This window comes from Takifugu flavidus, chromosome 1 (assembly GCF_003711565.1).
Source record: "Takifugu flavidus isolate HTHZ2018 chromosome 1, ASM371156v2, whole genome shotgun sequence".
NCBI classification, from domain to species: Eukaryota; Metazoa; Chordata; class Actinopteri; order Tetraodontiformes; family Tetraodontidae; genus Takifugu; species Takifugu flavidus.
This window is the reverse complement of record NC_079520.1, coordinates 18717271-18861449: the sequence shown is the minus strand read 5'-3', so window position 1 is coordinate 18861449 and position 144179 is coordinate 18717271. Positions and strand designations below refer to the sequence as shown.

The 144179-nt window shown below is 43.8% G+C and overlaps 3 protein-coding genes across 8 annotated transcripts in view; 2 read left to right on the top strand and 1 right to left on the bottom strand.

The window, feature by feature from the left end:
* snx29 (sorting nexin 29) overlaps positions 1–48444 on the top strand; it is a 79308-nt gene extending 30864 nt beyond the window's left edge. For 2 of the 4 annotated variants that reach the window (XM_057032310.1, XM_057032301.1), the window contains exons 15-21: positions 13194–13300; positions 22428–22544; positions 23499–23554; positions 23797–23878; positions 35315–35455; positions 43383–43522; positions 46727–48444. In XM_057032310.1, the coding sequence (XP_056888290.1) occupies positions 13194–13300; positions 22428–22544; positions 23499–23554; positions 23797–23878; positions 35315–35455; positions 43383–43522; positions 46727–46853 (770 nt within the window). In that variant the 3' untranslated portion in view covers positions 46854–48444. Of the gene's footprint in view, positions 1–13193; positions 13301–22427; positions 22545–22670; positions 23094–23498; positions 23555–23796; positions 23879–35314; positions 35456–36217; positions 37364–43382; positions 43523–46726 lie in introns of those variants that run through there. The other 2 variants (XM_057032317.1, XM_057032324.1) reach the window with 2 other exon arrangements.
* Positions 48445–79367: 30923 nt separating this feature from the next.
* Positions 79368–113434, bottom strand: shisa9a (shisa family member 9a). 2 transcript variants are annotated; one of them, XM_057030213.1, is made up of 4 exons: positions 112460–113434; positions 111788–111894; positions 90558–90788; positions 79368–85887 (listed from the first exon to the last, which is right to left on the bottom strand). In XM_057030213.1, the coding sequence occupies exons 1-4, from the start codon at positions 112972–112974 to the stop codon at positions 85010–85012; spliced, it is 1731 nt and encodes a 576-aa protein (XP_056886193.1). In that variant the 5' UTR covers positions 112975–113434; the 3' UTR covers positions 79368–85009. The 2 variants fall into 2 exon arrangements, with proteins under 2 accessions (XP_056886193.1, XP_056886204.1); XM_057030224.1 differs by having other exon boundaries at positions 111860–111894; positions 112460–113433.
* Positions 105559–143502, top strand: cpped1 (calcineurin-like phosphoesterase domain containing 1). Of its 2 annotated transcripts, none has more exons than XM_057030246.1 (7): positions 105559–105716; positions 117503–117721; positions 124842–125014; positions 125841–125963; positions 126035–126167; positions 140148–140354; positions 143151–143502. In XM_057030246.1, the coding sequence occupies exons 2-7, from the start codon at positions 117568–117570 to the stop codon at positions 143270–143272; spliced, it is 912 nt and encodes a 303-aa protein (XP_056886226.1). In that variant the 5' UTR covers positions 105559–105716; positions 117503–117567; the 3' UTR covers positions 143273–143502. The 2 variants fall into 2 exon arrangements, with proteins under 2 accessions (XP_056886226.1, XP_056886217.1); XM_057030237.1 differs by lacking the exon at positions 105559–105716 and adding an exon at positions 114257–114475.
* The last annotated feature ends 677 nt before the right edge of the window (positions 143503–144179 follow it).

Below are 144179 nucleotides of genomic sequence, written 5' to 3'. Positions count from 1 at the left end.
TGGCGAGAGGGTGTTGTAGCGCTGGCGTCTTAAAGCAACAACAAACAACATCTGGATCAATAACATACTGATACTGTTGAAGAGTTTGGGCCCAGAATCAGCGCCAGCCAGGAGGAAACATCCTGTTGCATCCAGCTGAAATGATTGAGGCTTTTTCTGTGGATTTACAGTAGTTGGCTCCTTTCAGATGAGTTTGAATAGGAAGCAAATCCCCAACGTATCCACTAATCCAGCTGTTGTCACTCTATAATGGACTATCGCATGAGAAGTACTCGTCTGAATTCACGGTGTTGATGCTGTTTTCTCTTCTGGCAGCCGAAATACGACGAACAATCACTCCTTTTCTTTTTTTTCCTGCCTTAACCACAGTCTTTTGGTTATTTATTTTTTTCCCAGTATGACAGTAGCCTGTTAGTGCCTGGTGGAGCTCGGAGCCTTAATGGATCTATCTATTATTGGGCCTCCAACATTTGTGTTTCTGAGGGACTGTAATAGGTGGCGAGAGCGGGGAATGGACTTCTAATATCAAATTGATTTACCATAATGGATGGCTCGCAAATGACCAAATGGAGCACGTTGAAAGGAATGACTCGCGTCTTCAATCTAATCCCATTTTCCTAATCCTGAGAATAAAATAAGACATCATTAACAGGTACGTATCATCAAAAGAGTTTCAACTCTAATTCAAGGTTTAAAAATCTGGGCCAGTTTGGTTTTGCAAAGCATTTAAAGGAACGGTCACAACTGATCACTTTTGGGAAAAAGTAGGAGTAGTGGAAATAAATAAGATCACTTTTATCTTTAGTAAATTAGAAAGAGCTGAACAAACCACCATGTGTGCTCAGCTCTGTCTAGAGAAAAGGTTCTGCCCTCTAGAAAACAAGTTCTATGGCTATTTTTCCCAGTGCAACAATAAAACATAAATAAAAAGGGAAAGCGCATGGTGGGCTGGGGAATTGTAGCGAGCTCACAGAAGACACAGTGTGACAGACACGTGACTTCGGAGAACAATTGAGGACATTCTTCCTTCTGGGATCTGCTTCCATAGCAAGACACAATTTATGAGCCGTGCTTTTTAATAATAACCCCTCTTGACTTCTGGCCAGCGGGCACCACTGTTGCCGAGTTAGCCTGGGGGTTGTACAGCAGCGCGTTTATTATTTTTTTTGTGAGACTAAATCCAACCCCAGCGATTCTGCTGCAAATCTGGAGTAAGATAAGCGTGGTAGTGTTTTTTCCTTGCGGGTTAAAGAGCCATTTTCTCACTTGTCAGCGGTGACAGCTTTTCATTGTGCAACCAAATGTAGGTTTCCACTACAAGCAGTGATCATTGTGCAGTCTGTTTGCAGTTCTTTTGGACTGCTCAGCATTTATTGAAGCTCTTACAGTGACAGTTCTTGTCAGGAGAGTGCATTTTTGCTGTTAGCGATCTACGATACGCATTTGGATCAGTTGATAATTATTGCCAATTTTCAGTATTTCTGCAACTTTTGTTTTAAATGTAAATACATTTTCCCTGTATTCCACAAGCAGGTGTTTTTTCAGCTCTTGTTTTTTCTTTATTTAGATTTTTACCCTATAGTTGATGTGACAGATTCATGCAGCTGCTTTATACTTATGCTGATGATGTCAGAATCAAAGCTCACTGCTCATCCTGGAGCCAGCCCCTGCCTGGCTGCGCACGCTCTCCTTCCGTCCCATATTTTAAAGTATTTTCCGCTCTGTCTTTCATCCCTCCATCATGCTCCGTGGCCTCTGTCATCATCTCGCTGGGTTCCAGCTTTAAAACCAAAAATATCAAAATTACACTTGCTAATCAGTGCAGCAGCTCCGTTGTCCTTCTCATCCTTTTATTTCCTCCTTAATTTTGTGTCGCACCAGCCCAAATTCTATTGGATATTAAATGAATAGGTTTTTCTCCTTGGTTTCATAAAACAAAGAAGGAAGGTTCTCCCTCTCTCCCTCCCCCCCTCTGTCCCGCTCTGCTCTTCAAGATGGGAACATCAATACTTAATGCTCATTCAGCCACGCTGGTACCCATCAGGCCCCTTGGCCCACAAAACCAGAGCACAGGGCACCAACTCAAACATTCAATCTCACTTCCCCTATTAAGGAAAAACGCCTACAACAAGATGTTGTCTTCTTTTTTTTAATAAACAATCCCAGGACACCTGAGTCAAATCCTCATTAAAAGCACTCCACAGACACACACACACACACACACACACACACACACACACACACACTGCAGACTTTACTTTTATATTTTTCAACATTTGCCAAGAATAAATGGAAACATGGGGGAATGAAGCGAGAGTGAAAGCATTTTTGACTGCAGTCCTCTGTTCGCTGGCCTAAACCTCCCACACAATTTCCTCAATATCTGCTCAGTCATATCTGTGTCACACAATTTTCTACAAATTGTGTCAGTTCCAAACCTCAGTCCAAATTCCATACAAACTAATATCCAAATAGCTGAGTTATGGTGGCAAAACACAAATAATGCATAAACAGCAGGGAATGATCTTTAAAGGTGAAGTGGATGGTCCCCCATTGAATTAAAACACTAGTATTATGCTACGATATAAATTGTTTTCATAGGATTACCTTACAATTTAATGTGCTTTGTAAGACGTCATTTATTACCAATTAAAACATACATCTTAGCATCTTCATTATATTCTTTTCCATAGGTGTACATGCATTTTTTTCTTCTATCAAGCTGGCAGTGGTTACGTCACAGTGGACCCTGTTTTGTCAGATATTTGGGCAGCGATCCGTGGCGGACGCAGTGGCTAGACATGCTCATTTGTTACCATGGCTTCATGTTACCTTTTAAGTGTGCAGCGAGCCATTCCACGCTTGTAAATGTCAAGCCAGGATATTTTGTGGTTGCATAGTTCCAATTTTTATGCCGGTGTGATGATGTATGGCATGGGCCTTCGCATTTCCTTTCATATCAGTTTTGTGTCGTCTGTAAAATGTTACTTTTATTGTTTCAGCGGAGACTCTCACACAAGCTCATCATCGTGTCTCATCAGATTACTAAGTGTTCTTCCATCTTTCAATTATTTTAAACCTTCATTTCCACAGGGAAAAGCTGAATGAGCACAGACAAAAGTCCTTAATGAACAGACAGTAGGTTCTGTCTCCTCTGCGAAGCAGCTTCATTTTATTTTGCTTGGGCTGTACTTGAATTATTAGCCCTCCACAACTCCCACCCTCAAGATTTCCACTGTGACCACAGGGCTCATAAACCGTGCTGTTTGATAATAGTTAACATTTCTCATTTGCTTCCTGTACAGTACTTGGCCACTGATTCTGCGACAGAGTTTGTGATCCAACACCTGGAATACTGGTTGATAATTTGACTCTTTTACCCTTCCTCATTAGTCAACTCAAAGTGGTGGCTGGATAACCCCTGATGTTCTCAGCAAAATCTACAGCACTGTGTGTGTTGATAAAGTGGATGATAGCTGCATATGTGCCTTTTAAGACCATATAGATTAATAATCCATAAGCAAAAGCCAATTACATTGAGTCAATGCAGACAGTTTGCCATGCTGCTCTGCTATATATGGAACGATACTGGATGAGTAGCGGATGTTACTCTCAAATGTTAATCTCGCCACATCAGAACCTGCTAAATCTACTTTCCTACATGGTAAAACTCAACTATAAAGCTCAATAACTAAACCATAACCATCCATTGTGGTAGACATTTTAAAGACTCCTTTATTTTATCCATCCTTATAGTTCCTCATCCGCAGAACTTGTACCTGACCACCCCCACCCGGTGGTTTAGGACCTGAGCTCCATCTGTCCTTTATTGGTCTTTTTGTTTTAAAATAGTTTCAGCGATTACCATATGTAACAGAAACCCAATCAATGGTAACAGTACTTATTCTGCAATGTGCCTTGAAAGGCTCAGCTTGAGTTCTTTCTGAAGTAGAAATCATCATCAATCATCATTCTCATTACCTGGTATGGCTACTGTTTGTTGAAAACTGGAAGATGCTGTCTTATCTCAAAGCCTTTGATAAAGTACCACAGAACCCCAGTGAGGGTAGCTGTTGTGTAGATCGCTGCGGTAATTGCCTTAACGGTTCAGATCCCTTTTAAGCTTTATTGGAGCCAATCATCCTCATGAACAATGATACAAGTATGAAGCCTCGACTTGTTAAAGCTCTTCCTACCATTCATACCTATAAATCTGACATTTTGATCTGGCATTCATAGCGGCAGGTCTTCTTTGTTTCTCTGCTGCCTGCACTGCTAATATAAGGGCTAAGAACAGCAATGCATGTGTGAAAGCGCCGCTCTATTTCACGCATAGTTCAAACTTCCGAGTATGCTGTGCTAGGTGAGCGTTTGTGCCACTCCAGTTGATGCTTATTTTTTTGTACAAATGAGCCATTTTGTAAGCAAATAGGTGAACACCTTGTTTGAGCGTTGTTTCCAAGTGTGCCTGGTCATGCTCGCCTGCTGATTGGTGCTCTGTGAACACTTGACTTTAATAGGTTACAGCAGACGGTGCTGTTGGGTTTTCCAGCTGAGACGTTTTTGGGTCAGATCTTTTTTTTAAAATAATTGCTTTGATCACAAATTAGGTTTTCCACTTTCTCTTTGAGCACGCACACACACACACACACACACACACACACACACACACACACACACACACACACACACACACACACACACTCTCTCTCTCTCTCTCTTGTACCTGCTCGCACACTTTTTCCCCTCGTCCTTTTAAAGCTGACAAAAGGTTTGGAAGCGGAGGGGAAAAAAGTGAAGCTCCATCAGCTCAAAGATTTAGCTGAAACTCAATCTTCTTAATGTGCACGGCCACGATTTTAACCAGAAGCATTACTTTAGTGCTTAAGGATAAGGAGTGATAATCGTGCTTTTACTGCCGCGTTAGAACAGTTAACCGTTCGTTGATGGGAATTAAGGCCAAGTTCTGCTCCCACTTTCTCCTACTGCTGGATACTTGCTGCTTTGGTGTAATACCTTCACCCTATGTCTGCCAACCAATCCAAATTCTGTCGTGTTTGCTATAGATTATTAGAGCTATGTGTCCTGTGTCATTTAAATGGACAGTTATAAAGGTTTTTTCAGTCTTTTAGTCTAGAAATCCTAAGAAGTAATCGCAACATGTTTGCAGAATCTGATCTGTGTGCACATTTGTGGTAGAAATGTGTGATTTATTGTGGGGAAAGCTGCGGTAACTTAATGTTACGTTATTGCTGAACTGAAAAGGCAGTAAGAAGGTATTTCTTTAGTATATAGACTTGCAAATAATTTGGAACTCCAAAGCTTCAGAGCTTATTTTTCTCATTTTAGACAGAGCTGAGTTTCCCCAGCGGAAAGTTAAGCCATTAAGGAACTGAAAAGTTTCTCTGCCAATTTAATTTTGTGAAATGAGATTGTACGGAGCAGAGAAGCTCTGATGCCTGTGCGCATTACTGGGAGGGACGGTGACACGTGTTCATTCACATTCAGTTCTGAACATGTTAGGGAAGGTTTTGGTTCAGGTCTGGCCTGAAAACTTTTAGAGAGTTTTCCATTCTGTTGTCCAGGAATGTGAAAATGAATAATGGCACAATAAAAGGTATGTCTATAGATTAATAGAACTCCCTCAAGCAGGATGTTTAAGCAACATTTTAAACTAAAGACTCCTACATGGCTTTGTGCAGCTGTACTCTGAACGGCTGTACGCTGTGTTGAGAATATATTATTTGGAGGTGTGGAGGCTAAACAAAGGCTGAGCACTTCAGATCAGAGCTGATGATAAAATGAAACTTTAATAATCCCCACGGGGAAACTGGGGCATTGCTGAAGTGGAGAGAAGAGAGAAGCGGGAGAGCTGCAGAAAATAAATACAGCAGAGAAATATTCTCTATGGAGAGTGGAACAGCAACTGGCAGCAGTAGGTTAGAAATGTCATGTTCACTTGAATTCAACTTGAACATATGCTCAAAACATAGAGTCTATTCCATGTTTAAGCCCACATTTGACCAATTTGTTCATCTGATGAGGCAAATTTGAAGCGATGAAGTCATCAGATCTTTATTACCATTCATGCCCGGCTGTACAGCAGGTCGTAGCTTTCATTAGAACCCATCATGCGATTAGAATTTAATGGCCCGAGTGCTGAGAAGGCCGTCAAATGATCTTTATAGATCCCGTGGTTAAACTGGGTCCTTACATTTAAACACTTGTGAACTGAAGGTCATTGTCCTATTGGTCCACGAAGCAGAGATTAATTGTTTTTATCAGCCTTAACTAGATAAAGAGGACGTCACAAAAGGGAGGTTTAACAAATCTATCACGTAAAGTCTCCATCTTCCATCTACATTAGCCATCTTTGCACACAAGCACTATACTTTAACCTCTCTTTTCCATCAGCTGCCGCTTTAATATGTTTCTATTGTCAAATTAAGCTTTTCTAAATAAAAATGTGTTAAAAGAGTATTACATCACCGGAAGCTTTTAGTCGGAGGTGGGTAAAATTTATAAATCAATAAACGGTTCAATTCATGAATAAAATGATAATCTAAACACAAAAATGATGAATTAATGAACTAATAAAAAATAGATGAATTCAGTTATTTTTATATTCAAACTATCTGAATTGAGGGAAAATAATTGGAGGAATAAAAGTATAATACATAATTATATTCTGTAATATTGGCAAATGCTGCAGTTTTTATCCAATTATTATCCTTTTTCTTCCTCATGTGTCTGCTTACTGTTGAATAATATTACTTTTTGATGCTTGTCATATGTTACCAGGTCACATCTCATCCTGCAATCGAAGGGCTGCCAGATAGTAAATCCTCACACATTAGCATTCCTTATCATCTGCCATGTGGTTTATTCAAACGTTTTACATCTTGGGTATTCATTGGATGCTTTGAAATAGATCAGACATTGCGCTCTCAGGGCAGTGGGAGTTTCAATCAAGAAAAAATTGCGGGCATTTTCAGCCGCTACCATTTCCAGGAAAATTGCTTCCAGGTTTGTTTTCAAATGGAGATGAGAGACAATCGTACCTGGGATGTGCAGGAGCTGGTCTTTTCTATCAGAATAAGAGTGCTTCTGTCTGCTTTTCACTTTTCTGTGTGTAATTGTGGGCTGAATAATGGGCTTTGGTTCTTGATGGAGGGGAAAAAGCTTTGTATGCTCTGATTGGGCCTATTGTAGACATTTTGAAGAAGAGAGAGAGAGAGGGAGAGAGAGAGAGCGAGCATGCTCACAACCAGACCTTATTTGGTAAACATATAAGGTTGTCTGTAGTATTATCTTATACTGTATGTTGTGGTTTTCATGGACCCAATGATTGCAGTCGTATATTGCAGACTGTTTAATCAAAATAACCCCGATTTATCACTGCATTTTTATCATTTTGCATTTAAACATTATTTTACATTTATTTATTCAACCATCCTCTCTTGTTTCACCCATCGTCACCGTCACGGTATCTTGTAGTCATTTTAAAGCCAAACTCAGCACTGATGTGGAATGACTTTCTTCTGATTTTACAGTTCACAATGTCTTTGTTTCTCGCCGTGTGATAAGCAGCTGCCTCTGACTGATCCAGGCCGGCACACGGCTGCCTGATTGGATGCACCGGAGCGAGGAGAATAGTGATTTCCACACCTTCAACCACGTGTGCGCATCAGTGAGGAAAGAAAAAAAATCTGTCTGTGCAACAGCACAGCAGCAAGTTTATCTGTGCTTTCCTTCAACGCTACACACAGAAAGACCAATACACACAAGTTATCTGAAGGAAGGAGGCTCCAGAAACAAACGACGGCCGATTAGAAAAGGAAAGAAGATTGCCTTTGATTAGCCCTTCTTAATTAAGTCCGTCGGCTGCGTGCCTGCTCCATCGCAAGCCCATCAACAATTCTGGGCCTGACTGGGAAATTAATTTAGCCTGTGTGTGTGTGTTCTTGCCTATGGTAGCCATTGAGTACCATAGGCATTCTACTAGCATTGTGGGGACATTTGGGAAGTGAGGTCATTTTGGTGAGTCCTCACATATTGTAAGGTGTGTTTGAGGGTACAAAATATCAGCCTGTGTGTTTGTCACTTGCTGTTGGGCCTTTTAAATTGATATGCATGATACAAGGTCCCCATACATGATCAGAAGCCCGGTGCAAGAAGGGTGCACTGAATGATTGATAAGATGGCTGGAAAAAATTAGAGGAGAGATAAAAGAAAAACGTTGATGACAGGGATGAACAAAGGATCGAGGATGATTTTGAAGGTATAATAGTGTGAAGGGAAAGGATGAATGAACGTTGCATAATAAGAGGGGAGCACATGTGTTGGGTAGGAGGACGCAACAAAAAAACCGCAATATTTCACAGACGAGGCAACAAAACCTGAGAGAAAGATGAAAGAAAAAGTAAAGGGCAAAGAACAAAGGATGGAAAGCAGGAGCTGGGAGTGATTTCCTAAGAAGATAAGATATGGAAGATGAGCCCCAATTTCACACTGGCCTGAGTGCCGCGAGGGGAGATCCATTTGATTGTGCATTAGTCCGGCTGCAGCGTGGTGCTCGCTCATGTTTCCTTTACCGCTGAGTCTGGCAGGACGTTCACTCCTTTTCCTTTTCCTTCTCCTGCCTGCCGAGTGCTCGTGGCTCATTGATGCAGAACGTGCTAATAGAAGGAGCAGCATCAGTCAAGCGCATCAGTATTGGCATTGCTTTACTCAACATGAATCTCCCTAGTTGTTGACTTTTTCCACTCTGGAGTTGTCACATATGAGACTAATGCTACCTGGCCATTCAGGTCTTTCTAACGTGAGCCCTGTCTCACATTTCACACTGGCTGAGCATGACAGGAGGGAGACAGGTCTCTCCTAATTACCAGTTAAGTGAGTCGGAATGTGATTGGCTCACTGTGAAAGCTGCCATGTTCCCAAATATAAAAGCCTCACCGCTGACAGGTTGTTCTGCAAGTTTCATAGTTTGAATACTATTAAATGTTTTCTCCTTCCTAGTATAGTTAAAAGTGATTAAACGCTCCAGCTTTGCTACAACTGAACAGCAAACTAATGCTGTTGACTTTTTGAGCTCACGGCAAAGTTGAGTTAAGGTCTAAAGGGTTATTTTTCCCACTGGCATGACTTTAAGGACATCGAACAGGCTTCTTTTGTTGCTTTTGTGTTTCTTCCACTGGATGTTCACTTGACCTTCCATTTCTGTATTTTCTGTCTGCCGACAGTCGGTAACATCAAGCATCAATGTAAGATTTTTTTAGCTTTGTGCATTTTGAGGGGAAAAACATCAAGTTCACGATCTGCCGGGCAGAATAAACACATTAGAACAGGTCACCAAAATTATACCAATTTTGTGCCTTGCTGACCTTTGAATTCTTCTTTCAGTCAGACCAAAACAATAAATCATCATGGGACTGCCACAAATGTATTGCTGCACTTTTGCAATGTAATTATTTTGTCCCTTTTCCTCCCTGCTGTGCTGCTTTCAGGTAAAATTTCCTGGACTCTTTCCCAACTTGGCAGCAAAAGACTTGCTTAATCCAAAAACCCCACAAAAAGTCACAATGTCCGACACTTTAAAAATCATCTCGCTGATCTTTCAAACAACAGACAACTAAAAAGGTCACAGCAGTGGAGTCCTGTTGCTGCTGCGCTACATAAATCATCGGCCATCTTTGGCCATCCTAGACCGGTGTTTTTGTTCAGCTTCGAGTGCTTCTCCTCTCCGTTGTGACTTCTCAGCTTGTGTCTGCAGAATGATGCATGTGCAGAGTTTGACACCTGCAGAGTGAGACGAGAAAGTGCAGTCGCCCAGTGAGTAACAGATTCTAGACAACTGAGATGGAAACTCTAATGCACAAGTGTATCTGACACAGAGCGAGAGAGTGCAGTTCTCAGGTCGGCCTTCTTTCACCTTCAGATTCAGATTCAGATTTATTTATTGCCATTGTTCATGTAGTACACAGTATTACACAAGCTAGGAATTTGTCTCGGTGTGACGCTGCAACATTCAACATAGAGAAGACAATAAACACTAGAATAAGATAAGTAAAATAAGACATATATATATATATATATATATATATAAATAGTAACCTGTTTCCTGAATTACCTTAAGATTCTTCATTAAGATGAAGCATTGGCCTTTGAATTTGTGCGTCTCTTTTCAGTAAATTGGCTCCCTTTGGACAAACAGTGCTCATCACCATGGAGACTTGAGAGGTCTTAAACCCGGAGGATTCAATCTCATAGGCATGACGAACATCAGATTTTCCTGATTGGTCATCAGTTTTCCATATAAAACATTCATGTGTTTCTACTACATGTTTTTGGCCACCACAAAGGTTTTGAAACCTACGTGATTACGCAACAGTAGTTTTTCTCACAGCGCGTGCATGCGCACACGCACACGTGGATGTGCAGCTGCAAAAGTTTTGTTAGTTTTATAGACCAGCTGTCCAACTAATTACTTCAAGAGTGAAAACAAGTGTGCGACACACACACACACACACACACACACACACACACACACACACACTTCCATACCCTTCTTTTGCCCTCCCATTATGGGGGTGTCATTAAAATATTAAAAGCCCATGAGTGTGACAGGGTGACAGGCAAAATAAATTAACCTTAAGGGGACACCACTGAAGCAATTTAGTGGCTCAAGAAGCAAAACTCAGCAGTCCTGTGTGTGTGTGTGTGTGCACACACAGGCTAAATCCACTTTTGGATTGTCCCCACACTGATTTATGTCTTTCCACAGTAAATGCAACAAACACACACACACACACACACACACCCTCTCTGCCTGCCCATGTGTGTTTGTGTACTATCAGTTTCAGGCTATTAGCTTGCTGACTGAGGTGTACAATGGAGCTCAGTGGTATTGGTGGGCTGAAGATAAGCCGAGGTGCTGTGCTGCTCAGCTCTTTGAACCAACTATGATAAGATGTTTCTGTCCTTCCGTATAATGTGTGTGGGCTTTTTCCTGTATCAGTTATTACAAAGGGTAGGTTATAAGTTTGACATCTGTGTTTATATGTTTTGTTTTTTTAATAAATGCATCAGTAATCCACTTGCATGGTTAATTCAGAATTCACTACTGTCAGACTCATGCTGGCTGGCACTGGAACCACAGCAAATTTACAGCCTCAGTTGTCAGCAGAAGTGTGTGCAGTCAGTGCATCTTTATCGGTGTGTCTCTTAACGCAGAGTAGCCGCGTCCTCTGTTCCACCATGTCAACAAGAGCGCACCCTTCAGTAATTACACAACTACTCTGTGTTCTGATTAAGCAACAGTCTACTGAAGTCTGCAGGGTAAATGTCCCTGTAAAACTGTGTCCTCCTTCGTGGAAGGACTATACCCGATAATCTGTTTGGCCTGCCATCTGTTCAAAATTACACAATTATCTGCTTGTATACCCACTGAGAACAATATATATTTTAATCAGGGTTGTCAGATTGATTAAAATGTGTTACCACATTAATTACAGGGTAGAATTAATCGTGATTAATCATATTCACTAATGTGACTGATAAATTAATATTTCTTCTATTTGCTGTTGAAGGAATAGGGCAACAAATGACAGATTATATGGATATACACACACACACACACACACACACACACACACACACACACACACACACACATACAGTATATATATATATATACACACACACACACACCACACACACACACATATATATATATATATATATATATGCTGCGTACATACATGAACCTAGTGTTCCACCAGAACCTGAAAACCCAACCGGCACATAATTACCGGTAGTGTTGAGACGATTCCTCGATGAAACCTCCGTCCTGCGGTGTTCTTCTTGTTGTATATCGCTCATCTCTTCTTCCCTCTGTGCTCTGCTGTGCATCAGCTGCTTATGAGCTAATTGCGTTATAAAAAACATAAATCATCCCGCGTCGACGCATTATTTTAGTCAGCCATAATTTTAATATGCAATTAGTTGAGGAGAAAGTTCTAATCGTTTTGAAATGGCTAAATTGAAAATTAGCGTGTAACTTGGGTAATTACTAACACGGTGAGGTCCCTTGATTGTGTTAAAAGTTGTTTCTAGAAGTTATGAAAACCGAAAGAGGCTGCAAATCCATCGAAGCATTTAGGCTTACGAAACGATCCAGTAAACGAGGTTCCCACCAACGTTTGCACAGCCAGAAGGAACTGTGAGGGATTTGTGAATAAGCCAGTTTTGGGCCCGTTTACATCTCGTGATGTGCACCTAAATGTGCGATAAATGCTGTATAGGTGTGTAAGAATCTTCCTTCGACTGGATTCACTTAGTCCATTAGCGCTCTGCCTGCTGGTGTTTTCCCTCCCAGTGCTCCTTCCATGTGTGTCCTGTCCTCCATCACTGCCTGCTTCACACTGTCGGGTTTCACACACTTGCTGCAGGAATCTCTTCGTATTCACCGTCCGGCTGCATTATTTCTGAAATTCCTTCCAGAAGAGTCTCCCACTTATATTTTCCTTTTCAACATACCACGTTTATACTTTATGTCTATGCGTTAGCCGTGTCACTGCCCAAGTTGAAAAAGCAATCCTCCCTCTAGCCACCTCTAAGAAAACTCTTCCGAGTCCAACTCTGCTGAGAGAACTTGATTAGTTGATGGTTAGGAACTCAGAAGCGCCGCTCAAGGCTCCGTTGAGATGACTTTAGCTGAGAAGTGAGCTACAGTGGTGCACAGAAACAATAAGCTCAGTCTGAACACCGACAGTGAACTCGGATATTTATCATTCTGATGGGAATATAAGGTTTCTCAGAGGGAAAACTCAAATGTATGTGAGTTATGGCAAGTCCATGGCAGGAGACACGAACCCGCAAACTAGCATCTTTCTGTAACTGTGTAGCTTTATTTCTGCTTATATAATCGGTGTTTTTATGGAAGGTGCATGAATCGCATCTACCTCTGTAATTAAGGGCTACTGAAATTCCTGGCCGAGCTGATCGTGTTTGTAGTAAAGTCCCGCCACTCCCTGCTCATTTTTTGTACAACAAATCATCAAACTGCTGGTGTCATCGAGGTCGAAGCCACGTTCATAATTAGTAGAGACTCTTCGTGGTAATTGATTTTGAATGCTGCTTTTCCATTCTGGGTAAACAGAGCGCTGTGGTCTCCCTCTTTTGTCTTGCAGACCTGTCATTGTTGCGGTCTTGTGAAGAACAGGCACCGGTTCCGCCAAATAAGTTCATGGGCGACGTTGAGGAGCTGGCTGCCAGCTACGAACGCAAGCTCATAGAGGTGAGTGCTGGTTTTTATTTATCATTTTATGGGTTGTTTATATTTTTCCCATTTGGTAGCAGTCGAATTCACACTGAAGGGACATTGTTGTGTAACAATTACTGTTTATTTAAGGGGGAAAAGTCACAGCGCACACCTCCACTGAGGATAACGGTTCATTCCTGGATCCGCCCTGTTATTTGACCTCTCATTAGAGTAAACAGGCCCTCTTTTCCACAAAGAACTTCTTCCAGTTTCTTTCAAGTCTCACAAACAAACCAGCTTACAGCTAACTCGCTGAAGTTCAGGTTATTTGAACTTTCTGGGTGATCCCTGTCCTTGCGTGGTGCCACATGATGATTAATGAAGAGCTTTCATGGTGGAATAAGAGAGTTTGTGTAGTCTGGGGTTCATGCAGTAAGGTCTTCTGCTGGTTCCAGAGCTGGTTAAAGAGCTGTAGAGATTTTGCTGAAGATAAATTAAAGCAGTCCAAATTGTTACCCCATTAAAATAGAAATGAATCGTTTAGTCTGTCTGCAGCTATTTTCTAAACATCTTATCATTAAATAAATGTAGAAATACACAAGCATGACAGCATTGTCAACCTATGTCAATGAATGTTGGATGGATAAACTTTTCCAACACAAGTTAAGAGAAGAAAGTTTTAGAAAAGTTCCTCATGATTAATTGATCCACTGTTGTATTCCTTATATATCAAATAATCTATTCTCTGCTTGGCTGAACGAGGTTTAACTATTTATGCACACATGCTGTATGCACAGCACATTTTAAATGGTGTTTATTTATTTATTGTGCATTTGCCTGGCCATCAGGCTCAATCAATTTCTCAGAATGATTGTGGAGGTCCGGTGCAGGACACATTCTACTGTAGGCGGTCTCCAGGCCACTAATCAGGCCAGCGTCGATGGATCCCTTTAAACAAGCCAACAGAGAATTGCAATTTTCTTTTGGCTGAAAACATGTTGTTTCATACATATTGAATATTTTAAGCTGTGGAACTGTGTTGTAATATTTGTATTAATGCAGGATTGGGGCTATTATCGGTCAGCAGCATCACTGCACAAATGGCGCCGTTCACATAAGCAGGTGCTGTCACTCCTAATTCAGCGGCAGCAACTGAGACCAGAGCTGACCCTCCCGGGTCTATTGATTTTTGAAAATGTCACACCCTGAGTCTTGAGCTGACAGACACAATTAAATATTAGCGTGACCTCAGCCTTCATTAACCTGGGAAACACGCCTGCGTCTATGACCTCGCTCGGATATAAATTACAGATGCTAATGTGCCGTGTTGACTTTGACTGTGTTCATATTTGAATCAGATCTCAAGACACACGGTGCTCTTTTCTGCCTCCTCTGTGTGCTCCGTGCACAGGGCAACAAAAAGCCTCAATAAAAGTAGTTCAAAGTCAAAGTGACAACTTTACCACAAGGCCATAAGATTCTTTTTACTGCGAATATCCCTAAATTAATGTGTTAGGTGGCACCTCAGTGCATCTACCAGTTCATGTTATTGTTGGTTTCTTTGTAAATACTGTAGGGCAACCTTTAGGAAATCCAATCCAAAAGTTGTTGCATTTCTTTAAGAGTGGTGAAATGGGCAGTGCAACGTTCAATGTACAAGGGTGACAGGTTAATGTTTACATCCCTCGCAGGGAGGGATGTAAACATCCGACTGTTGGTCGGAATCGTTTCACTTCAGTCTGCGATAAAATCCTAAATGTATCCTAGACAAGATAATAACTAACAGGAAACTCCAAAAGGTTGTTGTCACTGCCATAAAACCTACCAGCAAATGAAATCTACAATTGGGTATCCACAGGAAATAATTAATGTAATAAGTGGGAATTGTACTGCCACCATTAATCGCACATGCAAAGAACACAGCAGTTGTAAGATTTACATTTTTTTTTAAAATAAATCTTTTTTTAAACTCCGATGTCTCCAATAGCCTATTTTCTGTGGTTTAGCCTGTCTTAGCGCACAGCTGCAGGAAAGGAGACAATGAGACGTCGTACAAGGAGTTGATGTGTAGAGAGGAAGAGGGAAGTGGGGAGAAACTCCATCTTGAGGTGACAGAGGTGCAGGTGTTTATTTTCAGCCTGAACACCTGATGCTTTTCTGTTGTTTGTGAGTAATAAAAACAAATTACATAATGGTCTTTTTTTTGCTTGTCGGCTGAGGTTTCTGGGAAACAGGACATGATTGATCAGGCAGCAGTGATGAGGAAAAGGTGGGCGCGGAGTGATGTAACACCTCTGTCGGTGCACCGGTCGGAAGGTTCCGAGTGGTATTTTAGAAATCCATTGTGAAGAAGTTGCTGGAGATTGTGCAGTTCCTCTTCTGTCTGCTTTAATCCATGTGGTCAGGCAAAATAATTGTGTAGCTCTTTTATGGATCTCTGTGGGTGGCCATTAAATATCTAAACTTTTCAATTCAAAGAGTTAGTTAAACTAAATGTAATTTGGGTTTACTGTAGAAGGGATGTCCTTCTGCTGCAAACGAATGCCTATTTATATCGCAGTGTAAAGTTATCTGCTGAAGTAGTTGGTGTCTGACTCACTTCCAGTAAACAAGCAGACTCTAATCACTTTCAGAGTCTTGTGATTACGCAGTGACAGTTGCAAGAGCAGCTTTTTTTTTGTTTTGTTTTTGTTTTCCCCTGGTGTATTTTTATCACTGTTGTGTTCTTTTGGAGGATAGAGACGAGATATGGGTCAAAACTTCCAGTGGGATCGGAGATCCTCCCTTTGATCCACAAGCTCATTAATCAACCATAAACAACATCAAGAACAAGAACAACAATTACATGCGACCGACTCAGAATTTCCCCCCATCCAGAATGCAGAAGTTTAAGCGTTCTGTGCATAATGCCTGTCGTTTGCTGTTTAATGCGAGGGAAATGTGACTCGTGAAAACACAAAATACTGCATAATGCATGCTAACTCTAATAAGAATGCAGGTTATGCTGCTTTGAAGTGCTCAGATATGAAGAAAAAAAGGCGTTCAAAGTCTTGATTGGATTTTGTTTTTCTATTGTAGGAATTTTTAAAGATTGCTGTCTTCAGTTTAATGTCCATGTCCAAACATGAAGCAGAATTCATGTGAGGCAGCACGGTCAGAAAGACTTGGAGCCCTGAAGCACGACTGTGTGGCACACAAGAATTACTTTCCAAGGGAAACACTGCAGCAGAACCCAATAAAACTGAAGTCAACAGTGGCTGCTTTAATTCATTAAACGGTTCCTTTTTAATTTACTTGTTCGTTTTTGTGTAAGGGCGGAATCTATTGTCATTCCGCTGTCTTTCAGCCCTGTCGGCATTCATGTTTATGAATGAAAGGCCAGACATTTGTGCGTCTGCACATCAGTTCTCTCTTCAGTCCCTACTGATGTAGTGCTGAGTAGGTTATAAGTAATTTTTCATTTTCAGGTGAATTATTCATTTGAAAGTCCTCCTGAAAAATCCCATTTTTGACCTTGATGTTTTGACTAAGATATACAGATATCCCCCCAGGGAGTCTTGTCTCCTGTCAGCCACAGTCTCTGGTAAAATAGGCAAAGATGAGGTCCACATATGAAGTAGATCCCAGCACTCAGTTGTTGAGGGTTAAAGATAAAGTCACTGTTGTCATGACCACTTGGCTCCGAATGACCACAACATAAACGGGGAGACCACGCACTTTTAAGGATTTTAACAAAAAGGGATTTATTGAAAAAGTAAAGTGAACAGTCAATGGTAAAGGTGAAAGCGTGAGGTGCAACAGGGTATAACAGAATCCAACGAGGGTAATCCCAACGAGGCTTTAACAACGGGACTGGCACTCTCCAGTGGACGCGTTCGGCAAGGTTTCCAATTTCGTCCGGCAGCAGCTGACCCTCAGCCCGATCAGGCCCATCGCCGTCCGGAACACGGGTTTTTAAGCCATCACCTGGCTCATCAGGTTAATGAGCCACACCTGGAGTGGTGGCCTCCCAAACAGCTCCAGACAGCTCCATCTGTAGGCCAAACACAACACCAGACCAAGCGCAGCCAAAGACACCATTTCCCAAATATTAAACCCAGACGTGAGGCCACCTAGTGGGCCGTCACACTGTGCAGGTTTAGAGTTTGATTTCAAACATGGCTCATTCATGATGCTGTTTGTAGTTGCTATAAGTCATTGGTGTCAATGTTGGTCAACCTAGGTTCACTAGTATTGTGTTGATGTGCTACTGCTAGAATACATTTTGTCTTCTGGCCTGTCATTACATGTTAAAGTGTGAGAAAGTGACTTGATGCATTATAATCTCAGTCCGACCAAATGCTTCTAATGTGCGTACCGGGAGAACGTGCTATAAAGGAGGCTTTTAGTTCATGTAGCAGTGATGAAAAACACCAGAATTACCTCTGGCACACTGCAGTTTAACATTGTCATTTCAAAGTGATGCGAGTGCCCGTGGAGCATGCCGTGTGATGCGGCAGTGACAAAGAGCCCCGTCTGCACCGCAGGCTACATTTAGCCTCTTCTATAAACTCCCATCGCTGTTCTTTCATTGGTCCATCTGCCACTCTTATGCGCTCACGCCTTTTAATTCATCTCTCTCGCACTCCGTTCCTACCCCTTTTCCCACCTTGGGTTAGAGTGGACCTCGCAGCTTGTGATGTCTATATCGGTCTATTCTCGCCCTCTTTTTTTCTTTTTCGTTTCCGTCTGAGTGGTATCCATGTTCAGTGCTGAAATGAGTAACGAACTCACATGGACACAAGCTGTGTTCAGCTGTGCAAATTTCCAGTCTCAGCCTTGATTTCCTTTCAGAATTTAGCCAGTTTAACTTGTTAAAGCCAAAGTTCAGCTTTTATCCATAGAAATGCGTCGATAACCAAACTGTACCAATGAGTGTTTCCTCTAAATATGAACTTTCATGATTACAGGCTGTTTGGGTATTTTAGCTGCAGAAATTTGCATGCATGAATTAAATTGTTGCAGCAAAACTAAAAATAGTAGTTACAGATTTGAAGATGCGATGAAAACCGTCTAAAAGGAGATGAAGTACCCGCAGGAATAAATATTTTGGGCAGCTTTGATGGAGTTCAGGCTTCATCAGGAGGATGCCTCTTTACTTCAGACAGATTCACCACTGTCCCACCAACTGTCAATCAAATCATATTATCCACAATTAGACGTCCAAACATGAATATCAGCCATCAATGCTTCGCACCATGAAGTGGTCAAACTTATTGGTGGTCTAATTTTGGAAACTGCCTCCATCTTTAAATTCTGGTCTGGTTCTTTTGAGCCAATTAACACAATTTATGTGGAATCTTTCTGACATTGCTCTTTAGCTACTATCTTTCGTTTGTAATCTTTTTCTTTCTTATATTTTGGCATGTGAGTGAGACTAAGATGACCCAAATTCTGTTCGTTTGAACTGGCCAGAGAAAAGGCCAGAAGGAGTTCACAGTTCTGCAACTAAATAGCAAAGGTTGCATATAATCACCACTGGCATTCCTGCCAGTGATAAATACAGAATACAATGTGTTAGAATAGCAGTATGCACAGCCACCACATGCACATGCAGTGGTGCACATGCTGGCACACATATGCCTGAGAGTGAAAAACTGATTAGCTGCTTCTCAGTGAGAATTAATTGTGTTTCTTCATGCTTCAAATTAATTCCCTCTTTTATTGTGTTGCATTTAAGAGTTGTGGCGGTTAAATAAATGGAGTTGATGAATGGCTGGTGTGTTTCAGTGAGTGTCGTGTGTACATCTTTTTTAAAAACCACATACTTTGAGGTAGTTCGACGGGCATCTCCTGCGTGAAAGAACCCACTTTCACAAGCTACAGATCAACCTACAGAGGTGTACCTCCAGGGATCCCCAATAGGGGGACAGCATGAGGATTCCACTCAGACCGCCCAAAGGACGCCACACCTAGCAATGGAATCACGTGAATGTACAATTCTTTTGTGGCAAAGTGTGCAAAAACCTACAGGGCTGGAAAATCCTTTAGGTCAAGAGGAGATTTTTCTGCATGGTACTTAGAGCACAGCTCTCGGGACAAACCCTTGGTGAGATGCAGGAGGAGCTAAGCCCAGAACGGACACAAGCCCCGAACCTATGCAGAACATTAGAACATTGTTGTGTGTTGTAAAATGGCCCAAAGCTAACAAGGAGGAGTGGCTCCAGTTTGATGCTGACACCATCTTGGAAGTAACAGCCTCTACCAGACATGCCCTACATCCTCCACAAGAACCCCAGGAGGTTCTTTCTGAGGAGAGCGGGGTGGCACACGAGAAGGAGAAAAGATTGGGCCAGGAAGTGGGCTGGATTAGTACCAAATCTTTCCGGGTTCACAAAGTAACTGCTTGGAAAGAAGTGGAGCGGTCAGCTGAGATCGACCACCACCTTAGAGACACCTGCTATGACAGATCCAGGGAGCAAGATTTGGGCCACTGCCAACACCTATTTGATCCACCTGCTCCAGCTCTGGACCTCAATGGAAAAGAAACCAGTTTGAAGGAGATCCACCAGAACTACTTAGCCCCAGGACCACGTGGTGTACCGTATAGGTTTTACAAGAATTGCCCAAAGTTACTCCACAGGCTCTGGAAGCTCCTGAAGGTCACATGGAGTCGGAGAAAGGTTGCTCAGCAGAACACAGTTCTGCTTGGCAGAAAGGGTGTGGTTTCCAAAGGGGGAGGATTTGAAACCCATGAGCTGGTTCAGAACAATCTCGCTCAATCAACGTGGATAGAAAGATAGATCTTTTTAAATCCAGTTAGAACAAGGGTGACCTTTTGGTGCCACCAATCAAGAGACTTGTTTAGAGTTTTAGTCTGAGAGGCACAGGCTTGGGAAGAGTATAATCACCGGATATAATCACCATGCCATTAAACTTACTTGCACTCACCACGAACATGCTGGTGAAGTCTGCAGAGGTGCTGCAGTTGCTGCTGACCAGGAGTCAGCAGGTTTCTATGGAAATGAGTGGGTGCAACGTCTCATGGGCAGATCTGTGGAAAGCAGAGCCCCAATCTAAACAATTCCTGATCCAGGCTGTCTACGATGTACTATCAAGTCTATCCAGCCTTTTCAGCTAGGGATTGTCAGAGTCACCAGCCTGCAACCTGTGCTTAGGAGGGGGACTCTGGAACCCATCCTCAACAGAAACCCTGGGTAGAGGACTCCACCGACCTTCAAGTCTTGGTCAAGGCACCAGAGGCCAGGGTGCCAGTGGCGGCACCCTTCACACTGGGTGAAGTCCCAGGTCACCAAGTCTTGAAGGCCATAACACAGACCATTGCTTTCGTCCAGGCTCAGGAGAAGGAACCATCGGCTGCAAGGGCCACGTCATTTGGGTTGCTAGCAATAGTACGATACTGGCGGTTGAAAGTTGACCTGGGGAAGCGAGGGAAATTTCCAGAAACTGCTGCCAGTACAACGGTCTGACATGTTACTTATCTCAGAGACTTCCAAACAGATTGTTCTCCTGGAACTCACCGTACTCTGGCAGGAATGTATTGAGGATACCCCTGACTGGAAGAAGGCAAAGTATTCTGAGCTAGTGGAGGATTCCAGCAGTCCAGGTCGGCGAGCGTGGTGTGAGCCATTGAGTCTTCCTGCAGGGCCTTTACCATCCTGAGCATCACAGGTGAACAAAGAGCTGTCGTGGAGGTCACTGAGGTAACAGAGGTTGCCTCAAGGTGGCTGTGGATAAGGAAAGGGGAACCATCGGTTGGGTGGCACTGCCTGGACACAAGCTGGGACTAGATAAACCCCAGCTGGTTCAACTGGGTCGAAGTGCGTGATGTTTGAAAGACTCGAAATACTCTAAGACTCCAGGTGACGTCACTGATGGTGTGTTCAGGTTACATCAAGCAGATGTATGTTATAAGTTTGTAGTTGTTGTGCGGTGATGTGGTTATGTTACTCTTATTCTAGAATTGTGTTTTGTTTGAAAACCACTGCATTCAAAGAGCAACATGCGATGTTTTTTATTAAGTCATTCCTGCATATTATTTTTGATTGGACATGTCAGTTCTTTGTTAGCATAGATGTTTCACATCTTTATTATTTTCAATTGATGAGTTTTCTCCATCCTTATTCTCCCTTTCTAGAATTAGGAAATAACTGTTTTTAGCATTTAACCATTTGAATTGTAAAAAGTTCTTCACTAGTTCAATATGTGGTTCATAAATCTGTGGGATATACTTTTGGTGTGCTCCTGAGATGGAGACACCTCAGGAGTTGTAGCCTTGTATTTCTGGAATGTTTTTTTTGCTCTGCAGATGAGGGTTCGGGGCTGCTGCAATACCACTGTCAAATATTTGAAACATTCATGCAGTATTTTCTCCTGAAATGCCAGAGTGGCATCAACACAGCAGAGTGTCACTGTTTGGCTGTTGAGAGAGAGAGAGAGTGTGTGTGTGTGTGTGTGTGTGTGTGTGTGTGTGTGTGTGTGGGGGGGGGGTGCTCTGCAGAAGCAACCACAAAATTATTTTTGTTGCAATATAAAGTAACATAGTGGCTACACTGTCAGATGTGAGCTTTTTTTCGAATGATTCTTGGAAATAAACGGCTAATTGTGCTAATTTACTGTTTCAAAGCAACACAGTCAGCATCAATGCTAAAGTCAATTAGCATTGGACTTTCCACTTCGGTGCTTGGTCTCCCTAATGACATGTATTTAAGTGAATGTATGAAAGGTGACGTTGGGGGAACAATGACGCAGCTGGTTCGTCTCACCTGTCAGCTGCCGATGGTGCTCTCCCGAAGTGTTTGTGACAGCAGGTGTCCTCTGTCCAGCACAGTGTGTGTCACAGCTGTCAGTCTTCTGACAGAGGTCTGTCCACACTGTTTAGGCAGGTTAGGCAGACACCCACTGACTGAGAACACACGTGCGCACACACACACACAAACACTGGTCTGGGCCAAGTCAAGGTTAGTTAGGGGGAATTAAAGTGATTAATCCTACTGGTGGGAGCCTTAGCCTGTTTAGGACATGGACTGATTTCACCCCTTAATTCTCTCTCCCTCTTTTAGTTTTCTTTGTCCATCCTGCACCTTCGAAGATTTGCACTACTTTGATGCCAGGCTTTTACCGTATATGATAAAATGGCTGTTTTTGTCACTGTGTGCTGCAGGTAGCTGAGATGCACGGTGAACTGATTGAGTTTAATGAACGCCTGTACCGTTCGCTCATGGCCAAAGACCACCTAATCGTCCAGATGAGACAGGAACTCATTGACCTGAGAGGGCCGGTGAGTGATGAGATGCCTCCTTCATTAAAGCATTCACATGTCTTGGTTGAGTTGCATCACTTGTTCTGTCCTTTTCCCCACCATTTTAGTCTCTAAGCTCCAGTTGTATTTTCATTCTTCTCCCAGTTTGATTTGCATCATCACTGCCCTGTGTTTGTTGCTGCCAAGGACGTCTGTCAGTAACAGTTATCTCAAGTTCACTTGCTATTCTCATGTGAGAAGGATTTCTGTTTTTCCCCCGGTGCATTTTCATACCTCTGTACTTTCTGCTTTTGTGTCTATTCAAATATTGTAGCTACAGTTTGTCATCTGTCTTTAACGGCACTTTTCCCCAGCAACACTTTCAAAGCTGTCCTCCAGAGAACAACCCATATAATGCCAACATCTGGCCATTCCGAGGAGAGCTCCAAACACTTTGGATTCACACACACATACACACACACGCACACACACATACACTGTCTCTTCAGTGAGTTGATAGTGATGAGAGCCTCAGGCTGAAGATTCGACCTCTTATTCTCCAGCTTCAGTTGTCCCCTGCTAGACCATGAACTGTGTGTGTGTGTGTGTGTGTGTGTGTGTGTGTGTGTGTGTGTGAGAGAGAGAGAGAGACACACACACACACAGACACAGACTCAGAGGCTTTCTCTTCTTGCTCTGTTTCTTTCATGTGTTGTTTTGTGTCCTTGTTCTGGTGTTACTCTTGGAAGGATTGATCAAAGCCTGGAGGCAGAAACCCCACTGAAGGGGACACACATGTTCTTCCACATGTTTGTGCTTCTACCAATGTGAAGACCGTCAGTGATGGTTACTCATTATTTGTTCTAAAATGTACAATGTATTCTATGATGTACATAATTACGGGTAGTAAAAAATGCTACCTACCATACACTTGTCCAGCTTTTGAAGTCTGCTGTTCTGCTGTTATTTCTGTCTGTCTGCAATTTTCTGTAGGTTCCAGGTGATTTAAGCCAGACATCAGATGACCCCAGTCTGTCAGACTTTGAGACGTAAGAATATTCCACATTTTTACCTTCTGCTTATTTTGGTTTTGTTTGTTTTTCTGCATAATTGCATGTTTGCGAACAAAAGCTTAAACACAGTCTGATTTAGAACTGTGTTCCGCTATTCAAATTACACAAAATGTGATATTTTCCCCCTTGATTGACGTGCTAACTCACTCTTGCGGCGGCATGTGATGGTGCTAATAACAAGGATAGTGAGGGCAATTTCTATTTTTTGTGTCACGCAGAGCTCATCGTGCTCTCATCAACGTGTGGATCCCTTCTGTGTTCCTGCAGGGCAGAGCAGCCAACGCCTACCACGTCTATCAGGTTCAAGCAGCTCTTTTATTCACCTGCCTTTCTGAAAGGCATCTTTTGTCAGTATCAGTAGTAGTGCATGTGACTACGTTCTGTGGTAAATGTGCAATCTCACCATTTGGTCAGGAAAGCTTTCACACAGGATTTAAAAAAGAAAGATAATATCGGGTGTATTTTTTAAAATCAAGATGAAGTCCGATTTGTGGTGTTATTATGTTGTACCTGTTACTGAATTGAATTGAATTGAATGGTCATTGAACAAACTTCAAGCTTCTTTTTTGGTCATTCTTCAGTAATTTAGATTTTGCCGAGCTACAGCTCAACCTTAACGTGCTATAAAAACATGCTCCCTCTGTTCTGATCCATTTCCTCGCTCGACTTGTCTGTCTCGTTATTGTCTTGATTTCTGTTTTTTTTTTAAAACATACACCTTATCTCCTGGCCCTTAATGGTAACACGCTTTCAGCTTAGCTTTGGGTGCTTGTAAAGTCTTGAGAACTAAACTCCACAAACTGAAGTGTTGCTTCTGGTTATAGCTGACACGTTATCGAGCAAAGTCAATGACTTTGGCTCAGTCTCCCCTGACTGCTTCCCAATGTCTGTCACATTAACAAGGTGTTACTCCTCATCTCGCTCAATGCTGCTGCCCACTGGTCCTCCCCCATGAGACACCCACAACTCTGTGGTCTACTCTGTAGCCAGGAGCTGCAGGACACAGGTCAAAACCAGCAAGACACTGAGTTCAGTTTGGTTCAAATTATACCTAAATCATAACAGACCTAAACATGTTCATCTGTAATATTTTGCAAGTAGTGGTAACCACCCAGTGGTTATGTGTAGAACTGCAGGCGTGCCTCTTCACAGCTGCGATAAATGAATTAAAAATAAAAGAATCAAAACAAGCTGTGTCTGAACAGAGATCATTTTTGATTTGAATCGTACCTGCCAGTCTTCCTCATGCTACTTCCTGCTTTAAATGAGATAAATGTGATGATAGTTCAGTTGAAATCATGCAAAACGCATCGCTGCACACATTATGCTGTTTTGGGGAAAAATGAGTGTCCACCTGTAGTTGCATATTTATAGAGTGAGTAAAGCGCTAAACCTGAACATTGTCCATGTGTTGCACTGCTTTAGTCCAATTTCTCACTCCCAAAAACAGTGTCTCCGAGACTGCTGTCCAGCCCTGGAGCTAGTATAAAGCACAGCCCATCTGGTGTATTGGAAACTTCCCCTCCCAGAGCTCTATTCCTTTAATGGCTCCCAATGGAAGCAGCTTTTGTTCTTAGACAGGATAATGGATGGCCAAGGTTACTGGAGTCATTGTTGTTAAGGTGAGGATTTAGAGGTGATTGAACACCGAGTCAGTGGTCTTATAGACCCGGGAAAGTTGTCAGGGAGATGCCAGCATCCTCTTTGAAATACCCTCATGTGCGTGCATGCACTACACTGGCTGTCTAAAAAAAAGTTGCTTCCACAAAAAGTACACACACTCACGCACTAATTTTTCATTGGACCACCTTCAGCTTTGATTATGGATGCATTGGCTGTGGCATTGTTTTGGTAAGCTTCATAAGTTTCATTCCTGACCTCATATTAATGATGGGAGAAGCGGATGCGCATCCCAGAAGATGCTCAGCGGGGTTTGGTCTGGACCATGTGTGAAAATGATACCTACTGCTCCCTCAACCACTCCTTCCCAATTTTAGTCTGATGAATCCTAGCTTTGTCATCTTGGAATATCTTATATTAATATTCAGGGAAGAAAAGAAAGTCACTGATGGAATAACCTGGTCATTCAGTATATTCAGGTAGTCAGCTGACCTCATTCTTTGGGCACATAATGTAGCTGAACCTGACCAACTGCAGCAACCCCAGCTCAGAGCTGCCCCTGCAGCCTTGTACAGGAGGCAGTAGGGATAATGGGTGCATCACTGCATCTCCTCTCTTCTTACCATCATGTACCCATCACTCTGGAAGAGGGTAACTCATCAGACCACATAACCTTTCATTTTTCCAGCGTCTAATCTTTGTGCTCTCGAGCTATTTGATGCCTTTTTTCTCAGTTAGCCTCACTGATTAATGGTTTTCTTAAGGCTACACAGCTGCTCAGTCCTAATCCCTTGAGTTCCCTTCACCTTATGCATGTGGAAATGCTCTCGCTTTCACTATTTAACGCAACCCTGAGTACTGCTGTGATTTTTCTATGATTTGATTTCACCTAATATTTAAGTGATCGCTAATCAGACATTCAGGATTTTTTCAAACCCCATTTGTTCCTTGAAGATGTTGCTTCCCTGCTATCCTTCTTTGGACAGTTCTTCTGCAGTCTCATCAGATGTTTTCTCTGCTTGATCTATGCCATTGATTTGACCCTCCTCAAAGCCTAACATCTTTTCCCCGACCACAGGATTTTTTTTGACATGGTTATTTAAGAAATTTGAAGCTACTCATTGCATCGGTTGGGGTTAAATAACTTGTTGCCAGCTGAAAGATAATCACACATGCAGTAATTATCCAATGGGAGGCTCTTACCTATTTGCTGAGTTAAATCCAGGGTTTTTGGCCAGGCAGTGTATTTTGTGTATTCCAAATCTATTTCTCTTATTCTCACACTCAAACATATGCATATATGCCTACGAGAATGAGCCAGTGATGAGAGCAATGAGCCAAAGCAATCAAGATGGTTTTGGGAGGCAACAAAGGGGATTTTAGAATGCAGAGTAGTAGTTATGTTAGACCAACCTTGTGGATAGAAATCAGCAGACAGCTTTTACACTGCTGCTCAGATTGTGACATATAGCCTAACGTAACGTCTCCCCCTCGCATTGTTGGCCCCGTTATTTCTGCTTCTTCCTTCTCTGTCCCTCCTGGCCAGTCTCTCCTAACTTCTTTTGTCGCCTGAGTGCACGGCATAACAGTGACACAAAAACTGCTTGTTCTCTATTTCCTCTCTTTGCATTCATCCACAGCCACTTTTCCTGAAATGACGTCCCATCTAATGCTTAGTAACGCCCGTTGATGGATGACAAGAGAAAGACAGAGAGAGCGAGAGAGACTGATGGATTTGCTCCATTATCAGTTGGGTTTGTCTCTGTGGCACGCTGCGCCTCTGGGCCTACATCCCTCTATCACTCCATCCCTCGCTGTGCCTCTTTCCCCCCCTCGGAACCCATAATGAAAGAATTATACCGGTCGCGGCATATCACTGTCTCCCTCCCACACAATACCAACAATAGAGGCTATCATGAGAGGATGGAAGGGGGAATCTTCTGCACGGCGTTAATGAACACAAGCAGCCATTTGTGGTGGGCGTCTGTGTTTCCATCACCTGTGTATTTTCGACCGGCATTGTGCTGCCAAGACCATCAGTCAGAAGCTGATGAGGAACTCATTTCATTTCAGAAATAAATGGGATGCTAGCTAGTTTTGTGTTATCGGGATATGTGAAAGTGTGAAATAAGACAGCGGGCTCAAGCTCATATAATGAAATATATACATTCGGAATGAGCGATTAGAAAAGTGGGACGGCAACATCCGTCAAATCTGCTCTGGCCTGCTCTGGTTATATTCCAGTGCTGGATGGATTGCTTTAAATTTCAACATTACTGATGCGTTTTCTTTCACTTCCCATCACATCTTTATCTCTGGGCGCTGAGACACTCTTTGCAGTGCTGTTGGGAAACTTTCAGGTTGCCGAGTGTAAGGTGTCACCCAGAGGTGGCAGCATATTGTTTGCACTATCGCTGACACTGCGAAGATTGTGTGGAGTTTTGCCGGTGAGGAGGCAACTGTGATTGTGATTACTTGTTGACTCATTTGAACATGCACACTCTGATTGCACCAATGAATATATTCAGACGTTTCAAGTAGGGTGAATTTTTGATTAGTTGATCTTCACTAACTTTATTAACTGGGACGTAACGTTATTAGATGCACTGAGAAATGCCTTTAGAACATATAATAATTGTATTTGGACTAACAACCTTAGGCTTGGGGTAAAGGACCTATATATAGGTTTGTGGAGGGTGGCGCTATAGACCAACACACAAAATAGAAATATCACTATTTACGGGCTATTTACACATTTTAAAAATAAAAATGTTCTGGCTGGACTACTGTTGTCGGTGATATAGGTATTTTAAATGAACATTTCTTAACATCTGCAGACATATCAGGGCAAGTTTTATGATTTTTGCCTTTAAGGTACTTTATCAGGTATGGAAGACCTGTCAAGCACTACACTTCTGTTCTGCAAACTTCTCACTGTCTCTACTATGCTGAGGAGGCAGTATGAGTGGTATGAAAACGTATTTTCACGCTGGCTCTCTGTCCCTCACAGACACATTTATGTGAAGTACAGACTGAAGAGGTTTGGTTGATCAAACCACGTGTCCTGTGCATTTTTAAAAACTACTTTTTACATCTTTTCTGCCTCTCATCATGAATACATTACCTTTATCTGGGGATGTTTGTGTGCTCTGAGAGCATGAGACTGACAGGAGCCCCCAATTAATTGCAGTTACATAAAGTCTTCCTCTTCCATTCAACTCCTGCAGTCCTTTAATATGCGCTGTATGAAACCACATATATCATCTACTCAATGAATAATTGAGACGCTCCCCCTGACACTCTTTTAGAGGTCTGCAACTGGGCTTTCAATGGACTGCAACCCCCCCAGAGAAAAACATGTTAACACCTATATCAGTCATTAAGAATTGCATCGCTAACCTGGGAAAATTGTGGATTCTTTACATCTGAATGAGCATCGGTGGAAATGGCCCTCATTAGCCAGTGGCTATAACCACATTGGTTATGAGATAATGCATTCATATGTATTCATGTGAAGTGTATGAATGATGCACTGGAATGAAGATTCTTGGGGCTTAAATGGTGATGATCTCACACGCAATGAGTGTGCGGAAGTCGTCTCGCAGGAGTGTGAGCTTGTGCGGGAGTGATTATGACTGTAATAATGGTGGTTTGTGACAGAGGGAGATTATGTTGATGATGTTAATGATGAATGTTTTACATTGATGGCGGCGATAATTACAATAGTTGTCTTGGTCTTGCATCTATCAGTCATAGATTATCATCCTCAGGAAGCTGGTTTTACTGCTGCACCGTGCAGCGTGTGCGTCGCATCATCTTAGAGCTTCAGTGTAATTTTCATTGCATTTCCATTTAAGGCGCTCGAGTGCTTTCAACCAGAGCTGTTTACTGTTGGGAGGTTCGGAGGCACGTATGCAGGAGGCACAGCTGTCGATGGACACGGGTGATGGATTTTTGAGTCCTTTATCTCAACTGGTGTTTGATAATATTGAACCACTTGCCTTCCCACAAGTGGCGTGCACACCCCTCTGTCCCTCACGTGCACCTGTAGCTTGCCTCCTCTGTTACCATCCAGCTTTAACATTCCGTTGTAAACCTCACTCCTGTTTGAAGTTTAATTTCAGGAGTTCTCTCTCAGTGGCCCTGCTGTGGTGTCACATAATCATTCTTATTTAAGTTGCACTTTAGTCAATGTACGGATCGATTAGATGGAGCTGCTGACTGCGTGCGGCATTAGCAACTGAAAACTAAACATTCGATTTTGCTCCCTTTACCACAACAGTCCAGCACACCTGACAGTAATGTGAAGACGTAACATGTCGGGTTGTTGCTGATAACATTAGTGGTGAAAATTTTAGCTGAAATGATGGTTTGTAAGGATTTACTCCCCCGTGACCATCATTTAGATCTTCAACATGATGTAGTGCCCTCCACGGTCAAGAAAATAATTACGTCAAAGGTATGTGGGTGGAAATGGAATGTGAGAATTCTGGTGCGGACCTCTGCCCGCCAGTGTAGGATGGCAGAATAGCCGGCGACGCTCCCTTGGAGCCACTCGGTGCGGATTGTGATGATTCCTGCTTTACCCTCAAGGAAACTGATTAGATCGTGGGTTGGAATGTAATTTGTCAGTCTGCCTCCCCTCCCCTCCTCTGTTCTCTTTCCTCACTCTTTATTGTTAATCTCAGTTTATATTTACCCATTTTGCTCCCGTCTCTAATTATCGTTCCCTCTCAGCCTTCATCCCGTCTGCTTTGCTCTCCCTTCCCGCTCTCTCAGGTCCACTTTGTTCGACATCCACCACCATTTGCGCTCACCCCTCGAAGCTCATTTTCTGCACTCAGAGCCAGATTTTCCGAACTTCCGTGAGCCATTCACAGGAAAGTCAGGAAGACGGAAGGGTCCTGTCGTGACTGAGTTTTTCATCAAGTGTTTATGGAAGGACATGTGAGGAGAAGGAGGAGTGGGAGGGAGCTGACAGGAAAAAGGAGTGGGAGATGAAGAGCACAAAAAAGGGGAGTAATTGTGATTATTGACAGCAATAATGACTGTCTTGTCACAATGCCCCCCCCCTTTAGTTTACCATACACATTATATAGTCTCCATCTTTTGCAGGAGGTGCTGAACAGTCCATCATTTCCAGTAAACCTCTAGTATAATCCAGCTAACACTAATATTCATTTGCAACTTCATACTGCTGATTGAAGACTTTAACATTTTCCTAATAATGACATAAATGTGTATGTGCTGAGGCAGATGTGAGCATTCCTAATGGGGAATAAAGTAAAAAGGACGGATAAAGTTTTCTATTTTCACTGTCGTAGCCTCGAAGCTTCATGAAGGAACTCGCAGTGTCAGTTTGCTGGATTATTAGACAAATATTTATGTGAGATTGGAAGAAAAGGAAAAGGGCATCAGGTTGTCTAAGGCCAGAACAACAAACAAAAACAAATTATAGAGTAAAAGAATAACTCTAGTGACCTACAGATTGAAAGAAGATGCAATCCTGTGTTGCAGGTGAACATCGGCGAGGCTTCCAAAAATCAGTCAAGCAAAAATGAGGGAAATTACTTTGGTAAAAATGAATAATCCATAGATTCACTTTACATTTTGCTGGGAACCATATATGGCAGAAAGTACATCTCTTCTCACATCTTAGCTGTTATTGGTAAACAGGAAGTGGTTGCCCTGCTGAAGGCTGTGGTGGCGGCTGTGATTGCTGTAGGCTTGGGTTTATTTTAGGAGGGGTTTTACATCCCCTGTAGTCCCACTCAGTCCTCGAAACCCGATCAACTCGTATTTATTTGTCCCTTGTAGCTGTTTTAGAGCTTGATTGATTGGCGATTATAGAATAAAAGGATTATATAATGCATTGATTTGAAAGACTGTGGTGGAGGATAAATTGGAACCCACCATGTATTATTCTTTTAGCAACAAGTATGTGGGGTGAGGATGTGCCTTTTGAAGTGTAAGTAAACTCCTTTTGTCTGCTTCAGTTTAGCAACAGCTCTGATTTAGATTCAGGTGCCACCCCCCCCCTCGTCACGCTGCCTCGCTGATGCTTTAATCGCTTCCTTTGGTGAACTAAATAGTGCTGTTATTTGGTCATTTTCCTTTTACTTGTCTGGATTTGATGGAAAAAGACCCTCTTAGCCGGTGGACTCTCAGCTGTCTGCTCGTCTCTCCACATTTCCAACACCATCCTCTCGTTCCTCCCCCATCTTGTCTCATCCCCGTCTTCATCCGCTGGCTTTCCTGCCGACAGTGTCTAATTCTGTGGAGCATCAGGAACAGCGGAGCTCCGAAATAAACAACCTGACTGCGGTGAATGTAGTAATCACCCTTTCATTGTGTCTCCATGTCTGTTTTTCTCCAATGTCGTCTGTTTCTATTTTACTCTCTGTTTGCCCCGCTGGTTTGGATTGGTCAAAGTTTTTAAAGAACTCTTGTTTTCCTTCCACATGATTTTAATGTCACCCTGTCGACATGATCATGTTTAAATCTTTCAGTATGTTGTTGCAGTTTGACTAACCTGTTTCATCCTCAACTGCATCTCTGTCCCAATTACCAGTTCTATTGGTGGAAGTTGAAGTGGTTTCCAGTAGCAGGCACACCTGACCCGTCCAGAAACTGATGAACTCCTTTCAAATTAGCACAAAAAGTTTGTTTGGACACTTAAATTTCAACGCCAAATTTAAGCGTTCACCATTTCCACGAGGGACAGACATCATCAAGCTCTTAAGGTCGTCCAGTCAAGCAGCAGATGTTTCATGGAGTGAGGAGCAGATGGATGGCATAGTAGCATCTTCTCTGCTTATGGAGAACTTTTAAGGGAGACAGAAGCTGCAGCTTCGTTCTTGGCATCATACTTTGCTCATCCTTTAACATTAAATGTCGCGTTGACATTTTACATTGCCATGGCGACGTCACATGTTTATCACAGCCGTTATTATTGCTTTCTCAGATGTTTTCAAAAGCTATTCAAAAACTGACAATGGGACTGTGTCCGTCCCAGTTCAGCTTTCAACAACAGCCAGAGCACACCCTTATCCACCAGAGCCTTATCCACCACGATTAGACGCCCTGTCCCACTTAGACGGAGGCTTTTATTGGAGAAATCAAAGCAGCGGCGCTCGAATATTCAAGGATGTTGCAGTTTAGATGTTGCCAAGATTTCTGCTAAAGATAATGAAAGTCTTTTTGGAATTATTGAGCAGGGGATCTGTGCACGGGCTATAAATATGCATGCCAATGAGACATTGTGGAGTGGCTTAAGCTTGCTGTGCTAATGCTGCCATATGAGAGGAGCGCGTTCATGTTTGGGGGGTTCAAATACAACGTCAAATGTGGATCCGGACTCACAGGGAGCTTTTCCATACATCATTTCCATACACACCCACTGTGGTTTGGTCCTCAAAGCAGCCTGTAAAATATTCTTGGTGTAAAAACATGTTATGTAGATTTTGTACATTTCACACTCACTGAAGTGTTACTCAATGAAGCTGTTGGGTGGTGACAGTCTCGGATTTAAATGTAGTCGTTTGTCTAGCTAGCTGCTACATCTCTGTTTGTCATACTCGTGAAACCAACAAGCACTCAGCAGATTTGTTCAGCGCGCCTTGTTAAATATTTAAAACGCAGACTTTTCTCAGTGGAGTGTGTGGGATACACCATTAGCTGCAACGCTAATAGTTGGTTTCACAATGTCAAGAAATGCAGGTGAGTCATGTGACGTAATTTAAAACCCATTTAGCACCTTGGTGTCCTCTGTCATGTGATTTACTTGCTGAGCTCAGATTCACCTTAGTTTAGTCCATTTTATTAGACTGGTTAGGATCCACACACCTCTCCTCCTCCTTCTCCTCCTGAGAAAACAGAAGTTGCGCTTCTGTGTGTCAGACATAACGTGCTGATGTGACATTTCTTCCCTCCATTAGTGAGCCTGTCCGCTTCCATCTTGTCATACTGTCATTTTCTGGATTCAGGTCTTTCTGTCTGCGCAGATCTTTGTCAGATGAGCTTCTGTAAATCAGGATTTGCTTTGGTCCTCATCTGCCACCATCAGTACTATTATTTTTCAACATTAAAATAATAAGTCAAAGTAGTGATGTGTTTTTTGTTTTTGGTCTTTTGCTTTATGTCCAGATGCTCCATTTGATCCTGATTGCTTTGACATTTTTGCAGGGGATCTGTTGCACCGTGCAGTTTAGCAGCAATTATTTGCAGGGCCATAGCACTTTAAAAGATGATGTAGTAACCTGCAATTTGCTTGTTTCATTGTTTATGTCTTGACTATGTCCTTGGATGTGTTGTGCTCCTTTCAAAATGCCCCCAGGGGAAAAATACAGTGGTTGAATTTGATCTCATCAGACTTTGCTGTTGTGTGTTAGCAGAATGGAATCAGTTGTGAAACCTCGTCCCCTAGATTGCCCCTAAAGCCTTTTCTTTTTCAAAACAAATCAGCCAGAAAATGATCGCAGTCACCTCTTCGTGGCTGCTTCCTGCCATGTTTGTTTACGCCCACATCGCGATTGATTGTGAGGGATGACGGGGTATTTCCTGGGTTCAGTCAGAACGCTCAAATCTGTGCTTTTCCAACTCATTATTTGTGCTCATCTGTCCTTTAAGATTGAAACCTAAACTTAAGAGCAGCGCCTTTTTCTGACATTCTCTGACTTATGTTAAAAGCACCTGAAGAAAAACAAGAATTGGGGACACAATCCAGGAACGGATGCCCTAAGCTGGCCCAGAGAGAGACCTTAAATGGTTATTTTCTGCTATGGCGATCCGTTATACTTCAATAATGTCCTTCAGCGAATTGCCTTACTGTAACAATAGTGTTGTTCTTTCTACAAAAAAAAGCTTTCTATAGGACTAATGCACACTCATTATATACTGAGTAGTATATAATTACCCAGATACTCAAAATGGAGTAACTTTTATTCATGTATGAAAATGCTCCTCAAATGCGTCCTTTGGTCTGTTGATGAAGTCAGCAGTAATGACCATTAAAACAGCCCCCAAGTGTTCTGCCTCACTTCCTGCTTTCTATTTCCAGTCTATTTAAAGCTCCGCTAGCTGCTTTTAATTCATTCACCAGACTGTAAGGTGTCATTTTCTCATATATATCGCCTCATATCATTAATGTCCAGACATGTCTCTCACTGATGCAGCAATATTAACCAGGCTTCTGCTGTCAGTCTTCTATTAATGGCTCTTCAACATGTCAGTTTTTTCTTTGACAAAAGGAACTATTGTCTCCAAAAAGTGAAAATTAATTTTGGTCCAATCTGTGATGTCAGATATCAGATAACATTGACACGCTGGTAGCATTTAGAATAACAGTGTCAGTTTTAGGCTAGTGGTGTTTTATTTAACAACAACTGAGTGGTTATTCAACATTTCTAAAATGAGAACACTCTTTCATCAGAAATCAGGCTTTAGGTTTGAATTTTGGTGTGTTGCAGGGACGCTTATGTGATGATATCACAGAACTTTTCCCAACATCACAGAGTTCTGACCCCCCCCCCCCCCCCTCCTCCTCCTCTTTATTTACTTTGTATAGGTCTTTTTTTGTCACGGAGCTCAATTTTTGACTCTCACATTCATTTATTTGAATCACCCCCCACCCCCCACCCCCCACTTAGGCATTTCGAAATTGAAATCAAAAAAGCCGTTCAGGCCTCTTTCTTTTGTCAGCGTGTTCTTTCGTTCAGCTGTGAAAATGGAACCGCTCTTTCTTTCTGTTCATCTTGTAATAAGCTCATCTTTCCCCCTCTGTGCGCTCCCCTCTTTTTTCATCAATGTGAATAAAGCTGCAAGCCGTGCGTGGAGACGGTGGCAGCACAGCCGTGCTTATAGGCGGCCTCTGTGTTTCTGCAGTGTATAATTGAAAGTGCACAGTTAAAAGGATGAGAGTGGCATCATTTATTTATGTCGGTGGGGTTATTATAAAGGCTGTGAGAACTTGGACTAATATTTAAAATTTCTCAACCGACAAATCTTCAGTCAGTGTTTCATTTCATCGTTGATTTAAATCTTTTGCACTTGTTTAACAGAAAATGCAATCGTGGCGCAGTTTATTATGCGCTGATTATGATGATTTTGTGTCTTCAGGTATATATCCGTATCCAGGACAACGAGTGGAACGTGTACAGGCGGTACACAGAATTCAGAGAGCTCCACAACCATCTGAGAACACAGTTTCCACAGGTTCACGCCTTCAATTTCCCACCCAAAAAAGCTTTAGGAAACAAGGTGAGCAAGGGTGACCTCTTTGTGTGATGGCCAACCTGCACTTTGACTCTCTTTCCTCAGCTTTACTGTCTCGCCTCAAGCGACCGACATCAGGCCTTCTTCCACCAGAGGAACCACTGGATACTAGACACTCAAGGGATATCACATCCCAGTGGTTAGTCAAGAGGTTTAATCAAGGGAAATTACACAAAATTAGAGTTTATTTTGAGTTAACTGGCAAAGCTCTGAACTAGCATAAGGGGACTTTTACTTCTATTGCAGCTTACCACCAGAGCTTTGGCTAAACCACACAAATGCCATCTGTCACTGAATGTCCTACAGGTTGTCATGGTGTCATCAGAGCTTTTATTGTTAGGAAAGGCTCCTCATACGATCTCTCTCTCTCCCTCTCCCCCACATGGTTTTCATCCCATTCACTCCCTCTCTGATATTTGGCTCTGACCTCAGTTCTTTGCTTGGTTGAACAGGCCATCATAGTTCTGACTCCCCACATTCAGAGGGACTTTCACTGCAGAAGCTGAACAGAAATCTCCAGTCTAACGGGTGTATTTGTCTGAGTCGTTCAATTTTTCTACAGGATTAAAGTCTGCTAAATATACACGCTGCTCAAATATAAAGGGAACACATAATCATCTCCTAGTCAACTCCAAGTCAGCCACACGTGTGGGGGTATCAACCTGTCCAATGAGAAAACAGTAAAGTGAACATTTCCATGTCCGCATTCTTTGTGGCTGTGTCTTGACCATCTTTGCATTTTTCCAGAGCCTTCACCACTAGTGGTGCTCAGGTAGTTCAGCCCCTGCAAGAGCGCACATGTGTATTCACATGACCAGGAGGTTTGCTGTTCTCTCAGCACACTGCCAAGAACCTGGAGGAGCTTCTAGGAGGCAGGCCAGTACGCCAGGAGAGGAGGGAGCCCAAGAGGGCGACAGAGCCAGAGCGCCTCAAAATAAACTCCGCCAAGCCACTCGTGCGCACGTTTCTGCCCAAACTGTCAGAAACAGACCCCATTCAGGTGGGCCGAGAGCCCGATTCCACCGGTGATGCTGGGCACACGACTCTGCACTGCTCAACCACAATTGACAGATGCAACCTGGAACTGAAAAGCATAAAACTGTGTCTAACTAGGCTGTTTTTGTACGAGAATTGAACCTCCTCAGCTGGAAGTGTGTATTTTGTATATCCCTGTGTGTTTATAGTGGGTGTGTGGTTTTCTCAGTAATCAGCAGGCCTGCTGCTCTGTGTTTCCCTGTTATTTCACTCGTTGAGGTTTGCTGCTGACTCTCTCAGCCTGTTTAGAGTGGCGAAAACAGCAACGATCCCCCTGTTGTGGTAAAATGGAGCGTTACAGTTTCAGTTGTATTTTGTTTTATTAAAACAAAGTAGTAGCCATATGTTTTTCAGTCAAAACCCTGCCCTGTTGCACCCCTTTTGAGGCTTTCACAGTACCGGTATATAAAGGGTAATTTAATCCTTTTGTCCTTCATTCCATTTGATGCATCCATTCAAACGTGAGGTGCAAAAAACGATTCGATGTTAACCACATTTGTTTTGGCATTTGAATACACTCGCTTTTGGACACCGTCACAGACTTGCTGACAGGTCTCATTCAGGTTTAAGGTTTAGGGAGGTGTCCTTCCCCCCTCCCCAGCCACCAACAACGTCATTTACTTTGTTAGGATGACCAGTGAAGCTGACTTTCTTCATTTGTAATAACATATTTTATTGAAAGGAAACATCTCTTCTCCTGGTGCATTCATTGTTGACCATTTATTTTCCATCCCTGAATACTGATGATCATAACTGTTCAATATTCACAGAGTATGTTTAGACGTGCTCTTACAATCTACGTTTCTGTTTACCATAAAGTTGGTTTCAATGCTTCCATTAAAAAGCTCTAAAGGGGAACGAGTCTGCAAATTGATTAGGCATTCTTTATGCACTCATCAGCATTTACTTCGTCTCCTGAGGCCTCATAAACATATGAAACACATTTTCATAACATACAGCAGTGCTGGTTTATGACCCGTTCTAAAATATATGCCATTTAAACATTTACTAGAGTACTGCCAATAACTAATAGCTGGTTAGACGGAGGAGTCAGTATTTATTTAGTCCCTTTTGTACTTTGTATATTCCCCCTAAATGACATTACATTGTGAAAACCAGTGACTTTCAAGACTTTTTGAGGGTTTGCAAACTGATTTTGAATAGAAGCGATTAAAGGGGAGAAAGCCTCAGGCAGCAGAGCTCTTTATTGGTGCCGTGTTTCTGATGAGGAGCTTATTGAAGTGCTGCACAGCACAAGAGACTTGTGCACAGAGTGCACGCACAGAATATTTATTTTGTGATTGTTGATAATGTGTGCGGTTATTCGCTCTCTAAACACATAGTCGAGCACTGTGACAAAACCAGCGTTGATCAAAGGCTTTCTCAGTTTGCATCTTTTTCCTCCTGTTTTTATTTTCCTGCTCTGTTCGCATGCACGCGTGCAGCTTTCTAATCTCTGCCTCTCCGTTTGCCGTCTCCCTCCTCACCTCTTTCCCGCCTTTATCCTTACCAAAGTGACACGTTTGATACGGAGTTGTGCAAATCCAAAGTTGACTTTGATATCCAAGCATGCGCACACACACACACACACACACACACACACACACACCTAGGACCTGTGTATTATGAGCACCTAAGCATGAAGAAAGTGAGAGTAGGTTACTTATGTGAGGCCTTCATAAGCCTTTTAACAGCTCTGTGGATGCATTTATCTCACATGTGCACATACATGCCCAATGATTGAGAGTTGGAAAAAAACAAAGCTGTAGTTGTCAAAGGATTTAAGACACAGTATACACACACCTGTCCACGTGCATGTTAGCTATGCTTACAGGACTGAATTGCCATGCAGCATGCGTCCCCGTGGTCTGTAATTGGCTAATCTGCCCCGCTCGATGTCAGGACTCAACGTTAGGAGGGGAATGGTGACTCACAGAGGTGTAAAACTGATCTGTGCTTAACTTCAGTGCTCACTACATGAATCAGACGTCACAGACGATGTGAGTTTAAACGCCAGTGTACCTCCGTCTGTTCAGTATCATCACTTTTTAAGGCACATTCAGATTTTTCCAGCTGGGGACACTTCGAGCCTTTTGGAAATATTGTGGTTCCCCCCCCAGTCATTTTCTAACCTTTGATATTTTAATGAGGGGATTATTTTTTATATATTTTTTTTCATGAAATCTTGCCTTACTTTTCAGACAGAAAGATTTGTGCCTGCTCATGTGGTTTTACGACGATATTTCACATGCCGGCCTTAATTGACCTTTTCCTTGGCTTGAGTTTCTAAATCAAACTGACATAAAACATGACTGAGGACATGAAAATGATGATTCCAGCTGGAGATTTAGCGTTGATGAGCATTTCCTTGAACTTGACCATGTTTATCCTGCAGCTCTTTGAGTTTACATTTACACTTTTTTGAAGCCAGTGTAAAATCCGCCAGATCCACCAGATGCCAAATGACTTCGTCCCATAAAATTGGATCCGTTTCTAAAGACAAATCCATGAATGTAGGAGGAACAAGACAAGCTGCCACAGTGCAGAGGCGCCTCTCTTTTGAAACTGGGTTTAACAGTGAAATCTATGTAATGGATTGAAGAAAGAAAAATTCTGGGAAATGCAAGTAGAACCTTTTTTGTCCACAGTGTTTCCTTGCTTTGACTTTTTAGCAGCAATGTTTAGTCAGATATAAACTCAGACCTGAGCTTTATCAATTGATCTGACCATCCTTCCTCTGCTCGACCTACAGGTGACCCAGACTGAATGGATTAAACACTGCGATTGCTGTTAATCGTCATAGATTTTCAGTCACTGCAACTCTAATTGGAATTCCTCTAAGTGTGAAGCATGTAGAAATGATCATTAAGATAAACCACTGAATTAGAATAATCACATCAACAGATTATGTGGCCTGTCCTTGTCTTTATAAAGTAGATCTGATTAGTTGTAAAGTTATACCAAAGGTATTTTATGGCAATTTCAAGTTTCATCTGGTTGCTTGTTACAACAACCAATCCAAAAGTGAGAAAATGAGAAAACCTTGTTAAGCACAAAAGGATTAATCCATAAAAATGACAGTTCCTCTTGTGTTGAAGCAGATAACCTGCTCATGTTCAGCTGTAGTCAGCTGATTAATTCTGGTAATAGCTTTGCATGTCAATAAAAACATTCACATGTCGCGCTTACCTTTATCTCCAATTAGCTGAGCGAATCTTACAGGACAGTCCGTAGTTCAAATTATGCTGCAATGTTGAATTGCATTATTATAAACAGCCACGGTACCAGTGATGATTACATTTTATGGAGAATTGGCTCATGTCACAGCAGCCATTGGCCAATTTGACCCCGAAATTTATTCGTGGCAGCCTTGTGATGCTTCGTCACCAGCACGGTTTGGTGTCTTTGATTCATCTGTGCATCTGCGTCTCTGAGTCCCGTTAATGAGCTAATGAGACTCTCCCTCTGTGTCTCCGAGTGCTTTAGGCGAGGCAGATCATGTTAAAGACAGCAGGCACACACACACACACACACACACACACACACACACACACACACACCCTGGCTGTGACAGCTCTTAACCAGCTGATTTGTCAGGGTCTGGCCAAGCGTACAGACTAAATGTTCCCAAGTTACATCTGTCAAATGCCTCCTGATGCTAACGTGGAGGCGCTAAAGGGGCAGGATGATTACATGAAAGCCACATTGTTTGCCGGACCCAAGAGCCAAACTGTCAGGTTTTCTCACTAGCCGTGCCTCGTCCGCATTTGAATGGCTTATCATCCTTTCTTCTCCTTCATCGTCTGTCTCTCATCTCTCACTCGTGTTATTGTCTCCCATCTCATGCTTTCATGTCACTTGAATGGGCTTTGATAAAAATCGCTTCATTTTTGGTCAGGCTTTTATCACTGCTATTTTCCTCCATCACTACAAATGGAGATGCAGTGTTGTTCCTCTTTCCCAGGGGCCACAAATTAAAAAAGAGCCAAACTGTGAAAGAATACTTAGATGGGACTGACATTTCTTTGTGGAACACTCTACTCACTCTGTCTCTCAGTAGTATTGCGAGACGGTGCATAAAAGGCTCTTTGTTGCAAAGAACCGAGTAATACATCTGCAATCAGTTTGTGCCCATTATTTTTCTGAAAATGGAGCCTCAGACAGCTGCTGTGCTGCCACGGTGGGACTGGCCAGAGAGCTATCTGGACGACCTTTGTTGGTGTGTGAAATTTGACCAGTGGAGCTAGAAAAACAATGTGTAAATGTTTGGAGTCAGAGAGCTGCTGTTAGACGTCAGTCTGACCCCGCCAGGGCCGATATGCCTCACTGAAGTAGAGCTCCGCGGCCTTCAGCAGTGGCCCCATTTCCACATACAGAGAACGAGTGAGAGGATTGCCAAGGTTGCCCTGATTAATTAATCAGAATCTACAAAGTGAATTATTAACCAGTCTTAGTATGTTGTGTTCACATATTATGCAATATACATGTTTCACCCTCTTTAATTATGACAAGCAGACATTGTGGTGGGCCTGTATGAGCGGCCCCTGGACTGCATGTGATGTTTAATGCATGACCTGGACCCACAGTGTGGTACGGGAACAGCCTGACATCCTCACTGCGGTCTACGGTGAACCAACCTGGTGGAAACTCGTTTTGCTAGCATGTGCCAACAGTGTCCACTCTGGTTTGAGTCAAGTGTCCTGCACGCTCAGATCGGCCCCGCTGTTGCTGTTTGAAGGCCTGACCTGGAAGATTTGGACTTGAACTTGACTGTATGAGAAGCCGAGACATTTGTTTTGCTTTGCATGTCAGGCAGCATTGGACAGGTTTACGAATGGGACATATGCCCGCTTTCTGCTCTTGTCTGAATTGCCAAGACTGCAGCTTATTATGCAACCAGAATGTTCAGCCCAGGACTTGTGCCACATGGAATCCCAACCCTCCAGCAGCCTGTGTCTTCAGGAGCAGAACAACCAAAAAATATGTCTCTTAAAACGCACAATTTCACTATTAAAAAGCATCGACTTTCCCTTCGGGAAAAACAAAGGGGCCTGATCCAATATCGTGCTTTTTCTTTTGCATCTTGCAGTGTCTTTTTGTTGCCAGGCAACATTGAGTTCTTTGGATATAATATTGGAGTGGTCCCCCTCCCTCATCCCCTTAATTTGCTGAGCAGTTGTGGAGACCCTGAAGCAGGGGACTACATTATGCTTCTCTTTCATTGGCAGCTCCTCTCCCTTTTATCACTCCTCACTGGCTTTTAGCTCTGTATCCTGTTTCTTTTTCTGCTTGTGATATGTGGATATGCACAAACACTTCATGGTCCTGTATCAGTATTAATATCTCAACCAATTCTGTAGAAAAACGCACGCCTAGAAACAAGCTATTGTGCAAAGGCTTAAAGGTGCAGACAGGGAGGCCATGGGAGGAACTAAGACAGACAAGCGAACCAAGAAGCTAGAAAACTGTAGATGTCATAGGACAGGAGTGGGCCTGTACCTGCATCAATATGCCAGCACAGTTTCTGCTCTACCTTTTCGTGCCACTCTGCAAACAAGGGACAGCACCTGGCCTCTTCAGCCCTCCTCACTGTCTGCACAAGAGGATGAATCTGTCACGATGTCCATTAGTGTTATTGCTGCCCTGACATCCATAAAAGCAGCCAGGATGTCCTTGGATGTGTTGACACAACATGAAACCCATGCTGGCACCCGCAGTCTAATCTGACACATCGAGTTTATGCGGCGTCTCTTTTACCAAGCATGCAGCAGTTTATCCACCCTCGGTTCATCCATCAGATGGGGGCGAGAGTGGACTTCTCACCTATAGCAGGGAGGAATTTTTAGACCCTAGTGAACCTCAGGTGCATGTTCTTGGAGTGTGAGAGGGACAGGCAGACTCTACATACAATGCCCTGAGCTGGAATCAAACCCACAACCTTAGCCATTAAACTGACCACTGCAGGATACGGCAGAAACAAATGACACACGAGTGACGAGTAATTATAATTCTTGTTTCAGCACCAATTGATATATCTTGCAATGAGTAAATGGTTTTCCTCTTTTAATGGCTGTTATTTAATTGCTCCAAACGCTGTCCTCTGTTTGCTTTGCTGGATGCCGATTAGCTGTGTCTCCTTGCATTTGCCTCCAGAGTCCCAGAAAGCCAAATTACACACTGACAAAATAACATATAAATCAAATCCACTGAGTATTGCCTCTCAGGGGAGGGGGGCACTTGGCAGTCTAGTTATTGGCAGCATGAATATACAGTGTTTCTTATTAAAGGAAATTGAATTTTCCCTCCAAAAAGTGACTAGAGGGGCAGTTGGGCTTGAAATAACTGAACCAGAACTCTAACACAGAGTGACCTCTTTAACACCACTGGCCGATGTTAAATCGGCCCATCCTGTGACACTAGTCATCACTCACCTCAGAACTATTTGTCCTTTGGGCAACATTTAACAGGCAGATCGCAGCCGCGTTTGCCGGGCTTGAACTGATGAATCTGGCCAATGTTCTGGCACCCGAGGAGCTTTACAAATGCTCTATAATTTAAATGGTCTGTCCTGTTTGGAGACGGGGGCTCTGAGGTTATCTGGTACAAAGATACCGACATTTGATCTTGTAGGTGGGAGGGGCTTAGTGACATCAAATACCATCAAGAGAGTTTTTTGACCATCCAGTGAAAGCATCGCCCTCGTGGACTGTGATAGAACTGAGAGGCTGAGCCAAAACACGCAGGCTAACATGCGACAACAGCCATTGTCTGTCTCACTACGCTCAGCCTAAAGCCTTGTAAACTCTGCTGTTGACGTAAATCAATTATACGCTGCTGAAATCTAAAGCTCCGTCATACCGTCTGTCTCTGTCTGCAGGATGCCAAGTTTGTGGAAGAGAGGAGGAAACAGCTGCAGGGTTACCTTCGCATGGTGATGAACAAACTGATCCAGACACTGCCGGAGTTCACAGCTCGTCCGACCAAAGAGACCCTGCTGTCTCTGCTGCCTTTCTGTCTGTAAGTGTACACAGGCGTGTTCGATATAGCATCTCTCCAAGTGTGTGATTGTGTGAGTGAGAAAGAGACGCAGAGAGAAGCGCAGGGCTCCTACTGTGTCTGTGAAAGATGTGATGTAATCTGTTTGGTTGGCAGAATCCTCAGAAAATTGCTGTTATTTTGCTATTAAAACATTTAAATTGATATGTTCCAAACCGTAAATCCCTTCCTATATTCACACAACACTCCAAAATCAATCCTTGACAGTCGATTTTCACAGATAATTCTGATCCAACAGGATGTCAAACCCAGTGGGTCTACCAGAGCAAGAGTTCTCATAAGATATGGACCAGAGGGATTAAATACACTAACATTTCTGCATTCTACACTCATGCACATTTAAATATTGGGCGTATATGTTCTCACACATGCACACACTCTCAGACAAGTGCAAGAGTGCACGATGCCGTGTCTGCCCACCTCTCGCAGGCTACATCTGAAAATGAGATGTTCCACTCACTTCCTGTCAAGAATCAGTTTTCACTTACTGTCAGCGTGTGACCTGACTGGAACGCCATTTCCTCCCTGCAGACATCAGAGTCAACAGCATCGTGACTGCAGTGAATATGTGCGCGCGCTTGTTTTTAATGCAACGCCTGTGAAATTCCTTAAATCATCATGTGGGAGATTCGTTAGTAGATATTTGTCAAAGGGTATTTCTCAGCACGCGCGTGATTTCTGTGAGCACCGTCCAAGCCGAGATCTACATAATCATCCAAGTTCGTTTGGTTACCATGGTAACATGTGGTATTTTTTTTCTCCCACATACACCAGGAAGAAAAAAAAAGTACTTTCATAGGTGTGCCGTTTTCGCAGCCGTGCTCTCCGCAGACGCTCCCGCAGGCGAATCCGGCGCTCCCTCCTGTTCCTCCAGGAGACCCTGCAGTTGGAAAGCACGGAGTCGCTCCCGTGGACAGTCACAGCAGTCAAGAGAATAGGAAAATATGAAAATAGGGATCATCTGAAGCTTTTTTGGAAAGGGGTGCTATAGAACAAATGCAAACACCGTGTTAAACTCCATAACACCGAGTGCTCATTATTTAGCCTTGAAGAGATTTAATATCCCCATCTGTCTCCCTCATATCTCCCAGCTGAAAGAGAAACTTATTGCGCCTCTTTGAATGGCATGAAATATTGCAGTGTCGAGGCGGTACAGCCTGCGCCTCTCCTCGTGGTGTTCCTCTGCTCTCTGAGGCAGAGGCTTTTGTTCCTCTTGAACTTACAGAGAAACAATCACGAGAGAAGCATCAGGAGAACGTTGCCAACGTTCCTTTCCTGTCTGTGTTGAGGTTCACGACACGTTGCGCAGGTCCTCTCTGCACTGGCTGCAACAATCAGGTGATGACTGACAGAGCTGATAGTGAAGGACTTTTCCTTACGTATGCAGGACTGTCCTGTCTGTCCTGCGCTGATCAGCACTGACACCACAAGTCTTACAGGCAGAGCTTCATGGAATTACAGGTGACACTGGATCACCACTGATCAGCATCTAATGTTCTATCATATATCATGTAAACTATCACTTACAACAGCACAACCAGTGCAGAGCCTCTTAAAACAGGCTGGTTTTGATGTAGATTTATCTACTGTGAATGGCTCTCAAATACCAGTAAAATGCTTCATGTTGGTAATTAGAACGATTGCTTTCTCGTGCCGTGCACCTTGTTTTAAGGGCGACACGCTCGTACGCACAGATGGACACAAACTGTTCTGGGCAGGATAATAAAAACAAGTCCAGTAAACAGCGAGCCAGAAATACTGTGTGAGGAAAACCTGTGTGAGGCTGGAGCGGCTGTGGGGCTGAAACACGAGGCGACAGATGCTGCATTGAGAGAATTTTGAGCAGGCGAGGACAGATACAACAACAGAGGACGGCAGGAAAGGCGGTGTGGTGTTAGGAAGAGGAAAAGAGGGCTGCAGTGTTCAGAGAGACCAGCTGGATCCAAAACTCGGTCGTCGTTGGTGCTCGGTAACAGTCGTCCTCTCCCTTAAGCGTCAGATCAAACAATATGTGACTGGAGTCTCACAAATTTGAAAACGAGATGTGTGGATGTGCCCAAGAGTAGGAGTGTGCAGCCATCTATTATAATCCTAATGTGTTTTTGCAGTTCAATTATTAATACTCCAACAATGCCTGGGAAGGTTATTATTCTCTATAAGTCAACATGACGTCCAAATAGGCCAACAAGCCCACTCTGAGAGTCAGAGAGAAAGAGAGGGAAAAAAATCTATAAGCCTGATTAATTTAGCACGTTTAGCTACTTTAGCTAGATTGATATGAATAAATAAGATGGCTTGCAGTTTCAGCTCTGCATGCTGCCCCCAATTTAATTTTGATTTGCTGATGGAGCTCACCCCCATCTGACTGGCCAAATTTGTATGGGTTGACTGAGCGTGCCTGGCGTCATGGCGATACGGGGATAAGTGGCCCAGACAAATGTGCCTTTTTGTTCAGACGCTTATGAGACGAACTTTGCGGTTGTATATTCTTCAATCTCACCATGCAGCGATGCTGCTGCCTCTGCTGTGCGTCTGTCTGCACTCTCTGTTCTCCACCTGTGCCGCCGCCACCGCTGCTGTGAGATATGTTCTGATATATTCTGAGCTGTGTGAGTTTGAATCCGCTTCTAACACAAGACCGTCCCAATGCTCCAGCGCTTGACCCCGTCACTCCCTTTACTAAATCTGCACCGCGTCTCCGGCAGCGGGCGGAAGGTCAGCGCGGCGGGGATGAAATGCAGCTGAGGGATTCACAGGGAAAACATTTTGACTCCCGCTGTTCATTCGCTGCTTTTCATTTCCTCGCCTTGACCAGTACTGGTGGCCTGTCGTCAGATAAGTCCCAGGATCAGAGGTTCGTTTGTGGTGAAGGCGGTCGCCAGGGTAACTGGGGCTATGCCACATCTTCAAGTGGTCCAGACTGTTTCTGTGGCAGTAATGAGACAGATAAAGGTCATGGGTACAAAGTAAATAACTGTGATTCCTGAAACGATTCCTGTGGTTACAATGTTTCAGTGAAAGAAAACATACCTGCATGCAACTGGGGAAACAAAATGAGTTGTGACTACATTTAAAAAAGGCTCTTTTGCTCAATTCATAGCATCTAGTTTGTCATGTTGTGCTTTCAATTCTCTAGTTTTAACGTGTCCATTTGCTCTTTTATAGTGACACACCCCAGACCAACGACAACGTAGCCAAGACGCCACGGTCCAAAACCTCTTCCCGCTTCCCCAGACTGGGCCGCAGCCGCAACCAGGAAGCCAGACCGGAACCTCAGAGCGGCGACCTTTAACCCCAGAGCCTTGAACTACAGCGTATTGGTCTTTCTGGCTGTGATTGAGGATGTTTCCATGTCCCCTCTGGACTGCTACAGCTGGTTCTCACTGCTTTAGGCTTGTGAGAGGACCTCCGGGGCCCTAATGAAGACAAGTGTCAGCTGATGGGTGGAAGATATGTAAAGGTTTCAGTTCATTGCCTGGTTAATTACATGGTTTCACCCAGGCTGCCTGTCAAGGGACCCAGTCATACCTTACTGAGACTGTAATCCACACATGAACTATCCAGGACTGCTCATCTCAGACCCAGTGAGATTATGATGGTGTGTTTTATTTCTGCTGCTGCTGTTCAGATTTTAGTGAGAGGGTGTCTTGGTGCCTCCAGTGTTGCAGCTTTTGCCCACTCTGTGTGTGCGGGTGTCAGGCAGCGTGCATTCCTTTATCCTCAACTGCTGCCTGTGATTGTTAATACTCATCTATGTTGAGAACCATCTGCAGCACATGCAACATATCAGATACTATCAGTAGATCTGTTTAAATCTCACATAACTATCACATTAAAGCATCGTATTCAAAACCAAAATCTCAAATGAGCTGTGAAAACTTTATTAAGAAATGGGTTTATAGATATAAATTTAGAGCGTGGAACACTGATAATCTTATATCATATTTTATCAGTTATTCTTTGATCTACATCATCAAAGCATATCTGGACTGCGTCATAACCTCTTTGAGCATGTTTGCATTGTTGTTACTGGTCCTGTCAGCAGAGGGCAGAAGATCCAATGGCGGTTTACATCCAACATGAGGTTCTTCTATCGATCATTTAAAAAAAAAAACAACAACCTTTGCAAACATAAACTTAGTTTGCAACATTTTCGATCACTGCTCTTTCCAGATTGAGGTGACAAGTACGCAAAATGTAATCATCCCTGTCTGTAAAGCTCGGGATCGATGATCTTGTCTTAAATCAGTTTAAATGGTTTCTCAGAGGGTTTTGGAGCAGAAGAGACTTTTAATCGAACTTGCTTCGTTTTTGCTGGCTATCATCAATGTCTGCAAAAGCCGTCAGCTATGCCCGAAAACTGTTTAAAGATTGTTTATCTAACGTGACTTAATGCGATGATATGTTGCAAATGAATGTTTAAGCGATGACTAAACACTTGAAGAAAGGCTGCTCATTGGAGAGCGAGGGAAGCTGTGGAGCATCAAGTGTGTGTAAAACAGAAGCTCATGCATATGTATGGCTTTCCCAAGAGTAGTCAGAGGCCGTGTTCAAACGAGACGTGATCGTGTCGGGAGGGTTCATGGAAACTCGAATCAAAGGGGCGACTCGGAAAACGGTAAACAATGTTTACAGCTCATGAGAAGACGCAAAGGAACAGGGCTCATGGGTTTTTAATCAATCCTGGTTCCTGCTCATCTTTCATGGTTTGGCCCCTTAATATGAGGATTTTCTGGACAATGACTTGAGGTCAGCGTGTAGAGCTGCACAGGGACGTCTTGGTTTCAACGTTGGCATTATTTATCTTGTCAATCTGACAATGTACTTTGCATATATATCTTTTTATTAAAGACTGTTATTGAAGCTAAAGCTTCATCTGACTACGCTGCTGCTAAATGCGTCCTGTCCTGTATGTACACACAGTGCACCAACACTAGAAACCAAAAGGTTTATACTTTATATTTTGGTAAACTCGAATCCCGCTCTTCCACATATCGACTATTTTTAAAACTGAGTTGTGTATGTAAGGTCCACTTATCCTGGCATGTATATCTCATAAATGACCCAGGGCCTTTCCATCAGTACCCATCCAGCTCCTTCACATCGAAGCAGATAATCAGAGAAATGATGCACAAATGTAGAAGAGTTCCCTCAGCTGTTCTTCTCTTCTAACCACAGTCAGCAGTCAGGCTCTATCCTTATCACTGGACGCAGAGAGCAGTGAGGTACAGCGTGTACAGTAATAATGCCCGTGTGTCACTGTGGTCATCCGAAAATGGAAACTAAAGGCCGTTTCATGACCCTGTCAAGCTAAGCTTTCCCCCCATCCCTGCTTGTCACAATAATTTAAATATTCACGTGTGTGTAGGAGCAGTATAGGCTCATTTAGATGCAGACCGCTAAAGCGAGTGTATTTATACAGTGACGGCTCATCAGCGCTCACCTTTTATTCTGCATATGAATGGCGTGCATAAATGGATGGATACAGAATGGGAACGGCCTCTACGGAGCATCTCGGACCGGATTCTGGATATGGATTGTTTTTCATTCAAACCGTTCTTCCTTTAAGGGAGGTTTTTTATTTTTTTATTTTTCTCGGCGCTGGTCATGTTGGAGAGGCTGTACCAAATGCTCATTGTCCACTGACCAGAAAATTGGTTACAAGCCCACTTAAGGCTGGATGGGTGATTTTGGCAATTGCAGACATGCACACAGACGTATGGAATCCAAGTGGCCAGTGTTCCCATTGTTCTTGATTAGAACTTAGTTGACAGGACTTGGCAGCAGAGAAAGGAAGGATTTGCTTAAACATTTCCTATGTTTTGATGTAGTCTCTTGGCTTCGTGTTGGATCTCCAGGATGTGCAGCACAGGGGGAACTTATCGGCGTCTCTGCCTCTTGTAGGATCTCTGAAGAGAGAAAAGTTGACCCGGCAGTGAAATCAGCATGTGTCCTTCTTACCTTTGTGGTAATCGTTAACCGCTCACCTTATCGGAGGCAGCGGGAATATTTTAGGGTCTACACCTGCTGCTGCCATGCGAACTGGGACTGGGAGTTTCCCATCACAAAGTTTGGAACCTGGAAAGGAGAAAGTGAGTTCTCTTAAAGAAATACATCGAAACCCATTGAAGACCCCCAACCAGGAGGAGCCCATCTTGAAACGGACTAACCTCGTGGCGACAATGAGAATAAATTACGCATGTATTACCTTCATTTTTCTTTTTTCCTTTGGCTTCTCTCGCCTTGAAGATGCGGAAGTCCTTCATGGTTCATTTTACAGAACCGTATGTAATTACCTCTGGAGCAAGGAGACGGAGACCCTGGTTTAAACAAGGTCACTGTATAAACAGTCCTATCTCTGTGAGACACGATACTGGCTTGGCACGAGGGTGAATCTTTATTCTCACGATTAAAGAAAATGTGCTGATGTCTCGGAGACCATATAGACACAGGAGCCTGCTCGAACCATTAAAAAAATGCATGTGCCCCGTGTTTATGCCTGCAAGTAAGGCAGCAGGAGACGCGTCCTCTGAGGTTAAGGAGTGTGTATCTGAGATGCTTGTGGCGGGGCTTATTGCAACCTCAGCCTCTACATTGCTGAGGCAAAGCTCGGGATCATTTTCAATACTCCAGTTTCCTCTTAGAAAGTAGCTCGATGCAAAGAAAGAAAAGACCTGCTTGTTCAGCATTCATAAGAAATTTGACCTCCAGGTTCACAAGCAGATTCAAAGCTGCTGGTTCTATCTCCACCAAAAAGCTGTGTTTGCTTGTTTGTCTTTGTAGGAATATGCAAAGCACAGCATTTTTTAAACTAAAAGGCTGTCTTGACCCAAATCACTTTAAACGTATTTACTGTAAATTAGTTTTAGCTTCATTTAGCTTCATTTCAAATGAATCTTTTAAACCTTTTAAAATTGAAGTTAAATTCCGGGCAGAGTGTCCATGTTCCTCTTGTCCTCTTTGTTTGGGTTCGACATCTGAACCTCTGCCGCTCTCTAAGAACTGAGCAGCAACAAGAGCACCTACGACGCTAACTCTGACACGAAGAGTTTACCTCCGTTTCCACGAAAACGATTGTGAACTCACGGTTGGTCCGAGTTTCCGATGGTTGCCTCTAATTGGGCTGGTGTGTTGAGGCCTCAAGAGGTTCTTCGGCTGTCAGAATCTGAATTAAAGGATTTCCCCATAGATGACGGAAGCCTCCCACTCTCACCCCTCTGTTACCCTCAGCACGTTTGCTCTTTCATCCTTTTCGTCTCTCTGATCTCCTCGATCCCCTCTTCATCTCCCAATTATCTCCCTGTCTTCATCTTCTTGTAGCTGCTGTTCCCTCCTCATCACGGATCCCTCCATGCTTTATTCCCCTTGGGACACTTTATATTTACCTCCCCTGCCACAGGCTGCTTGGTTTCCTCCCTCCTTGGCCCTGCGGCGCCTTAAAGTAACCTGGGTTTGTAATGTCAGCCAGGATTTACATGACCTTTAATTAAGTGAAGAATGGACCTGGTGGAGACGATCCATGGACGGTTCGGCACGTAGGACTTGTTTCCGTTCCAATCTGAATGAAACCCCGAGTGAAGCTGTAATGGATTGTGCTAATTAATATGCTGCATGTTCAGGGAACACGGGAAATAAACTATGTGCGTTATCTCTGTGCCGTGTGTAAACTTCAGCATTCAGGCAACGTGCAGCAACTTCATTAGATGAGGGATCTGCTGATTAGAGCAGTGGATCTACAGTAACATGCACGTGGGGCAGACGACTGCTACAGAGCGCTGCGGCACTATCTCTGATCGCCTTAGTTTACTTCCTCTGGTTGTTTCCCTTAGCTGAAGGCTGCTTATTGTCCACCATGCACTGCAGACCCTCAAAGAGGGCCCTGCCTGCCCCTCGAGGCATCACAGCTTCTACAGTTAGCCGTGCGTTAAAACTCAATGACTTAAATCAATCTATATAGCATTTAAACAGCTGCTGCCAGATGTTTCGGGCATGAAACAAGGAGGATTATTGAGAGTAACCAAGCTAGGACTTCCAGCTAATGCAGCCTTTGCTTTGAAAGCAAAGCACATTGTGTTCATCTCACCAACGACATCTATTTTTAAAATGCCAGCGCCGTTTGCTTCTGTTTGGATGTGTTTTGCATCTTTTTCACATCAGCGGTTCTTTTATACTTGTTCTAATAAGCCTCCTCTGAAGCGTAGATTCATTTTGATTTTGTCTTCGTGTATTCCGTGGGCACAAATTACAGTGTCAAAGGAAAGACGGATATTTTCGTTACACATGGGAGGTATTACTCTGTGGTTTCCTGGATTTCCTTGTCCGTGGAGCAGAAAATGGCTGTTCTGTCATATTCGGGGTGTAATTATCATCCCAAATGTTAGATGAACTTCAGGTTTTTTGTCGCTCTGCTGAAATTCTTCAGGCATTATAAAAACATTAGTCAGTCCAGCTGATTTCTAAATATATTAGCAGATAACTTATTTCACAAAACCATCAGAAACATTTTCACCTCATCCAGTCACCCTGAAAAAGAAATGCAGGTTTGGCCGGTGCAGACAGGACACAGTCACATTTGGGCACCTGTCTCACTGTGCAGTGCATTCAACGACACCATTCCACAGCATCCTCGGCCTCCTCCGTGCTCCATCATCACCGTTTGACTGTCTGACCTTGCCGATTCTCTTAGATATGGTCCCTTAAAGGTGATGATAGGGGCACCTATCATCACCTGCTCCAGAGCCAACTGTGAAAATACCATATTGTAGCTTAAAAAAGGGTCCAGAAGGTTAAGGCGATAAGGCCAGTACTGATGCATCCTGATGGTTTTTTCCCTTGCTGCTCTTCCCATTTGCACAACCATTAAGGGTCATTGGCTCCAGTCGTAAAACACCACTTCCTGTGATTAAGAGCCCAATTACAGACCCATTTTCCTCTCCAGAACCCTCTAATAGTGAGGAAGTGAGCTTTTGAATCAAGCAATCTGGACTGGTGTCACTCCGTCTCCGACCAGCGGGACACGTCAGAAAAGCTCCAGCAGAATTTTAGCAACGTTTAGCAGCCACGTCAGGTAACGTTTTGATGATCTCAATTATCATCCATAAAGCCCGCCCAGGGCCTGGGCCGCCGTCTGCACCGCTGAAGCATGTCGAATCATCTGAAAACCACCTCGAGGTGACTCAATCTTCTCAAGGGATTTGGAAGATTGCATTTTCAAAAGCTTTACTTTTGTTATTGTTATTGGATAAAGAGCATTTGGGGAATGGTCCGCCGATGTCTTTGTTTTGCCGTGGAACAACATGAGAAATATGTGGAGAGATGGAGGAGGATAACGAGAAGCAAACAAAACAGGAACAGACAGAGGAGGAGGAGCACCAGGACCAGCTGAACACAGGTGGAACACAGGAGGCGTAATCCAACTGGAGGGCAAGGAGAGGAAACCATGACAACGGGGGCAGAGAATGTTCAAGATAAATTTAAAAAAAACAACATGAAATGCAAGATTCTGAATCAAACACTTGGCTCCTCAGCCATCTCTCAACCCCGCTGAGGCCCCCCCCCGGGGTGTCTGTGATTCACAGGTGAGCACGAGTGTGTAGTGAAGTCGACACCTGCAGCGTTCGTTCTTGCTCTCCACAGAGTGATTGATGGGATTAGCTGCGGGGTCTTTAACCCCGGAACAAACCAAAGAAGGTCTGTAATGTTTTCAGGGTCAGATGCTGCAGATTTAGCCTCATCCTCCGTGTTTGATGCGCTCCAAAAAAGAAAGAATCAAACAGTCATAAACATCCATAATGCCAGTCAGACATTGAACATGTTTACAGGAACTTCCAGACATCCCACCACCACTGACTCTCAAGCGCCATATTAAAAGGTACGTTAGCGCGCAGCCAGACAGCTTTTTTGGAGTGAGAAAGTGGCGGTTTGGTGGTGGTGGTGGTGGTGGTGGGGTGACGACAGAAGTTTCCCTGCTGCTGACTCATAGGTGGAATCCTCGGGATTGGACGCCACGGGGGACGGCGCTCCGAGCTGTTGCATATCTCACCCACACGCGGCTTCCCTCACATGCTGCAAGTGTTGGTAAGCTGTTGTGTGTGTGGCCACACTTCTCTGTCGCTAAAGCAAAGGTGTGTGATGGGTTCTGATTTACCCCCTCAGGCAACATCTGCTGTTGGAAGCCACGCCAGGCGATGAACTTCGTCCTCACACGCTTCACACTTATTTGAAACATTCTGTTTAGTTTTTTCCCAACTGACAGGGTTGGCATTCTTCGTGACTGTTCTTGGAAATGACGCCTAGCTTTCAGGTGATGGAGCTCCATTAAAACTTTTTAATTAAAGCAAAGTCAATATGTGGGTGTGAAGTTAAATAGAAGCGTTCTTTGTTTTTGCTGCAGCAGAGGGATGCTTTGTTTTCTAACATAATATTTTAGACTCGTATTTGATCCCAGTTGTGTGAATCTTAGTCACACGTGGGTTAAATCGGGTCTCCTTCCCCTGGAATCCATGAATCCATGATTACTGCTGAAATACTTTGGGTAGCACCCCCACGTTTTACTTTCCCTGATCACGTTCCAAAACAATGGTCCAAAATTCCCACATTCACACTTGGGATAATGTTAAAGCTTTATCAATCCATTCATATTAACACTTATTTCAGTGTGCAGATAAGCAGCCAGTCAAGTGCTGATAAATACAATCTATAATTACATCCAGACTGTCTAATGCTGGCTGTGTGTTTACTTCCTATCTCTGTGGACTAATGTGTGTATCTCTGGGTTATATCCTCCCTGCTATGTCCCGTGAGACAGAGTCTCAAACGTTATGACGACCAAGGTCTTCTCAGTCTTCATGTTTCAAATGCACAGATGCACCTCGAGTCTTCACAGATATCCTCTATATGGTGAGACGTGACTTTGAGGTTCTATAGGACCTTAAAGATGTGCTCATGGCGCTGTGAATCCCGGGGAGGGGGAGGGGGGGGGCTTGTACAAACGGACACACATATGGGCATTGTTTCACACTAGAAGTGGCTGCAATGGCAGCTGGGAATGTTTTGCAGCCCTGTGAATGGGTCTGATGTAGCGGAGGGGGTCTTTGGGGAATCTGGCCCTTTCGGGGGCTAAAAATCAATTTTTATACACGTGAACTGCTGTTACATGTCCCCCATACGCTCGAACCGAGTGCATTAACATCTGACAGATGCGGCCGCCAGAAAAGTGTTGGTATCAGGCCGCAGTGCATCCAGGCGGAGCGGCTGCAGCGTACAGGGAATCAGCGGCCGTGAGACCACTGTGACTCCGAGGCCCCTTGAAGCAAACACACTTGGCTTGACGTGAGCTCCACCCAGGCAGCGGTAGTAAGGGGACGCCGCTCCTCCCGCCTCCTCCAGCTCCGCTTGTTACAGTGCAGCTCCAGCTGGGCCCTCAGGAGCCCATGTTTATCTAACGAGGATGAGGAATATGTAAAGCCAGCGGCAAGTGGAATCCCATCACACTGTTTCCTTTAGACCAGCTGTGCTTCTCAGATGGATTCTCGGCTGCTCTCCGATGGTGACCGTTGACTCGTGGAGGAGGAGCGGGAGGGGGGGGGCACATATGGGGTGGGTGATTCATATGCATTACACCTACTATATGTTCTACAGCCAGATATAGACATCAAAGAAGGTCTTGCTGGGGGAATGGAATTATTTCATCTCCCCGCTGGTCCTCATTCAATTGAAATATCTCACTATCGGTGGGAATATTTGGTCATTTATAACAAATACAAAGCTGTTCTTTGTATGTGTGTGTGGGTGGGGGGGATCCTCATGTTTAATGACAACAGTGCAGCTGGAGACGACATGATTTAATTACTCTGTCTTTAATGATTTGATGTTTGTACTTCCAACACCCAATTACACTAATGCCTGCAGCAAGTGCTGGAATCCAGGTGAAAGAGCTCTGACCTTTAACACTGAGTCAGCCAGCATCGTTATATTTACCCAAAAATTCACCCACTGAGGTTATAAGAGGAAATGGGTCCACTCAAAATCCAGATAGATTCTTTAAATTTGGAACAAAACTAAAATGTTGTTATGACTAATTGGCCTCTTGGACTACTTTCTGTTTTTATATTTTTGTTATTTATAACTGTTATAACACGCATGACTGTCCACTACATGTCCTCACACAGATCCCTCTGGTCACCCGGTAGCCATAGCAACTTCTGATCTATCCTTTATTGGCACAGATTTATTCTTTGCAGATAGCAGGAACACACTGGGATGAACTTTTAATCTTTAGAGGAGGACCACCTCTGGTTTCTTCAGGGTAGATTGGTGCTGACGGTTCGATTCCAATCCTATCTTTAATCTCATTGATTAGGATCAAAGGGAACTTTCCCTTTTGATCAAACATTTACCAGCATCAGATTAGTGCTTTACACAGTTCTGAAGGAAACGCATGGGTTTAGGAGCAGCATGGATTCCAAAGTTACCAATTGTCTCATCGAGCTTGAACAGACCTAAGTCACGCTGCAGGACCCTCAGCAACAGTGATCATGCTGCAACATTTCCATCCTTATCTTTAAATCTTCATTTAAGTATAATGAGTCTTAAAAAAAGAATAATGAATTTAGAATAATGTCTAGTCCACCTAAGGACGTCCTTGTTGGCACACTGGCCTGCAGGAGACGTAAATAAGCCAATTGGTCATTATTTCTGCCAAGGTGAATGTGCTTTTTTGACTGTTAATTTGTGAGAAAACTGCAGTAACAAATGGATGGCTTTGAGTGACATGTGGTTGGAGGAAAAAGCATAAAATATCCACATTTATATTTCTGGATCATAAACAGAGACCAGCTGACAATACATTTCACAGACTACTTTTCTTGGGTTTTTTTTATTGCAAACTGCAGCAGTCAAACAAAAGTTCACCTAATATAAATCAAAACTCAAAATCAAGTGAGCTTCATTTGTCGCATACACAGTCGTACATTGTCGTGCAGTGAAATGCAAACTGCATCGTGTCTCCCCTCCGGAGATGTACACGCTACAGAAAAACAAAAGGACAAGAGAATAATGAAAAAAAACAAACAAGCAATTTAAAATAAAAGATAACTCAGTAATATAAAATATGAATACAAATATAAAGTGAAATGTATGTGCAAAGTCAAGGTTTGTCGAGGATACAGAGGGCCTGAGGAAAGAAGCTCCTCCATATCCTCTCGGTGGCAGCGTCTCCCTGAAGGCAACAGTTGATTGTTGGGGTCTCTTGGGATTTTGGTGACCCTGGTTCTGCACCGTTTAATATGCATGTCGTGTAAACTGGGGGGATGGTTCTGATGAGCGAACCACCCTGGATTAGTAAGTCCAGGTTGGAGCTGCTCCCCATCCAGGTGATGATACGGTCTGAAAGGATGTTCTATACATCCCAGTGTTGGTGTGGATGAGCTGAACGTGCTGTGTTGAAGTTAGCCTTCACATGCAACAATTTTAGACACAATCCTGTCACAATCTGTCCTGGTATGAGAGAGAAATCACTGAGCATGTGACCACACTGAGCCAGGAGCACGTACATATTGATAAATACTCCATGATCTAATTTGCTTTTATTAAAAAAAGGAACTTTTGGATGGTCTGGGGGTTGCTGGTGTCCAAAATCTAAAGAGCAACGAGGTTACTAACTGCACCACCGTAACGCCTGTGACTGATAAACCTCAGCCACAAAAGTCCGGAATGTATAAGAACGCCATGATATGCACCGACTGTTGGAATTATTCGAACGGCATGCGGATGTGTGCACATGTCCGTTTCTCGAGTTCAGCGAGGCCTCTGAAGAGCCGTCAACAGCAGCATGCAGTGATTAATTAGAGATTTGTCTGGCTGAGGGGAGGTTTGGGAGGCAGGAGGATAAAGCAGAAAATCTGCTGTCCTAATTAGGGGAATTTAATTTCTCACACACTCACGGTGACTCAGACCTTGATGAGGCTTTACTTTGAGGAAAAGGGGGAGAGGAACGTTCCATGCAGTAATAGAGGCTAGCAGCAGGAGCGTGCAGTCTCAACAATAGGACTCAAGAAACGTGCCCCCCAGTTTGGGTGGGACGAGACAGATTGATTGTCAGTTCAGCGCACTGCTCCATGAATCACGACTCTTGCTGACAGTTGGGTCTGAGTGAATTAATGCAGCGTTCCCTGATGTAAAATGATCCAAGGTGAACTTCCAGATGCTAGACAGAAAACCCTGAACAAGAACAAAGTCTGAGAGAAACTCTGACACCAGTCTGTCCACCTCCTGGTAAAATATGGCGGATGATGCATCCAGAGAAGCGTCAGCCCTCAGAAAATGCTCGCTGATGTCATACTCTAGGATACCGAACAGATAGCTGATTAGGAAAGAAAAGATGGAGGGTCTTGCAGCTGTCGTCTTAAATGGCCACCTAGAAGGATCACAACAATGTTCATTTGAACTGACAGGACGGCAGCTGGGCTCATCTGCCTCCTTCATGCTGGAGTAAACAGCCAGCTACACGCTAATTTCTCTGTCCAACAAGTAAATACTGCAATTATCCCAGGTCCACAAACAAACCTGACCCTTCTTCACAGCCCTCACCCATCTGCGGTGATGAGTCACGCCGGATGTTTAAGGAAGCAGCTAAGCGATGCGGCGGCTCCGTATGGGGCAACGGCAGGCCTGCAGAGGAAGGAAGTGATACCCTCTTTTAAGGACTGTTGGTCTTTAATGGCTGATGTTGTGGTGACCCATCGTCTCACTGCAGTTTCCTCAGATGTGTTGTCAGACCTAATGGCCCTTTCATTAGCAGCAATCCAAAAACAAATGGATTCAATAAGCAGCACAAATCTGTTTGTGTGTTTGGAATTCAGGAAACTGGCCCTGCTGCTCCTTGTCTGCTGAGGAGTGATGAGAAAATAGAAAACAGATGAAATGGACGTAGAATCGGACGTGATGGCTGAAACAAGGTGAAACAAATAAGCTGTAAACAAACATGCCATCTGCATCCGCAACAAAAAACGTTTAAGCAATTGTCTGGGCTGGTGTGGCCAACTGAGAGCAAGAAAAGAAGAAGAAAGCCTTTATTTGCCACAAATACATGCACGCACATGGAATTGGTTCTATGCATTTAACCTGTCTTTGCAAGGAACACAAACTAGTGTATATTAAGCACATGCAAGCAGCATGGGGCAACACTGAGGCGCAGTGGCTTGCTCAAGGGCACCTCAGCAGTGCCCAGGAGGTGATCATCTATCAGTGCACACTCCTAGCAACTTGTTGGTCAGGGACATTAATCAGTGACCCTCTGGTTCCCAAACCAAGTCCCAAACCCCCAAGTTCTAAACCCCTAACCACGCGAGGAGCCATACTGGCCCTGCGGAGTGTCTCTCCATTAACAGCAGACTTTGACTAAACCTCTAGATGGTTTCCACTTCATGCGCTCATGGGCAACATGAACCCTCACCCCTCTGCCATCATCAATAGTCAGCAGCGTGGTAATTAAAGGCTCTAATGACATAACAGTTAGGAAGGGGGGGATGGTGTAAGGGTAGGGGGGCAGGCATCCAGTGTTCCCATGACACCCTCTGACTGAAAAATCAGACGTATGATTTCATTAATCTGCCATCTAAATACTAATGCTGATGCTTTTGCCACCTCATCAAGAGTGCGATTATGGAACATCCATGTGCATGCGTGCGCACAGAGGCAGCGTGGGTGGAGCAGTGGGTGTCGGTGTGGGAGATGGTGATGATGGCGTGCGGCGGTGGGTGGTTTGGCCATTGGTTAGGGCTCTGTAAATAACCGGCGTGTTGGAAAGCCCTGGAACACGACGCCTCAGCGCGGGAGAGCCCGCTTCCCTGCGCTCACGATGTGATGGGACAGGAACAAAAGGATTTTGAGCATTAGACGTCTATTTTGACTTCTTCTGTGGAGTCAAACGTGTTGTGGCGCATGATGCTACGCGCCACGCACTCACTACAAAAAAGGCAGATACACACAGATAAATATGGAAAAAAAACCTCGTTCATGACTTATTGATGGCACCAAACCACGAGGAAAGTGCTTATGTTATTCTTTTCTCTCATTGCATCCAAACTCTGAGGGGCACTGTTTCCATGGCAACAGGGGATGGGTTTGTGTTTTTAAACTCGACTTGTTGCGATTCATGATGCTTGCAAGCGGCGAGATCTGCCCCAGGTGCCGGGAAACGGCAGAGCATTCGGCTTCTCTTTAGCATCTGTGCGCTGCATGAAAGTGCATGAGGATGAAAAAAAAAGTGTATTCATTCTCAGGCATGGAAATTACACAAAATATTCAGGCTGTGGGATTAGTCACTGAGCATCTGTTGCTTCCGAGCTCTGAGCAGCCCTGTGAACACAACCTCATACAGTATATATGTTATATTATAACATAAACTATATACTTTACATATTACATATAGAACTTCATTCACCCAGGTGAATATAGGACACTATTTTTGATGTTGTAGAGGTCTTCAAATTGCAGATTTAGCTTGAACTTATCTTTATTTAATGCTTTGGAGGAGGTTGTGCAGATTTTGGTACCATTAACCATTTCACCATGCAGGAAATGACATCACAATAAGTGAAAATTGAGTTTCGCTTTTTAATTAAGCTGCAGATGAAGCACTTCAGATAAACCTGAGCATGTGTCAATCAGAAGAAAGTGCTGGAGTGCAAAGATATATTTCTTCCCCTGGGCCAGTGCCCAACCCTGCACCCCCAAGCGTGTCCTGCTTGCTGTCATTTGTCAGCTGGATCTCTTGCTGATGATAACGTTGGTCTGGCGGTTGATAAATCAGACATCTGACATGGCTCAAAGTGCAGAACTGCTCTCAGATACAGCTGTATCCACAACTGTAATCCATTCACCTGTCTGACCCCCCCACACCGCCTCCTTCCACTCACTCCTGCTACCTATGACTGCTAAAAATCCAAGTAACTTTTTATTCAAAAATAAATAAAAACAAATATACTAACATGCAGCTAACAGTAACAACCTTTTGAGAGGTCATTTTTGATGAACCTGCCGATTGGCCAGATGTGGGAATCTAAATGCACAACACTTAATTGTAGCACCAATAACCATATTTGGCATATTTGCACTGACTAACCATAACTACCTCTGGAATGTCTTATTTGCACATCTTATTTGCACCTTAAATTTTCTTCACACTGTCCGACACTCCTGTACATAATTTTTAATTTCTGTATATACTGTACAATGTACATAGCAATGTACATAATAGAAGAGTCTTTTATTTTTTTATTTTTAGTACTTTCTGTATTGTACACCACGGGCTACCGCTGTAACGTGTAATTTCCCCGATGTGGGATCAATAAAGTCTTTTATCCTTATCCTTTATCCTTTAAACTACTCTTTTAAAACACACAGTTGCAGCATTGTGTGATGTGATGCTTCACTTCTCATAACTCTTGATCCAACATACACAGAGTTTAAACTTTAGCTGAGTTTGGAAAAAACAATATGGGAATGTGCTGGTAGCTCAGTCTGTGTGGGACAGGGCTGAGAAGCCTCGATGCGGACAAAACATGTGAGGTGTCTTGGTAGTTGGGGAGGCCCAGACACTATCAGAGTACCCTTGAGCAAGGTACCAAACCCCCCCCATATGCTCAGATAGGGTCCTCATTCAGGGGTGTCCCCGGCCTATATGCAGCTGGGAGAAGCTCCAGCACCCTCCCGTGACCCCAAAAGGGGAAGTAGTTGTCAAGAAAGAAAATGATATTTGAATGGGACTCATGACTCTTCTTTACTAGTCTTGGTCTGATTGTATTTTGTTGATGGCTACACACTATTTACATCGCCCTCCACCCCCATACACATACACAGAACAGACTGTAGCTCACTAGACTAGAAGAATGAGAACATTGTACAAAGATGGTTTAATCTGATGTAATTTCAGTCTGATGGATTTTTGAACTAAACTACAATGAGCCACTATTGTTATTCTGGTAGATCCAATATCTCAGTAACTACAGCTAATTTATATCAAACGCAGGAGCCAGATAATAAATGAAAGGTGCAAAGTTAAACGGTCTTTTTAGATAAATGTGATTCCATAGAAATCAGGGAAGGATATTAGATTCATTTTTGGTATCAAATAACATGAACTCCAACAGCAGAAGAGCTGGAGATGCTCCGGCTTCACTTCATCCATCTTTATATACAGTGTGGGGTTCAAACAAAGGAGAAGTCATTTAAATGACTCCCATTTTTGTCTTTTTGAAGGTCAAAAACAGTCCATGTGTGTAAAATGATGTCAGATTCCCAGCAAGATGAATGGGCCCATTTATGGGTGCACACATTAAATCCGCGTGTTCCTGTTTAGCAAAACTGTGGCTGATCATTATCATTTCAGCGACCCTCTGCATATCAGAGCGTTGGCCTTTCGAGTGAGCCCAGCACTGAGGAGCACAGGTCCCCGAGTCAGCGTTAAGGACTCAGGCAGTGGGACAATTAGGCTAATGACCACCGAACAGGTTGTACTGGCATCGGGCGTGCTGTGGGACTGGGGAGGCTGGGACGAAGTGTGCGTAGCAGCGACTTGAAGGTGGGATTGTTGTTAAGACCTGAGCCAAAGGCAGGTGTGCCAAACAGAGCAGAACAGTTGGCCGGGCATGGAGGCCGGAACGCGCAGCCTGGCTCCACGCTGATGTGACCTGCTGCTATTTTCAAAGGGCAGGGTTGTGGCGGGGAGGAGGGGGGTGGTGGACAGAGAAGGAGACAGAAAAGAAGAAGTGATAAAAACGTGGTAGTGGAAAACTATTAAGAAACTTTCTGTTTATTTAAAGAAGAAAATGACCCAGCCCACTTGCTGACTGTTTACAACACAATATGTTTATTATTGTTGGTAAATGTCTGTCCGTCAGGAGAGTGTGGGGAACTTCACTTCACTCACATCGAGCAAATAGGGAAGTATTCATCCTCTGGTATCATGAGCTGTAGGCAGACACTGGGATGCGGGAACAGGTTCATCTGGAGCCACGTTTTACCCATCGAGAGGCTGATTTCACACTGTCTCAGTTCCCATTTCTGCACCTTTTCTGCTGCGTTGTGCTCACTTCTTTTTTTTAGAGTGTAAAGAAACACGTGGCCTTATGTGTGAAGCTGAGATTTACTTGAAACTTATTATTGAACCCTACTTTTCCTTATGCTGCATCTTTGCAGAATCAACTGCCTGTTGCAGAGATGTTGCGTGAATCAGCAGAAGCCGAAGACTAAACGAAGTTAGGCAACAGATAATAACAGAGGGGACCGCGTGTTTCTACAGCCAGGAGACAGAGTAAAGCCTGAAGACTTTGAGGAGAGAATTTACATCTGTTTTGCGATGGTTGACTTAAACAGGAAAGGAAGGATAATAGCAGCAGCAGAAGCTTAATAAATACTGCAGTAATTAGCAGCAGTACTCTGACATATATAGCGTCACACACTGGCCTACTGTAGAAATGGATGTTACATCTGTCCAATGCTGACAGATTATCTCTCTCTTTTTTCTCCAAAATAGAGCTTTGCAATTTGATCAATTGAAGTAAATAATCGGCCCTTTTCAGTGGTGACAAACAGCAGCTCATATTGAACTGTGCTGTCTTCCAAAATTCCCTTGGAGGAAAAACAAAAAATTCCGTTCCCTGTTATTGGCTTTCCATATCACCTGTGGAGAGCACTTTTCAGAAAAATAAAAATGACAGACAAAAATGGTATATTAGCAAGAAAAGGCCCATCATGAGTGTGACTGAAGGGCAAGAGAGGATTTAAGTGGCATAATTAGGTAGAAAAAATTGCCTGATTGGCCAATTTATCTGCCATTTAAATTTCACCTATGCCTTTAAATTGCTTAATGGGATAGGACATTCCAATGTAGTCTTGTAATGGACATCATTCTGGCATCTACAGAGGCCGGCAGCCAAGCTAATGTCAGTGCAAAGCTGACGATAACATTAGCATGCGTGCCATGACGATGCTGTCTGCAAGCTTTAACAAGTCATCGCACTGGGAGTGGAGCGGAGAGCCCGTGGGAATCCTATTTTTGCAGTTCTCCACAGAAATAAAAGTAAAAAAAAAACGTGATGTCGACGTCTATTGCAGATTCAGAAGCATCTGAGATATTTCACTTGAAGACATGGACATTGACATTCTGCTCAGGATGTCCTCACTGATAAAAGCTCTGAGTCATTGAAAAATGTTAAAAGGAAGTTTAAAACGTTCATCGAGCCCTTCCTTTTTCCGACACCTTTACCTGCTGTTTCTTTGCTCATGATCCTTCTCTCTCATCCATGCACGACCTCGCAGCCGCTCAGGTGGGCTAATGGAATGTGACGGCCAATCCAGTGAGAGGAGTTGTCAGGTTGTCAGGTTAACCTGTGAAAGCGAACTCTCCTGACACCAGCAGGTTGGGTCTGGCACCAACAACAGACGTGGCTGACTCACTTCAGCAGAGACTGGAGGCTAAAGACAACAGCTTATATCCCAAAGGTGTCCTCACGTCTCATCAGCATCACCCAACGCAGCAATAAGAGCGTGTGAAGGTCCTGATGGATAGCAACAGCTGCTATTCAAGCCATTACCAGGGTTGCTAGGAGAGCGCTTAGTTTACACAGCATTGATTTTTCTTTTTTTCTACACTGTTGTGTGGTATGTGAGATGTGTGTAATTAGCAGGACTGAATAAAGATGGACAATGTCAGAGCATCCTCATTGTATCCAAGGCGCAGCAGTGAAGGAAAATGTTTCCATCACTGAGCTTCATGTTGTTGTTAAAGTCATTTGTTGTGTAAGAGCCGAGCTGGAGTGGATGTGCCCCCACATGGTGCCGGGTCCATCAAATCATATTTTGGCTATTTTCACAGCTCGCGACCTCTAAGGTCAGCCTGCTGGATGATGAACTTGAGGTTTCTTTATTCCAGCAGTAAGTATTTTCTCCATTATCACGCAGCTACTGCTGCTCCTACTCCTCCTCACATGCATATCAAGTCTCTGTCAGGATGTTCAGTTCACTTGGCAAGCACACTCAGAGAAACGATAACCCTCCACACAGAACTGTCAAAGACGTGACTGTGCAACGTTTTCAGGATAATAGCAGCAGCAGCGGCTCTAGTTTAGTTTGGAACATCTCCTGTGCCCACAGTGCAGTCAAAATATCAGCCCTCTAACTTTTTTCACCTTCGGTTGTGGTGCAGCCACTTGGACTGTGTTGTCGTGGCTCCGGTTCAGGGTTATTGTCTTGTTGGAACATGGACCTTCAGCCCAGTCTCTGATCCAGAGGGAGGGCAGGACAGGAAGACTGGTCAGGCAACTGTCTCCCATCGGAACACAGGATCTCTGGGTTCTTGGGAACGTTTCTTCCCCAGGTTGTTGAGCCTGGGCAGACAGTCAGCTCTGAGAGGAGTCCTGGTTGTCCATTTCAGAATGATGGAGGACAACTCTGCTCTAAGGAACCTTCAGTACTGCAGGGATATTTTGGAGCTGTGCCTCACTACAGTCATCTGATGCTGTTTCTATACTGAATCATCTCAGACATGATCCAGTGAACACCAAGGTCCCCAAAGATCCAGGTAAACTAATACAGGAACCCCCCTGCAGTCTGAACTCTTACATCCCTCCAATGTTTTAATTTTTAATACAAAAGCTGTAAAATCTTGCTTCGTAGACGGATGAGAGAATATATGTAATTATTTCAGCACTATAAGTTTTTGTTGTGAATGAACACGAGCAACATGCGGCGGCACCAGTAGTGAAAGACCCCAGCGGGAGAAACGGCTCTGCGGTCGCCATCAGTAAATGGAGCTGATCTGGAGGCAGCGGCTCAGACTCAGACACAGGCGCCACTCTCCACGCTTCAACAGCCCCAGAATCGACAATGCACCCGTAACCAATCAGTCGGCCATCCTCGTTTAGCGTCTGACTGCTAGTCTGAAGCTGTTCAACTGACACCGACAGAGCCGCTGCATGATGAAATGCAACGCAACCACTGGCAGTGTAGTTGCTGTCAGCCACTTCTTCCACATACTGACGGAGCTTTGACTCCTTGCCGGCCATAAACGTGTCGCTGGTCTGCAGTGGGCGACTTCAGCTTTGAGCTAGGAATAAAGGTGGTTCTGATGCTCCGTGCAAACACACTGATGACACTGGAACGTAACGATCAAGGCACAAACATCAGGGATTTACTGATGGTACTGATGTGAGGGTGGTACCAAAAGGATGAGTCTTTGGGTGGGTTAATGCTCTGTTTACGTTAACCTAGCAAACTAGTGCAGCTGCCCAGGAACAGCCACTAAGTTTGACTAACCAAAAAAAAGAATACTTGAACTTTTGATCTCTGCTGCTAGTTAAAAACTCCTTTATTGAAAAACACTATGGTCTTCATGATGGTGAGGTGAATAAGTGTGTGTGTGTGTGTGTTTGTGTGTGTGTGGGGGGGCTGTGGGGTCAGAGTTAATGCAGTGGCGTACCATTGCTGGCACGCACACCAGAGGTTGTCAAACATTGAGCTTTGGTGTACCTCAAACTTCCTATCAAAACAGACTGGAGCAATTTCATGACCTTCGTCCTTTTCATTTAAGCAGATTTGCACCAACTTAGTGATGAGAAAGAACAGGTCGATCGTGCCTGGAACCCAAGTGAGTCCTGTTGTTGGTCAGTCCAACACAGGGGGAACCTGGCAACACCGCCGCCAAATATTTGTCTGCTTAAAAGTGTTTGGTAAGCTGAAGAGTGGACCAGGTGTTGGAGTGATAAATGTACGTTTTTAACCAAACATTTATGCAGGTCACACACACACACACACACACACACGTGCAAATGCACACACATTAATCTCCCGCCAAAGGCAACAGCTGGACCCCTCCCTGGTGTGGGGGCTGCAGAGGTAGCTTTGGAGGCTCATCTAGTTTGCATACGTAAACACATTCAGTGTGCAGTGCTGGTAAACTCTTATCTCCATCAACAACTGGCGTGGCGATGCGTTGCCAGCCATGCTCGGACCCCCGTGTCAATATGTTCACATGGCAAAGCCTTTATTTAAAGTGGCAGGTCTGTTGTTTGCATTCATCATTGGAGCTAGCCTCCGCGGTGGCATCAGAGCTAACAGGTTTTGTAGTTTCATTTATATGAATTTCAATGTGCATTTCAGATATTTGTTCTTTGTGAGTGCTTCCTTTCTCCAGTAATTATCTCCTCTCTCCCATCTGGCAGCTAACACGTCTCCTCTTCTGATTCCCGTTCAAGGTGGACCCACATCTCACTGCTCAATCTTAATGAATCAGAAATAATTGGTGTGTTTACAGCAAAGGTAGTTTGAAGAGCACTCACACGGGAGCATCTGGTTTCCATACGTCCCGTTTCCATACGTGATAGAGCCACAGTAGCCTGCCTGGATGCCAGCATTTCCATTCCAGCTTTGAAGGACTCCCACTGGATGCTCCGTACTCAGTCCGGTGTGGACTGGCATTATTACACATGGAATTATTACATAATTTCCTCTGAGGCAAAGCAAAAACTCTTGTGGGAGTGTGTTTATGAGTTGTCTGTACATGTGAACACGGAGCACATGCACTTTCAAAGACAAACTGCATGAAAGGAAACGACATGCGTTAGAAAAAAGGGACCAAACCGGAGAGGGGATCATCAGAAGACACGCCCCCTCACTCAGGAACGCAGCGGAGCGTTGGCTCGGTCCTCTGGGACCAGCGCAGACAGTCGCGAGAGCCGAAGATGTGTAGAACACAGATGTGTTTAGGTAAGACTGATGCAACGTGACACCTAAGATGCCAGTTCCACAGGAGCTCATCAAAGCTGCAAAATCTGCAGTTTGTTCATCAGCCAACAAACATTCCGGAGGCGTATTGATCCCACTTTACTCCACTTTTTAACAAATTTTAACAAATGTCTTTGTTTATTTGAAATGTTTTTTTAAATGTGAAAATAGAGGAAAGTGACACTAATCTAACTATGCTAATGAGAGTGTGGCTCTGCTCTTTGTTTGACACATTTTCTGTTGTTAATGTGAGCACAGGTCAGGTTTGGAAATCTGTGTTGGATCAGCTTTTCCCTGCTCTGGAACTCCTGAGGGACGCTGCTCAGGGTGCTCCCCGCACCAAACCCTCCAGGTTTGCAGACACTCTGACCTTACAAACAGAATCATTATCCTTGAGGTCAAAATGATGTTTTTTTTGTCTAAAAAAGGCCCCGAAAGGCTAAAGGCATTCCGACGGCATTCCCAAGATTTGACATTATCAAGGCTAAGATGAAATGTGAGCGCGCCTTCACCTTTGAATCAAATCAGACCATCCTTGACTCATCCTCCGAACAATTCTCTGCTACCTCTATGCAAATATCCAAATATCCAGCAGAATCCCAGTTTCCCCGTAGCTTCGGCTCGGCTGCTAATTGGGGTTGCGTGACGTCACCTGCATCTCTGACATTCACCGGCAGTAAATGTCAGACATGATCGCAGCTCAGATAAACTCGTCTCTGCGCACTGAAATGCAAGCGATGAAGTGAATAGACAGGAGTAAAAGTTCCGAGTTCTCTGTGTGAGGAGAGGCCTGTCTGCAGACAGTGGTGGAAGATCGTCTTCAGCTGTTTTCCAAATGAATTCATTAAAATTCTCTGCCATGGGTCTGAAGTGGCCGAGCTCTCTTATCTGCTCGTCTCTGAACAAGACGTCAGCCTGCCCTGGATGCAAATTCTCCTGGTTGGGTGTTTTCTGGTGCTGTGGTCTAAAAGGCCAGGAGTCATTTCCATATTTATCGTGCTTTTTCAGCGCCCAGGCGAATAAATCAAAGGCATAGCTAATGGCCTTCTACTGAGTCCTTAATAAATCTCTTCTTTAATGTGCATCATTAACAACGCGCCGGCGTGTGAGGTGTCTTAGATTGCCACAAGTACTTTACTTTCATTGACTAAGTCTTTTCTCAGACTCAGTTTCCTCATATTCCTTTTCCCCTCCTCTATCTCGCCGCGGTCCTGTTTTCAGAAGGCAGTCTCGGGGTCCTCCCTGCGCTGCTCTCCCTGATTAAAACCAGTATGCTAAGCTTGTTATGATGCACACAGGTGAGCAATTAGCTGAGTGAGCGCGGCCCGTAGCGAGCAGGTCAAGCAAGGTTACGGGCCAGGGACACCTTCCCTTTTATCGTTAGCACCCATCAGCAGCAACTCTGCTGTTACAGTTGTTAACTCGGTGTCACCAGCAAGTTTGTTGTTCATGAGTTACAAACTTTAATGAGACAGGGGAGTGCAAGGATGCAATAACACTACTATATTGCACAAGAAACTGCCACATGGTAACTTTAGCAGCTAACTTAGCCTTTGGAGTATACATTTATCTTTTGATTTCTAAATGGAATGGACCCTGAGAGGGGTTGACTCTCTGGTCACGTGCAGTGTTAATAAAGAAGATGGGAAAATGTAATTGTGCACGGTTCCCATGGTGGAGAAGGGGATCCAGGAATAGTGTTCCGATTTTATAGTCACACAGCCTGATTTCACACATCCATCACCCTCTACACTTTTTCTCTTCTTCCTCCTCAAAATTATTTCTCTTCTCATTTTCCTCCCATTTCGTCTTAGCAGCATTGTCATTTGGAACACACATTCATGCACTGTGGCACCATCATCACGCCTTCGTATGGAGGGCTCGTAATGGTGCATCTGCATGAATAGGAGATGGAGGGTGTAGAGAGGACATAAAAAGTGGTCAGGCATAATGGGAGCCTGGCTTTGTGAGGCCAGATTAATCATTTTAATGTCTGAAGCCTTGAATCTGATGCTGAGCTCTGGGTGCAAATGACCAACTTGTGGCACGGCTGAGGGAAAATACCATCGCACGCACAACAGCTGACGCCTCCCCCTCCACCACAACCACCGCTGTGAGTACGGAGAGAAAAGTTCCAATACAGAAACAGACCTCCCCTTTAAATAATTCACAAACTCTTTTTCCAAAAAAACTTCTCAGTCTCTCGAGGGGAACTGAGCCGTCCCAGGTAGGATCCTCTGCAGAGAGTGCAGCTTCTCGCAGAATCTCAGTCTCAGAATATTAAACTGGGGTCCATCTCAGCCCACTGTCTTTGTTTCCTCATTTTTCTGGCTGCTAAAGTTTCATGAAATGAGAATTTTGAGTGTTTTTAACGTGACTTGATTAGGCTAATCTGTCACAGCGGGCAATCATGAGCCGCCTGGCCCCGCACACCTGTGGTGCATCAGGACTAATGAACGCTCATCTTAGTCCCGGAGGCACACCTGCTCCCTGCCAGATCCTTATTCGTGTTCCGATGGCTTTCCAGTGTATTCCTGTTTACCTGCCTGCCCGGTTCTGACCTTGCCTGTTCCTGACCATTCTGTTTAGCCTGCTCCCCGGTAAACCCTGCCTGCCTTCTGCCCTATCTCGACCTTGCCTGTCCCCGACTATTCTGTTCTGCTCGCTCCCCGGTGAATCCTGTCTGTTGTCTGTGTCTGACAATAAAGCGGTGTTCAGCCAAACTCCTGTGTCGCATTTGGGTTCTCATCTGGTTCGTGACACTAATCATATTCCCTCCAAACCTAAATTGCAAATAGACACTTATTTTTTCTGCTACATGCTAATTTATCCGAACAGGAGAAGGGAAGGGGGAACGGAACACAAAGATGATGGAAGAAGACACAGTTCACAATTACAAATCACCTACCTAATCTTCAAAACCAGCTCAAAGTACCTCAATGTTCCTGCAACCACAGACCCTGTATATGTGGTTCAAGCTTGGCTACAGAATCCAAAATGGGGATCACACTAACCATTTTCACTTTTTATTTCCTCTTTAATGAATGGAAACATGGCTCAAGAAGAGAATTTTTTATGAAAAGAAATAAGAATAAGCTCTACAACCTGATGTCTAATTTAAAACCCTAGCGACTGAGACTGCTGCGTGATTTGTATGCAATATTCACTCACTATTAAGTATTTTGTAGATGCATGTCTCTATAATCTGTGTGCTTCGCTCTCGAGGCAAATTCACAGCCATCTGTGCAAGTTTTACTATTTCTTCAATGCTGCACTGCTAAACTATAAGAAGAAAAAATTAATTGAAGCCGCTAAGATAAAAAAGAGAGCTTGGGCTCATTTTTGGATAGCAATGAGTAATGGACCATATTCTGGATTCATTTTCCTCCGGGTCTTCATTGCTCACCCGTGAACCTGTAGAATGCCATTTCTTTCAATCTGAAGGACATTTGCCATGCAGCCCAGGTGTGTGTCGCTATAACGACGCTATAAGGATCGGTGCTCAGATGCAGCATGCATCAGTGACCTCCTGTAACTTGCGCCCCTCCTGCACTGATGCTAATCTACAGTATAAATTCCTTTGGACTGCCAAGTTGAGCAACTTCAGCTTCCCGGCGCTACACATCAGAACGCCGCTTATGTAACCATCCGTCCGGTGTGGAAACACATGCTGAATCAGAGAAAATAATTCTGTTTGAGCTTCCGTCTCTAAGATACCCGCAGTCGGTATTCTGCTGAGTAACTTTGTTTTAGAGGAGGTTAGAGCAAACTGTAAACGTGCCCACGCCACACACGAGGGCTGAGGGAAGTATGAGCAGCCAGGCAACACTAACAGGCAACACACGCTTACAAGAATCACAGGTCACAAAGCCCTCGCCTGGATCTCTGATTATTTTGATATCTGTCCTCACTTAATCAGTGGTTCCTGGCCAAATATGTCTGTATTCGCATCTCCCGTTGATCGTTAATGAGCTGGGTGACACCTGTGGTGATGCCCATTAAGTACGCTAGTGGATAATTGTCGCCCGTGTTTATTTATCCTGTCATCATCAGTCTCTGGTTTGTGTCAGCTCATTAAATATCTGTCCAGAGTTCAGCCCAGAAGTTACCTCCATGCACCAAAGAGAAATTCAATTCATTCAACCAAGGAGTTGCTTTATCCTGCTGCAGGTTGTGCGTTAAAGCTGCTCCTCTGGCAGTGTTGCTGTGCGGTCCTGCACCTTCACATGGTTGCGCCGCTCGCAGTTTACGCCACTCGTTACCAACATCGTGATTGAGCCGATTAAGACGTTTCTGGAAAGGCAAAAATTGTGTGCAAATTTTGATTCCATTAATCTTCCAAGGACACTTCAGTGATTAATCACCTGCTTGAAGTTAGCAGTTTGGGCTTTTTCTTGTCCCTCATTGAGGAGTCGTGAGGCCGGGGCTGCAGCTTTGTGTGGTGCTTTAACGACAGCCACGAGGAGATGGTGGGGGCAGCGTCATGTTTCTCATTATCACTGGAGCCGTCTGCACTCTTACCTCAGGCTGCTGGCAAAGCTCATTAAAACGGGCCGACAATGGAGTCACTTTCCCCCTCACAGCAAACGAGAACTCCGGATATTTTCTGTCAGACAACTTTTTCCTCCAACTTCCTGTAGAAGACACAGCTGTCAGTGATGCTCCAGCTCCACCTTCTAGATTGTGGAAGTTCTCCGATTAAGGTCCAAGTTACTCAATTTAATTTCTATAAGACAGGCCTGCTTCTGGAAAATTCAGAACTGTTTTTTTTTTTAAAGCAGAAGCCTTTCAGAAGTTAGTGGATGCACATGCAGTTGCACCCACAGCTTTTCTCAGTCCAGAGATGTTTCCTCATTGTGCAATTTGCTATTTGTCATATATAATTTTCCCCCTCCTGTCAATCAGGAGAGTGCAATACAAAAAAAATTAACAAATCAGGAATTTTTACAGAAGCCTGCCCGTGTGAAAATGAAAAGCTAGTTAGCATTAGCCATAAACCACAATCTGGTTAGATAGTAGGAGGTTATGCTAATTAGAAACTCAGCATGGGGCTGAGCCTTGGGTAATAATCACAAGATTCACACACAAACACACACACACACGCACACACACACACACAAACAGACATTGTCTTCTAGTTATTTTAAATAAGCCTGGCGATATGACAGAAAGATGAGTCTCGTCAGACCAGCAGAATGTTGATGGAGTTCACACTTGAGCCACGGCTATCTGTGATTAGAGCCGACAGGTCATCTAATCATTTTATTAGGAACAATCCCAGATTGGAAACAGTCATCAAGACTGAAAAATCCCACCGACGCGTTAATCAAGCTGCAGAAACGGTTTCTAAAATGAAGTTAGGAGATATATGATCACACACAGTAGACTGCAGACGCTCTGAACTGTGTCCCTCAGTTTTAACAGGAAATTCAGACTAAACCTGTCCTCACTTCTTCCTCTTGAGATGCACGTCTTTGTTGTGCACTGTTGTGACGGAGGCTTTTTGCCAATGATACTGCACATGGTGCTCACTGAAGGTTAATTCACGCTATTCATGGAGCAGCCTGCATCCGGCCACCCGGTATTGATTTGGCTCCTATGATCCGTCTTTGTAGCGAAGCTCAATCAGGCAGCGGGAGAGACTTCTCCGTGCTAAAAGCCTTTGCATCCCAGCAAGCTTGAAAACAGGAGAAAAAACTCAGAGCTGAAATGTGTGAGTGACAAAGAGCTCCTGTTAGATGTGTGTGTGTGTTGTGATGGAATTGTGTGTGTGAACACGAAGAGGTTTAGCAGTGTGAAACCTCCAGGCGCTGCTTGTTCACCTCTCCCTAATCTCTGCCCACTCCCATGTGAGATAGTGGCGCTTGCTGACATTTGATTATTCCCACTTCTCAGCTGGAATATCAATTAAGACCAGGACGGCGCTCGCGGCCTTCTATCTTTTGTTCCGTCTCTCCTGCTGCGCTCGTTTCTGCCGTCACTCGGGGATGATGGTGTGAATGACGGCCGCTGGAGTTCTCCATCTGGTTCAGGTGATTGGGACCGCGGCAGGACAAACCGCTTCCTTTGGATTCACGCCTTCAGCGCTATTTGGCTTTATTCAGATTTCCTCTTAATCTTCCTCCCTCACGCACAATTAGTGTGTAATATGTGGATTTGTGGGCTGGTGTGTGTGTGTGGGGGGGTCATAAGAGGTGTTGATGAGAAGTGTCTTTGAGTAACCAGTAGAATGATAAGAGAAAAATCAGAGTAGCATAAATCTCCATACATATTTCCAGTGTAAGCGAGTGTAGAATGAAGTCATCCGTCTTCTGTCAACTCCTTCCGTGCATTCCAACACAGTCAAATCATTACTCATTTTATTTGTTTTAATGTAGCTAAACGCCACGATGGAGCCATTTACATAGATTTTTTTCCATTTCACACACACATGATTTTGGTCCTGAACTGCTGGGAGAGCAGTGTTATTCTTCCCTGTTAGATTTATGCAGCCAATTCAAGCGCAGTGGGGAATTAGTGAAGCCCCAGAGGGAAAGCAGTTCAAAAGTTATCAAAACGCACGCAATAAGTGTTCTGAAGTCGCAATTCAGAAACTCATAAAAAAAATAAATACTGGGGCTTCTAAGGAAAAGCAAGGGGGAAGGGGGGCATGAAACAGATGGCGTATGGGATGGGGGGGAGGTGGGGGGGCACTGCAGCAGCAGTGGAGAACGTTCAGTCCATAATAGAAATATTGGCTTATTTTGTTTTCACTTAAGAAAGTGCTGCTGTTTGCAAGCTGAGTAAGTTTGTTTGGGCGCTTCCACAAACCCGTTCCTCCCTCATAGATGAGGGTGGTCCGGCCCAGGCCGGGCCGAGGTGGCGCCGATAACGCACCACCTCTGCGCCTCGGACGGCAGCTCAACCCCTCTCAGCACGTCACCCTCGATCCCCCTCCTCCGTGTGATCCTCCTTTCTGTACCCCCAGATATTCCCCATCTCTCCACCGTCTACAGTTGTTGCCTTAGTAACAATAAAAAGAGGTTTTCCTTCGCTGCTCTGTCACCGTGGCAACGCTTGGCCTTTCTCCAGACCATTGCTGGGAGCATGCCGCCCTCCGGTCCGCTGCAGCCGGCTCCAGCTGACCGATCTCGAATCAAAGCTGAAGACAAAGGTGATGATCAAGAAGGTGATGATGATAATGAGGCTATAATGAGGTTTAATGAGTTTGTTTTTTGTTTATTGTGTTTATTTGGTCAGAAATGGGCTTAGAAAACACAAAATACAGATGCTTTGTCTTTATTTCCTCCACATTTCTGTGAATTTCTTCTTATACTGCTGCAAGACAGCTTCAGATATAAGTGGTGACCTCCTGGCGCCTTCTGGGTAAACCAACAACCATCAACACGTCTCAAGGCTGCATCAAAGCTAACATGAGATTATTGTCTTAATGGCAGCTGCAGGAACAAACCCTTAAAAATGCCTGGGTGTGATTGTTTGTGTGGGATTAGGAGTGAGGCGCAGAGACAGAAGGGACCTGACTGTCAAATGAGGCCTGACTAAAGTGTCCACAGGTTTAAGTGGCTTGTTTTGCCTTTACAAACAAACAAAGCACTCATTGCACCAGGCCCTGTTTGACTTCGGAGAACATATTCATGACAGTAGTGCACAGGACTGAGAGGCATCATCACCGTCCCCCCACACAGGCCCATAATTGCTTGCTACACCCCTGCCGGTGAGAGGCAGATACTGTATAGCTGCAAATGCTAATGCTGCACAGCTGGTGTTGAAGGCGTGCGCCGCTCGCAAGGCAGAGCAGCCAGTTGGCAGACGGGAAACTTATTACAACGGCGACAGGAGACTTGACATTTTCGTTGCATTGAGCCAGCGAGAAGAATGCACTTTAGAGATGTCACGCTAACGGGATTGTGTTTTGGCAGGACGGCCCTGGCAAGAGTTGGGAATTTCGAAGTTTACCAGGCCAGAACCTGGCATCTGCTCTCCGGCAGCTGATTACGCTTGTGCGAGAGCGTAAGCGCTTTGTTGATCGGTGTCCCGTAAGACGTTAGACGTGACTTTGTCTCAGAGTCACGCCGAAAACCGTCATCAATCCTCACCCGCGCAGATTCGTCTCTGACTTACCTCCGCCGTGGAAACGAGACGAGTCATTCAGCTCAGGGATGGAGAACCCAAACGGGCAGAAGCAAAGACGGAGACGCGACACGGCGCCACTTGACAGATTTTGCACATTAATTCCAAGTTGTTTTTCACAGATAATTTAGCTGTGTGGTGTTTTCTGTGGCAGTGCAGTGAAAGCATAATCCTGATCATATGCTATCAAATTAAGCAGTGCGCTGTGTGTGTGTGTGTGTGTGTGTGTGTGTGTTTTACTTGCTACTGAGCACCAAAATCTGCATTCTATTAGCAAAGTGGGGACGTTATTGGGAAGTGAGGACATTTCGGTTGGTTCTCATAACTTCAAAGTATTGCTTGAGGGGTATAACATGGTTTTAGGTTAAAGTTAGGTTTAGTTTAAAGTCGGGGTAAGGGGGTTAGTTAAGATGGCTTGGGTTAGGATTAGGAGCTCAGTAATGCATTATGTCTAAGAAACTTCACAACGTTAGAGTACAAGGATGTGTGTGTGTGTGTGTGCATGTTCATAAAGCGTCAGGTGTGGTGTGATGGAGACAATTGCTTGCATCATGTGCGTGTGTGTGTGTGTGTGTGTGTGTGTGTGTGCGCATGTTCATAAAGCGTCAGGTGTGGTGTGATGGAGACAATTGCTTGCATCGTGTGTGTGTGTGTGTGTGTGTGTGTGTGGGGGGGGGGGGGTTAGAAGGGCATGCTGGGATAACTGGAAATAAAGAGGTGTCTGAGAGCCCAGGCTGAAATGCGCTCTGGGAAAAGCAGAGGTGGCCTTCCTGACAGAGTTCTGCACACGCCTCCATGCTTGTGCAGCAAGTCAGGGTGTGTTTCTGCTGCATGTTTATTTGTGTGTGGTCATGTAGTAATTAGGTAACAGTCTGGTCCTCAGTGATCCATTTCCTGTCAGTGAGGACAAAGATAGACCTGCTGATGAGCCATCTGGTATCCAGGTGCCCCCCCCCCCCACTCTCTCTCTCTCTCTCACACACACATGCATGTTAGCAGGACACGTTTGTGTGACCCCTGACAGCAGTTGGTTCTGTTCTCTGATGCGATGTCTAATCAGCAGGAATGATTAAAGAGCAGTTGCCCCATTTTGTTCTGAACATCAGGGTTGTTTTTTGTCAGCTGTGACACTTCATCTGGGGTGGATAAAAGCGGAACGTGCTAGCAGCCAGGCTAACTCTGCATTATAATTCCAGTCACATCCAGCTCCATAATGTGTTTCAAGCTTCATTGCCGCTCATTTTCTTCTGGGTATCTGTGTCACGGGGGCAGCGATCTCAGCAGGGACCACTGTGGAGGTCACCAGTGAGCCACAGCCCTGGAACTCCACACATGTCTGCGCCGTAGGGTGCGCTGATTCACCATCCTGCATCTCTATAAGTTTCTGGCTTCTGTCGGTCATGCCTGAACAGTGAAGTGAAACATAGTTTAACCTCACTTTAAAAAGAAATGCTGGAGAAACTTCCTCCTGGAGACCCGAATAAGCAGGCAAAAGCGAGCCAGGAGCCTGCTGGCATTTCTAAACTGCTGCACAGTTATGAAGATCCTGTAAATGCAAAGGTCACACTGTGATTTGATGCCATTGTTGAAATTCTCCATATAGCTGCGGGTCAGGACATATTTATCTGCAGTTTCAGCACCAGGAGCATCACTAAAATTTACTATCCTCATCATTTGACCTGTATTGGTGCTGCAATGTTGCCACAATGTGTGAACTTTACTGAGTGATGCCTGATCTCTGTTACATCCGTATCTGAACCCTTTGTGGGCATCAACACTTTTCTCTGAAGAATTGTGTCCAACTTTGACACAACCTGTGTCCGTTACGCTAACAGTGACAATAGACTGACAGTTATTTAAAGAACATACCCACCTGTATGGCCCACGTTATTTACCCTTGGTGGGTGTTTGGATGAGCCCGACTCAGTGGGGTCCATTTAATCCTAGAGACCACCATGTGTCTGAGCGTCTTTCACAGAGGAGAATGAGGGAGAGGCAGTCTGAAGGGTGATTGGCAGGTCAATCCCGCCACAAGATTTCCAGCCGAGAGGAGAAAAATGTTGTATGTTTACACAGAGAAGGAGGTGCACAAATATAACAGGCTCCTCTTTGGGTTGGTTCATCAGTATGAACCCTCTGGATTGTTTATTTTGCTGCTCAAACAGCGTCGGTCGGCTCTTTTCCTCTAAGGAAATAAGGGTAGTTTGCCTATTTGTACTATCACCATTAGATGGTGCTAAATCTCACTCAGTGGAGCTTTGTGAACCGGGCTCTGGTTTTCCTTTTAAATTTGCTGTTCCTGATGAAAGACGTTCTTCACTGGAGCTCCATTTTTCATTTCAAATCCACAAATGCAGCAAGGTTTTGAATGCAAAGCAGAGCTGGAGATCAAAATTTCAGACCAAAGACGTTAAGAAACAACAAAGAGAGTTCCTGGGTCTCCATCTGCGGAATCCCTTCAGGCTGTTCACTCTTTTCTCTTCAGACTCTGACTCCTGATCCTGATCTAAAGCTTTGGAAGACAAAGGTTCAGTTTCACAGATGCTGTATTTTACTGCTGTGGGCCATGACATTCATTCACACAATTCCCCAAAAAACAGGATGTCTTTTGTTTCTCTCTCTGTCTCTCTCTCCCTCACACACACACACACACACACACACACACACACACAACTTGTCACCACTATTTGTATTGCTGTTTCATCCAGATGTTTAAGCTGAAATACTGCGGAGGTTTTTGCTTTTATAGAGGCTCCAGGCATCACGTACTAGCCTAGCAAAAAAAAGAGTCTGCAGTCACTGTGCCTGTTGACCTCTGATTAAGCTTTGTCCTGAAAATGAAAAAAAAAGAACCTGAAAATTCCTGGAAATCCTCTCTTCCACTTTCATTTCCTTTCATCACTGTAAGAAATATAGTTGAATAAACCTTCTGGGTCAAATTAAGCTGTCTCACACAATGTCTGGTGGCCTTCTGGTGACCGTCCCCAGCCCCGCTGGATGAAATAGGAGTTTCAAAGTTCTCAGTTTTCCAAACTACAGCCAAAAAGAACTACGAGTAGAATGTGATGGAAATGATGGGCCACAAATTACAAGTCTGAGAAACAAAACCATTCTCAGACGGAAGAAAGTAGGGGGTAAAACGGATCATTAGACTGTTTTGTATACCCCACCCGAGTGTGAGTAATAATTAGAATCAGTGTGATCTCTCTGTCAAAACATCTGAAGATGATTGGATCCTGCACCAGCTCTCCGGCACACGAGACTGAGAAAGGACGGCGTAGAGAGCCTGCACCTCCCCTGAGGTCACGTTAGAGATGGTGGAGCACACAATAGCCTACTGATGGACGCTGATGGTGGCGGCGGTAAGACCGGAGTTTGTGGTCGACAGCTCAGGTAGCAGCAGATGGCTTAAAGAGACACAGGTTAGCTTTGTCTCCTGAACGGTTTCCTCTCTGGAAACTGGATCACACCTGTAAATTCTTATTGTTCAAGTCTGCTGTTGTTAGTTGGGTGAGGAGTTAAAACTGGTTCTCAACCCGATCCAAACCCAATGGAACCCAAGCTTGGTTCAGTGCCATTAAATTATTATTTTTTATAAATCTATTGATATACAGGGAACTGAAAACTAATAGCATTATTCAGCGTCAAAACTTTAAATAGGTTAGGGTGAAAATAGATGAAAAGGTGTTAATTTAGCAGCATGTAACAATGTCTGACTGTCGCCTTGATTTTTCTCTGCTGCTATTTATAGGAATGTCCAGAGTTCGTCCAATCAAGTCCGTCAGCATCCGCTTAACATGTAACGTGAAACCCTCGCTCTGACGACGGATATAAATAACAAAAGACAGCAGGAACCGAAATAATCCAGACAAAAGACAAAGCAGAGCGGACATTTTTTTTTTACAGAAGTCATCTTTTATTGCCACGTAAGAAAGTTTTATATAGAACAATCAGATGGCAAATCAACAACTCAAAGGAAGAACAAAAAAAAGCCCTGTCACCCCCCCCAAAAAAAAGAACAGACTGATTTAGAGCAACACTATGGTCATATATTTTTGGACTAAAACATTGGCTATACTGCATCTCATTTTTTTTCTCCTAACAAGTGAACAGTACCAAAATACAGCTTTTCCATAATCTCACAAATTATAAAGTGGGTGAATAGGAAGATGACAGCGTGGCATCACGGTGCATAATAGAAGCTACTGTGCAAACAATAGCGAGAGATGGGCTTTACCATAGAAAATATGCTGTACGAGTCACACATTGATGCAGTGTCGGGGCCATATGTATACATATACACATATGCATAAACACCACAAACTGGTCTGGACGTCAAAAATAGAAAATCGGTTCTGGTATAATTTTGCATGTAATGTGTGATTAACACCAAAATGAGTTAATCAATGATCTCTTCTATAAAAGGACAACATTTCTAGCAGACAGGAGTCATATCACAAATAGCTTATTGATCCTCCAACGGTGATGGAAAAATCCCTGCGCTCGGGACTGACGCAGAGGTCTCGTGATTGATGTCAACGATAACGATATTCAGGTTTATGGTTAAAAAAAAGATCAGTACAAAGCACACGATAGAGTAGAAGCGAACCCTTTAAAAACAGATGAGCGCTGCAGAGCGAAGAACGTCTCTGCTGTTTCTGTGTGCATAAGTTGAAAGTTCTGGACCGGTGACTGATGCTATACAAAGTCGTAAACATAGCTGACAAGAAACTCTTTGATAATATAGCAAATATATTGATATATGTATATGTGTGGTTTTTTTGACCATACCGATGCTGCTCTTGATGAGCCGTTTGTGAGTCCAGCGAAGAGCAACAAAAGTAGACTAGAGAAGAATCTGGGTCAAATGTCACCTGTGATTGAGCCCTTTGGTGTCGTTCCGCACGTACTGTACATATTCCACTCATCACAGCTGCCTCCTGCTATACTTAAGAGGAAAAATACTGCGTTTTTTTGCATGAGAGGAAAACAGACTTTCTGCCCTTCACACACAGGGAACATTACAGAACGTTCAGTTGCGTCACCTGTATGCAACCTGCAAATGCCGCAGCCCAAAGCTGACACATCAGAGCAGCTGGGTGGAACCGACACTTACAGGGGCCCATACAAATCAGAGAATTCGCTGATAAATGTGACGCTGATGAGCGTTTATATGTGTGTGAGCCAACAGTCATCTTTTATTCACAGTATTCTAAATGGTACTCCTCATGCTCTCAGGCTGTGCCTCACTTATATTTTTGCAGCTATGCATAATTAAAAGTGTGGACAGTAGGTCCCTCTCCTTCCCACTGTGGGACAAAACACATTCCCCAATGCAGCGCTTCTGTTTTTACTGAAAGTTCCTGGTAGATATTCCTCCGCGTGCCTTCCTCCCAGCGGCAGTCTGTTCCCCTGAGCTTTATTCAAGCACCACTCATCTCATCAGGTTACTGTTTTACATGAACACAAGATGAACCATAATCCTCCATTTCAAATCCCCCATGACCTGCACATCTGCGTGAAGAAGGGGAGGTATAACCTTTTGTAGTCCGTCCATCCATCCATCCATCCATCCATCCATCCATCCATCCATCCATCAATATGACTTCATTTTCTTTTCTTTTTTCAAATAAGTCCAGCTTTAATTTCTTATTTCTTCCACACATCCTCTCAGCAAACTGCAAAGGCATTTGCAAAGATGAATGTAAGCTCTCCTGCCCTACGGATCTGTTCTGAAAAAAAAACAACCCAACAATGTGACGATGTGGTTTGTAGATAACAGCAATTTTCCTCACTGAACAGCACAAATGTGATAGTGAAAACTGCTTTTAGTACATTATTGGAGCGAAAGAAGTCCTTGATCTCCCTCAAATGCATCATTGAAAAAGCCAAAAGCAAAGGTCTTGGTCCAGATCACAAGGCCACAAACACATTTAGCTTAAACATTTATACCATGTGCCCTCATGCTGCATGCTCCAGTGGCCTGATTCCTGCTCCGAACTGTTACTACTGAGCCAGTATGCCATCTCAGGGGGGTCTAATTTCTAAAATGAGGCTGTTTTCATCTCTGCCTCCACTTCAGACCCAAAGCCCATTCTGACAGGATTAAAAACAAGTCATAATGATTCATAATAAAGACCCTCTTTAAACTGTGGGCGGTCCTAGACCTGAAGCCTAATCAACAGCTGAATGGATGGAAACGACAAGCAATCACTGAGCAATCCTGAAATGCCCACAATATTGGTGCTTGTTGATGGAACTTTCTCTAAAGTTCTTCTTAGAATCACAAAAACAATTTATAAAGCAGATAATCTCTTATTAGCAGGCTAGCAGTTGGATAAACAAGACATACGTACATGATCGTCTCCTCCTATTTGTCAGGGCATCAGACTGGTTTAGAAGAGGAGGTGAAGTTCAAATAAAAAAGTGCCAAATGTAAAATAAGCAAATGTAGTTTAGCAATGCAAGCCAGTTAAGCCCAGTATCAACAATTAACACATCTATAATGTTGAAAGGACTCAAAGAAGGTTTTTGGTTTTCCAGTTAATTTTGACTATTATTATTTTGATAATATTGTTGCACAAGCTGAACGTCATTATTTTAGTCCCAAATTGTCAAAATGCAGAAAAGAGGATTTATATGTTCATCCCCATAAACGAGCAGAAAGTGTTTGGCTCTGTAACCACACTGGTTGCTCTGCACCGCTGTCCTTGCTGTTCTGCTGTGTTTTATTTTATTTTTTTTGTCTGGCTAGCGCTGATCAAAATGTCAGACACGACTGCCTCCTCAACCCACTCATCTGCGGCCCTGACCCCTTCAACCATGACGCTGCCTGTGCGACCAATGCTCCGCTTCCTCTCAGTGAGGGAAAAGGCCCCTTTATTTACCGACTGTTTCCGCAACCCTGCCCACTTTCTATTGTTCCAGTGGCTGATTTTTATTTTTTCCTGAATGAGCTTTAAGAACGGGGCAGCACTGGGGGGCAAGAAGGGTTTATATTTCCAGCTCTCCGCTTTGGGGTTTGTGTCAACTGGGTCCGATAATGTGCATCCGGAGCAAACATCGACCTGCTTCTCAACAATACCACCAGCTGACATGGAAAGAAAGAAGTAAACACTGGGGATAGAAGTGGTAAACAAAAACTTCACAAAGGGTTCTTGTTAAATTCATGCAGATTTATGGGATCCCGAACTTCATTTCCATGAGATTTGGTTTCTTTGCTTTGCTTCTTTGACTTTGAAGAAACAAATTTTCCAAATTTAGATTGAAACATACAAACATTAAAAAAAAAACACCTTTCCCATTGATGTGAGGGGCTGAAGCAATTATTCAGCGTCTCCTCCTCGCTGCACTCCTTTGTCATCAGGTTTGTTTTTGCTCCGAAGATGTTTCCATTCAATCAGAAGCAAAAGGAGTGAAGGAGGATATACGGATTAAAAATCTCAACAGTTAATCGCTACAGAGGGCCAAAGTCTGGAGTTTCGTAGTCTTTCATGAAGAAGAGGCGCAGGAGCAGTATTGACTTGTCCTGCTGCGATGACGCCTGCCGCTCCGTATTGTGGTAGCACAGAGAGAGCAGAGTCCATCCTGTGATGTTTCAAGTGTGCGACTGTGTGTGTATGTGAGAGTGTACGGAGGTGACACCTTTGAACGCTCTGGTGACATGTGAAAGCTTGTTCCATGAGTTTATTTTGGTATCAGACTTGCAGTCATGTGACCTTTGGAGCGGCGGGAGGTTATTTTTGTTTTCTGAAGCGACCGACAAAATGGGCCAAATGAATTAATGCTTATAGTTCCATGTTTTTTGTTGTTGTTGTTTATTGTCTTGCCTCATCTCTGTCATAAATACCATCACAAACTGGTACTGGTGGAGGCCAGTCCTCTAAATTTGTGCATGAGGATAAACGGCAGCTCGTTAGCATCAAAAATGCATCTTAGTCTCAACAGTGAAGAGGTGGAAGCAGCACACAGATAACAAAGTCAGAATTCTAACTCTTAATCTCTCTGTTACGGCAGCAATCAGACTTGCAGAAGATTTCAATATTTGCCTTATTTGTCAGAATTAAGGATTTCATTTTTTTTAAAGGTTTGATTCACGTAACCCAGATTCTTGTGCTTTTTTTCTTGCTTTTTGTACAGCCAAAGCTTCAGTAGAGTGGAGGATATAAGCTAGCGTAGTTTGCTGTGCCGCCCATTAGCGTAAATGGAATGTGGTGTTTTTGATATTTCTTGGTATTTTCTTGGAACTTCTAAATGTGAAATACTGATGGCTGCAATATCACCATACATACAGCAGAGGGTTCTTCAGGCGAAGTCCTCGATCTGGGATTTTAATGTCATTGAACAGGAAATTCCTGCACACCTTTGGCCAATCCACTTAATACACACTTGACCAAACTAAATTCTGATTGGCACAATAAAACAATTACCGGACTCTGAGTTAAGAGAGCAATAGTGTCAATATGGCCATTTACAGACGCTCCAAAGACAGTTTCAGTCAGTAAAAAGTCAGGGGGGCACAATACTTACTGAACTATTTCTATCTAAAAATATCAATCTGAAAGACAACAAATATGTATAAATTAAAATATCAGCCTGTGTGCATTTTACTCATATTTCATGTTAACGTCTCATATTATTTTCAAATCCAGGGTATGGTATGTGTACAGGAAATGTTCTTCTATAACAACACCACGCACGTGTGTGAGTGTACATGTGTGCATTTGCGTGAATGAGAATCGTGCTCCAAGGAAACTCTGCTCGCACTGGCAGATGCTGCCTCCCTGCTTCCTCATCCATTCTGGAGGCCACCCGTCCCCATGATGAGTCTCAGGCCAGAACAATGGCAGTGTGACAGCTTCTATGTCCTGGAGCCGCGTGGAAAACGGCGACCTTCAGCTGCAGAGCTTTAAGAAGGCGCTTCTGAAAAGCCAGAGTACAAAGCCTTGCATGCCTGCAGTCTGAAGCCCAGCACCCTCACCATGAGCGTCTCTTCCAAAGCCCTCGGAGGATTGGGGTGAAACAGAAAGGACTGTCATTTCTTCCAAACCATTTGATGCCTGATGAGCAGAATTCTTGATGTGAGGTCGGCAGATAAATAGGGTTTTTTTCCCCCACTTTTCCTGTGATGCTGTGCTGCCTCTCGCTTCAGAGTCATTTATTCAGTCCAGTTTTCTATCAGCAACCTTCCGCTTCATCAGCCTTGCGTCGCACTGTTAAATGTTGTTATCATGAAGGAGCCGATTTTGGCTGTGAGTCACTACATGTGCACCGACATCTCCGCTCTGTAGGCCGTTTGGTTTATGATCTTAGATGCCACCGAGTCAGACGCCAACTTCATGACCGCAAACATCTGTCCTGTGATTTGATTGGTGGGACTCGGACCAATTGTCCCACTATACTGACTGGTATACCAACGAGTCACACAAATACACACACAGATCCGCACGTGTCCAACAAGGGAGTTGGTGTCATAGCTCATGACTTGACTTGTGCCACCACCCCACATGAATCCTTTCCTTTGCTCTCCCGTTCTCACACAGTCACTTCTGTTTTACTGTTGGTCACAAAGTAGGGCTGCGTGGGCAGGTAATGCTGGCTGTGGCTGTGGCCTCTGCTGCCGTGGAGTGGGTTTGGCTCCAGAATGGTGCATTGAGGCCTCTTGTGCCCGTAGTTCTTCCTCCGGCCAACCGTCTCAGTCCCATCCCAGCCCTTTAGCCCCAGCCCCATCGCATGCCCAGCTGCAATTGTGTTAGAACTGTAAGCCAATGGACGGCCCATTGTCGCAGAGCTGGAGCCAAAAGTGGTCCCAGCAGCCCTGGAGATGCCCAGAGATGTGCCGCCTGGCATTGTCCCAGCCATGTGTGCCAGGGAGGGAGCCCCAAGTCCTGGCGACTTGCTACTGTGGCTGTGAACATGAGTGTGAGAGCTGTGAAAGCCGTGGGAGGTGTGGGCAACGTGACCGTGGGTACTTTTGGGTTTGTGGCCATTCGGTTTGAGTCCACCTCCTCCTCCCACACCGGCAATGTGGCGTTCTGTTGGGAGTGTTGACACGGCAGAGATGTTGGGCATCTCTGTGATATAGGTGGCCACCGGCTCGGGAGTCAATGGACCCAGAGAAGTCATGGGTGTCATGGTCGACATTGGGGCGAGGGAAGTCATGGGTGTCATAGAGGTCATGGGCATCATAGATGGCATTGGGGCCACAGAGTTCATCTGAGTGATGTTGGGGTTCATGGTATTGGAAATCATTGGGTTGGATGCCATAGGGTTTGTCGTCATTGGGGGTGTCATCGATGACATGTTGCCAAGGGAAGGTCTTGAGTTGCCCATTGGCTGAAGAGGAAGCCCACCTTTTGTTGGTAGCTCAACCATCAGCCGGCGCTTGTAGATTTCACCATTGTACTTGGCAGCTGAGAGAAGGAGGAAAGACAATTGACTACACTTTATTAGCTGAACAACACAGAGAGCTACGTATATAGAAAAAAGCGCATCATCTGTAAACAAAGAAACACATGTAAATCTGCACATTTCACTGGAATAATTTCACATTTTTGTTAAAATGATGCGTGCATGGAGGTGTGTGTAGCCGCAGGAAAAAAGCTTCACTCTCATTTGCCACAAAAAGTAAAAAAAAAAAAAAATGGCAAAAGCTACAGTCATAATTCAGTCTGTAAGAAGAGCAAGATTTGGCAATGTTTTAAATCTTTCTTTTGGGATTAATGAACTGGATTCGATACAGATGCACATCTCCTCAGGCTATGTGTTGGGTTAGGGAAGAAAAGGAGCTGAGCAAGTTTGATTCCAAGAAGAACACAAAGCGAAGTGGGAGTTTTTATTTCACTATAAAGCCTTAAAATCTATCTCCATTGCTAATGATGATGATAATGCTAATGATGCTAATCCTGAGCTCATCAGGGCATCCAGTTCTGGTGTAACACCTGGCTAAATGTAAATACACTAATCTTTAGCTTCCCATTCCCCCAACAATGAGGAAAGAATGGTTGTCAGACACATTTTTGGTCTGTGATTAATGAATGGTCCCACGCGACCTTCGCCTGATTAACCCTTGGTTCATTCAGCCGTGATTATAACACAGAATATTCAGGAATGAAAGAGCTCTTATTCTCCTGCAAAGAGCACTGTGGTGTTTTCTTTTGTCAGTCTATGACTACGCTGAAGTGTATTTGTGAAGATTAAAGAGAATTGGAACCATGTGTTTACTTTTTATCATTTTTATATGAATTATATGCATATTTACTGTAATTATCAGCCCTGGAAATGTTGTATGTGGCTACACAAGTCCTTTTTTTTCTCTTTCGTACTGTTTAAAAGTTAATTGAAGGTATGAATTCTCATCGTGAGTGAAGGCAAAGTGTAATATGTGTAAAAAGCACATTCATATGTATCTAAGACAGAAAAAAATCAATATAATTCTGTGATTCAAAGCTTCACGTTTGTCCTTCCATGTGTCAGTGACTGTCACCAGGCCTCAGTGTCTCTTATCTCTACAAAATGTGACCTTCTTTTCCATCAAATTCATGTTCAGAGAGAATTCATTACTCTTTAGCCCTTGTTGCCTCCATGTCCTTGAAGATAAAGTTAACACACTCAGCCAGTTTGCTTTGCCGCTGTAACTATAAATCTAGTTTATCGCTCTGTGAGCAGGAAAAGAGGAGCCAGCAGCCCAGCGAGGGGGTGGCAGAGGGGCTCGCAGACGACGAGGGAAAGGGAGACGGGAAAGGGAGCAGCGCCTCGGCCCGCCTCCGGGGATCAGAATTGCTCAGGCGACAGGTGAATCAATCTGGTGTCAGTTCAGCAGCACAGTGCACACATCCTGCAATGGACGTGAGTGGAAATGTAAAATACAGCTGTTACTTCCAGCTGGGAAAGGCCAGCATCCAGCTAAGAACGGTGTAAAAGTCAGACTCGGCTTCCCTCAAGTCCCCCCGCGCCAATAATCTTTAAATGTTATGAGATTTAGGACTCTGACATTCCTGGTTTAAGCTGATGTTATAAAAGTTGCATCACCCATGACGATCTTTAAACCATCCTCTGACATTTCATGCTGAAAGGTTTTAATAGAAAATGGTTCACAGCACGGATGAGCTAAATTCTCATCTAAACCAACACGGGTCACCTTTTGTGGCTAAGAACCATCGTGCTGCTTAAACCATATGTTGCTCCTATGCATCTCTGCTATGCTGAAGCAAACTCACAAACCAGTTTCAAGCTCCAAACCTCCCATAAATATTAACATCAACTGTCTCATAGAAGCTGTGATAGTTCTGCATTTCAAGTCTAATAAAGCAGGTGGAGTGGGCGGAGGTGATCCTTTTAGAACCTGTGATGTAATCGGTGGTGATAAATTCTGCATCACCCTTTTCAACGATCCACAGGTCGGTCCTCCCGGGGACCTTGGTGGATTTCGATAAAGTGACCTTATGCCTTGAGGGGGCATTGTAGATGGGTATTGATTAATAGAAGTCTTTCTTATCAGCTGGACAGTAAACCATTGAAAAAGGGGCAGAGGTAATTACAGAAAAAGAAGAGCTGCCCTGATCTCAGTTTTGGATTTGTAAACATGGTTTTGTCTGCTGTGTTTTAGCCTCTTTCCTTCCTTTTCTGAGCCCGTGTCCTGGTTTTAGGAACTGTATGTCTCTGAATGGGTTTCAAATCCTATCTTTATGAATTCCACTTGTGGAATGGAAATCTGTCAGTCAACCATGAGAGTGGGGGTGGGTGATAGAGGACAGGGGGGCACCTGTCAATTACAGAAATGGAATCAGATATGAGCTGCTGTATGGGAGGATTGAGAGGAGGAGACCAATCATTCTTTAAGAAGCGATATAGAGCATGATGGGTTGAGGTGGTGGGGGGAGGGGGGTGGCAGGTGAGTGGGAAAAGAAAGAAAAAGGTGAAGGGGAAAAACAGCAAAGGAGGGGGCAGAAGGTGGACGAAGAAGGCGGTGATATGAAATGTGAATTTAAATTCATATTGATGGAAAGCGGCTGGGGGCGGGAGGAGCTGGGCTGGATTTAAATCTCACACTGAAGCACATTTGCCCATCTGTCAGCAAAGCACACTTATAGTCGTGCCTGTCACCCCCAACTCCACCCCACCCCACCGCCAGGGCCTGAAAACATTAGAGTAGGTCCATCTGCAGCCATGGAACTGCCACCGAAGCATCTGGTCCGGTTCACGTGTGTCAGAGCCGATGCTGCAGCTATGCAGACATTCAAAAGAACACTTTAATGGCTACGGATAGTTGTTTCCGAGCCTTAATCTGTGGGACAACTGTCTAACAACTGTCCACTGACGCATTCCTTGCTTGCTTTTATTGGTCGGCTTTTTTCATGCCATGTGTTCGTCTCCCCCTTTTTTGTTGTTGCCCTCTCAACGAGACACCAGATCAGATTCAGAAAAAGTGGCTGGGAACATCGATAAAGAATAAATAGTTCTGACAAGAACAAGAGATTTGGGCATTTGCTACATCAGAGGATGAGTCCTGTCTGCTCAGACTGACCAATCAGCCATCTGCTGTGTTTCAACTAAACCTTTTAGCATCAGATCAGAGTGCTTGTACAACAAAACCAACAACCTCAGCTTTAATTATTTGATTTCATTTGGACTTATCATTGAAAACAAGGTGAAACTCCTCCCGGACTGATATTCACCGAGCACTTTTGAGCCCCCGGGCTCTGCAACAGGTCTGTTTTTTTGGTCCTTATTGAAATCAAACTCCTTTAATGTGTTTTCCATTGGTGAAGTTAGCTTGGCTAGCAAGAGTCACTAGTTTTGCTCTACACACTGACAGAGAACTATTTTTATTTATATAGTATTCATACAAGCAAGTATTATAGATTAAAGGTTAACTTAATTTAAACATTTTATTCAGAGAGTGTAGTTTGTAGGATAATATAATGATTAAGAAGGTAGCATCTTGGCCTACTATCATTTTGAAGGGTGGTGCAGATCTCCTGGAGCAAACCTGCCTGAGAATATTAGAATTTCATTTTTCATCTTAACTTAAAGCTGCAACAGAAATGGGAAATGTACCTCAAAGATTGATGCTGACACTTTCTGTGATATTTATCCTGTACAATATGTGATGTTGCATCTCAGAATTCATAACAAATAAAAAATAACCTGTCAATCCCTGTTATTCATCATTTTCTGTTTTCAATTTCGCTGACAAATCTATAACCCGCTGACACGGTCGCACACGGTTCTTGCTTCTAAAAATCAGCATAAGCAATAATGCTAATCTGTTACTGTAACGCGTCTGGGGATGAGTCACGGCCCCCGTGTACAGTGTGAGGCAGAAGAGAAGGAAAAAAGTTTACACCTACATTCTTCATCCAAATCAAATTTCAGTTTGCAGCACTTGGCAGACGGGGGGAAAAAAGGCTTTCCAATGATGGCTTCTGATTATTTTCTAATAAACTGCACAAACGCAGACAAATAACACCTCGCGGCTGTTTCTACACATCCTCTATGTGTTTGCAGTGAACAGCCGGTGGGCTGGATTAAAATCAAGTGGAGGCCGGGGTACCGGTTTCGGAAGATGATTGGCAATCCCAAATGGATCCAGGTGATGAAATAGTCGTGCCACTGCCAATAACACAGGGCATCGTGCTGCAGATTCCAAATGGCTGCACTGGCAGCTCATTGAATTCAGCATTGAGCATTAAGCTGTCACACAGTTTGACAAACAGGCTATTTATGTTTTGGTGCAGGACCAGTTTGGTGGCACAGATAAATAACACCTGTCACATCTGTCTGCATTACTGCTTCGGTTTAGTCAAATTGTTACCGGACACCTGGGGTTAAAAATGGCCTGCAGCCTGCGCAAGATGCTTCTGTGACGTGTCGAGGAAGCTCCAAAGTTGTATGGTGATTTATGGTGATCATGCACCCGTTCCGAACAATGCCACAGTCAGAGTCAACAGCAGCTGCTGTTGAATCAACAGTGCAACAGTCGAAGAACATCTCTTACTGTAAAACAAAAAAACCACTCCTTTGCTCTTCAATCTGTCTCAAAAATGTAAAGATGGTGAGATTAAACAGGACGGATGCTCACCCACAGCCTTCAGGGAGGCGTATTTGTTCAGCTCCGTGTTTTGCTGCTGCTGCTGTTGCAGTTGTTGCTGCTGCTGCTGCTGCTGCTGCTGCATCTGATGATGCTGCTGCTGCTGCTGCTGCTGCTGCTGCTGGTGTTCGTAGACGTGAGCCAGCTGGCTGAGAGCAGGGTAGGGATGCTGCGGGGCCATGTTCGAACCGGGCCCCACGTTGTTGTTCATCTGACCACCCTCTGTGGACGGGTGACAAATGACAAGACAAATTTATAATCAGGCTTCGACGGTGCTTTCAAGTTGATCCATAATGCTCAGGACACATTTAAATCCATTTACGTCAGTCAACTAATGGGCTCCAATCATGTCGCACAGCTGCTGCTGCTGAACATCATCCAGCTCAATAAACTGCATCATCTGCACCCCATACTCAGGTAAGGGAAATTATCTGTAATCTCGCCACTACTGGATAATTATGAAAGCTTTATTATGCAGACCCCATTGTTTTTGCACTGCTCTTAATCGATTCCTTTAACAACTGCATTGTTTGTTTAACCATGTTAGCAGTACCTATTAAAAAGTAATTCACTATTTATTTTTGCTTCACTGTAATTTATTTACTTTGTTTCAGGCCCACAGTTCTTTTACTGGTCATTCACTGGTCATATGTTAGTAATAACTGAACTCTATGCACCAGTTTTGGCTGTCCACTCAAGAAAAAAATATCTTTATTGTCCTTGTAACAGAGGAATTAGGGACCATTCTTCTATTGGGGTAGTAAAACCTGATGCTTTATTACCTCATTATACAGTATAGATTGAAAAATAAGTGCATAGGGATTGTAAAAGGGGTTTTTAATTCATTGAAGCACATGCGCATGAAGTACGATCGCAATGCTGATCTCTGGCACATCAGGACTTCGGTTGTCCCGTAACGCCTGACAAAATGTACAGTGGAAGTTCTTAAAAAGCTCTCTGAACAAATCAGTTTAAAAAATATGACCTCAAAACTGCGCAAATTTTGACAGATCGCCATTTCAGGAACAGTCTTCTCAACTGACTTAAGCCCAGTTAATAAAAAAGCATGAATGTTGAGTTCATGCTGTTATTATATTCTTCAGATGCCAGACTTACACTAACTGTAACATTTATACATTCTATACATTCAATAAACTGAACCTGACGACGCAACACCGTGGCATTAACTGCTTCTTTTGAAGCCAGAACGTAGCACATTCCCAGCTCTCTTTTCCGATTGTGCTCAGACAGTCACTCTTACAGCTCGCGATTTAATGAATCAATGGATCAACCTCCACAGTTGTACCTCAGCTGCACCTTCTCTGGATGCTTCAGAGCCCAGATGGCACGATGATAAGACGTCTACAAATGTACAGAGCTGTGCGAGAGCGATGGGAAGCGTAGCAGACTGACACAGTCTGACTTTAAAGCATGGCTGAATATTCAAATATGTGTCTTCAGCAATATTGTCTCGCCGCCCTGGGCCCGTGCGATAATTGCAAATTCCTGTCCACGAAGGCGCGGGTATCTCTGCTAAGTGAATACATCCTGTTAAGAGCTCAAAGATGGCCACTTGATAATTGGAGACATAAAAAAAAAAGTGGCCGCAACAGAAAGGCAAAAGGGTGAAGTGGAGAACTGAAATTGCAGATAAAAAGAAGGAGAAATCATTGAAGACAGAAGCGCAGCGAGAACAGAAATCAAGAAAATGATGATACATTCGGGTGAGATGGGTTTTCTCCCACAGTGGGTCCTTGTGGCACCACATGTTGCCCTAATAGGCCGTTTGAGTCAATCATGAGGGGAAAGTTATGTTCTCTAACAAATCATTTAGAGCTGACAGGGACTCTCTCTCTCTCTCTCTCTCTCTCTCTCTCTCTCTCTCTCTCTCTCTCTCTCTCACACACACACACACACACACTGAAGACAATATCAGCATGACTGGCTCTCTGAAGGCGTCATGAATGCAGCAACATTAGAAGTGATGCTGCGTGAAAAGGAGATCTTGTGGAGTAGAGACGAGATTGAAGTCTTTCCCCCTGCCGTGTATTTCATTAAAAAAAATGTGCTTCCTTTTTTCAGCATGGCCACTTGCACCTCAATTTATTCATTAGGGGTTTGGGCCGGTTTACAGAGTCTTATCGAAGCTCAGGGTCGTCTCCATCTGCGACATCTCTGCTAACACACTCTCCAGTTGCTCTGTGAGATGTTAACATTCAAAAAGTTACACTGGTTGTGCAGGTTGTTACCAGGTGGAAACCCTGGAAATAAAGTGCAAACGCCCTCCAAACCTATATTACCAATATTCTACGAAGGGATGCAATTCCTCCAGGAGCGCCATGTGAGTTTCCAGAAGTAGCTCACATGAGCAACAGTGGGCTGATAAAATTGTCGAGCCGCTAACTTGTCATTGAGGCTGTTGTAATCAGCGGTGTTTAACACTTAGTTGTGATAAACTGGCTCACAGCTGGAGCTCAGATGGAAAAAACACACTGCAAACCGGACTCCAGCCAAAGGCCGAACACCAAAAAGCTAATCTTGATATTTAATGAAAGAAAACTTTCTTGCTTTAGAAATGCTTGGGTGTAATTCCACACATGCTCCAGGGACGCCATTCCACTGCTCAGTGACTAAATTACACCTGATAACTCCCTGAAATTGGATCTTCTGGCTGCAGCGATCTTAGTCTATTTATCTTTAGCTCATTGAGTTACTTTCTCATTCCAGAGTAGAAACTTGCTCTGTTCTTGCTGTCCTGAGCATCGCTGTGCAAAAAATCTGTGATCTGTGGTTGATCGATCAGTCACACCACACCTTAAACAATTTATTTTGGCTTCAAAGAGAGCGGCCTATTTTAATACACCTGAGTCGAACAAATGTCGAATTAGCTTTTTTTCCTCCCCTTTTGAGCAGACTGGTTGCAGCAAAGCTGTTGGGTTTAAACCCCACCGATTCACAAATGCAGATTAAAGGGCCGCTGTGTGTATTTTAGAATGAGCACCCTCAGCAGTTTAAATAAAACCGTGCTTCTAATTATCTCAGCAAGGCATCCTTTTCATTCCAACTCTATGCTTTTAAGGCACAAGACCCAAGATAAGAATCAAACCTACCAACTTCTGCTCTCTTGCTCTCCTCTATAATCCTCTATAATCAATATTTTGGTGTCCTCTCTTTTTATGTGCTGGGAATCCATCTTTGATCTTCGAAAAGATCTCTCTCGCTCTCGCACAGAGATCAGTACCGTATGACATGATCCAGGTCTAAAAACACTGACAGCTGTCATCAGTACCACCGACGGGATACTGACAGAGAAGTTCGACCACTGTGCCTCATTAGATCAAAGCAAATCGCACTCTCTTTTTGGCAATTAGGTCAGAATGTAAGAACTAAAATCCCATTATCTCGGTGTCTTTATTTAAAACAATCCCATTTCACACGTTTCATGTTATTAACCTTTTTAAGTTTTAACAATTTGCACGGAATAAAAACAACCAGGTCGGAGCTCCCAGAAAAAGGCAAAAATAGCAGCTGAGAATAAGAAAGAAAAGCAACTGCTGCAAAGGAAAATTGACCAGCCAAGATCAATAGATAAATAAATACATGATGTGGGATTGAAGGACCGAATAATTGAGATATTATAATTGAGATATTTTTGTGAACTATTTTAAGGGAAATACGTGAAGGAGACATTTCAATAAATTTAGCCAGCAGGGCAGAGCAACAGGAATGTCCCGATTACATTAAGTGTGAACGTGCAGATAAGACAGCGTGGGGATGACGAGTTTATGACCGCCAGGTATCAGCCCCATAATCACCAACACGTACGCGCGCCACTGCAGAGGCAGAGCATCGAAACATAGAAATGATTTCAAAGGCACTCCGTCTCCATCTCTGGAAGCCAGACAGCCAGAGCGGAGCCGCGAGGCAATCCTCGCAGGTACGAACAGACGCCGAGCTTTCCACGTGTCCCGGAATTTGTAGAATTTGTAGGACTGATGGTCGCTGCTCTTCAGCTGCTTCCCCTGACAATTGTGGCAGAGCTCTGCGAGAAAATGAAGAAAACACATGCGAGGCACTAAGAGAGCTGGCGCACATGCATGTAGGAGTGCTTCTGTCTCACGCTTAGCCCGACTCCATTGCTAGTGTATAGTGTAATTTCACTCCTCCTTTGATTCTGTGCTGACTCATCCATTATTGCCTCTTTGTTCTCCCTCTGCAAATGTATAAACCCTCGTTTTACATGCTACACAAACTGCCCTTCTATCACCACTCAAGCCTCTCCATCTCTCTCGTCATGGCAACAGGATTCTCTTGTATAGTAGTTGCTGAGCAGCACACGGCGCGTTCGCATTGTCCCGCAGTCACCCGCGCCCACATATCAACAGGCGGGCTGGCTGTACTGTACTGAGAAACTCATTGTTATGCAACCTATGCTCTCCTGCCTGCTGCTCCGTCGGGCTGCCCGCTCATCTCAATCTCACTTCTTCACCTGTCGTCTTGCCTCAGCGAAGCTCATTTTATAGGTCACACGATGGTGGTGTCAGGCGCGGTAAAAGAAAGAAACACAACAAAACAAAACCCTGCAAGTCTCGCAGCCTAACAAGTCAATTTTATGTTAGCCGAGCGAAGCATGGACTTAAAATCTGAATTTCTTATATTGCGTTTTACATCTCTGCTAAAGCTCAACAGTAATTTTGTGTCCGTGTCTTAAAATATTGATAGCTAAATTGCACCTGCAGCAAAACACATGAAAGGAGAGGATGATCTGTCTGTGCCAGCGGCCATTCCAAGAGTGCTCTGGGTTTACTTTTCTGTTGGTTGTTTCAGACCCTTTGAAGGGAGGTGGACATGTTAGCTGGTCCATGTTGGTGTGAGGATTGGGAGTTAATCAGATTGGCAGATTTGGACATTTAATAATATCGTGATTCACACGCCACTAACACTCATCGCTGTGAAGATCACGCTAATGCAACATAACTGACTGGAAGCCCGATCACGACCTGATCCGTCACTGAGAGGAACCAGACTGAATACTGCACTGTGCCTCAAAAACACCCTGCAGATGTTTCCACCTAGCTCTAAAAAGACTCCCACACTCCTCTGAGTGCTTGACCTCTGTGCAGCACTGTGCACAACACATGCAGGTGTTGCATGTGCATCTAAAGATTTAGTTGCAGTAAATCTCATACGATTGCAACGTGCCCCCTTTCCCCCAGAGAATCTCCAAGGAGTGGCTACTGATCACCGCTGAGCTTCTTGGAACTTCCATTTTACTATTTGTTTGGGAGACGGGCTTCAAGGCCAAAGGTTAACCTGACTTTAATGAATGTCCTCACAGAGGTAGAAGCACAAAGATGCATGTATTTTTCCTGACCTTTTAAATTGATTTTCTGTTATAATTACATTTTTTGGTTCAGCTCAGCTCTGCCGCTGCTTGTGCACATCCAATTGTGTCCAGAGGGACAGTTTCTGAAGCATCATCAGTGACAATCTGAGTAAACAGAGACATGGCCTGAAAGATTACGCAATCTTCTCCCTGCATTGCTATTGTTAATGCCGGGTTCAACAGGAAATGGCGCCGATATCTTGCTTTAATGGCATTAATCTAATAATAAGTGGGAACTTAAATGTCAACCATATTAAATAGACTGACAAGTAAGGTGAATAAGAATGGGAAAACAATGATGCACTGGAAACAATCAACTCAAACCAACAAACTCTAACCAGCATCCATTAGGTGCAAGGCAGCAACCATCTTGTAGGATTCCCTATTAACTTTCCAGCACCACAGAGAGAGAGACAGGGAGACAGCCGGAAGATGATGGATCGTGACACCGAAGCCGCTCATTTGACAGTTGCGGGACAACGTGGGGGGAGTCTGCGAGGAACCTAGCGACTGCATCGCCGTGGAATTTTAAAGAAGTTCATGAACGACTGGTGTGACATGATAATGGCATCTTACTATATTTAAAGTATGTCACTGCCACCAGTCTGTGTGTCCTTGCCAGGAAATGCCGCCTTAAGAATTTGGGCATCCATGGGTGTGAATAATGCATCTCATGTATCTCAGCCTGGAGGCTGCTGTGCAACAATCAGCGCACACAACCGTCTGCCTTCTCCAAAGCTATGGGTGACTTCCTGGGCCTTATATATGGCCTTGTTTTCCAAACATTGTTCATCTCATTATCATCACCATATGCTGCTAGCTTTATCTCCAATCATTAACGCACCAATTCTCTCCCATTTAGAAAGATTTAGTGGGGGGAAAGCCAGGGGGATCCACAGTAAAGTGTATTGTGAAAAGCTCAGGGGATACAGAGAAATGTGTGAAGCCGGCTCCATTCCAAACCCAATCGCACAGCCCCGCCTAATTCTCACGAGGGTTTGCCATTAAACAGATAGCAGCGTGATGCAGAAACCGTATTATTGGAAAATCTGTCACAGAAAATGGCGTTGGGGAGCGATGGCAGGGATAATGTCTTATCTATCCTTAATTGTTCCTCTCTGAGCCGTTGAAACCGCAATGAGTTCTTCGGCAGTGTTTTTATGATTAGTGCATTTCGTCACCTTCTTCATTTTGACGTGATATTGATTTCTATTGTTCCTGCTTTTCTCTCTGTTTTTCACAGTGGAGCGTTCGCAGCAAAGTTCGCCGATGCTCTGGCTGGCGTGCATTGTCTTGTCGCAGGACAATACGTTGATTTGAGTCTCCCAGGATGTTGTTACTGTAAAACCTGGGCCTCCAATCAATAATACAATTTCACTCTTCTATCGATAAAGACCTCTTTAAATGAGAAATATCACAATCTGTATTGCATTCAAGGGTATGAAAACATGCCCAAATCAGCCGAATCCAAGGGTGACTATCCTCAACACGTTCATTATTTCCCCCCCGCTCCTGTTAGCCTTAAAAGGCAATTAAACCGCAGCCGTTGGCAACAGGAATGTAAAGGTCTGAGCTTTAGCTGTACCAGCAATTCACACATGAAGGAAAACAATCTGTTTATCAGACCTTTAAAATCCAGGAGCGAGCTGACAGATGTGTGGGAGAAAAACACAACGTGCAGAGGAGAAGCTGTGAAACACTGTCTAACAACTGCAAATTCATCAGCAGTAGCGCGGCCTCAGCTCTCAGAGTGTGATGCAGCTGCTGAATAGGTTAATTACTATGTTTGTACCTTGACAGTCGACTTAAGTTACTATATAATGTACCGACAACCGTTGTTGGTGGAGCATCTGTGGAGAGTCATGAGGTGTGTTAATGGCTTCCCTGACTTGTCTTCAGTTTCTGAGGACCTTCTCTACAGCAGGTCCTGGAGCTCATCATTAAGAAAACAATGAAGCTGACAGAAAACTACAAAAATCAAAACAGCTTGTATATCCATGTTTTGTCGGCAGAAACCTGCTGCTTCCTGATCTGTAGCAGGAACATCGAGTGCCCTTGTGCATCACTATACACAACCTTATTCCTTTCATCCCAGTCACCGTAAGGATGTTTTCCTCCACACACTCGCCTGACCCCAAAAAAAAAACGTTTCTAGGAAATTTTCTTCTCCGTAACATGATTTTATTTCGCAAGTGCCCTGGGCTGCCATCTCCAGTGGCTACAGACCAAGTGTTGCTTTCTCTGACAGGGCTCATCAGTCAGCAGGGCCACAGAGAGCGTGACAAGCAGACGGGGAAAACAGAGAAATAAATACCTTCTCCGTTAAACTACATGATTGACAAAAGGGAACCCTCATTCATCTTCATGATGGAGTAGCACTCAAGGAAAGGGAGCATCTGCAATAACATCAGAGCCCATTGTTACTCTCACTGATCTTCTCTCTTGAACAAAGCTCCATTTAGAAGTCAAGGACTGTTTAGTTTCTCTTTCCATATAAGAGGAATCTTTTTTTTTCCTGAGTCTTGGAATATCTTATCTTATCTGAGGATGCTGTCTGTCAGGATTGGCTGGCAAACAATGTGACTTCATCTGTTTCCACCCCCCCCCAGACGGGGAAACACGTTACTGGAGGGAGGTAAAATGATGCGAACAGACCAGGAGGGAGGCTGTGGGAAGCAACGCTAATGATGTTTGTCAGTCGGGGGAACGCCTGACCCGGACACCACTCATCACTCCATCACTTACCCTGTTGCGTTGTGTCCCACTCCCTCCATTTGTGTTTCATTCTTCTGTGATTGCTCTGACCTGCCCTGATTTGTTTCATCAGCATCTGGATATCTTGCGTAGGCCACGCATTCCGCTCTCTGTTGTGTTCTGCCCCTTCATCCCATCCCATCAGAGCACTCTCTGTGCTCTGTGTCTCTAGCACTCCGCTTCCCCGGTGGACCTATTCGACCCACGCTTTAAAGTCAAATAAACAATTAGCTAAACCTGAGCTGCCCGTGTTTGCATTTGCAAAGGAGAGATGAAACCAGTTCTGAATTAAGCCCATTTAATTCATTAATATCTGGGGAAACATTGAAGATACATATTCTATTGCTCAACTGCAACATATTTCAGGAGGAACCAGATTGAGACTTTACCACTGTTCACCAAATCAACCAACACCTGTTAGCTTCCGTCCATTTCACAGGGGTGGGGGTCGCAGTTTACAAGGCAGCATCCTGATAACTAATGGTGTTTAACTTGGTGTGACCTCTGAATCTACCCCCTGTGGTCTTTGACCTGCAGTGTGCTCCTCTGGCTCGGCAGGAGAGATTATTTTTAAAAGCTTTATCCTGCTGTACCTGGTCCCCGAGCTGAATCCCTGGCAGGTTTAAGTGTTGAGGTGCGGCTATGAGCGGCTTTTCTTGGCCTGAGAAGACAAAGCAGGCGGTAGGCAGATTTCCCCTTTCGCTTATCCCTCAGCAGCCGGTCAGTCGGCAGAACAACGTCCCAGTAACTGCTGAATACAGGCCAAACGGGCCAAAATTTGGTTGTTTGGACAAACAATGCGAAGGCTTGTGGGCACGTGTGTCTGGATCTCGTGATGCTTTATCAGCAACAGTCGCAGACTCACCGACCTGTATCTTTATTACATCAAGATGCTGCAACAATATGTGTTTCCCTGCAACCTCTTAATTCTCAGCTCCACCATGTAAAATGCTGCCTTGTTTGGTTTTTGACTGCATGTATCTGGAATGAGCTACATGCTGCACGTTCCTTTTCAGAATAATATGCTGTGCATTCAGGTCACTTTGCCAATCAGAGTGGAAATCAGAGGGGTGTTGTTGCTATCTGACTAGTGGACGGTGAAGTATTTGCTTTATTTGTGCACGATAAGGTGCTTTTGCCAGAGAGGGAGCTGGGACTGAGATGCTCGATGTTTAGAGGGAACTCTGCTTCTACGCCCATCTGATATCAACACGCGGATGAATAATTTTGTACCTGTTTATCTGCCGTTTCTGGGGCTCTCAGCCCATCTGTTGTAGGAGCATAGGGTGTACTTATCTGCCTCTTCCTCTGCCTTCTCACTGAGCTGAAAGATGAACCGGAGCAGGTCGGCTCACTTTCACTGCATCACTGGACACATCCAGAAGGACATCCCATACCTCTAACCTGCATTCCTCCACGCTCATGAAAGATGTAAACATCGAGGTGAAAAGGATATATTATTTCAGGAAACTCTGAGTGGCCTGCAGGGATCTCCGTATTTAGAGGGACAGATTAGCCTGTGACTGAATCCTGCTCTTTCCGCAGGACCTGCCTCTTCCTCCTCTGAGATGCCCTGGTGATGTTCTATTATTAGCAATATAAACTAAACGGGGCCATTATTGATGTCCTTTACTGGCGGAATTGGCTAGAGCAAGACATCCATACCCCCTCGGAGAGTCAAGAATGCGCACGGAAAAAAGGGGGGAGAGAAAAAGTAGGTTAGTGAAGAAAGACCAGCTGCCTTGTTCCATTTGTAGCCAGAATACAACGACTAGCAGGGGGCAAAGAAGAATGATTGAAAGAAGTGTTCAATAAACAGTAGAGCTGATGTATGTGAGGAAATCCAAATGCATGTTTGTAGTGCGCGTATTTTCAGGTGTGTCTGCATATCTGTACACCTGCTCACGAAGACATGCAGACTGCATTCCAGTAAAAGTCCACGCAACATATTAGCCCTGTGGCGCGCCGGCGTGTAACTGCCAACTACTTTTGCACCACTCCGTGTCTTGGCAACAAAGAGTGCAAGTGAACCAACGAGAGCTGCCTTCCGCTTGAACGCTGCAGAGCGGAGAAGACGAGAGATGGCTCCTATAGCGGCCGTGTAGAGGAGCAAGAACTGGGTCGTGAGGAGATCCCCATATGGTCGACCCGCACATCCCGCCCAACCCTGGAGGGCTCGCCTGTGCTGCCAGCGACCCCTCCAATATAAAAACTATCTCAATGCCCAAAGCAGGAAGTGCAGTGGGGACAACAACTTGGCCAGGGTTCACACACACGGATTTGCCAGTTTTCGAAGGAACATTCTTTGCCAAAGCACAGAATGTATTTTCTAACAAATCAAATGTGTGGAAGAACAGCTTTTCCTGTGTCAGTGTAATTGGCTCAGTTATTTTAACAAAATTCTCCCATCAGTTAGGGGGATCAAGAGCCGGAATCCTGGTTTTTAGCTTTCGAAGACATCGCACAGCGATGCATTCTTTGCTGTCGATCACATCGCAGGAGGGCAGGGGATCTATTCCCATGGCTTCACGTTTACTGTAGACAGCCTCTGACAGGAAGCTGTTTCAGAATATTGCTGTTAATCAGCTTTATTTCTCCTTTCCTGTCATTTATACATATATGGCTTTTTAAAAAAAAAAAAAAAACAACTTAAAGAACCCCACCAGGAGAGCTCAGTGGTCGGCACGGTGCTCAGTTATTAAGTCGTTCATCATCTCTGGAATGATGCAGCAAGCTTCTTTATGTGGTGTGATGTTATTTAGATTCATAAACTCTCTGCACTTAAGATGTGGCACACTTTTGTTTGCACTGGCTTCAAATAACAAGGGACTTAGCAGTGTGACAATGAAAGATTTGCTTCAGCTATATTATACTCTGCTTGGAACAGCCTCCTCAAATGCAGCAGTATTAATGCCAAACATTGGATTTTAAACTTTTGTGATTCTTATAAGCACCATTCGTCTTATCTTTTGTGCCTCGGTGAAAGAGAGCTAATTTATGACATCACCATATTTGACAGCAAATGTGAAGTGGGTGCTTAAACAACCCGCAGCATGAAAAAAGAGTTACTTTTCAGTATAATAAACAGTAAAGAAAATTCTATTCATGCACTCAGCAAAATAGTTACATAAATATGTTGTTCTGACAATATTCTGGAAAAGGAAAAAAAAATGACCACAATTGGAACTTAATTCTTTTGTTTTGCGTACATCTTTATTTATTTTTTAATATCTGAATGAATGAATGAGTTTTGGTGGACATCAAAAAAAGGGATAAAAGGCCTAGAAAAATCCACAAAAGAAGAAAGCGGCATCTGGTACAGCTTCCCCTCAATAGCACCACCTGGTGGTCAGCTCAGATGTTTTAAAATGCTGAAAATGTCTAATGGGTGAATGGGACTATTAACTGCATAAAAGCAATAATTGTGTTTTGTTTTTCTTTCAGCTCCCCTTCTCCATTGGGTCTTCTCTCTTCTAAGCAAAAACTGTACCAGATTTTATCATGTTGCTGCATCCTGTGGAATTTGCTTGCTTAGAAGTGTGCTGTCATGCAATAAAGACCTACTTCTGACAATAGATCCAACAGCATATGAGATTATACCACCATACACATGTTATAATTGCACACATATGCTACAAATATGCAATTATCCTCAAAGAAAACAGATTGCATACGCTCGATCCTCTACACACACCAATCATATTCTTCTGCACTCTATTTTCTAAATGAACTTAATATAAACTGGTTAATTAGAAAATTCTACGCTGTTAGCACCTGTTAGATAATTAATGCCAATCACCGCCTTATGGAGAGGAAAATGATCCTCCATAAAAAGAGCTTAGATAACATCCCCCCTTGCATATCAACCTGCGCGCTCTGTGCCTGCTGTCAACATACCAACCCTGAAAATAAATGAGCAACACTACACGCAGCTTGTAGTGATGGCTGTAAAAGCAGTCTTGGACCACCCTCTGCCACAGATGGACAACCGGTGTGGCACTGAGATGTCAGTCTGGAAACACTGATCAGAAAACAGTTAATAGTTTAGGACTGAGCTGACAGGGAGGGTGGTGGTTCTGAGTCACGGCTGGCAGAACTAACTTGGGTATGCTTTTCCCGTTCAGCTATGTAGGTATATGTTTTAACTCTGGTAAAAATTCTGCATTATAGTTCATATAGTGGGTCAGGCGAGGCGGGCCCACGTAACTCTCATTGGTTAAAAGAGCAGTGCTGCAGGGTATGGGCTCTACACCATTTATAGTTTTTAAAGACTGATCTAATGGCAAGACAGAGTCTGGTGATAATGACCGTGGGGGCCTTAAGCAGCTCCTTCAGCAGCAGACTGTTACACCCACGGTGTAAAAGGGGACGTTACCGCAGGTCATTCATCCCAACTGCAGTCAGAATGTACAATATTCACAACTCTTAATGTAGCACCAATAACCCAGGGTTGGCATATTTGCACTAACGAATCATCCTACCTCTGGAATGTCTTATTTGCACATCTCATTTGCACCTTATTTTTTTGTCTTCACACTGTCCGACACTCCTCCTGTACATATTTTTTTATAATTTCTGTATATACTGTACAATGTACATAGCAATGTACATGACATAAGAGTCTTTTATTTTTATTTTTTCTTTTAGTACTTTTCTGTATTGTACACCACAGGCTACCGCTGTAACGTGCAATTTCCCCGATGTGGGATCAATAAAGTCTTTTATCCTTATCCTTAATGTCCACCATTAGAGAGGAGGAGATGGTGAGATAGAGAGGAGCAGCCCCCCCATTCATTTCAATACTGTTTATTCACTCTTGATGTTTAATACATTTGCTAATAAAGCAAATGGTGACCGAACACATTAAATTAAGGATAAAATGAGTGTCAGACCACACAGCGCAACACTGACACAGTACTGGAATGTGGCCAGTGTGCGCCCACAGGCAAAACACAACAGGGTGCATTGTCTGAATCCTATCAGCTCTATATCTTCCCACTTTTTCTATCAGGAAAGGCCTGAAGGATCAATCCTCACAGTATGGATTTCCCCACCTCCTCAACAATCCATTCATAGTCCGCCCGCTCTCTCCTCTCGTGCACCACTTGCTGTCTCATTTCTGCATCTGCTTTTAAATGGTTTCTCCCGCTCAAATGGCATCTTTATCACTTTAGAATAAAGGCTTTCAGATCTACCCTCCTTTTCCTCAGATTCCTCTGGTGCACAAATCTAATTGCTGCCTGTCGGGGGGTTTTACAGTGACATCTGAAGATAGCTTTCCCTCTGGATGCCTGCCTGAATCCCTGCTCATCCACCAACAGGTGTCATCTCTCAGTGGCGAGAAGGTGTGTGTGGAGATTGTCATCGCATGCACAAAGCTGTAAGATGTCACAAAAACACTCAGAGGGGGCGCTCGCTCCGTGTAAATATTGAGCAGCTCTTCGTAGGCAGAGGCCTATGTAAAACATTAACAGACATCCAACTTGATTCACCAGCTGTCGCATTTTTCAATCAGGTAACGTCCATCGGGATTACGAAGCTCATTAAACGGCTCTGAGTGTGAATAAAGTACCATGCTGCCCCTTGTGATGCAAGAAGATCCCGAAATGGTACATTTGCATATATGCATGAGACTAAACGTAGTAGTCAATGAAAGGGCATGCGTATAATCCACGTTTACCCCCCAGAGTCAACAGGTTCACTAAACTGTCAAGAGTGTGCTTATGGAAGGGAAATCATTGACAGATTTTTCAGTGGGGTGTTGTAACCTCTGCATTAAGGTCCATATTTACACAATTACAACGTGCTAAATGGTTCATCAGACTGCAGCGTACTTCCATCACAAATGCTAATGTAACCCGTGTGAAACAATGATGAACAGTATAAATAAACAAATACACACACACACACACACACACACACGCAGAAATATGGCCATCTGTGCTACGAGGCTGCACTAATGAGTTCTGATATTGATACATTCTTTCTGACAGATGAGACCTCCGGCAGATGAATGTGGCTCTGGTACGCCAAAGCCACTCAGGGATGACTTGAGGAACATGACAGAAAGTCCGAAGCTCTGTCGTGCTCTCCAAACTGGCCAGTGTGATGTTCATTTTGTGGAAGTCAGCCTTCTCCAAAGGGCCCGGAGAACAGTTCCCTCATCTCTCTGGGCTGTCATGGCCTTGTGCATGTAGTGATGCCTCACAGGACATTGATCCACTTGACAATGTTTGGCATTGTTGTGAATTTTCTGCCTTCATTTTTGTTTTCCTCCTAAATGATTGTTAGTAGATGTTGAGAGAACAACCTCATTGCATTCAGTGACTTCTACTTGACACCGGTCATTGATATCGGTGGTTCCGGCTGCAAGTAGAAATTCAAGTTTGGTGCATAGATACACATCTTTTGACCATTACTGATGTTGAAAAAACCCACTCGCACACAACTCTGATCCACCAATTTAAATCCTCAATAGTGTGAGAAGCAATGCTCAGCTGTGAGCCCCTCCGAACGAACAATACAAAACTAGGAGTAGGAAGACTGAGCGATGCCAGTGTCCAGTGCAACCGTGTCCAGGAGCTGAGGGGATCTTAGAGCTGAGGGTGAGTGCTGCAGTCAGAGTGGAAAACAAAACTCCTTCTTGTCTGTTTCTGTCAGCCGTTCCAGGCTGGTAATTTTCAGGCAGGCAGACAAGCAGATCTGTCAGAGCGAGAGCTCAGCATTGTGACGCATTTCACCCGGCCACATGTCCTCTACCCTCGGGCCAATAAGATGACGGTGGCGGTGCTGGTGGTGATGGTGCGGCCCGAAAATCTGTCCATGAGTGTCTCAGTGTTTGTGTGTGTCCATATGTAAGTGAGAGGACGGGATGGTGAGGCTCCGGAAGGCTGCCAACATGTGCCGACCTCCTCGGGGCAGGGTGATAAGCCAGCCAGGCCATACTGAAGCCCGCAGGCGAATAAAGGAGTGAGAGATGGATTTTACTCTTCCAAGACCACCAGTCTGAGGTTGGTGAAGGGTGTGTGTGCGTGTGTGTGTGTTTGTGTGTGCATGGATGATGGGGGGTCAACAAATTTCCAACATAATCTGCTGTCTGGTAGCAACTTCCGCCCGGCTGTGTGAAACAAGGGCCTGGAACAGAATACATGTGTGTATGTGTGCAAGGCTTTTAGTTTCCAAATGCATGTGTGTGGATAAGGAAGAGCACAGAGGAAACGGGCCTCCAACCCCCTTAGGGACATGGAAAGTGATCAGTTGCATTGGCCAGTGGACGCAAAACAGACTGTCCTCTTTCAAAGCCAAACCTTTCAAAACACACATGACCGAATAAAGGCCAACCTCAGGCTTTGCTCATGCAATTTATACGCTGTAAGAGAGCTGCTACCCGAGTAAACGTGTGTAGAATGAGTGTTTCTGCTGATTTATATGCATAAATGTTCACTGGGTCAGACTCTATGTTAGCCATAAATCTGCCTTTTGTAGAAAATATTTCAGTACCACCTGAAATTACCGAGGCAACATTGAGCTATGTAGCCAATGATTGATGCAAGATCAATAAAATGCACCACAGAATATCCATGAAAGTCATTGTATCCCTTGCTACCTTGGAATTTAATATTGTTTATATTTCCTGTCTAAAACCACATCCTGTGGCCATTTGAGGGATTCAGATTTGCGCAGGCAGAAATAACGGCGTTGGTATTTGGCACTCGCTGATGTTTTACACGCTCTGAGTGTCAGCAAATGAGGACAAACTTCCTGGTGTTCTTCTTAGGTTTGGATGAGAGTCAGTTTTTAGGAAAGCATCTGTGGTGTTACATTTGAAGAGTTGCGTGTATCCAAACGTAGGACAGTTAGCGCTGCAGAAAAAGGCTGGACGAGATTCTGGAAGATCCTTCGGAAAGAAAATGTACTTTTACAACCCGTCCTGGGTGAACTTTTAAAAAGTGCACTTACAGTTTTACCATTTAGGCTAGTGCTAACTTGAGTTGCTGAAGGTGCTTTAAGCTGAGCTTCAGAACTCCTGCCAGGTCCCTGTACAAGATTCTCCACATGTGGGACCTGAGACAACACCCTGTACAGTCCCATATAGAGTACCCCCCGGGCTATAAGTAGATGGCCCCTGACTGAGACACAGTGGCTTACAAGTGTGCCTTGTGCGACTACTATCAGAGCACAGCTGGAACGCTGTTGGGAGGCGGCAGGATTATATGCATGGAATTATTATTGCAACAGAAAATCAGAGCTGCATTCTCTTATTAGAAACAGTATAAATGGAAAGCGCGCAACAATGGCTGCAGATTACACAGGATTTCACACAGCCTAGCATAGCTCAATGTTTGGAGGGGCCTAAATAGACTTGTAATGCCACTGTGAGATCCAGCTTACTTCACTGCACGTCTGACAGACAGCGAGCGTGTTATTGCTAAAAGGAGCTGCTCTTCTGAAATGATAAACATAAGGACGCATGCATCGAGCCAAGTGCCTCTCAGAGATTAAACGGGAAGAATTTCAAACAAAAACGCGGGACCCAAAACCTGCTTGTGGAGTTATCTGCGCTAGTAATTAAATTCTTGTCGGAATTCTTATGAGAGAAAAATAATCCCAATATTTGCAAACGGCTTGACTCATTAATTTGAACCGCCGATTAAGGAGAGTCAGTGTAGCAGTTAATTAGAAACCAGTAGCGATAACCACCTGTTCAAACACACAAATGGGAAATCTGCCTGCTTACACCATGGCTGTATAAGCACGCTGTATTATTACAGATAGTCAAATATAGATGAGACTGAAATAGATGAAGATAGATGGTCATAACATTACTCACACTGCTTTGACTGAAGCACATCGCAGACCATGAACATACACACACACGCACGCACGCACGCACGCACACACACACAGAGGCATAGATGTAATTACCTGTCAAATGCAGGCTGTGACTTCCTGAGGTAAATGAACTGATTAATATTCCTGAGCAGGGAGAAGGAAGGGGGTTCAGCTGATTAGAACGTACGATATTCACCGTCCCCACTCCATTTTATTAAAACACCGCCGTGACACAATGGGAAATTACACACCAGCGGATTCAAAATACTGTGGACAGAAGGGAATGTTCCCTGTACATCTGACCCTCTGTATATTCTGTCTGTGAGAAAAAAAACTCCCTCGTGCAGAAAGCTCCAGTAATTTCAAAAAGGTTAAGAAGAAAAATCACACTTTGTTCCTCCTGTCCCCAGTCCAATTCCCCCTGCCTTTTCAGGCTGTGTTGACACCTCGCCGCTCTGTCTCCCCATGTGAGGCTGAAATGAGAGCACGGATGCTGTTGGTTGATGCCTGCAGGCCACACAGCCCCACCGCTCCAATATACAGGAGTCTAACAGCACCCCTGTGCAGCTGAGGACCTCCACATTAAGATAATTAGGAAGAGAAATGATGTGGGAATGAGGCCCTGGAGGGGAGGGCGAAGCTGTCACACTTTTGAGAATCCTGTAACTTGCTGCCTTGGTGCTCGGCTGCGTCCCAAATCATACCTTTTGGTGGAGAGCGAACAAATGAAGCCCAGGTGTGCTTATTAATTACGCCATGACGCCATGATCATGAGAAAACATCATCATGTTTGAGATCAGGTCTATTTAATGCAATGTTGCTCTCTGGAGAGTTTACTTGTGTGGAGTACCAGCATTTGAGCTCAGTCTCTGATTTATCTGACCAAGAGGAGTTGCGCAGGCTTCAGGATTTGGCAGTCGTGCTGTGGCGAGGAGCCACTCGGACTGAAACAGCAAGAGGAAGAGTGACACATCAGTAGGTGCATTTGTGGAAATCATCAGAGAATTGTAACATCTCTGGTCTCTCCCTGATAGAGTGTTCAGAAGGAGACGGCAGATTAACCCTGTCTCTTCAAGTGTGTCAAAGGTGGCTTTGTCTCTTCTCTGACAAGAGGATTGAGTTGTTCCCTTAGAAGTGTTTGAGCTAAATGAAGTCTAAAGTGATTTGTCTTTAGTATTGATCAGTCTTAGTAGAAATGGATTGAGTATTCATTGGTCTCTGTTGCGATGCCCACAGAAAAGACAAGGTGCGTATGGACGTGAGTGTCTTTTTATCGTAAGCCAATGCAAAGCGCTTCAAATGGAGCTGAAGTGAGAGTGACGCCTCAGAGATAACTAGCACCAGCTCTGTCATTTCCCCTTTCACAGCACCTTTTTAGCTTACTTCTGTGGCCTGTGTTGTGGTGTGTAGCCTCTCTTACAGGAGCTCTTCGCTTCCTGCTCTGACACTCGGCAATCAGAGGTGACACACTGAAGGCTCAGATGACAGCCGGGAAGACAAGGTCACACGGTCGCCTACTTTTAACGAACCGTATGCACAGCTCCTTTTTTGACAGGTCTGTGGCAAGCACAAACGTGCAATCCGAAGCTCCGTGCACGCTGTGCGAAGACATCCCGGCTCACACGCTGGCTCGTGATGAGCATTTTCCACATGCCTGTGCAATCTCAGAAGCAATTGCCTATTAAAAAATTTCATCCTTCCCATCTCGGCATGTTTAGGAAAAGATTATAACTGCTGGCGAGGTAATTAAGCCTGCAAATGGTAAATTGAATTGTGAATACAGATTGCCGTGTGTGCATGTGTGTGATAGTGTGAGTTTGTCTTAATAAAACAGCTCTGCCCACCTAAAGCTTTTTAGTGTGCGAGACTAAAATGACAATTACAGGCCGATGAAGAATTTTCCTGAGGAGGCTTTCACTATCACAGTTTACAAAAAGAAATAGTTTGTTTTCTTTCCCCAATATGTTTCAGGGAAACCATTCTAGAGAGGATGCAGCAGCACTGAGATAACCACGGCTGATTGTCACCCACTCTTAAACGTCTCCATTTAACAGACTCTGAAAGTCACCCTGAGTTGATGAAGCTCAGCACTCCTAATCCAGCTCACACAACAAGAAAAAACCCGACTGGCTCTGCCCTTCAGAGCTTCAGAAGTGGCAGCCAGTGCCAGTCCATTCTCCCCTCTTTTGACACACACCCCTCTTTTCTTCTTTGTCTCTTTAGTCACTATATGCTAAGTGAAGCAGTGTGAGGTTACGGACCTTTTAAGTTTCCACGAGAGTGTGGAGGCATTATGGTCTGGCTCGTTTTAAGTTCACAAAGCATCTATATTTCACTTCACTTCACATTTGACAGGCCACAAAGGTGTCGTTGGGCAGTTTGTGCTGAACTGAGCTGTGCTGCTTTAGTGGAATAACAGCTGGCCTCTGTGTTGCTGAATTGATGCCCCTCTGTTCTTGATAAGGCTAAACCACTCACAAATCACTGGGAATATTTTTTTTTACCTGTATGAAAAAGGCTGCTTTGAAATGGTTGCTCTTCTACTGGCAGCTGCAAAGGCCCAAAGGGATTTTAGACACAAGCGGTCGAGTCCTGCCAGAACAGATGTATTGATGCCACCAATAGGGCAATCAGCCATAAGCTATAATCAATATGAGCTTTGGACTAATAATAGATTTTCTAGCACAATCTTGTTCACATACAGTGGCACTTGTCTTTAAACTGTAATTACCGCCCTCTTTTCCACAGCTCCCCATTCATCCATTCATTACAAATGAATGGATGGATTACTTTGCCATTTTAAGCCTAGATATCTCGCAGGAATCTATTAGAATGAGCCAAACACATCAGCAGGCAGCCGTAATTCCTCCTCGCTCCGTCCATATCAGTCCCCTCAGTGCCCCGTGGTAAATCGACTCCCTAGTCAGTTTAGGGATTTTCCAAAACTAATCAGGTGGCTTTCAAGGGTAGAATCCAGTTGGAGAGCTGAGGTTAATAACATACAGTAGCACATCATCACCCACAAGCCCCTGGGTTAGAAGGTTCCACGTTGTCAATAATAATCTCAATTTCACAGCAGCGTCCTTGCGGCCACCCCATTATCTCATTTGTTTCACTTCATATACTGTCCTGAATGCCATATTTACCTCTGTTCAGATGCTCCCCCTGCCCTCCGCCCGCCATCCTCATCATCAACTGAATCCAAACCATTTCAGTGACCGGCCTCTGTTCCCCACATCCTGTGCTCTCATCGTGTTGATGGCGCCTGTGGGTGTAGTGCTTCACGCTGAATAGGGTTATGTCACCTCGTCGTCAGTCAGCTGAGCTGCTGTACGATTCCATATTCATCCCATTCTTGCAAAGAAGCAGTTAACCGATCCTCAAACATCCAAACTGAAGCCACACGCACAGACAAATGAATGCACAGACGTATGGTCGCACTAAACTGGACCATTGTGATCCCAATGGTTTGGCGCCACAAATGTTGTGCACAAGTGTGCCATATACTCTTACCTTTGCACATTTTAGCATTAATTGCGCTACATACTGTTTAATCTATGACATTTAAGCACAGATCTGTGGTGCTGTAGCAGCCCACGTCTCGCAACAGAAATAGATGGCATTCGCGCACTTTGTATTCTCCCATCACATCTACCAAATTGCACACTTGTTCCCTCTCTCCACACGCACGCACACGCGCGTGCGCACACACGCACACACACACACACACACACACACACACACACACACACACACACACACACACACACTTCTTTAGCTCATGTGGACATGAACCAAAATAAAGCAGTGAATAACCATTGGATTTGAAAAGCTGCAGAATAGAAAAGGGAGGCAGCTCTTTTCTTGTGCTTTGAAATGGAGATCTCTGGTTGGTGTGAGATTAAACAAAAAAAACCCACTACTGTCAGTTGAATTTTTTTTTTTTTTTTTTTAAAAGGCCTGCAGGCATGTGTTTCCCTACTCTTGTATGTTTGGCGATTTTCTTACTATGCAACACTAAAGAAGGAAGCACAGGCGGAATGCAGCCCAGACCTGCATCATTGCTTAAAAGAGCCTTTGACGCCCAAATCATCAAAAAAAATTTACGACTTTTCTTCTTAGCATCTTCTTTGTTCCAGACACAAACCCCACCCAAAACATCCATATGCTGCTCCAGCACACACAACTCAAACACGAAGTTTTCCCCCCAAATCCCCAGAACAGTAAAGGACACGAAAGGGAAACTCACGGAGGTTCGTGGCCCTGGAAGCATATTGTTGTGAATGCATCCCAAGGGCCTCCTCCCCCCGTAACTGCTCACCTGGACACCCGCCCTGCAGCACAGTGGCGACGGCTCTGTCGAGCAGACAGAGGGAGAGAAAGAAAGAAAAGGCAGATGTTAGAAGCAGCGCGTAACAGCGGTAATTGAATTAAACACTTTGGCTGCGCTGTTGTTCAGCATCTTTTGAGTGAAAACGGTGAGATGGAAAAGAAACAGGGATTTGATCGTGGAAGTCCCAGTTTCCTCGATTCATTTGTCGTGCTTATCATGCACGTACTGCGCATCGCTTTCACATAATTTTGGCTACTGAGATGCACGGACGGGTTTGGGTGGATAAGAGTGCGCAGCGCTGACTGGAACCATCCTCCGGAGAGCCAAAGAGCGCAGTCTGCGGCTACAATCAACACATCAGCCGCACCGGCGATGGGATTCGACCCAATGAGTAAAAGTTCCCCAGGCTACCATGCGCCGCAGCTTGTCTCACGCATGCATTATTCCCATCACTGTTTTCAGACGTAGACGGAGGGAACGTTGCGCGCTCATGCTCACTATGTGCGTGTGGCTCCTCCGGCAAGTCTCTTTGTAAACCAGCGCACTGAAAGAAGGTGCGTGTGTGTGTGGGGGGGACACGACACTCACCTGGACATGTTTTCTCTTTGAGGCCGGTGCGCCTTTTCCAACCCCAATTTGGTGAAAATCCCCACGAGAACCATGATTGCCACTACTCCACAGATGATGTAAACAATTAAATTCGTCTTGTCTTTGGTGCTGTCGCGCATGTTATTTATTTTTTTGTACGGAGTCTGTCCGGTCTTCATCCACAGCGGGGTGGCGTAGTTAGTACATGTGTTCTGGTCCAGCCGCGAGTGTTTGTAGGAGCAGCAGAAGCGGAAGCCACAGGTGCCGCAGCAGTACAGATAAATGCCCGTTTTGCAGACAAACGGCTCGTCCCACTGACCCATCACATCGTAGTAGCCCCGACATGTGTCCTCCGTGTGCGGGGTCTCCTCGGACACGCTCTCTTCCTCTCTGGAGCTGTTTGAGGCGGCGATCATTACGTATCCACCGTATAGCCCTGGTTCTCCATCGGCCTTGCACACGAGAGCCACAAGTTTGAGCAAAAAGAAGCCGAGGAGAAAATATTTCCCTCTCATTGTGATCTCCCCTCCGTTCAACTTCACGCAGAAACGAACAGGATTGGAGAGAGGGGATAACACGCACGTTCATGATACGCTGAAAAGTCCAGAAACATACATCCAAGTAGAGACGCACCGTCATCCGCGCTCATGAACATCTTTTTTCACATAGCATCATCCAGGAATAAATAAATAAAAATAATTGGCAGCCAAACAAAACGACGCAGAGAATGAAAAAAGCCCCGATGAATTAAGTTGAATTATTGTAACTGTTGACGAACGCGCGCTCTCTGTTGCGCATCGATGTGTCTTCTCGGGCGAACATCTACGTGCTCAAGGTTTGGCGTCTGCGGGAGCGCAGCACTTTTTACATATCCGCTGGTGCGCTCTTACGCACGGCAGAGACTCAAGTCGCGTCGAGGATGAGAATGGAGCGAAGGAGAGCGAGAAGGGAAGTGAGCGAATAGAAGAGGCGAGGGTGTGAGCGCATGGTGCGCAAAAAGGGAAAGGAGGAGGAGAGAGAGAAAGAGAGAGAGAAAGGGAGAGAGAGGGTACCTATTAGGCTAGGATTTACAGTCCCAGAGAGCGCGCATTTATGTTGTTTCGTCGTGAAAATCATTTTTTTCCATTTTTCAGTGGATTTTCAGTCATGGGTTGAATTTGTTTGTTGAACTTGTTTAATATATTCTCTAAGGACCTGGTTACAACCCGTGACTTGCTGATCACACAAAGATACCGGTTAGAATTTTGAAGAGGGGAACACACATCAGATATGCACCGAGTGGATCGCAGTGCACAATGAGAATCCACATGCAGTTAGAAGACACATCTAAAATAGGGGGGGGGTGAATTCAATAAAACCAGACTTAAAATCAGGCTTCAAAACAAACCAAGAGTTTAGAGAGGCAATTTAGACAGGTTTAGACCAATCGACGTCTTATACAAGGACGGTTAAACACGCTTCTTATTTCTCATTAATTAGATTTGAGATTAGTTTGTGTTCCAACTTATAAGGAGCTTCGAGGCCATTTGAATTATTTGTATATTTAAACGCGAGCCAACAAGAATTAGAAACACATCAGAGCAACTAAGTGAAGTTTCGGGGCAAAAGACGCTCAAAGATAATCAGGATTGTTCCAAGGTCCAAACCCCCATTTGCCAAAGGTGAATCGTGAAATTTTAAAATACAAAAACAAGTTAGACTGAAGGTAAAATGGCTCGTCCTCAGACGACCCCTCTAAATAAAAAGGCTTTTCATCAGCTGTCTTGTGTCTGGTTTATCTCGCTCCGGGGCCGCTGCAGTCGAATTAGCAGCAGTCTGCGTAGTCGAGCCCAGAGTGATCGATGATCGCCCGGCGCGCCGCCGAGCAGCTTTGGATCAAACTTGTCACAAAGGTCGACACGGTCACAAGTCTAAAAACATTCCTTCAACTCCCCCTTTAACAGCTGGAACTCATGGCTGGAGAGGAGGAGACCTTTCTGAGGGCGAAGCATCGGACGTTCAGCGGACTGACGGAAGGTAGCCGAGCATTGTTAGCTTCTTCATCGCGTCTCAACTTCACGGGCTAAACAGTCAGATAAAGCTCACTTAACCTCTTTTATCCCATTTGGATTGATCTACGATTTTTAGCGCCTGACAGAGCCGACAGTCCCAAACACAGCCGTTATTCAAAGCCTTGTGTTGTAACTTCTGCTGTAGTTTTAATCGACCACAACAAACAGCGAAACTCTGCAACAATGTCACTTCATGCACTTCATTTTGACATGTCGAGGGTAAAACTGATGCATTATGCAGTAGGTGGCTTTGCAGGTGTAATATTAAAGACAATTTAGCTCACTGAAACATGCATCTGTCAGCTCTGCAGGTTAATTGTGCAAGTGGTCAAAAATAAAGTTTCTTTCTTAGCTGTCCCTTTGTTCCCCTTTTAATCTGTGTTGAAGGTTTTTAATCACACACACTGTTGGAATTCAACTAACGTTGCTCTGAAGCAAATGCCACCCGAGATGTTTTTATCTTAAATAATGATTCACTTGCTTTCCAGCAAAGTATCTGAGAAAAGTAATAAATTCTTGTTTTAAGTTGAGGAGCCACAATAAATCCACATCCTCTTATCTCCTGTCATGGGGGCTTTGAGATTTAATTCTTTATTTTCCATTTCTCTCTCATTTGCTTTCCTAGTTTACTTGTCTGAGAGAGAAGGGTTGAACCACAGTTCAGGCAACTGTTGCATGTTCCCATGCTTCTGTATGGGCCCATGTGGGTTGAATAATAGACCTGACTTGCTTATGTGACTTTACATTGAATTAAATGTGCAATTAAAGCAATAATTAAATGCATTATTTCAGTCCCAATATAGATTTAATCTATTCTGTTAACCTTAACACATAGCCTCTGATTGCCCCATGGAAATGAAATATATTTGATACTCTTCTGTCCTCACATTGATGTTCATTACAGCTGTCTGCACCTGCTTGAGCCACTTGCTATCATTTTTCTGTGTGTAGATATTGAGATGACAGTATATTTATGCTGTAACGTACCACCCTGTGAAATGGGCAAAGCAGAATGAAGTGGGGAGGGGTAAGCAATTTCTCCAATAAGTAAATATGTTTTACATATTTTTTTTACTGCATAATGGAAAATATCTTGGCTTCATATTTCAACAGATGAGTTGAATCAATTGCTGAAAACAGTCGACAAGCAACCTTATTTGAATTGATTTGCTAAATAGTGGCGCAAAGTGTTCAAGGACACGTCACAGCTGGACTCTCAGCGGCGATGAGAGTTAGGCAGAGACACCAATCTCTTTTACACCGTTGAGGTTTGCCTTCGGAAGCCTTGGGCTACCTGGACACGCCAACCTGGAATTCAGAATTCCAAAGCCGCCTTTACTATCAGACCTTCCGTCTGGCTGCAGGCATTCTACAGTAATTGGATAGATGATGGTAATCAAAGAAGTACAAAGTGTTTTCTGCTTGTGGTTGAAATAAAAAACGTCAGTTACAATTAAGCTGCCGCTCGTCAGGGTTCCCAAGAGCAACACACTTTTTTTATTTTTCTATCGCCGTGCTTCATTTCTCTGGCGAACAGAATTATCATAAATTCATTAGGGAGCGAGCTACGTGGGGAGCATGCTAAGCACCGGGAGATGCAGAGCCACTAGTAGCCCCTGCTGAGTGTTAGTGAAGGGATTTGTGTGGAATGCAGATGCAGACTCTCCACAGCGGCAGCACATAAATGCATTGCTGCCTCCACTTCCTTTGGATGCTGAATTAGTGGAGCAGGAAGGGTTTTACACCTCCTCTCTGAATCTGTCCATTTTTGGACCTCTATAGGGGGATCAATTTCCTGTGCACTTCACGTCAGCCCTTGTCAAACCCACAAGCTGAGCAGTGTCGAGTGTCTGCTTCCATTGTCTGCATTATAAACCAGTGTGCTGTGAATGAAGACCGGGGGGTGATTAGATTGTGAGGCCTCTCTGTTACATAATATCAGGATTATGTAAAATTGAACCTTCTCTGCTGTTTATTCATTCACCAACGTGTAGCCTTTTGTTAATTTTTTAAGCACTGGTTACACATGGAGTGATATCTGCGTGACATCCCTCGCCAGGCTTCAGGGCCCATTTCTCAATCCTAACAGCAGCACTTTCTTCAAGAGTGCTTTGCTTCTACGTGACACCCTCCCGCTGGGGTGATGAAAAGCATTTAATGTATTTTTTTTGTGCAGGTGTTGACTTTAAATTGTAACTCAACCCCTAGGTTTAGGTTGACATCTTAGCTGGAATTAAAAAAAATGAATAAATCATTGATCATGGGAAGAGCTACTGACTAAGTTCAGATATGCGCCCCCACCTCAAACTACACTCTTGAACAAACAAAAGGGGAAAAAAATCGTAAAAACACGCATCAGCACTTATTACAGTGTAGAAAGTGGCTCATTTTTATGTGGCGGTGCATGATGAAAGCTGCCTCCAAATATCAGCGGCCTCTATCTCAGCCATTTGCAAATTCTAAATGTAATAGCTGGGTTTGATCCCATAGAGGGCAGTCACATTTTTACAGCAGAGCAAGTGCCTGCTACCCTCTATACTGCAGACGCTGTGCATACGTTTGAGAAGATCAGCCCCAATTTCCTGTTTCTGATCTGCCAGGACTAAACTTCAAACCTTTTAAAACGCTATAATGTTGGAATCAGGTCAATGGACACAGTGGATGTTTCGGGTTCTGGGGCGCATGTCGTATTTTCTATCCATCGCTCCGTAGCATTCCATGAAGGCTGGATTGGTTTGGGATTTGGGGAATGTGGAGAGAAGATCAAAGCCTTGGTTTATTCATTGTACTATACCTTTAAAACGATTCACCCCTTTTATAAACTGTATTATATATGCTAAATAAAAACACTTTTATATCAAGTTGGTGGGAAAAACTGAGTGCTATTGGAATGTTTAAGAAAGTAGTGTGTTAAAATGTGCAGGACTGATTGATTGGCTGTTTATTGCAGGAAAATATCAAATGCATCCTTGTGTTCCTGTTTCCCACACAGCTGCGGAGCGTCAGTGGTCGGGACCCTTTTGCTTCATCCAGGCTGCGGACCCTCAGCTGGGGTTGATGAAAGCCTGGAGGGACAGCAACTGCGACAGCGACGGGGACGAATGGGCCGAGGAGGTGGAGCTCACCAAGCAGGCCGTGGAGGCTGTAAACCACCTCAGACCCAGACCCAGGTTCATGGTGCTGTGTGGTGACCTGGTCCACGCTCTGCCAGGTAGAGGCAAATCTGTTGTCAGTCGGATTAGCACCCAATATGTCATTTTAATGCAAACAAAGAGTTAAAGAGGCACTCCTATCAGCTGTTTGATGTTTTAGTAGATTTTTAAGGACTTGCCCTCTGGGAGCGGCGCACTTGTTTGACTCAGACTGAAAAGCCAGCTGCTTGGGTTTAAATATGGATGGTATTGACACAAAGAAAAGTCACATGTGCATGGAATCACTAAACACTCTGTTACATCTGCCGTCACGAGTGGAAAGTGTCCGTGGCAACGGTAGTTACGTGCTGCTGTCAACACGACAGATTTCAGTGTACCGTTTTTCTTTTTATGACCAGTCCTGAAAATTGAAAGATCACTCAGAGTTTTACATTTTAAAATGAATTCCGCGATATAGGCCAGTATTTAGCAGATCACGAGTTTTGTAGCCGCGTCTTATAAATAAAAAACATTAATTTCATTAACTTTGTACTCTGAATGTTTAAGGCACTGTCAGCTAATGTCAGCTGATTTCATAACCCGTGATCTGTTTAAAGCCTTAAGTCGTTTTGTCGTTCCCCGAAAGGTGAGTTAGTACTGTCTCTAAGAAGAGAATCCAGTCTGACCAGCTTTATTAAAACTTCTTGTGATAGATTTTTGATTAGGAAGGGCCATTATGCTAATGAAACTGCTGAAATCTGATGTGATTGAAATTCACAGATTTGTTTGAGACATATTAGGCATGGACCAAACAAAATGATTTAACCATTAAGGCCACTTTCTAAAGGCTGTGTGTTTTATTGCAGTAAAATACCACCTTTGCACCATGATTACTGCATTCTTAACAGTGGTGTGAGATAGTTTTAAATGAATGCACTCCGAGAAGCTTTAGCGTGGCTCCTCTGCAGATTATTGCTCACTGAGTGTGTAAATAGCATGCTCCCTTATGACACAACTTGATGTTTATCTATGAAATTGTGCATCACTTCTGGCTATTGCCAAGTGAATTTCAGTTTGTTTGGTTTGGATTATCTATTAATGAAAGCAACCGTCCTCTGAATTCCTGCCCAGTTCTAAAATAGTGTATGTTGTTTAATGTACTGCTGTAATCTAAGTTTGTGCCATATAGACAATAACATTGGAGGTGTACAGTTAGGCATTAGCGTCATTACTCCCACGGTTTGTCTGCGCTGTCTCGTCCCCACAGTATGACTGCTAGAAACACATTCAGGCATTTTCACACATGGGTTGTTTTTTTATAAGCTGTGGTTTAGTTCACTCTCGTTTTAGTCAGCACACATGTTCCAGAATGCAGTCTGGAGGAAGCTGCCATCACATGTTGTGCCCATATCAGGAACTGTTAAGTGCAGCACATTATTAACGTCACTTTTGGTTGTATATAAATGTTGACACCCGCATGGATCGGAGTCTAATGTTGGCGAGAGCGTGCAGGGTAGAGGAGCAGAGGCACCCTGCTCAGAAAATGATTCTCTTTAAATAGTTTTAATTTCGTCACCTTCTACATGTTTGCATAATTTGACATCCTAACTTTTCCACTTCCTGTGTTAATGTCTCACTAGACCTGAATAGGTTAATCCAACCCATTCAGTTTTAAAAATAAAGCACCCTACACAAATCATCTCTCAGGTCAGGGAATTACACCTCCACCACCATCACGTTAAACACTGGTGTGCCCTAAGGATGTGTGCTGAGCCCCCTCCTGTATGATCATGACTGTCAACCATCCAAGAGACCAACAGCATAATCAAGTATGCAGATGACACAACGGTCATGGGGTTGATCTCCAACGATGACAAGCAAGCACACAGGAGGGATCCTCTACTTCCTGAGGGGAACTCCTGATGTAATGCATCACATCGTGGTATGCAAGATGCCATAAAACGGAGCAGAATGCACGGCAGAGGGTCGTCAAGGCAGCCCACCATCTTTCCATGCTCCTACCCACCAGCAAGAGATACAGGAATATTCATGCCCAAACCACAAGATTTAAAAAAACAGTTTCTCTCCCAGAGGTGTCAAACTGTTCGATGGATAATAGGTCACTGACGCCTCGCTTCCCCCATTCACACTCCCACATGCAAACACACACATGCACACACCTATAAGTGCAATAAAAACTGTACAATGCACTAACTTTTGTGCGATACACAACATCGAGACCACAGACATTGTGCGTGCTGTAATTTTTTTATTTTATATTTACTTTGTTGTATTGCTATATTTGTTATTTAACTGGGTGACTTATTTATTACTCATATTTTATTCTATGAGTATCACAGTAATCCCGTTGTGCAGCCGATGACAATTAAAAGCCTTGAATCTTGGTCAGTAGTAATAGTCCAGACTCTCTACAATAAACTACATCAATTATAAGGGTAATTATTGTTGTGCTAGAACTGTGTGTTGTTTTTTTTTTTTGACTGTCCTTGTTCCCTGTTCCTAAAATTTTACTCAAGGAAAACTGTTAATACTGTATGCAACACTGTGTTTGTTTGGGTGAGTCACGGAGCCCTCTCTCATTTTTTGGGGGGACACGAAGGCCATCTTTTTTTAGCTATACTGACGCCAATGTGCAGTACTGGAGATGTCGCCCTCGGTCTGTAAGTGTCAGAGTATTCTTAGCGTCTCTGTGATTACGCTGTCGGTACGGATATGCCAATGGGTGCCATTCCTTGTCCCCATTTCCCCCCTTCTCTCCCATCAGCCACTTGTAGGTCATAGTAAGATCCATTACAGATCAGCATTTGGACAGTAGATGGCTGAAGTATTGGGTTGGACCACATTGCCTCGAGGGGCTATAAAAGGCATCATGCCAGCCCTCGTTACTGTCACCCCCGACGGAGCAGGTTGTGCGTGCCATCCTCATTACTCACCCCGTCCGTCACTTGCCTGGCAACCAGGCCGCCACCGCGTACACAGGGAGGAAAGACACATTATAGCCGGAGCTGCTCTTCCTGTCGCTCGGCTGACATTTCCTCTTAAACTGTTTATTTACAATACAAAATTGAATGGTTGGCGGTCAGGGGGAGCCGGCTGTCAGCCTGCATTGTCAACACTGCTGCCTGTTGGCGACAGGAAATTGGCAGCTGTATTCCTGCTTTCGTGGACTTCACTCACTGTCTTTCACGTTGGCTCTTCTCACATTTTCCTCTTCTCGGGCTCCCTCCACTTTGTTTTTCTCCTTCACGTGTCTGTTCTGTTCAGGAAAATTTCCCGCCTCACACCGACTAGCTTAATTTTGCACGTCTGGATTGCTGTGGGATACTGCTGAGACTTGTGATCCGAGTGGCCAAAGCACCTGGTAAGGGTGGCCACAGATACATGACTTCCATTATAGTTGTAATTTTGAAGTGTGTAGATGAGAAGAAGCTACATAGTTATGAAACATCACTCTACTAAAATAGATATTAGGTTTAAAAAAAAAACTTTTACCCAGATGGGGAGGAGTTCATGAAAACCCCCAACTGTGGTCCCCCACTGTGGTCCTCCAAGTTTCACCCCCACCCCAAACAACGTTACATAACATGTTTCATTATAAAAGTGCCGGCCACCCCCCGGCTCTATTCAGTGCCAATCCCCAAGAGAAAATAGTTCATCTCAAGGACTTCTTTCAGTCCTGTCTTTCCCCTCACTCACTCTCACCCGTCTGCTTCTTTCACATCTGTTCAAAGCTGACAATTGAAGAGGATAAAGAGCGAGAAGGAACGTGCTGGCAGATACAGCGCTGATTAGATTAGAGAAACATGTTGGCCTTAACTATCCTAATGAGCACTACAAAGGATTCAAGCTATGTCTCCAGGGCATCATGAGGGATGCTAACCATGATACAGTGGGAGCAATCAAGCACACGTGTGCATGTGCATACGTGCACGCGTGGCTAAAACTCTTTGAGGTTAAGTAGAGGTTACCTTGGGACTTCTGTTCCTGTAGCCCTGGTGAAGTGTCACCAGGGGCTGATAAAGTTTGGATCATAGTGGGATTTGGAAAGAAGACAAGCGGTCTGATATGGGATGTTGTGCTCACGTGATGTTTGAAGCTCTTTGGTGTGGAGGGTTGTTTGTTCTGCACCGTAAGAGATTCTTATCAAAGGTTTCTGAAGTGTGGAAAGTTTTTTTCAGCGTTTGAGTGGCCACACACCAGTGTGATGAAACCATAAAGTCCAATTGGAGACGTGATGGAGTATTCTGATATGAAGACTATTTGAATTGAATATTATAACATGAAGTCCAATTGGAGACGTGATGGAGTATTCTGATACAAAGACTATTTGAATTGAATATTATAACATGTAGTTCAGCAGCTCTGTGGTCAAAGATCCCACAAACACCAGTGCACACGACAGACCTCATCTAGAATCGGATGACGTTTCTGAAAGGCACTTGATCGGGGCAGCGTACAACTTTCCACCTGTCATACCAGCAAAACTGAGCTCATTGCGACATCAACTTATTTTTAATCCCTTTGACATTGCCCCAACAATTTGCAAGTTCTTCCAAAAATGAGTATCTGCCTCCATGTTTGATCTCAAGTGCAGATCTCAGTGTGGGCCTGAGTGGACAAAAAAGTCAATACCAAAGCAATGCTGCAAATAACAGTGACTAAACCCTGCTCCAGAGTCGGTTGGTTTTATTTTAGTCTGTGCTGACGTTGTCACCAGGATGCTACACTTTGTGGTATCAAGCTCTACTACCTGATTAGCTTGTCCGAAAGGTGAGAGGTTACATTTGGGATGACTTCATCGTAGCTGGCACATTGTCCCAAGCTGCTGGCTGCTGCTAGATCAGCACAACCTGTCAGCACCAGTTCACAGATGAGTCACAAATAACCCTCCCCATGCTCAGCGCGTTGTGTAATGTGTTTGACAGCGAGACGCAGAGCCAGTGCTCGGTCTGGACAAGCGGCCTTCCGAGAAAATGGGGAATTTTTATAGCGTTGGACAGGCTGAACAATATCCCGACGGGATTTGTAAAGCTCAAAAGTTTCACTCTAATTAACCCAAGTTGCAACTCGGACAGAGACGGAGGTGAGCTGCCTTACTGTGTATTTAATTTCATCTTTTTCGTAGCTCTTAATATCTGTAGCATTTGATTGCAATCATCTCCATCTTATTTACCACTTTTTCAAATTTGTCAAACTAAAGAATACAGGCTGTTGTCACTTCTGACCTGATGGAAGAGAACTGTTATTATTGGGGATGGGGTGTGAATATGGATATTAACTCAACACCATCAGCTAAAGTATAGTGTAAATAAACAGGCCAGACTTTGAGGAAGATGTATGGGTCCAAACAGTGCTCACACACAGGGCCCTAATAGTGTCGTGCTTCTATCCCCACCTCATTCATCTAAAGGCAGAGGTCCTAAATGCAGATGGATGGAGCACTGGATGACTGAGGATTGCTTTGCGTTGTGTGGCGCTGAGGGATGATTCATGGATATTGCTGTGTGAGTGGCTGGCTGGCATCTGGTGGTGTGAGTAAGCAAAAGGCAGCACCCCTGCGTCTCCAGAGGACCGCGCTGACATGTTTGTGTCCTCTTTTCTTGTGTGTGCTCATGAATAAATGGTTAAGATTGAGGTTAACAGCAGGGTAAGTTGTGAGCTGCGGCTGAAGCAAATTGCCTCAGCACTTTAAATGACGACCTTTTCCTACGCAGCTTCTTGTGTGTATTGTTTTGGCAGCACTTGAATGCTTTGATTGTCCAGTCGAGTCTACAGTGAAAATACTGTGACCCTAGTTTTTATGCTGAAGACATCACGGGCCTAACCCCATCCCTCAGATCATTAATCTGTGAAGTCCTAATCCTAAATGGGAACACTGTAAATTAATAATTGTGGCTAATATCCCTAATGTTTCAATGGAAAGTTTGAATTTATTTAATACATTTAGCTGTCATCATTAGCCACTTAGAGGATTTACTACCCCTCTTCAGTCTTTTTTGCTGTATTCTGGTTTATGCAGCATAAAATTTTATTTTAAGCAACATCTACATAAAAATGCACAGTTTGATGTCTCTATTTACTGAACAAGGATGGAAACCAATTGAGGGCTTTAAATGACTCGGCAAACAAATGGTGAGGTTTATAGTACAGTGATATATTTATGCGCCATGCTGGTCTGTATTGTGCCTTTATGTTTTGTATTCCAAAAGTATGTACCCTTCAATAACATACAGTAGATAGCATTACCATTGTTGTCAACCTACGTGCTTGTTACTTCCTGGTCAGTGGTATCGTCATCATGCTACGAGGTTGTGAATTGTGTTTTTTTTATTTCTTTTTCTTTTCATATGCTACTTGCTATCATTAGCATTCCAACCACAGAGAAGTCATTACTCTCAGGCTGAATGGGAACACAGCAGGAATATTGCCCAACAGAATCTGTTTTACGGAACACAAAGGGCCTTTTTGTTGCACTTTGTGTTTAAGCACATGTCTGTGTGTGCTGATTTGATAATATAGAGTCTGGCAGTTCTGGCTTAATTGCAGAAGCACCAGCTAGACAGGTGGAAATGACTTTTTGCTCTCCTACGTGGATGCAGCTTAAACTCTGAGAGATACAAGATGTTCTCTTGGAAAAAGACTGTTATGCAATGAGACCTTCTCAAACATCCAAGGAAAACCTGACTTCAAAAGTAGGCTAGAAAAATAATTACTTACACAAGTAAAGAAGGAGGAAACAGGGAGGGGAAGATGGAGGAATCATTTAAGAATATTGGCTGATGGGGCTGTTTGATATCTATTTTAAATTATACATTAGGTCTAAGTGTCTTTGCCTGTTGCCTTCACTGGGACTAGATTAATTTAGCTCAAAACGCTTCCTTCCTTTGTGCAGATCTCCTTTTTATGAACTCCAGATCTTAGATTTTAGTGCTGCTGACCAGAACTGAACAACCCTGAAGTCTTGTTCAACCAAATCCCTTTAAGAACATCAGTGGACCCTAAAAAAGCAGTAACTCGCACTTTGCTTTACACACTTGTCTAACCATGGCAAAAACCAGTCAAGCGTTTCAGCAATACATTTCTTCCTTCCTTCTCTTGTTTTTTAAAAAATGTATTATTTTGGTATATATTTCTCTGTATTGTTTATCTATTTTAGCTTACGACCTTTGCTCTTTCCAGGCAGTTCCTATAAAGAACTGCAGGAGCGCGACCTGAAGGCTGTGTTGACTGGAACTGATCCCTCCATCCCCCTGGTGTTTGTCAGCGGGAATCATGACCTGGGCAACACCCCAACCCCCAGTTCTGTGGAGCAGTACTGTAAATGCTGGGGGGATGACTATTTCAGCTTTTGGGTAAACTGTCACCGCATCTCATACATTTCCAGGAAATGAATTTGAGCCACATGAATGTTAATGTACATTCCATATTGTAATGTAGGCTTTTAATAGAATTATTTATTAAATGAAGCCCTTAAAGCTCAGCTCTATCCGTAAACTTCCCTTTTCAATTTATTTTATGTCAACAGAAAAGATAATGGGCCTTTTTTTTGTCACCGTCTCTGCTTTGTTACTGTCTAGATAACTTTAAACAAACTCAGCTAGACACAGATTTCCACAAATTAAGAGCCAGTTGTTAATTAAGTCTCCACTAAATTAATTTATCAGCATGGTAACAAACAGCAGTTGCCACATTCTGTGCTGCTCACCTGTTCTCACAGGCTGATTACTCATGAACGCAGGTTCAAATGACACTTAATTAAATTATTATGAGATAATCGTACAGGGTCCTTCCACAAAACAGTGGAAGTATTTAAGACATGACTATAGTGTCACTTTCCAGTTGGAGAGATTTTAATAAAATACTCCATTTACCAAATGCGAATTATGCTGATTTCATTTAGCGCTCTTCCATTTTCAGGGGCTCTACACTTGAGTTCAATCTTGATTATATTATTTCAAGGCCACTGCTGCTTGTACCCAGTCTAATAAAGTACCTGGCTTTACCCCAGACCACTATGAGGCTGTGAGCTCCACTCCAACCCACTGCTCCGCACACACTCACCTTCCCTCTGGCACATGTGTGCATGAGCTGGTCTGGGGGAATTTTGAACAGCCTAGTTTATGTTGCAAATGCATATCCAAAGAAAAATAATAAATGAGAAAATGTTCGCGCCCGCAGGTGGGTGGAGTCTTCTGCCTGGTCCTCAACTCCCAGTTTTTCTTTGATGCCATGGCCTGCCCCGAGCTGAGTAAGGCCCAGGAGGCCTGGCTGGAGGAGCAACTGAGCAGAGTCACCACCATGGTAGAAACAATCCTATATCAGTGTGACTGATGGTGACATTCCAGACATCATTGTCCCTGTTTTCTCTTCAGGAACCCAAACCCAAACACATCCTGGTGTTCCAACACATTCCTCTGTACATAGAAAGCCCCAACGAGGAAGACGACTATTTCAACCTGCAGAAGGCGACTAGAAAGCGTCTTCTGGACAGGTTCAAGCAGGCAGGTAGGACAGAACGGTGAAGGCATTTTGTAGTCGTGACTGAGAAAGTCTAATAAATTAATAAAATTATTCCTAATTCTCTGGTTTACATGAGCCTCAAGATAAATCTATATTTCTGATTTCAAAAAAGAATCAAACAAACCAGGACACCTAAAATGTCCTTTTCACTACTATTCCTGCTGAAGCACATTTAACATACCAATCTATTTGAATTAAATTAAAAATTCTGTAAGAGTAATTTCATAATTAGGGTCCATTGTTGTCAGCTAACAGGAGAGCCTGGTAGAAGGTTATTGAAAGAAAGTTTCACAAGGACAATAATGAAGTGTTTTGGCTATAACTTCTTTTAACCTGGAATGAATATCATGCCCTCATGTCGTCTGCTGAATACACCTCCATTCAGGCCTTTAAGTGACACAATCATTATTCAGTTCAATAGCTGCTGGTGGGACAACCTCTTGTTATATCTTGGTCCTCTTGCTCATGCCTAGCATCTACCAAACTACAGTAGAGTCAAACCACACCATGCTAGTGTATCGTCGACCCAACAGAGAGGACAGAATGAGCAACTGAAGGGGCTGTCACATCCAAATGATAAAACCAAACAAAAGTGTGTTAGAGGGCAGATATCACTCACAGATACCCCTTTAAACAGAGCCCATGAGGCCGCCATGCCCTCACACACTGGGCCAAAGGAAGACCGGAGGAGGAGCTATTAGACGCGGGGATGGTTTTAGGTAGATGAACTGCATTTGGGTGCAGTACATCCTTAAAACTATCACCCATTTTCTTCGCTGCGTTTTCAAGGCGAGAGGAAGAGCCGTCTTAAATTAAAGGAACTTCATATCAACTCAATTGGCTCAAATGGGGAACCACAAAGAGCCCCTGAGACCAAAGCCGAATCCCATGAGGGAAAACTTGGGTTCGTTACATGTCTCAACCTGTGGACTCGCTTTAGGAATCGCATGGTAAGAGGGCAAGCACCTAGTGTCACGCCATTAAACCCGACATGTTAGGCAGAAATGGATGCCAAATAATAAAGGAATTTTACTACATCCAATATCAAGCACTGAAGAGGAAGAACGTTTCAGTCCTGACACCACTGCTCAAACACCTGCAATTTGTAGACAGAGGCTTCTAGTAGCCAATGTCCTCGCGCTGTCGACTGCTGAGACCACATTTCGGGCAAACCGGTTGCTAATGAATCGGACCTTTGAACAGGTAGGCTTGTTGGCATCACAGTTCTGGTCTTGGATCAAGCGCCTCTGCCCTCTCTGGGAGAGGAGCTCCCTGCAGAGAGGAAGCTGCCAGGGGCTGTTTGCCAGCAAACTGATTATCTCCACCTACCCTGACTTAGCTGGCCACCGGAGAGCCATGAGGATCAACGGGAGCCCCTGCTGGTGCACCCTCTCTGCTACCAACTAAATCATTTTCACTGGGAGAGTGAGCAGTGTGTGGGGCCACAAATGTGCCAACGCGTCCATCCCAGGGGTATGCTGCAGTCCGTTAACGAAAAGAACAGGGGGCAATGGGTGTTTGCCCCGGAGCCATACAGATCCACCGGAGCCAAAACAGCTCCATATCTGTGCCACCACAGATGGGTGCAGCATCCATTCTCTCACTAGAGAACTGCCTGTGGAGAGAAGGTGTGAGCCCAGGTGCAAGAGCCCTGAATCTTGTGTTTCTCTGAGAGACAGAAAAATGAGCATTGCACCACAGCAACAGAGAGGGAGACAGTTTCAACAGAGAACTGTTGTTTTGTCTGTCCTGGTCAGAGCATGAATGCCTTTGTGATGGAAATGTTTCAAGTCAAAAACGGCTGCTAACAGGTCCAAATAGTTCACGTGGATTCTTTGTTGCACCACAGTCTACCCCTCTCTAGTTGTCGTGCCGTCCCACAGGGATGCCCACTCTGCCAGGGACACATCTGCGGACATCGTTGTAAGATTGATAGTTTTGAAACAATCATTATAGCACTCAGTAGATGTCTGAGCATCAACATCCTAATCCTGTAAGTTTGTAGGAATCTATTTAAAACTCACAGACCGCGAATAGGACCAAGTCCTCCCCCTTTCTCTGGAACAATGAAATAATGTTTGCTTCTGAACTGGAAACAACTCACAACTCGCTCTTTTCTTCAAGTTGTCTATCTTGTTTCTCTACTCCTGCTCCCTTGTTCCCAACAACTCTTATCTCCAACCGTGTGGAAGCAAAGGGGCTGAGCTGTGAACTCTAAACGATAGCCCGGGGCAACAGTCCTTTCTACCCAAGGTGACGCTCCGTATGCGTGCCAGTGAGGCAGGTGAACTGCCAACTCGCCCAACTGCAGTACAATGAGTGAGGGACTGTGTGAAGTGCCTCTCGGGATTCGATTCCTGAACAGAATATAAAGGAGGCCTTTTTAGTGGGAACAGATGAGGGACAACAGTGTCTTCCTGGTTCATAAGTCCCTTCTGAGTCAATCTTGAGGCTAGAATGACTGAACTTTCTCTAGGCTACATGGTGGACCCTTGTTCCAAGCCGAGTGGGGTGCTTTTCCAACAGATGAATGTTTTCCTGCCTGTAACCCCACAGATAGCAACAACCTCTTAGGAGGACGTGATGGTGCAGGTTAGCAGGCTGTTTAGGTTTGGCGTCAAACCTGGAATAATGCTGCTGAGAGCCTCAGCTTTTTTTTTTCTCAGCTTAAACTTCGCCTGGATGGCATTTAGTTATGTCCAAACAAACATCAGCCGACACGGGCTCGTCCAGATAGATAAGCCGGACAGGATTGGGCTCAAGTGCCTCACTCTCCCTGGGAAGAGGGATGCCTTCCATGGTCGCGGCACAGCAGGACACAAGGAGGCTATGAGCTATAGCATTCCTGACCTCGTTAAGTAGAGGGAACAGTGGCCTTTCCTGGAGGGAAACTCTCTCCAACTTCTACTAGACACATAGCTTGGTACATCTGGAACATGGTGACGGAGCTCGAAGCATGATCCCTGCTTGGTTTGCGACTGGTAGATTCTTTTTTGCTGCTGTGATGTAGAGAACCTGCAGTGCTTGGATGGGAGCGTAGCAGAGCCAACAACACACAGATTACATGGGGCCAAGAACAAGGCCAAGGATGCCCGCCCGAGTCAAATTCTGACCAGATCATCCTTCTCCGCTCCATCCAACTCCAAAAACTAGCCGTAGCACATCACCGTGGCACAGGTATACAGCAGTTTGTGCCGTGTGAAAGTTAGTTCTGCGACACGCAGCTTGTTCTTAACAGTTGTTGCTTTAGTAGGGAGGAAAGATCCTGTGAGTCATGATGATTTCTGAGCCGTTGGGGGAGAGGGACAGTCGATAGATTTTCAGATGTATGATGGCACAGCAAGAGGAAGCATGTACAGTGTTGATGTTCAGTGCAACAGCAGTGTTGTATTGGTCCTACAATAACTAAGCCATGCATGTCAATGCCGATACCCCACAGGTTATCATCCTCATGGCAGGCGTCTAGTCCCTGCAGAGGCTGGCTAGCACCATCAGCAGAGGCTGGCTAGCACCATCAGCAGAGGCTGGCTAGCACCATCAGCAGAGGCTGGCTAGCACCATCAGAGGGGCCTAGCTCATATTCAGCCAACCCCTCAGCAAACTCTATGTTGTCTACCCAGATTTCGATGGGGTCACCAACCACAGGGACTAGAAAAAAAGTGGGACCTGATGACCCAAGGTGGTCTTACCAGGTACTCTCACCACAAACGTCACTATCTTCACTGACCCTAATCCAATTTAAAGCATTTACAGTAAGGCCACACGTATTCATACATTCCCAAACGAAGAGCAGTTGATTTGACTGGAAAAATGCAAAAGGTCTTGACCACAGTGGAAAAAATGCTACATCAAGAGGATCGGATTTGTTCTTTTTGCAGTAGCAACCCAAGAATTTAAGAATCTATCTGAGTGCATATTGATAAACTGCAGTTTCCAACCAACTCCAAAGTAGAATTCATCTGAATCGTGTAAACAAGGTATAATTCTTGCCTGGAAGAAGAGCAGCAAGTGACAACACTCTCCTGAGCCACTTGGGACAACCAATTCAAATTAAATTATGGAGGACTTTTTGCACGACAAGCAAAAAAAACAAAAAAGCATGTCCTCTTTGTTTTCTTTTTAGTTGTGTAATGTGCAAACCAAAGTAGACAATGAAAATTCAGTTGGGATGATTTATTTTTCATTTCATATGTGAGTCAAACAATGCAGCTTTAACCAAAATGAAAAAGCCTTTCTGCTATTGCATTTTCAAATTTTACATTTCAAATTTAATCTTAGAACGTATTTGAGTGGGCATTTTTGAAAATCTTCAATGTCTTTACCTATTTTAATTACATCATAAGCAGAATAAGCAAGTGAAGAGGATGGATTTTTGGATGATTTATTATTAATTTTATTCATGATTCAGCTGCAACTATATTGCAGCTATATCATTAAAACTAAAAAAAAAGAAGCATTTCTGTTAATCCATTTTAATTTGAATTATGGTGCAGATTTGCTTCCATATAAGGGCAGCGTGGCCCCCTCACCCCCCCCCCCCGTACACACACATATACAGCAGCTAATTTAAACTCACCTGAAAGACTGCCTAAAATCGTCCGTATTAAACTGTATCTTATCTTTTGCACAATGAGGTAACAGAAATGGAGGAAAAAAAAGAAATAAAATAGCTGAATCTTTTTTTCTAAAAATGAGTCCGAATCAATCAAAATAACTGTGTGTTTCCAGCTGTGGCGGTGCTGGACTAAAATTGCTAGATTTAAATCTCTCACCTGAACTCATTACTACACGGCCGCTGGACGGTTGTAACGGCTCTTTTGGTAGTAATTTGATGTAATTTTATGAGCCGATATCCTAGAAAGATATAAAAATAAATGTAGAAACAAAAACAAACAGGGGTCAAACAGTTTGGATTTGTATAGCAAAAAAGGCACAGCCTTCACCAGTTAGTAGTGATAAGAGTGAATGTGTGAATGTGCCTGAATTGGAAAGTCATGCACACTGTGTGCACACTGCACACTTACACCACTGTTTAAGTCAAACCCTGTATAAAGCTAACTAGCATCACCTACTCAGCTTGACTTTTGAAAGTGTTCTTAGCAACTGAATGATGACTGTGGGGAGGTCAATATACAGTATGTGTGGGGGTGGGCCTCACATGTGTCCCCACAGGTCAGTTACCGTAAAAGGTGTGAATACAGGTGTCTTCAGGAGGCCAGTCAAGGACTCCATATCCCATATATAACATGTCTTATACTGGGTGAATCGACTGAAAGGGAACCAAGGCAGCCATTCACCACCCTTCCTCTTCTTCCTGCTCAACAGTTCCACTCAGGTGATTGACAGAAGCACTGGCACAGTCTCAATCATGCATCAAGGTGACTGGTGAGGGGTGGCATTAATTTCATTATCTCCCCCATTAGTGCATTAGCTTTTTAGCCTTGTTGGCCCGTTCTGGTCTGATGGCCCTTCACACTTATTGATTGATGTTCAGAGGGAACACTCGTTAAAGATTTAAAGGACAGCCACACGCCCTTTTATGTTCAAGAAGAAACGTGTGCAGAACATGCCACGCATGCACGTCCTTCCACACACACCCTTGTTCACATGTGTTCTGCAGTGCATTAGAAATTTAGATTACAGACAACGCAGGACATGTGTGGCACTACCTATGGTACATACATCCGTGTTCTAGGCATGGTTATTAATAATAAATGCAGCTTTGAAATTGCACAAAGCCGCATATCTGTGAACGCCTCATGTTTATATGCACATTGTTCTTGTATGTAGCTAAAATAGGGGTGACCTCCAGTACTTACAAGTACGTGATTTCAGGCTCCCTGTGATCACATGAGTGTTTCCTTTATTCATCCTTCTTACGTGCTCAAAAGTGCTGATGTTATTGTTTTTTTGTGCATGGAAATTTCAGGTGATTTGTGAATCTTGACTTAGTGGCTATTTTAATGTCTAACCTTAGAAGGAAATTGGAAATTCTTGAAAGAAAAAAAGAAAGTCACCACAATTCAACCTTCTACGATCGTGTATCTGGTTTGTGCTAATTGTCCTCTGTCGTCTCCTAGCGAGTAGCTGTCGTGTTCACGCTGCGGAACAGCGGCGGCCACTAATGCCACTCACTCTGCTGTTAATGATGTTAGCAGTTGTTGGATTTGCTTTATACATCATGATGACTACAGTAAAGTAAAAGTAACTATTGTGCCAGTGCTAAAACTATGATAAATAAAGGAAAGAGCAGCAGAAATATTTTGGGATGTTCTGCAACTGATTTTCATATTAAATGATCTGCTTTTCTTTCTCGATGGGTTGTGTGAATGTTTCTCCTCCCCCTTTGCATCGCGTTATTCCCGCTTCATCTGTCACCCAGGTTGATCTGACGACACAGCTTCACCTTGTGATCCACAGCCCCCCCCCATGTGTGCTCTGCTACGCTGGTGATCATCTCTGCTGGAAGGGGCGTTATTGATCGTACACACATCCACGCAGGGACAGATGCAGCGTGATTTATTTATCTTTTCAGCTTTTTATTGAAAGGAGCCGTTTAAACTGGTAAATCAGCCTAGCTTCAGAAAATAGTGTGTGGAAGATAAAGGTAGCAGTAGTTAAAGGACTGTACAGTCAAAATTGCCGTGAGATCTGTTGTGGAACGTTTTCAAGCTCTTCACAGTTAGTCTCAGCCTCTCCCTGTTTACCAATAACATGTAAAAAGTGGAAACAGTCATTGCCAAAAGTAAAATGTTCGTTTTGTTTCCGACAGTAAAGGGACTTTTGTGTTCAGTACCTGTATCTGACAGGAAATCAGGTCTCCGAGGACTCCCTGTGGCTGGGCAGCCCCTTCAGTCGGGCCTTTGTTGAGTCAGTTGACTCCCAGCCACCATGGATTTGCCTCAGCATTCAGGAGTTCGTTAATACTGCTGCTCGGCGTGGCCCCCCCACGCTGCAGGGTCATATGGAGGGAAAGGAACGCAGCTTCCCTGCAGCCAAAGAAATACACTTAATGGATTTTTACTCTCTATAGTGTTTTTCCTTCCTCTTCTTCTTTTTGAACAATAATTCTTCGTGCACGACTTTAATTTAGTTTCAAATGTGGATTGGATGCATTTTCATGTAAATGGCTCTACGGTGGGGCATTCTTCTGTGCACGATCCAGCCCACAGTTAGTATCTGTATGTTATCTCAGCAGCACAGCCGCACACGGAAAAAGGTGCAACACCAATTAGGCTTTCAGAGGCAAACACTCCCACCCCAGGAGCCGTTGACTGTATTCTAGGCCATAATAATGATATACTGTCTCCGCATGATGACGGTCTCCTGGACAGAGAAAGGACCGCTGAGTCCCTTTTAATTACCTTGGAGTCTGATCCGACAGCGATTTGGAGGAGGTTGGTTTTAATGGCGTTGTGTGTTTATTATCTTTTGCCCCTGATTAAACCGTGGCATATTTCAAATGCACCAGTAACTTTCTGGTCATCACTTTTTCCCCAGTTGTTGAAGTTTGCTGGTGCCAGGATAAGCCCTGGGGGAACTTCTTTACTGGTCTTGTTTGTTCTGAGCTGCATCATCACTGTCATCCCCGTGATCGTAGTCAATACGTTCTCTGGCTTTATTGCTGGTGGTTTTCTCTGCCACTGTTTATCAGATCGGGAAAGATGTGCAAAGTTGCAGTTTTCCTACTCATTGAGAACGTTAAATCTCGCAGAACCAGGCCTTACACACACATCCAGAATGTCCTCAGTGGAGGCTGAATTCCCTTTGCAGGGAGTCGGTGTCTGCAGTTAGCGCAGCAGAAATCCCAGCAGTGCCTTCAGCCTCCTCTCTCCATCATAGATGTACTCCTGTAATTAGATTTCTTCACCCTCATCCACCACTTCCTCCGAGGTTTATCCCACTTTGAGGATACAAGGACAAATGAATGCAGGCGCAAATAGAAGACAGATACACACTGCCGCCACAAAACAAGTCAGCAGCTATGAAATTGGCTGGAATCCCCCACATTGCTGGTGGCTGTAGAGTTGTATATACAGCAGCTAATTAGAGCTAAGATAAGCCATGTGCCGCCCTGCATAGTCTTTCCTTATCTGTATTTCCTCTGCGTCGCCATGAGTTGTCTTTATCAGCAAAGGTCCCTCTGTTCAAAAGCACCACCGGGGATCCATGTGTAAATATGAGGCCATGCTAAAGCCTTTAACCCCATTGTCTTAATGATGAGCCTGAAGAATGCTGCGCTTTTCTTTTTTCTCCCTCCGAGAGCCAAAGATAGAGCGTACTGGACAGTAGAAGCTAGTATTAGTCAGTATTCAGTAATCTTTAGATTAGTCTGTAAATGCAATAATACAAGTTTATATGTTTTGGGTGAAGGAGGAGACACGTTTATGTGATCTCGTTGCTGGAATTCTGATGGGAATTTAATGTTTTTTGATGCCATGAAAGTTTTTCTCAATATTGAGTGCATCATCACCCCACTTCAATCCATAAATCCATGTTATTAAGTTAGAAAAATTGGAATCATCGAGTAACAATCAACCTATCAGTGTTTTGTCAATATAGTGGGGTAGGGTGAAAAAAGATTGTGTGATATTTGAATTTGTTTCTTAATCATATGAGGGTACATACAGATATGGCCAATAATAAATCATTCTGTCTGTCTGTCTGTCTCTCCTTCTCTCTCAGGATAGATACTGAATACCAACTAATGATGGCTGAGCGTGATTTATGAAGAGCTGGGGCTGCACAATGTCTAACCTTGCTCCATCATTTTGCATCCCTCTGTCATGCAAATTATCCGCAGCCACGGTTTCACAATGAATTATTTCCCAGACCTCCACTTTAATGACAGCTGCCCTTCGATACACGCACACACAATGTGTCTTCACTCCTACGCAGCCCAATCTTGTGCGCAGATGACAGCTTTCTCAGATTCAAAGTTATAGTCAATCGATGGAAAAGTAGAAAGGTTCGAAGGGAAATTCTTCAACCTAAAGCTAATGTCTGACTGGGGAGAGCCAAGTTTCAGTGGCAACAAAGGAAACAAAGCTTGCAATTAGTAAATCCAATCTGTGACCAGGAGATGAAAGGGAGGCGGTGGGAAGTGGAGGAAGGCTTGAAGGAAACATCAAACGGTACCACAGATGTTCTTTACCTCCCTTTTCCCATTTTCCACGTCTACATCAGTGTCCGCGATTAGCATTTAAATAGTGAAGTTGTTCCTGTATATTTAAACACATCCGCCAATTGAGGAGAACACGGCTTAAATGTCAGCTGTGTATATTAATCATAATACAAACAAAATTGAATACTCAAAATGCCCGCCCTCCTGACTTGTCTGCATTTTTCTGACGCCCCGAGCGGAATTCAATTTGACTCGGAACAATTTTCCTTCATTACCATTCAATCTGTTTTCAGCACTCTGACTGCTTACCGTGGACATTTTCGGCGCAGCGCCGCGCTCCCTCCCGTCTCCTGCTGTCCGTCAAAGCTAAAACCCGTCCCCGGATTGGAGTCTTTATCACAAAGAGAAGCACTAAAGAACCAGCACTGTTTTAAGGCTAACAGAACATTTCTACTGAAGCTGAGCCAAGATACGGGAGGACTGCTACAAAGTACAGTTTTGCTCAGATCACCAGGAAGCAATGCTACACACTTGGTTGCAATTTGTTCATTTCCTTGTGGACAATTTCAGATCTTTTTATTTTCCTTTTCTGTAGATTTGTTTTCTTTCCCATCCAGGCCGTTTCCATGAGAATTCGTTAACCAGGAAGGGCTCAGGTGGACTGTTTTAATTTCAAAACCAAGCACAATGGTGCTCATCTAAAGGGTGTGCGCTGGGATGGTTTTGGGTCAGGGCTTTATCACCGGCCGCTTCTAAATGATTTCAGTGAAATGGCTTCGCTCAAATGACCAGCTGGAAAAAGGCCACCAGAGTAATTTCACTTGCAAAATGGGTTCAGTCCACGTTCCAGCTATGCATAATTCTATATGATATTTTGACATGCCCAATAGCGCAGGTCACATCCTGCTTGATACACAAGGCTTATGAATCCCCCCCACCCCCCCACCCCATGTGTGTGGAAAACCGGGAGTTGAATCTTTGTAAGACAATAGAATTTGTTGATGTGATTTGCCTAAAATAAGCAATGAGTCTAATTTTTTTCTTTTTTAGGCTCTGAGCATGATGGGCAGATGACTGGAGTAATCATGACTATTGGGAGGAATTATAATGTGGTCTGATGAATCAAGTCCCAATTTATTTTTCCCGCAGCAACACACTCCCTCTGGTAATTACAACCTTCCGTGCTAGAGTTTCATCCTTGTTTGGATGTGTTTCCCCAGCACCCATTGAGTACTCCATAAAAGGTTTCCTTCACCCCTTATTTTAGCCCCAAAAGGACATTTTTAAAACCATCAGGCTGATGTTTCGCTCTTTCTCAGACAGACCTGGTGTGCAGCTGGGGCAAGTATCAGGAGGGTGGGTGTGACTGTGTCCATCTACAGGGTCTTGAATGACAGTTGTTGATCATACACACATCACACAGACCCTGAGTGAAGATGTGTCTGCACACATACACACACACACAAAGCTACACAGAATAATTAGAACAAGCGTTTGCCAGGCGGGGTATTGTTGACCTTTTCGCCCTCATAAAAACATGGGCAAACTTGTGACTAGACAAGGTCGACTCCCTGGAACGGGGACCAACAGTGGGAAGGTTACATAAAAAGTCCACACATATAAACAAAGATTTTATGACCTGTGCTGGTTTAGCTGCAAGGTCACTCAAAGAAAACAAACAGTGAAAAATGTTTCAGTACTGTGGTCGATGCTAAGTGCTGCCCCAGGGTATAAAAGCATATTTAGGTAGGAATACACACATGCAGGCTGAGATCATCTCCCAAACATTCATATTTAAATAAGCCAGAATGGGATATTGCCGTCCTCACATAGCTGTGAACATTAACATACTGTAAATTTAGGTCGCATGTTTATGCCGGTGCAAGACTGGCGGACTTAGTGAGTCAGTACAGTTAAATAATATTGACATCAACAGCATCCATTTGAGTTTTTAAATGTAAATCCATCATATCAACATTGTGCACATTTCTGGGGCAGATTTATCTCTGATGTTGCCAGTTATTGGCTGGGTGTCTCTCAGGAGTTGAGGCAGCAAGCAACTTGGTGTCTCTCCATGGGAGATATACACACATTTAAATTGCCACAAAAAGGCAGTAAGGCAAGGAAAATTTATTTATATAGCACTATTCAGACGCGGGGCACTTCACAGTGTTTTACAAGGCACAATATAGAAAACAAAGATATAGTAAAAGAAAAAAAGAAAAAAGATTGGCAAGAAAAAAAATACATTTACAAAGCTTTATTAAAATAATGAAAATAGGAGAAGGAAACTATATTATCTAATGGAAGACCGGAGCAAATAATGAATTTTAAAGCCTGATTCAAAATGCTGAGTGGAAGAGCAGTGCAGACATTTAGGAAGTTTGTTCCAGAATTGAGGAGCATAGTAACTAAAAACTGCATCATCTTGTTTGTTTGTGACTCCGGAACCCGTCAGTAAAACTCTCCCTGAGGACCTGAGGGGTCTGGCTGTTTCGTGTACAACTAAATCTGAAATGTATTCAGTCATTTATAGACGAGTAGTGAGATTTTGAAGTCGATTTGTTGACCCACAGGCGGCCGCAGGTAAGGTGATTTAAGGACCGCTGTAACGTGTTAGTGAGGACTCTGGTCGGGATGAGCTGCTGCTGTCTGACTCATTTTTTACTAAGACCTGTAAACATGCTATTACAATAATCCAGCCTGTGAAAAACAAGTTTTTATGAATCTCATTTGGTTGGAAATCCGTTCATTCTTGCACTGTTTTTCCAGTTGCAGGGAGCTGATTTTGTTGTGTCTTGTTGTTGTTGAAGTTCCAGTCTGAGTCCATAATTACTCCAAGATTTCTGGCTTGATTTGTTGTCTTAAGTGACATGGAGTCAAGGTGGACACTAACTTCTAACTTCCTTATTTGGACCAAAAACAATTGCTTCAGTCTTCTCTGGATTCAGCTGTAAAAAGTTCTGACACATCTACTCTGATTTAATTAATGCCTTTACTCAGCAATCATAAGAGCTGTGGTAATTTCCTGACAGATATGCAGAGATGTCATCGGCATAACTACGATGGGAAATGTTATAATATTCCACTATCTCATCCAGAAGCAGCATATAGATCTTAAATAAAAGAGGTCCAATGTTGGACCCATGGGGAACCCTACAAGTGATTTTCATATGGACAGATTCCTAATTACCAATTGACAAAGCAGTCCCTGACTTGCAAGTTAATGGATTACCAGAAATTCCCAGCTATTTTTCTGTCTGTCTAGCATTATGTGTGCCACCTTAAAATCTAGTAACACTATAACTGAAACTCCGAGTCACTGCTAACATAAATATCATTCAGCGCTTTGATATGTGTAGTCTCGGTGCTCTGGTTTAACTTAAATCCAGACTGAAAAATATTAAAGTAATTTGTGCCATAAAGGTATCAAAACAGATGCAATTGTCTTACAATAATGTTTATCGTACCCAATAATGGCAAGTTTAATACAAGGCCTATAGTTATTCATTGCTAATACATCCAGGCTGCTTTTTTTTTTTTAAAGAGATGTAATTACTGCTGTCTTCAGAGCCTTTGGAAAGGTGCCTGTCTGGAGAGAAATGTTGACTAGCTTCAGTGCATCTGCTGCTATACATTTTTAAAAAAGTTGTGAGCAGAGAGGCAAGGCTGCAGGTAGTAGGCCTAAAATGTTAAGCTAAATGTTTTAGAGCTGCAGGGCCTAGAAAGTGAAAATGTCCCAAGGTAGCCAAACATTTTTTGTGTGGTGGCACCAGCATCATTGTCCTACGGGCTGAGGTGCACTGGCCAACTGTCTGTTTATCTGTACGCCTTTTTTGTTTGAAATAAGATGCAAAATGCTTCCACAGACTGATGCAGAGGGGTTGGTCAGTCTATCTATGACAGACTCTGCTGCTGTATTTAGTGATCATCTCAAAGAAAAAGGACCGCATGAGGTTTTAAATGCGTAGTTTCTGGACTGAACAGAGACCTCCTTTGCATTCTGTGGTTGATGTGGAGCAGAGGATGATGTGAGGGGAGAGAGATAAATCCTGTCTTTGTTTGCACCGTTATCCTTGGTGCCTATCATCATGTTCCTGTTGCTAAGGGCATGAGGTAGGTTGGCACAAGAGCGGTGTGGATCCATGTTTGGATGAGCCCCATCAGGTTTGAAGCGGTCCCTACAGTTCCAACAGATGTTGAAGTTGTCAATAAATCTAATCCCACTGGAGAAGCATACTGAGGTCAGCCAGGTATTCTGGGCTAGAAGCTGGCTGAAAGATTTACTCCCCTTCTCCGGGGTTGGAATGGGGCCCGAAAAGAATACATTTTGTGACTGACAGTCGCTAAGTTTCTGCAGTGACAGGGTAAAGTCTTTTCCAGGGCCTCAGAACCAATCTTCCACTGCAGCATGTCAAAGGAGCTAGCAGGAAAGATGATGTTCACGTCCCCTCTTACCTGGTAATGGAGTCCCCAATTAAAAGAGTGTCTGGATGATCACAACTTGCCTTGGAGTTTGTAGTATTTCTTACCTTTCTCCTGGCCTTCACATTAGCTGTTACTTTGCGGCCACTTCTGCGGTATTGTTTGTCTATTGTGTTGTCACACATTTCATTCATTTAGCATTTGCTAATTATGTTTAGCTAGTTTTAGCGTTTGTGAAGATAATGGACCAATCGGTGGACTACAGACTGGACTCTATCTTCACCTTTTTACATACAGTACCACTGCGCTGTATTTGTCACAATGGAAGAGTGAAAAAATATTGGTCAATGTGAATTTGTTTACATCTGTGACCTAAAGAGACAACAAGTCAGAATGTCCTTTTTTTGCCGCCACAGGGGTAAAAGCAGTCTTTTCTGGCCACTACCATAGAAACGCTGGAGGTTGCCATGATGGTTTGGACATGGTCGTGAGCTCAGCCATTGGCTGCCAGCTTGGAAAGGACACCCACGGAGTCAGGGTGGTCGTAGTGACCGCGGACGATGTCATCCACCGCTACTACAGCCTGGAGCAGCTGAGAGTGGGAGGCATGGACGAAGAACTCGGTAAACTGCTGAGGAGCTAAAACCTTGGAAGAAAAAGGGGTTTTCTGTTCTTATTTTATTGCCTATATTCAAATATTACTCCCATATATCGGTGATTTTTGTATTAGACAAAATAAACTTTAAATTATTCGATTAACTGTTTTATGATTTGTAAATCGACATAATATAATTTGTGCCTCTGTTGCCATAAAACAGGCACCCAAAGACCTTTCTCCTTTTTTGTCCCTCTTTGACTAAAGGTTTAACTTCAATAAAAAAGTTGGATACTTTCTGTCTAGATATGGTTAAATACTTTGACACTTGCACTTTCACGCAGGAATAAAAGAAACTTGGATGCTTGAGATTGAAAGATTATGTGGTCATGATAAAATGTGTTGCTTATGCTGCACTGTCATTTAGGTTCAGTGTAGTTCCTGTTATTACCTATTGGTGGCAGTACCACTGACCTGGTCGCTGTTACCAGGTCAGTGGTAATTCATGTACAGTGATCCCTCGTTTATCGCGGGAGTTGCGTTCCAAAAATAACACGCGAAAAGTGAAATCCGTGAAGTAGTCAGCTTTATTTTTTTTTATTATTTACAATGCAATACTGAACTATAGAATGAAACCAAAAATCAAACCTGTTTTAAAGCCCAAAATTTGTTTAAAACAATAATTTAATCTAGTAATACAGGTTGGAAACATTGTCACTCGCGTATTTCACAGTCCCAGCTGTGCCTCTTCGTCCTGACTCCGCTCCGCTGGAGCGTCTGTTTCTACTGAAGGCGCAGGACGTAAAGTTGCAAATGTAAAGTTGGCAGAATGTACAGAAACGAAAACTGTTGACAAGTGAAAAACCAATACAGTACAGCGTCAATATTTTATTTCTAGACAACAGTAAAGCCCCTGAGCCAATCAGGATTCAGAGCACAATGCACTGTAAAAATATCCGCACTGTAAAAAAAATCCGTGAAGCAGCAAAGCCGTGAAAGATGAAACGCGATATAGCGAGGGATCACTGTATATGATTAATTTGAAGATATTTTTGACACAGCTGATGCATGCACAATGACTCAAAATTAGAATACATCAATTCTACTCAGTGGACCAACACTGCAACAATATTTGTTGTAAGAACTCACATCGAGGTCAACAAGTCTAAACAACATATTCGGCTTATTGACAGAAAGAGTAAAGCTTGAGTTGTGGCCAGCTGTACCAAAGTAAAGGAGTGAGTACGTCTCAGCAGTGGGCTAAAATACTACGATAATATAGTGTTTTCTATGAATCCCAGTTAATAGTGAATGTGCCCCTGGAATTGATCTGATTAACAATTTTAAACAACAGCCTTAGTCAAAGCTAAACTAGTAATTTACAAGAAGTCACCCCTCAGATCATTTCACAACCTTGAAATATTGTCTAACAAAGACATCAGGACTGAGAAAGGTGAAAAAGGCAACGATGAGTATCATCAATGAATAACATTCCATTTTCCTAAAATGTTTTTTATGACACATTAACTGAAAATTGCCACCTTCACTTTCTGCTCCTCAAAAGCAGCGAGTTCTCCCCCGTTCTGTTTGTGATGCTGACGTTTGAGTCTCGTCTTCTGTGGTAGCGCTGGAGGTACCTTCTGTGAAGGGCTCCAGTCACACCAGAAAATGTCTTTTACGGTGTAGCGCCCAAATTTCTCGTGATGTATCGTCAGCCAAGCCGTCCTCCATCTGTTATTTTTGCCAAAAAGTTCTTTGATCTTGAAAAAAAGTCCGCTACCCTTACCCGCTTCTTTGACAATGGCCTGGACACTGATATTTATGTCATCTTCCTCGTTTAACTGAAGGTCCTCAGCGAGGTCATATCTGAAGTGCAACCAGGGCAGGTGTTTATCTGTTAGCGCTCTAAAGCTTGAAGACACTCTGTTGAATACGTTCAACATGGACCCATCGCTCCTCATCGTCTCTTTAATAATCCTGTCTATAATTTCCGGTGGAAGAAACGGACGATTGTCTTCTGGCAGGTCGGCTTGTCCAAAGCTTTGCTTCTCCAGGGGACTGTTTATTCTGGCCCAGGGAGGATCTTTGCTTTCAGTCTTGTAAAGATAAACAGAAGTATCAGAAAGTGTCGCCTCTATGACGTTTGACGTTTTAAAGGACCGTAGTTTATCTACTCATTTAAATCACCTCATTTCTGCTTTCAATCTTCGGTTCCTCCTCTGTCTTTTTCTTCTTTCCAACATTTCTGGCAAAATAAAAAATATGTCATTGTTTTCAAAAAACAAGTTTAATGGCTATAATGCAGTTGTTAATATGATTGATTAATAAAATACAACCACTTTGAATATATCTTTCCACATGACTATAAGCTGTAATTTAACCCCCGTTTCTCCCCTTCTGTCCAAAATCTGATGTAAATCCCAATGTCAAAATAAAATGGCTCCAAAAAGAAGTGACCATAATAAGTCAGTAGAAAGCGGGAAGATTACCCTTCAAGATCATTATACTCATAACACCTCTTCCTTCCCATGGCTCTTTGCATTCCTATCATTCTTTGTTATTCCATCAGCTTAAGTCCTTCATAAGTGTTATTAAACATAAGAGCTCTTCATTATGTGGCTTTTTTGAGGTCTTTTTCTTTGATTTTTATTGAAAGCTCAAAGGATCAAAGTAGTTAATAAAAACAAGCATCCAAGTGAATGATTTGAAAATCAATCCACATTTTCTCTTCTATCCAATGAGGTTATGTGTCACCCGGGGTTGTTATCTGGGTTTGAGCATAATAGCTCAAAAAGTTCTGAACAGCTTTTGATGACATTTTCAGGAAACGGTAATGGGCCAAGGAAGAGGTCAATAAATTTTGCTGATGTCGTGGATTCCGGAGGAATTTTGAGCCAAAGGGATTTGATCACAAAGGAATCGATCATAAAGCAACCTAATGTGTAACCTTGTGTTACTACTGCCTTTATGTATTTTGATTGTAACAGACGCTATATAAATAATGATTGATTGATTGATGTTTACTATACTATGGGTACAAGTCACCATATGTGGGGGAATGAGCTACTTGGCGGAGGTCTGCACTCTTCGACTGTTTTGTTTCTAGTTTCTGTATGGTTCTAATGACAATATACTGTATTATCACTATTATCTAATAAAAACTAATATATAGCAGACTATAGACTTGTGCATATATATATCTACATTGTATTTCGAATTGTACCTGATTGGAAGAGAGTCCTTGGAATCAAAGGACTGATTCTCACAGACATCCCAGTATACGTTTATGGCCACAGACAGGAGTGACTTCCTGTGGCGCTCTGTAGTGGGATGAGTCGGTTACTGAATGTGCTTCTGTGGCTGTGAAGCACATTGTGGAGAGGGTGAGGTGTTGTCCTGCATGGTCTATTTTGGACAACATCCTCTTTGACACTACTGTCAGAGAATCCAGCTCCCCTCCCACGATGCGACTGGCTCTGCGGATGAGTTTATTTAGCATGCTGGCGTCCATCACCCTCTGTCTGCTGCCCCAGCACACAACAGCCCAGAGGATGGCACTGGCCTCCAGACTGGTAAAAAATCCTCAGCATCGTCCAGCAGATGTTGAAGCACCTCAGCTGCCTCATAAAATAGAGACGGCTCTGACCCGTCCCGCAGAGGAAAAGGAAGTGTTCTTAGACCAGTCCAGCCTGTTATGCAGGCACGTCCCAGGTACTTATTCCTCCATATGTCCAAAAGGTAACATCAATAGTATTTCAATAATGAACTTTTATTTCTGCTTCCTACCAAAAAGTTCTTCGATCTTTAAAACAGACCTGCTTCGATAGTCCTTGAAACAGATATCAGTGTCATA

Excerpts from the sequence above, each read along its gene's own strand:
- shisa9a (XM_057030213.1), bottom strand. The coding sequence starts at position 112,974 with ATGAGAGGGAAATATTTTCTCCTCGGCTTCTTTTTGCTCAAACTTGTG. Across the intron at positions 111,895-112,459 it reads CAAAGAGAAAACATGTCCAG|AGCCGTCGCCACTGTGCTGC; the intron begins GTGAGTGTCGTG and ends TCTGCTCGACAG. Across the intron at positions 90,789-111,787 it reads TTCCAGGGCCACGAACCTCC|AGGGTGGTCAGATGAACAAC; the intron begins GTGAGTTTCCCT and ends ACCCGTCCACAG.
- cpped1 (XM_057030237.1), top strand. The coding sequence starts at position 114,412 with ATGGCTGGAGAGGAGGAGACCTTTCTGAGGGCGAAGCATCGGACGTTC. Across the intron at positions 125,964-126,034 it reads TGAGCAGAGTCACCACCATG|GAACCCAAACCCAAACACAT; the intron begins GTAGAAACAATC and ends TTTTCTCTTCAG. Across the intron at positions 126,168-140,147 it reads GGACAGGTTCAAGCAGGCAG|GGGTAAAAGCAGTCTTTTCT; the intron begins GTAGGACAGAAC and ends TTGCCGCCACAG.